The sequence below is a fragment of the Panulirus ornatus genome, chromosome 12 (genome assembly GCF_036320965.1).
Source record: "Panulirus ornatus isolate Po-2019 chromosome 12, ASM3632096v1, whole genome shotgun sequence".
NCBI classification, from domain to species: Eukaryota; Metazoa; Arthropoda; class Malacostraca; order Decapoda; family Palinuridae; genus Panulirus; species Panulirus ornatus.
In genome coordinates, this window is record NC_092235.1 from 28,704,357 (window position 1) to 28,848,535 (window position 144,179).

Here is a 144,179-nt window from a genome sequence, read left to right on the forward strand (position 1 = left end):
GTGCATTGTTATAGACCCTTGATACAGTTGTGTAGGTGGCACAGGTACTACTCTTCTAAGAATCTTGTTATCCCGGGTGGCTCACATATTTTTTCCTTTTAGTACATTTGTAGAACTTTGGTTACTTGCCTCTTTCAAAAGCTAACATATCTCTTTACATTCCACCATCCATGCTTAAGCTACAGCTTATATGTGAAATATTTGTAATTTTTATTTCTTCAGTCCATCAAAGTGTGCTTTACGTTCTGACTTCTCTTGCCAGAGAAATGCACCCTACTTTTTTGTATTCTAATGAAATTATTTTTCTAACTTTAATAATTCCTTCACTTTTGTAAATTTCCTTCTTAAAATTCTTTCACTTTTGTAAATCTCTTTGTGGTTCTGTAGTCACTACTTTATTACCTCTGCAACATAAAGGCTTAAACTTACAATTTATTGGAGCATTTTTTAATTCATCAACAGTTTATCCATTACTGGGCTGTAAGTTCTCACTACCCCATCAGTAGATGTAAAGTAAATTGGATAACAGTGTATTCTTTTCATACTGTAGCTTTAAACCTGAACCATGGTGTTAACTCACAGCTCATACAATTTGAAGACTTTGGTCACTGCTCTCTTGAGTCTAGTGAGTTTCCTCAACAATTTACCACTGTTGATATTTCCTCAACAATTTACCACTCTGTTGATATTTTGCCATTTTTGCATATGATAAAAGAATTTCTGAATCAGTTAGTGGAATATAGCTTAGGTTTTCTTTTTAAATCTGTTTTACTATTTTTTCTCTAAATTTTCCTTTTTTATTGGTAACTGTTCATTGTATAGATTTCTTTAACTCTCAGCTCTCTACCACATGTCCGCTTATCATGTACTGAGCAAGCACAGACCATAATTGTTACTTTATTTATTGTTACATCTGTCCTCTACAAAATACATCCATCCTACCCTTCCTCACTTACATAGATATTGAAAAAAAAAAAAAACCTCATTTTCATCTGTCAGAATCCCCCAACATGCAGAAACACTCCAAGAGGCATACTTCTTTTCATGTATGTATCACTAGCCTGATTTCTTAAAAAAAAATATTTGCTTTAAACACTGCCAGATTCTTTCACTTAAAGATATAAAGAAATATGTGAAAAGAATATGGGTTACTTCAGCAATTTATTGGTACAAAATGTACATGGGGAAAAGGAGAGTTAGGGAAGTGAAATAGTTTTTGTAAAATGAGAATTTGAAGTGTGTGCTCAACAGTATTGACTTTAGTAGGAATCTTAACTGACCTCCGAATGAGGTGCAATGTAACAGTGGGCAAAGGAAGTATTGTTTGTAATGGGATAAGGAAGGTCAAAAGAGAAGTCATCCTCCTCATGACATCACTTTATCATGGTAGTTTTTGGTGGTTGACATACTTCCCAAAGTGATACGTTAAATAGTTTTTATTTTATTACCTACATTCTCCCTTTATACTGGGTCAGTCCGACTTATTGAATTTCAAAGCTACATTCATACTCCCGTAAGTTTAGCTTTAAAGTTTTGGCTTTAGTCCTTTCATTGCTCTCAGTTCACTGTGTATAACTTAGAATATTGCTTGACTGTAGTCAAATCTTCCACCCTTCAACACATCCATTGAACTGCTTCATAGTCCAACACTTCCTTTCTTTAATAACATCATCTAACTTTGTCTTGCCTCCACATACAATTACATTTTCTCATTGAACTGTAGACTTCACTGCCAAAATGAATGAAAAATGCTAAAGTGGGGATGTTTAGTAGAAATATTAGTATAAATAATTGAGGGTTCTGTAAGAATTAGAAGGAAGGAGAGAGTGAGTAACCTTTGTGAGTGATATGTGGGTACTCATTTCTTTTCTAAGAGGTTGATATCATATATACTGGATCAGTTTCATTTAAGATTCTTACTTTGGGATTTGATCAGATTCTGAAGCATTAGAATCACCTGTTTAGCAAATATTCGCCAGTCAATTGGGTGTCCATGCCCTTTTCAAAGCCTTCTGTTTTAGAGATCTCAATTTTGCAAAATGAATTCTCACAAAAGGTGCAAGTATATATGCACTAGAGACACTCCATGTGAATAGGAATGGAGGTAATGATGTTAGATTGATAAATAGAATATCCTGTAAATACTGGACATACCTATAACTTTGAGGAGAGTATTGTTACTATATGCAGGTTTTGACAGATGCTGTTAATTTTTATATCATAGATACAGTGACAGTTCTTACTGGATGAGCTTAGTTTGTTGTGAGTTTCTTACTGTCATGTGTCACAGATTTATTAACAAAAGTCTGCTTAGAACATTCTTTGGCAGTTAAGAAGAAAGCATGATTTGCAATGCAGTCACAATTATTATTTCTGTCATATAAACCCAGTCACTATATGCAGTACCCCATAAGGTGGTAAAGCCAAGATAAGAGTACAGAAAAATATGGATGATTATATTGAGCTACATGCATCAGCAAGTGTAGAGGAGATACTGATGACTCTTATTGCTGAGAATGGAGGAGATACTCTGTCTTCATTTTATTAGCTGACTTCTTTTTAGAAGTATGGAGTGTCCTTAATAGTTTTATTTCTGGGTCATTCTTGCAAGTTGCTAATCATAGTAACTCTTTACTAAGTTCTCAGATATTCTCTTCATGATGTATGTAGAACTTCCCCTTTGCTTATCTTTTGCTTGTTAAATGGTATTCTTTGGAAAATATATGTGAAGGATAAACTACGTTCATTTTTTTCATATAAACTCCCAGCATTGCAGGTTAAAAGCCAGCCCAAAATTTGTGTGAGAGATTAGCTATTTTGTAGATTATTATGAGTTATGCTGTTAGATTTGTGCTTTTAGACACATACGTGGAAGTGTATGGTGATTGATTTATAAGAAAGATTCTGCAAGGAGAGTTCTGCTCTTGGTGAAAAAGAGTTCATGATAAACTGAATGTTGGAAAATTTTAGAGTTGGAGAATGATGTGTGAGAATGTATATGGTGATGTGAATGTTGGAAATGATTCAGAATGGAAGAAGATACCTAATAAATGAGAAAATATTTGATCTGATTGTGGGAAATAATCAGCAATAGGAAATTCTTTTTTGTTGATGAAAATATTTAAGGTGAATTGAAAATTTGAGAAAATTCAGTGTTGGGAAATTTACCTTTTGGTAAGATTATTCTTAGATTTAGTGTGATGGATAGTGGAATCCTGCCAATCACAATAGTTGAGAAGAATGTCACTTATAATGAACTTTCAAGGTCTAAAGCTTTGAAGGATGAGATAACTGATACCAGTGAAATGCTTCTGAATAATACTCATTTAATATACTCATGAAAGATATAGATAGATAGATAGATAGAAGTTGTTGTTCTTTTTATTGTTAGCCATCCATCTCATTCTCTTACTATTAGTATCTAAACTATTTATATTTTTATTTTATTTTTGAGTGTGATTTTCATGTATTTCATCCTTCTCTGAGTATCATTCTGGTGTATCCTTTCTATAGATAGTTTTTCTCTAATTATCATTCTAGTTGTAGGTTAGATTTATCATTATCAGCAGGGTGAAGTAAGTGCATTTATCTGCACTTCATACTAATGCAGTCATATTCATCCAGAATACATTATATGTAAAAAAAGATGATACATATAAGTAAAGATTGTTGCTCTTGCCATGTGTATTTTCAGTCTATGATTATGAAGTATGTATGGAATAAATGTCACTATGCCAAAGAGATATTTGTAGCTGCTCTGCTGTTATATCTGTCTGCTACATTTGCTTACAATTTTTTTTTCTTAATTGTAGTTCTTTCCAACCAGAAATTCAGATTTACATGGCAGTCCAGTTTTTAGTTTTTGCTCTCTTAAAAAGAAAAAAGTACACACTGTACCTGTATTGGAATCATTGTTACTTAGGATATAAGTTTTCATTTATTTAACCATGCATTTTTAAGATGTGAAAAGTGAAGACAGAAAAGTTCACCATTTTTTTATGTAGAAAAATAAAAACATAATTGTAGAGGCTTATAAATATGGTGCTGATGTCATTGTAAGATTTAAGCTTTTGTGTTGGTTACTGTATGAATGACTTTGACACTGGCTTTTACACTGTTTTTCTTAGAAATAGAAAAAATGCAGTAGGTAATACCTGGTCAAAGTAACATATAAAGTATATTTGAATGACATGTTTTGTTTAGGTTTTCCTTCTCTTTTCCTCTTATACACACACACACACACACTACTTTTTTCCTTTCTTTTAAAGTACAAAGTTTACATATTTACCACTGGAAGGGTTTTGGAGCTCTCTGTACATTTTTCATTAATTGTAATATAGCACTTGGTTTGCCACCTCAGAGTTTTTTTTTTATATAAGAATGTAGATTACTTTTAAAGATTTAAGATTGCTAAGTGCACCCTCATTTGTAAGTTGCAAAAGTCTAGAAACTTTGTTTTATCGTTTATTGTCCAGTTGCCCAGACCTGACTTCCATTCCCAAAGCATATACATTATAATAAGATAGTTGTTTGTATGCATATAAATTATATGCCAGAGAGGTTCAAAATCAGAAATATATATACTTGTACACTGTTATATAAGGTAAATGTTTTTCTGTAACTTGTTCTTTTCAAAATATAGATAGTCATTATGTCTATTTTTCTTGTATATGTTTTTTAAAAACTTCAAATGGCAGAGTTGTGAATGATTTTCATATTTCTGTACCAGGCATTGGTTGGATACTCTATGTTGGGCAGTTTTTGCAGCTGAAAAATAGCTTTATTAATACTAGAGGGATTTTCAACAGTTTTAAGTAATTTTTCACTTTGTATAAAGGTTAACTTCTTTTTACAGTAAAAATAAATTACGTCCAAGGACTTCCTCCCTATAATTATGGACTGGTTTGCAATAGGTCATGAAGAATTTGATATACTGTAGAAAATGACATCTCCCAGGCTCTTCTTTTGTTGTGTAGGATTAGTTTTTCAGAGTGACCCAGATACAGGTAGTTGAGCATGACAAACTGGGCATTCTAACCTCAATTTTCATGGCTTTGGAGCCATGACAGCATGATTTCTGATAAACAAACAATATTACTTATACCTCCTTGCGTGCATTTCATTTTATAAGTTTGATGAAAGCATGTTTCTGGTCATAAAGCAGATCAAATGTGAGAGAAACAGCCAGCATTTGTCTGGGAGACTGCAATAAAGTGTTCTTGTTGTTGTCCTCACTAGCAATTTTCTCAAGGTTTTTTATTGCCAATTAATATAGATTTATGGAAGCAGAACCAGTATTCTGAGTTTTTCCGTCCCTCATAAAATAGTGGGCTTAAATGTGAAGGGTGATGTTGAACAAGCTATGAAATTGTTACTGGGTAGTCAAGGCAACCATGTGTTCAACAGTACTCTTATGTTAAGGCCTTTGAAATGTCTGTGGCTACTTTATATCATTGATATTTTTAATAGTAAAGGAAAATGAACTTGACAAAATATTTGTGTGTATTTCTGCCTCCTTTAAGCTCTTTATATGTATATATAAAAGTATATAAACATATATTTTTTTGTCAAATGATTTTGTGCTGTACTGTAGGAAGCAGGCGAGGCATGCCAGCCAAACTAAAACTGTAGAGGCCTGTAGTTCAACTGCCTTTATGCTTTATATATTTTACCCCTTGATACTTTTAAACTTCCAGATTTGTAAGTGGTTGAATGCAGCTTTCAGTGTAGTAATTTCAACGTTAACTGGCTTTAAGCACAAGTAGGCTTTGTGAAGTTTGGCAGTGTGCCTCACAAGAATGAAGTACTTCCTACTAAAACTGGGCTATTTAATTTTGGGAAATATGTTGGTCTGACTTGTAGTCATTTCATTATAAAGTAATATATTGTGATTATTTAAATACTGATGCTGTATGTTGCTTTATTCAAATTCAAAGTTCCTCTTTCAAATAACATATATTATTGATTGGTTAATATTCTGCTCCCAACAGTTCTTCAGCTGTGTTAAATCTGTGACTGTTTTAGCAATGACTATGTACTATAGTTGATATTTGTAATAAAGATATAAAAGTATTATTCTTCACCAATAACATATCAGCAAAGATGATAGAGAAAAGTGTTAAACTCTTGGAACATTTTAGGAGCTGTTTGTGAATACTTCATGTTTTTATCAGTACATGAAAACATTCCTTTATTCTCTTACCCTAGAGCTGACTATTACTCACTGTTTAATTCAAGATGCTGAAAGTGTGGATTATTGGATGGTGATCTATGAACCTACATATTTGGTAACATTATTGTATCTGATGAAGAGAATATTTCATGCATCTTTCTCAGCAGAAGAGTAGCATATATTCGCATCTGCAGTTATGATAGAAAATAATGAGATTAGCATTAATGGGTGTAATGTTTGTATTCACAGGATGTAGAAGAAACATTATTTTATACATAATGAGGGAGATGTGCTGAGATGAAAGTTACAAAAGGTTTGCCTTTTTTCATTATTTTTTTTTTTATTGCAAGACCACTCATCATAAGAGTTTCTCTATTATTGCCTTGAATTTATCAAATAAATTTTTGGGGAGATGCCTACTATCAGTAGTAACACCATCGTTATCTCAGAGATCTGCATCAGTTATTCAGTGACTATTTAATTTGGTTATGTCAGATAGCATATCAAACGTGTTTACATTATTCCCCGATGTACTACATTTATTTTTGCTTTTATTACATATACAAACACACCTTCAAGTTGGTAAGGAGCATATAAGACCAGCTTCTGTTGTAGAAGAAAGAGATAGAACTGCTTCAGCAAGCCCAGGGCACAAGTAAGAGTTGGGTAGAGATACCCATAGTAGCCACTGAAAGTAATATTTCTTAGAAATAACATTACAGTGCAGCAGACTAAGATGTAAAAAGATCACTAGCTGGGAAGTCATCCCCTCCTGTTTTATTTTCCAAAATAAGGAACAGAACAAGGGGTCAAGCAAGTTTTTTTCCCCTAAAGCTCAGTCATCTGTTCGTGACGCTACCTTGCTCAAATGGGAAATGGCAAAAATGAATCTGGTTATGTCAGAAATAGAGCATAGATAGGTTATGGATGATAAGCTTTTGTTAAAAAATATTAGATACATGATGGTAGACAAAACAATTTTCTTTATTGCTAATAGACAAGTGGACCCTCAGTCAACAAATGGTTGACCAAACTCCATTCAAGATTCTTGATTATATTAGATTATATGTGATTCATGAGCTTGGCTGTGAGCAAGCTGAAGTGTATTTAATGACATTTTTGAAGTTTTATGTTAGTTTAAATCATTTGTGCACTGAAACTTAGTGTTTGAGCATTATTGTTAAGCCTACTCTAGACTGTTGGAGAGAAACAGTAATGGACATAGTAATGTAATGGTTAGTGCTACTAACCATAAGTCAGCAGTGTCTTGCACAGGGTTAGGCACAAATGGGTTTGAATCCTATGCACAGCTGGTTGCCCACACTCTTCCAAGATGTTCATCCTCCTACTGAGGCTGATCAGTAAATAGGTACTTGGCATAAATAGGAGTGTAATTGTATTAATGTACTATCGCTCAAAGAAGTATCTAAAAAATAATGTTCATGCCAATAACAAACATCGGAATAAGTTTTTGGGAAACGGTTGAGGACCAGGCATAAAGGAAGGTGGTAGCCTTGCGTGGTAGCCTTGCATGCCACAATGGTTGCCATGTAGTATATACATTTTCTACTGGTTGTCATTAACATCTTCCATATAAGTATAATACATGTGGTCATAGTAACTGAGAATGACAGGTAAAGGCAATCTATGTTAGACACATATAGCAAACAATATGTGCATGGTAATGCTTAAATGTTCCTTTGCATAACATCAACACGGAGTAAATGCATATGTTGACTGTATCCTTAAATAGCATTTGGTACTTGTACATTTGTTAGATATCAGGGTAGTAATATAATAATTGGTTAGGTAAAGAATGATGGCATCTCACGTGTATGACATTAATATTCAGTATAACCACATTCCGTGTCCAGAACACTGTTCAGGCATGGATGCCACCAACTCTGATGTCAGCTGTTGTTGCTCTGGGCTACAAAGGTGTTTCCATATCTATGAGGCATTTCTAATGACTGTAGCACGACTAAGATGGCAGTTGTATGGGAAGTCTTTATTCATGACAGCCCAGATATGTTTGATAGGGTTCAGGTCAGGGAATTTGGGTGGATGTGGTACACTGTAATTCCTGGGTTTTGCTCAAATCATCCCTTAACAGCCTGATAGGTGTGGATGGGGCTGTTTTCTGACTCAGGGTTGAGGATTACAGTCACAAAGGGTAACGTAATCTCCATCAACATTTCAACATATTTTTCCCCTGTGAAATGACCCAGGCCCACATCTGTGAGTTCCTCAACACCTGCTGGGTCTTTCCATTCAAACAGCCCTGCAGTTACACCTCTGCTCCTCCCAGTACCCACAACTTGATGGGCATCGGATCTAAAATCAGAAACCTTTAAAGTGGTCAGCAACAATATTCAGTCTAGGAATGAACACTGAGTAATGTATGAAATAGCAAACTGTATTATGCTTGGGTAAACTAAAACCTGGTGAGTACAGATAATTGTTGTAGAAGTATCAAATCAGTATAAAGCAGTAGAAACAAATATTGGTCTTACAGAGAGAAGTATGCCTAATCCCATTAGATTATGAGAATGCAGGAGTTAAAACTAAAACAGTTATTTGTATTATGACAGTGATGGACATTATACAGTGTTGACAGTGTAATATATTACACTATGAGGGTAGTATAGGCCTATAGTCTCTTAACAGGCACTTGTTTCATTTTTCAACATTGATGCAATTTATTTTGGTAAGGGAGAGAGAGAGAGAGAGGATCTGTTTGACAGATGCTTGGTTGTTGTCAAACATAACCTGCTGCAGTAGGGGCATCAGTAGAAAATGTTTTCTCATCATAGAAACCTCACTGCTCCCAGAATCAAGCTGGTTTGTTGACATACTCCAGTGTGTATGCCATCCTCTGCTCCATATTTGTCAGTGGGCTTTCTTTTCAATGCAGGTCTTCACCCATGCACTCCCATGCTGTGGTGTTTGTTGTGGACAGTTTGATGGCTACATTATAAATCAAGGTCATTGCAAATAGTGGAAGCTCTAGTGAATGGTCAGTCACAGATTGCAGCTGCAACAGCATGCATCAGGGATAGATAGAGGGCCTCATCAATATGAGTATACAGTATATATAACGGATAGGTATATAGTTTATATGATTTCAAAGTTCTACTTTGCTGTATTAGGGATCTGGTCTTGTTCTGGTGTTGTGCAGTGAGGGCAACCACTATGATGCTGGTTGTCCATGCTACCAGTGTCTTCATAACGACATATCTGCAATGCTACAGTATTGTAGTACATGCCAATACAGCTCACAGTTTCTGCTTGCTATAACCCTCATTTTAAAGGGCAATCATCATTCCGCGCATACTCTGTGTCACCTCCTTGTTGAATGACATGATCCTGACACAGTGGGCTCGAAATCAACTCTGAAAGAGTGTTACATACTTAGTGAACGACTGGACATCTTACCTGAAATGCCGCAAACCATTGTAATGATAAGGGTGTGTTTCTGCAGCTGAGACATAGAGGACTGTGATTGTAAAAGTTGCAACGTTCGATAAACAATCAGTGGCATTATTACAAATATGATATCATTGAAATAGCCTGTATTGTTTTATTATCCTGGGTGTCTGTTGTAGTACAAACTAGAACATTACTGCACATTGTTCAGTTACTATATAGTACATGCCAAGTGTTTGGGTTCAGTGCCAAAATGACATCTCTACCCAGTTGTTGATACTGCATTTCACATAAAGCATCTGGTATGCTGCATATGGTGATTATATTGCTTTCATACAGGTTGGACTATAATGTGATATATAGGTATATGTATGTCAACGAATATTTGTAATTAGAAACTACCATGAAAATAAGCAGTTGTGGCACCTATTCCTACTCAGGCACACCAATGCTACTGACGCAACAGTGCCCAAACAACAAGGACTGTATTGTTCATTTTGACACCCATTGGCCCCCACATTTCAGGTGCTTTTTTAAGTAATAGTACGCACAGAGATGGTGTACTGGAAAAGTATCTTTTGGCAAGGCTGTATCATTTTGAGTACAGCCTCATCAAACAACTTTCACTCCAAAGGAGTCTACATTTCCCTGCTACAGGAAGTAGCACAGTCATGGGCTGCAGAAACCTTTAGGAAGGTCCTAGGTAACACTGGGACTCTTTTATGAAAACAAGGACTATAGTAGTTCAGAATGGTTAAGAGATGGGGGCAACACAAGTGTAAAGCTCTGTCTCAGTAACACAAATAGTAATCACAAGGGTTTTTACTTTTTTTGGACAATTTGGAAGCCTCACTGCCTCTGGAAAACACTGCACTGGAGTTGCCCTCTGCCAATGGCCTGTCAAAGGTGAGGCACAAAAAGCTAAGAAGTAACACTGAAGTTTACCAATTATGCCAAGGAGTAAAATAGACAAGCGATAGAGGATGATGGCGCTGAATGTAATTGGAATGGCTGGTGAGAGTAAAAGGATGGAGCTTCTGGATAAGTTTAAAAGTTATAGTTTGGATGTGCTGTTGATTGGGGAAACTCATATCCTTGGGCAGGGTGTATGGAATGAAAATGGAAATGATGAATGCAAGTAATGGGAGGGCATGAAAGGAGCAGTATGGATGGGAATGAATGAAAATTACCAGGGAAGAGGGACAGAAGGATGTGCTGTGGAAGGGTGTTTCAGATAATGGATGGAATGGATCAAGAATAGTATGGGTGAAAGAAAAGATTGTAATGTGAGTATGCATGGATATATGTACATGTGCTTCTGAATGTAAAGACTGTATGTGTTAAGGATGAAATTAACCATTTCTGGAGAAATTTTAATGACTGTATAAACAGTTTTAAGAATGAGACAAATGTGGTTGTAATGGGTAATATTAATGCAAAAGTGTAATGTGGTGAAATTGGCAAGATAGTAAATCCAGAGTATGTGGAGTAAATGAGAATGGAAGCTATCTTGTGGATGTCTATGTTGAGAAGGCTTTATTCCTAGTAAACACCTTTTTTCACCTGAGGTATACATGGATGAGAAATGGTGGAAGAGAAGGGCAAAACGGTTTGATTGAGTATGTGGCAGAGGATGGAAGATTGAGAAAAGCCATGCTGGATGCTGGAGTTGTGAGAGGATTCTTTGAAAACTCTGACCATTTCGTGGTTCTTGTAGGGATGAGAATCAAGGAGAAGTGGAGGTATGGTGTAAGGAAGGATGGAGAGTTAAAAATGTTGGCAAGCAAGAAGGTGAATCCGAAAAATGCAGGAAGGAGGGTGACATAAAGTTTAGATGGAAGTGCAGTGAGCATAGGGATGCAGTCGTATGTGAATAAGGTGTTCAGAATGTTCAGAAAAATGTTTTTTAAGGTTGTAGAAATAGTAGTTGGATACAAGGTCTGAGATATAGGAATATGAAAAGTAATACATGGTGAATGGTAGAGATTAGAAATGCTGTGGAAGAGAGAAAAAAAGGCATATGATAGGTTGCTCAAAAGGAATGTACCTGTGGAAATTCAGCAAGGGAGGGAAGAATATGAGATGTCTAAGTAGAGTATTAAGAAGCTGACAACAAAGAAAGCAGAGTAGATGAAGGTTTTGGAAGAAAAGTGAACAAAAAGTTTGGGAAAATAAGAAATTGTATTTGAAGGAGGCGAAAAAGGTAAGAAGTGGATATCAGAGTGAAAATGTTAATGTGATAACTAAGGAAGGGGAGTTGCTGAATCAAAAGGAGAAAATGAAAGGGAGATGGAAAGATTATTTTGAAGGATGGATGAATGTGGGAGAAGGTGAGGCAGCAGTTGTTACGTGCATAGGTATGGAGAATGGAAGGAAGAGGATAGAAATGCAAGGGCCTGTAGTAAAGATGTAGGTAAAAAGGTCGATAATGATGCTGAATGTAGGAAAGGCACCAAGAGTGGATGAAATTATTGCTGAAATATTGAAGTATGGAAGAGAAAGTGTGATAGAGTGTATATATATCTGATATGTAATTAAGCATGGAAACAAGACTGCCTGAGGATTGGGGGAGAACTATTATTGTTCCTTTATTCAAAGGAAAGGGTGCTAAGGTAGTATGTAGCATTTCTAGTCATTTTTTTATTTCTTGCCATCCTATATTTCTGGATCTCTTATATCTGGTCCTTTCATATTACTGGTCCTGTTGTACTTCTGACCCTTATATATTTTTGGTTCTTTTGTACTTCTAGTTTTCTCTTATTTGTGGCCCTTTTGTATTTGTTCTTTTTTATTCCTCTAGTGTTTCTGACCCTCTCATATTTCTGGATCGCTCGTAATTCTGGTTCTCTTATGTTTCTGACCCTCTTGTATTTTTGGGTTTCCTGTAATTTTAGTCCTCTTGTATTTCTAGCTCTCATATTTCTGGTAGCTTTTTATTTGTGGCCCTATTGTCTTTCTGATCTTGTATTTCTGGCCCTCTTTCGTCTACGGTCTCCTGGTTTTTCTGCTCTTTGTATTTCTGGTCTTCTTGTATCTCTGGCCCTCTTGCATCTCTAGCCCTCTCGTATTTTGACCATCTCTTTCTAGTCTTTTTTGTATTTTTGGTTCTCTTGTATTTCTGGTCATCTTATATCTCTGGTCCTGTTGTATTTCTGATCCTCTTGCATTTCTGGCCTTTTTATATTTCCGGTTCTCCTATATCTCTGACCCTCTGGTATTTCTGGTTCTCTCGTATTTTTGGTTCTCTTGTATTTCTGGTCATCTTATATCTCTGGTCCTGTTGTATTTCTGATCCTCTTGCATTTCTTGCCTTTTATTTCCGGTTCTCCTATATCTCTGACCCTCTAGTATTTCTGGTTCTCTCGTATTTTCGGTTCTCTTGTATCTCTGGCCTTCTCGTATTTCTGGTCCTCTTGCATCTCTCGTTGTCTTGTATTTCTGGTCCTCTTGTATTTTTGGCCCTCATTATTTTGGGCCCCTCGAATTTTTGGTCCTCTTGTATCTCTGGCTTTCTTGTATTTCTGATACTCTTGTATTCTACAAATGCAGCTTATCTCCCGTCTCCCATATCTGTTCAAGTGTTTCTTTGATTCCTTGCTTTTGTACATGTTGAATTATTTTTTTCTCCGTTCGTATCTCCCATACCTTAACGTACCTGAGTGTGTCTGGAGGCTAAATCCATCTAAGATCATACATGCCCTTCTCAACCTCCAGCCATTTCACACAGTTTCATGCACAAATTTTTCCTGGACGCCGCATTCTTGAAACTTGAATCTCCATGTTTGTTGGTCCTCGTGTTGATCTGAGGTTCTTCCTTCGGTGCCAGACTCTGCAGCATCCTGCCACCCATATAGATTGGAAGTGTCTACCTCAGAGAGCCATGTAGACCTGTGCTCTGAACCTTATCCAATCCATTAGTCTAGAACTCCGTACGCCATGCACCGTATTTATACAGGTAGAAAGATGTATGAATTCATAATCCTTGCTATTTTCCGGTGACCCTTCATTTAACAGTTGTGTTACCTTCTTCCTCTAAAAGGGAAGAAGGTAACACAACTGTTAAACGAAGGGTCACCGGAAAATTGCAAGGATTATGAATACATACATCTTTCTACCTATAGAATTCTCATCTTTCTCCTCAATGGCCAGCCTTCTTTCACCTTGCTCAAATCATATAACCATTCATCCTTTAAGAGTCACGTTCAGAGACATATCTGGATCTTTGAATAATTTCTACCTATTTCTTTATTTCACCTGAGATGGACTTTAATTAGGGTTTATTTTGTCCGTGCCATGTAGGTCACTAAAAGTTCGCCTTGCACATATTGGAGGATATGTGCCGTCTTACTATTTATATCCAGCAATAGTTATGAAGGAGTAACAAATTGTCTCATCTGCTGGATTAACTGTCTTAAGTTTCTAGAGTTATGGAAACTGGTAAAATGTATTTCAATTGACATTGATGACGTGATACCATGTTGATTTTCCCGCCCGAGAGAGAGAGAGAGAGTAAGCCGGTCGGTACAGTGAGGCAGCATCTGCGTCAGCTGATCCAGAAGAATCTTGGTTAGTGGATGAATTGATGGCGACACTCGAAATATCTGTTCCATTAAACGAAAACTTGTTGAAAAATTATGGTAGTCTGCAGATATCACTAGAAAATCCGTATAATTCGCAGACTTCTAAGCGGACAAAGGGATTCCTTATGAAGCTTAACTGATAATATAAATTGAAGATTTTTGATAAATAAGGAAGAGCACATACCGAACATTCAGGTGTGATAAAGTAATATTTTTTAGGACAAAGAGTGTTGGTGGAAGAATGGTGGCGCGTTCGGGCGCAGTAGGAGGTTCCAGGACTTCGGGGTGTCAGACGGGAGCGCGCCATAACCAGGCAGAGTCACGTGGGCCGCGCAGTACCATCATCACCCGCCTTATACACGCCTCTGCCCTGGATAACACCTGAAATATGGACTCCAGGAAGATCATAGAAATACTCAGGGGCACGATAGACCCGAACTTAAGGCAACAGGCAGAGGATGAGCTGACGCAGGTGAGGCAGAAGTATGGAGGGGTACGGGTCGGCGGGTCGGGGTCTGCCTCGCTCACCCCATCACACCGTGAACACCCCCCTCCCCCACCCCGCTCCCCCACCCTCCCTTCTCACACATGGTGTGTGTGCTGGTGTTACACCCGGTCTGCTAGTGTGGCCACCCTGGTATGGCTGGAGCTCTATCGGGCTCCAGCATGTTGAGTGGTGAATAATACGTGATGGTTGTGTGGCTCCGAATCACCATCACAGCTCCTCCGTCACCACCACACATCCATCACCACCCTTCCTCCATCATCCCCTTCCTCATCCTCTTAACTTCGTTGCCCTTCAGTTGCTATTGTTGGTAATTGTCGTTGTTGGGGGAGGGTGATGGTTGGTGTTTTGGGGACGGCAGTCAGGTGTTGGAGTGGCTAGTTACTTGATGACTAGTGTCATGGTGGGCGCTCCTTGTTAGTGTTTATGTTGCTTGTTATTTTTGTGCTTGTTGCTAGTTAGTGTGGCTCTCTCGATCACTGTGGTTGTTGATTGATACTAGTTTGGTTCTGCCATATTACTGATGTTATTGAGGTGGTTGTTATTGGTGTGGTTGTTGCACATAGTGTATTTGTATGATTACACTGGTTGCTTGTAGGTATTGTTACTACTTAATAGTGTAGTGGTTACTTATTGCTACGGTTGTTGATTGTTTTAGTATGGTTGTTACTTGATATGTGTAGTTGGTACTGTGGTTGTAGATTGATATTAGTCTGGTTGTTGCTTGATAGTGGAATTGTAACTTATTACAATGGTTGTTGACTTGTTGCTTGATATTTGTTGCTTGATATTAATTGTTACATATGGTGGTTTATTATTGTTAATGTAGTTGTTACGTATTACTGTGGTTGGCAGTTGTTATTAGTGTGTTTGTTGCCAGATATTAGTGTTAATTGTTATTGGGTGATTATTGTTGTTAGTGTGGTTGTTGCTTGATATTGTAATTATTACTGTGGTTATTAGTGTAGTTGTTACTTATTACTGTGATGGTTATTAGTATGATTGTTGCTTATTTGTGGTTGCAACAGCTTGATCTTAGTGCAATTGTTTCTTGATATTGGAGTTGTTGTTTGTCACTAGTTTGTATATTGCTTGATGTTAGTGTGCCTTGAGCTAGTTATTAGTCTGGTTTTATCGTGATTAGTGTATTTTGCATATTATTAGTATTGCTTCCTGATAGTGTGATTGTTACCCAATAGTTGGAGTTGCTTGTTGTTGGTGTGTTGTTATTTATGGTGGTTTTGCTCGTTATTAGTTTCTCTACCTACCTGTTTGTGTTTACATGGGGAGTATGAAGGGTCTTCACATCCAAAATCAAATCTGGAACTAAAGTTAATGTAGTCATAACTTGTTAGCTGTGACTTCTTGTTAATGTGAGTTGGTTGTTCTTTGCTTGTTGCTGTATGGTATTCTTGTTCTCATTGTGGTTTTTGTTGTATGTGGTGGGAATTGTTGGTTATCACTGACATGGTTGCTGTTCTTAGTAATATTGTTGTTTGGGTAGAGTTCTAGAGTAGGGGCATGAGAAAAATGATGTAAAGATTTGAAAGAAACATATATTAGTGGACTTTTTCTACATAGTAGAAGAGATTAGACTGGCGAGCAAGATTTGCAACATTATTTTTATCTTAATAAATGATTTTGTCTGGAATGATATGATGTACATGGGATATGTGTAGTACAAGTTAGATACGATTCCTAGAAATCAACAAAACGTACGAACACCTCACCAAACTTTAAGATTTACCTTTTGAATATTGTTATCAAACAATATCAATAATATTTTCATCTTTTGCTGGCTTTCTTCAGTGGGAGGTTCAAAGTAAAATGCCTGCATTGTGAGAAAGTTAAAACAGTTATTGAACATACTAAGAAACCTAGTAACTGAATGCAATGATTTATCAGAATGTGGACACATGTAGTTGATATATTTTAATGATGGTAACTGGATTTCTTACACTGCAGCATTGATGTAGAAATTTTTGGTTTCTGCCTAAGGCACCTCCTCCCACACAGTGAAGTTGCCAGAAAGTGGGTAGGACTATAGATTATGAGGGAAGCTGTGGGGTAAAACCACATTATACCAAGTGTTCAGAGTGTAAGGAATCAGTTGTTACCACTTTTGCAAAGTTACTTATGGCTTCACTAAATTATATGCAAGTGTCTTTGTGGACAGCACTTGAACATTTGCAAATGACCATCCAGCAGACTGCTGGGACAAAACATCAGCTTGGTGCTTGTTCAGATTTTAGAGCTTTTTTCATTTGTTAAGGTGATTTACAAGCCAGTTGGAACTTGTATAGAAGGGAAAAAATCATATGCCTTATCAGCACAGAAATAGTAGTACCTCATTTGAATTCACTTCATTGTTACAGTGTTGAGACTTTTTTTATAAGTAATTGATGTGCGATGAGGAAGGTCAGTGTCCCATAGCTGCCATAGTTCAAAACTTGTATAACGGCAACCCTCACAAGCTGTAACCATGGTGAACTGCAATTCATGTGATCAGTCATAAACATAGCCTAACAATTATGTGATAAAGTAGTATGTTCTTCACTAACAGTTGATTCTTTTTCCTTTTTTCTCCCCAAGAAACAGATTCCAATCCTTCAATGGATTTTTATTTCTCATTAATGAAATAAGAAAATAACAAGAAATAAAGGCATTACAGTTAATTTGAAATGTATCCTGTTGTATTTAAAGAGACGTCAAGTACTATTAAAACAATTTTTTTGTATTCAAGCCCATTGTTTTCCTGTCAAAATCTAGATGCTTGGTGTCAGCCAGTGCCTATGGAAATGCATCCTCTGAAATGAGGATGAGTAAATAGACTGCATATATCCAGTAATTTACTTTACCTATTTAACCCCTTATTTACCAGTTGCAAATATCCCTCCATGATATTGTTTTAAACTTGCATCTCAATTAACTTGTCCCTCAACCCTACTGAACCTAATAACCTTGCTCTTATTCACATTTAACCTCAGTTTTCTTCTTTCACACACTTTACCAAACTGGAGAAAAACTGGAGGAAGTGAAGTGTTTTAGATGTCTGGGAGTGGACTTAGCAGCGGATGGAACCATGGAAGCGGAAGTGAGTGACAGGGTGGGGGAGGGGGCGGAGGTTCTGGGAGCATTGAAGAATGTGTGGAAGGCAAGAACGTATCCCAGAGAGCAAAGATGGGTATGTTTGAAGGAATAGTGGTTCCAACAATGTTATATGGTTGTGAGGCATGGGCCATCAATAGGGTTGTGTGAAGGAGGGTGGATGTGTTAGAAATGAGATGTTTGTGGACAATATGTGGTGTGAGGTGGTTTGATCGAGTAAGTAATGAAAGGGTAAGAGATGTGTGGTAATGAAAATAGTGTGGTTGAGAGAGCAGAAGAGGGTGTATTGAAATGGTTTGGTCACATGGAGAGAATGAGTGAGGAAAGATTAACAAAGAGGAAATATGTGTCAGAGGTGGAGGGAACAAGGAGAAGTGGGAGATCAAGTTGAAGGTGGAAGGATGGAGTAAAAAAGATTTTTGAGTGATCGGGGCCTGAACATATAAGAGGGTGAAAGGGGTGCAAGGAATAGAGTGAATTGGAACAATGTGGTATACTGGGGTCGACTTGCTGTCAATGGATTGAAGCAAGGCATGTGAAGTGTCTGGAGTAAACCATGGAAAGTTTTTTGGGGCCTGGATGTGGAAAGGGAGCTGTGGTTTCAGTGCATTACACACGACAGCTAGAGGCTGAGTGTGAACGGATGAGGCCCTTGTTGTCTTTTCCTAGTTCTACCTCGCATGCATTCGGGGGGAGGGGGTGCCATTTCATGTGTGGTGGGGTGACGGCGGGAATGGATGAAGGCAGCATGTATAAATATGTACGTGTATATACGTACATCTGTGTGTGTATACATTGAAATTTTTTTTTCTTTGTCGCTGTCTCCCGCGTTTGCGAGGTAGCGCAAGGAAACAGACAAAAGAAATGGCCCAACCCACCCCCATACACAATGTATACACACACACGTCCACACACGCAAATATACCTACACAGCTTTCCATGGTTCACCCCAGACGCTTCACATGCCCTGATTCAATCCACTGACAGCATGTCAACCCCGGTATACCACATGGATCCAATTCACTCTATTCCTTGCCCTCCTTTCACCCTCCTGCATGTTCAGGCCCCGATCACACAAAATCTTTTTCACTCCATCTTTCCACCTCCAGTTTGGTCTCCCACTTCTCCTCGTTCCCTCCACCTCCGACACATATATCCTCTTTGTCAATCTTTCCTCACTCATTCTCTCCATGTGCCCAAACCATTTCAAAACACCCTCTTCTGCTCTCTCAACCACGCTCTTTTTATTTCCACACATCTCTCTTATCCTTACGTTACTTACTCGATCAAACCACCTCACACCACACATTGTCCTCAAACATCTCATTTCCAGCACATCCATCCTCCTGCGCACAACTCTATCCATAGCCCACGCCTCGCAACCATACAACATTGTTGGAACCACTATTCCTTCAAACATACCCATTTTTGCTTTCCGAGATAATGTTCTCGACTTCCCCACATTCTTCAAGGCTCCCAGGATTTTCGCCCCCTCCCCCACCCTATGATCTACTTCCGCTTCCATGGTTCCATCCGCTGCCAGATCCACTTCCAGATATCTAAAACACTTTACTTCCTCCAGTTTTTCTCCATTCAAACTTACCTCCCAATTGACTTGACCCTCAACCTTACTGTACCTAATTACCTTGCTCTTATTCACATTTACTCTTAACTTTCTTCTTTCACACACTTTACCAAACTCAGTCACCAGCTTCTGCATTTTCTCACATGAATCAGCCACCAGCGCTGTATCATCAGCGAACAACAACTGACTCACTTCCCAAGCTCTCTCATTCCCAACAGACTTCATACTTGCCCCTCTTTCCAAAACTCTTGCATTTACCTCCCTAACAACCCCATCCATAAACAAATTAAACAACCATGGAGACATCACACACCCCTGCCGCAAACCTACATTCACTGAGAACCAATCACTTTCCTCTCTTCCTACACGTACACATGCCTTACATCCTCGATAAAAACTTTTCACTGCTTCTAACAACAAGTCTGTTGGGGATGAGAGAGCTTGGGAAGTGAGTCAGTTGTTGTTCGCTGATGATACAGCGCTGGTGGCTGATTCATGTGAGAAACTGCAGAAGCTGGTGACTGAGTTTGGAAAAGTGTGTGGAAGAAGAAAGTTAAGAGTAAATGTGAATAAGAGCAAGGTTATTAGGTACAGTAGGGTTGAGGGTCAAGTCAATTGGGAGGTGAGTTTGAATGGAGAAAAACTGGAGGAAGTGAAGTGTTTTAGATATCTGGGAGTGGATCTGGCAGCGGATGGAACCATGGAAGCGGAAGTGGATCATAGGGTGGGGGAGGGGGCGAAAATCCTGGGGGCCTTGAAGAATGTGTGGAAGTCGAGAACATTATCTCGGAAAGCAAAAATGGGTATGTTTGAAGGAATAGTGGTTCCAACAATGTTGTATGGTTGCAAGGCGTGGGCTATGGATAGAGTTGTGCGCAGGAGGATGGATGTGCTGGAAATGAGATGTTTGAGGACAATGTGTGGTGTGAGGTGGTTTGATCGAGTGAGTAACGTAAGGGTAAGAGAGATGTGTGGAAATAAAAAGAGCGTGGTTGAGAGAGCAGAAGAGGGTGTTTTGAAGTGGTTTGGGCACATGGAGAGGATGAGTGAGGAAAGATTGACCAAGAGGATATATGTGTCGGAGGTGGAGGGAACAAGGAGAAGAGGGAGACCAAATTGGAGGTGGAAAGATGGAGTGAAAAAGATTTTGTGTGATCGGGGCCTGAACATGCAGGAGGGTGAAAGGAGGGCAAGGAATATAGTGAATTGGAGCGATGTGGTATACCGGAGTTGACGTGCTGTCAGTGGATTGAAGCAGGGCATGTGAAGCGTCTGGGGTAAACCATGGAAAGCTGTGTAGGTATGTATATTTGCGTGTGTGGACGTATGTATGTACATGTGTATGGGGGGGGGTCATTTCTTTCGTCTGTTTCCTTGCGCTACCTCGCAAACGCGGGAGACAGCGACAAAGTATAATAAAGATATATATATATATATATATATATATATATATATATATATATATATATATATATATATATATATATATATGTGTGTGTGTGTGTGTGTGTGTGTATATGAGTGGATGGGCCATTTTTCATCTGTTTCCTGGCACTACCTTGCTGACGCAGAAAATAGTGATTAAGTGTGATAAATAAGTATTAGACCGTGTTCTAGGAAACTGGAATTCTGAAATCTGGGTCGCCTCCAGTCCCAAGCTTTCTGGATTCAGTGCTGGTAATTGATTATTTTTTGAGAAATGGTAGAACTGTGGAATATTAGGTAGTTTGAGTTTTGAATGTTTGAGTTGGGCAGAGGGCAAAATGTTCTGTGATATAAGTATTTTTTTTTTTTTCATATTGGGACATAGGCAACACAAGTGAGTTAATTCCTGTTCCTTGCTGTATGTCACCTATCCATCAGCTTGTAGATGTTAATTACTTCTTATTCTTTTTGTGTCAAGCTTGTCTACTGCTTCTCTTTTCAATAAGGAAGCATTTAGAACAGATGACTGGGCCTTATAGGAAAATTCATCTCTTGGCTCCTTCCTTGTTCTGATTTGAAATTGCATTGATGTAGGATTCTTGGGAAGGATTTCCAGCCACCCGACTTAATCACCTTGTGTGATTTACAGGAGATATATGGATACTATTGTTCCCTCATCCCTTTATTTGATGACATAGTTGATTTTGTCAGGTATCTGATATTGTCTTGATTTTTTTTTTTTAACAATGACAGGTTTCATCTCTGAATGGATATATGTGGATTACACATTTTCTGAATGTTGCTTTGAAGATTAGGTTCATTGGGATTTATGGCAGAACTCCAAATCGTGTTAGACCACAACACAGTTCTCCTATGACCCCTTTGAAATATTTTAGATTTTCTTTTTTTGTACTTGAGTAACTTTTATAAATTTTCGTGGTGAAGTAGGGTTGTGTATGTAGATATTTTCACATATAATATTTGATTGTGGATTAGTGGATGAATTTGAGATGTGACAAATGATGACACACAGCAGAATGCTTATGTTAGTTTTATTTACAGATGAAGAAGATCATTGGATTTACACCAGCCTTGCTGCAAGTAGTGATGATGGGAGAACTAGACATGCCTGTACGTCAAGCTGGTGTCATATATCTAAAGAATATGGTTGCACAGTACTGGAAGGATGCAGAGTATGAGAGTGGTGAACCTATACCATTCCACATACATGAACAAGACCGTGCTATGATCAGGGATGCCATTGTAGATGCAGTCGTCCATGCCCCAGACTTAGTAAGGTGAGAATGCTGCATGGTGTGATGGTGAAAACATTCCTATGCTTAGAGTGAGATGTGTCTGGATTTGAAGATGGGACATAACTTGGTGTATAAGATTGGCTTAAAGTAATGTGGTGTGATGATGAGATAGTGGATTTGATATTGAGGTGCGTTACTATAGGTAATGATGGGTATTGTTGCTTTACGTGATGGTAGGACAGTTTTATGTGGATTAGAAAGCGGTATACAATGCTGGGTGAGAATGTAGTGTATAGGTCATTGGAATCATTATTGGACATTTGTTGGACTTCTTACTCATTTTTTTTAAGACCTAAAGAGTGAGAAACAAGATCAAAGGATGTTTTGTAAGGTGTGAGGTAATTTAAGGATATTACTGGTTAAGAAAAGTAAAGGGAGAGATGTGTTTTAGCTTTTGTTGATGGATATGTAGACCAGTTATGATAATTGTGAAAAACTTCAGTTTTGAGATCTGCATCAGGATTTAAGGAGCATGATTTGTTATAAGGGAAAGGAAAGCTATAAGTCTTAAGAGTTAGGTATTAAGTGTTGTAGTAAGAAATATGCCAATTGAAGAATATGAGATAAGGGTTTAAGTGAATTAGCGATATGTGACTAAGGAAGTGAACACATATGGTTAGGTAGATGGGAACTTTTAATATATCAAGGGAAATGAAGAATGTGTGGGTAGGTGTGAGAGCAATGGAAAATGGAACAAAATTTTAAAGAATTGTGCAATGTGTGTGAAAATAGATATGATGGAATTAGAAAATTAACACCCTCCATAAAGCATCTCTAACAGTCTACCATATGCTGTCTTTAGATCCTTAAATGTCACATACAATCTCTTTTATTTCTCTTAAGTATCTCTCCCACATTCATAGCAAGCACCAGATCTCTACATCCTATTCCTCTCCTGAAACCACATTGCTCCTCCCTATTCCATTGTTCTGTGCTTACCACCACTCTCTGAATCATCACTTTCAGATATAATTTACCAGGTACATATATCGGACATATCATTCTGTAATGTGAACACTTGCTATTGTCTCCCTTGCCTTAATACATTGGCTCTGTACAGTCATTCTTCTAGTCCTCATGCACCTTAGCATGATCTATACATACATTGGGAATCCTGACTAATCAATCAACAATACAGTCAGCCCCATTGATAAGAAATGCAGCTGCAGTACCATTCATTATGACAGTAAGCAGGATTATGTTTTGAGAGAGCAAAACAGGGTGTGCTGAAATGGTTTGGAGGAGATGAGTCACGAGAAGCTATCTAAGAGGAAGTAAAAATTTAAGTCTGAACATTCAGGTGGGTGTCTGGTATGGATAGGATTGAGTGAATTGGAAAGATGTGGCATGAAGTGTTATCAGTATGCTGATCCAGGGTGTATGATGCAGTCACAGAGAACATATAAAGGTCTCAAGGGCTTGGTTGTGGAAGGGGGCTTTGATTTTTTTGATTTATATATAACATGTAGATAATGGATGATAAAAATGAGGCTGTTCATCATCTGTTCCTTGCATTGCTTTGCTAATGCAGGAAGCTGCAAACAGGCATGAAGAAAAAAGTCCCAAAGTTGTGTTACTGAACTTTTTTTGCAATTGCTTATATTATAAGCAAAACATCACTTTTAGTCAAGCTATATCATCTTTATTAGGTGGAAAGAATTTCAGTGGTTCAGAAAATTTTGCTTCAAGGGAGTCTGTTGTTTCCTACTCGTGTGGATTGCAGCCTCAGACCTAGAGGAGTCCTGGGGTTGTATTGTTACAGTATTCGCAAGTGTCAAGCACATAAAGGAATACAATTTTACTGGTATATTTTAATGTATGTAGAAATGTCAAGCTGAGATTTTCTGATAAACTATTTTTCCATAATATTGTGATAGATTTGTATCTGTGAATGTGAATTGCTTCTGTTTGATACTTTGTTTAGGGGCAGGATGAAAAAATGTAATATTTTGTGTGCAGTAAAGAATAGTTTAGAAGTCCATAAAATGATCCATTTCATCATTAATATTACAGAGTACAGCTTGCTGTGTGCACATATCATATGGTGAAGCATGACTTCCCAGGCAGATGGACAACCATTGTCGACAAGATCAGTATATATCTCCAGAACCCAGATACAGGTCTTTGGAATGGTAGTCTTCTCTGTCTCTATCAACTTGTCAAAAACTTTGAGTAAGTCATTTTTGATATTAAACTTATATTTGTGCAAATGACTGGGAGATGTTTAAAAGAAAGCAGCAGAAGATCAAGAGAAAAGTGCAAGAGTTGAAAAAGAGGGCAAATGAGAGTTGGGGTGAGAGAGTATCATTAAATTTTTGGGAGGATAAAAAGATGTTTGGGAAGGAGGTAAATAATGTGCATAAGACAAGAGAACAAATTTGAACATCAGTGAAGGGGGCTGGTGGGGTGGTAATAACAGGTAGCGATGGAGTGAGTATTTTGAAAGTTTCTTGAATGTGTTTGATGATAGAGTGGCAGATAAAGGGTGTTTTGGTCAGAGTGGTGTGCAAAGTGAGAGGGTCAGGGAGAATAGTTTGGGAAAGAGAGAAGTAGTGAAAGCTTTGCATAAGATGAAATCTGGCAAGGCAGCAGCTTCAGATGATATTGCATTGGAATTTATTTAAATATGGGGTGACTGTGTTGTTGATAGGTTGGTGAGGATATTCTCTGTATGTATGGACCATGGTGAAGTACCTGAGGGTTGACAGAATGCATGCCTCATTCCATTGTATAAAGGCAAAGGGGGTGAGTGTTCAAACTACAGAGGCATGAGTTTGTTGAGTATTTCTGGGAAATTGTATGGAAGGTTATCAATTGAGAGGGTGAGAGCATGTACAGAGCATCATATTGGGGAAGAGCCATGTGGTTTCAGAAGTGGTAGAGGATGTTTGGATAAGGTTTTTGCTTTGAAGAATGTATGTGAGAAATACTTAGAAAAACAGATGGACTTGTATGTAGCGTTTATGGATCTGGAGAAGGCATATGATAGAGTTGATAGAGATGCTTTGTGAAAGGTTTTACAAGTATATGGTGTGGGAGGTAAGCTGCTAGAAGCACTTAAAAGTTTTTACTGACAATGTAAGGCATATCTGCGAGTAAGAAGAGAGGAGAGTGATTGGTTCCCAGTGAATGTTAGTTTGTGGCAGGGGTGTGTGATGTCCCCATGGATGCTTAATTTAGTTATGGATGGGGTTAGGGTGGTGAATGCAAGAGTTTTGGAGAGAGGGGCAAGTATGCAGTCTGTTGAGGATGAGAGGGCTTGGGAAGTGGGTCATTTGTTTGCCAGTGATATGATTCTTTGGCTGATTCTTGTGAGAAACTGCAGAAGTTGGTGACTGAGTTTGGAAAAGTGTGTGAAAGGAGAAAGTTGAGAGTAGATGTGAATAAGAGCAAGGTCATTAGATTCAGTAAGGTTGAGGGACAAGTTAATTGGTATGTAAGTTTGAATGGGGAAACACTGGAGGAAGTGAAGTGTTTTAGATATCTTTGGGGTGGACTTAGCAGCGGATGGAACCATGGAAGCGGAAGTGAGTCACAGGGTAAGGGAGGGGGCAAAGGTTCTGAGAGCGATGAAGAATGTGTAGGAGGAGAGAACATTATCTCAGAGAGCAAAAATGGGTATGTTTGAAGGAATAGTGGTTCCAACAATGTTATATGATTGCAAGGCATGGGCTATAGATAGGATTGTACGGAGTAGGGTGGATGTTTGGAAATGAAATGTTTGAGGACAATATGTGGTGTGAGTTGGTTTGAGTGAGTAAGTAATGAAAGGGTAAGAGAGATGTATGTAAATGAAAAGATTGTGTTTGAGAGAGGGCCTGGATGTGGATTAGGGAGCTGTGGTTTTGTTGCATTACACATGACAGCTAGAGATGAAGTGTGAAGGAATGTGACCTTTTTTGTCTGTTTTCCTGGCGCTACCTCACTGAAGCAGTGAGTAGCAATGCTGTTTCCTGTGGAGCGGGATAGCAACGGGAATGTATGAAGGCAAGCAAGTATGAATATGTAAATGTGTATATATGTATATGTCTGTGCATGTGTACGTATATGTTGATATGTATATGGGCATTTATGTTTATATATGTGTATGTGAGTGGATGGGCCATTCTTCATCTGCATAAACAGTGATTATGTATTATGCTAAAAAAGAATGTTCTTGTCCTTGTGGATTTGGGGGAGAGAATACTACCCGCATATCTTCTGTGTTGTCGATGGCTGAGGTAACAGGAACTGGAGGCTAGAAATCCTCCCCTCCTGTATTATTACTTTACAAAAGTAGGAACAGAGGAAAGAGCTAAGTGAGAATATTTTTCTAAGGCCCAGTCATTTGGTCCTTATGCTACTGTGTTAATGTGGGCTTTAGAAATTATTTGATCTGTTTGTATTTTTGACTGAAATGCCTCCAGATGTGACAGTGCTGTAGTGTGGAAGCACAGATGCTGTGATAGAAAAATTAGTCTTAACAGCCTTGTCCTTAACCACTGTTTGGTCAAGTAGAGGTTGTCCTTAAGAGTATAGAGTTTAGTGGTCAGGTGGGGTTCCAAGACCATGCTTAAGCATGAAATATTACAATATTTAACAAAGTTGTGTATTTTAAGAAATGGAACTTTGCATGTAAGAGAAATTTTGTATCGTGATGTTACCAGTGCTGTACTTTGAATCAGTTCATTGTAGTCTTATTTTTCATTATGTTGTATTTGCAGATTTAGAATTCAGATATTAAATGAATAAATTCCAGAATTTGTTGAATATTTGGCTTTGACACTGAATTTTGATAATAGAGATATGTGAGTAAAGTTGGTTTCTTGATTTTGAGTGATCCTAATATGGAGTGAAATAAATGTGGAAAAATTTTCCATACAAACAGTGGTGTGAGGAGGATTGACTGTGTAAGTAATGATAAGGTGAGGAGAAAGGTGTGGTAATAAAAAGAGTAAGGTTGAAAGAGTCAAATAGGGTGTATTAAAATGGTTTAGAGCAGAGGTTGACAGATATGATATACATTGGTGTATCTAGGGTATGGCAGGTAGGGCAGGTGCCCTGGGTGCCACTTGAAGGGTTTGCCACTCAACAGGTTTGTTTTTTGACATTTGCAACCCGATTGACATTTTTAACAGTTTGGTTTTGTGAGATAAAAAAGAAACTCACCTCCTTTTCAACTTTAGTAATATTTTGCTACCATCAGTTGCATTCTACGTTACAATTTTGATCTAATACATCTTTAACTTTGTCTTTAAGAGTTTATATAAGTTTTAATTTGGCCTTAATCTTCAACAGTTTATAATTACACTGTATACATTTTACCTCAAAGGCCCAGTCCTCTGTTCTTAACGCTACCTCGCTAACGCGGGAAATGGCGAATAGTTTGAAAGAAAGAAAGAAAAGTATACATTTTTATATACATCCACTGTATGTACATTTTTAATCAAGCCATGGGTGCCATTTCAGTGCTTGCCATAGGTGCTATTTCTCCTAGATATGCCCCTGATGATATATGTGTCAGGTTGAGGGGACAAGGAAAAGGGAGAGACCAAATTGGTGATGGAAGGATGATATGTAAAAGATTTGGAATGCTTAGGGTCTAAACATACAGAAAGGTGAAAGTTTTTCATCGTACTGAGTAAATTTTAGTAAGGTGATATGGTATCAGTGGACTGTAGCTGTGGTTTTGGTGAATTATATATGACAGCTAGATTAGATGTGAGGGAATGAGGCCTTTTCTTCATCTGTTCCTGGCTTTGATTCAGGTAATGGCAAACAGGTGTGAAAGAAATAAAAGAAAAAGGAAGAAGATTAAGATATGCAATTATCAAAGCTTGGCAGCAAATTTTAGGGATCCTAGAATGATGACCAGGACTAGAAACTGCAATATGGAAGATAGAGTAAATAAATCTGCAAGAATCCTATAGAATATATTAAGTATAAGTTTTTCTTTCCTTGGTCATACTACCAGTGTTAGGGTTTGTGGGTGTGACATCACACATTCATTACTGCTTATCTTGGAAAGCAGAGATGGGTATATTTGAAGGAATAGTGGTTCCAACAATGTTATATGGTTGCGAGGTGTGGACTATAGATAGAGTTATGCGGAGGAGGGTGAATGTGCTGGAAATGAGATGTTTGAGGGCAATATGTGATGTGAGGTGGTTTGATCGAGTAAGTAATGAAAGGATAAGAGAGATGTGTGGTAATAAAAAGAGTGTGGTTGAGAGAGCAGAAGAGGGTGTTTTGAAATGGTTTGGTCACATGGAGAGAATGAGGAAAAATTGACCAAGATGATATATGTGTCAGAGGTGGAGGGAACGAGGAGAAGTGGGAGACCAAATTGGAGGTGGAAAGATGGAGTGAAATAGATTTTGAGTGATTGGGGCCTGAACATGCAGGAGGGTGAAAGGCATGCAAGGAATAGAGTGAATTGGAACGATGTGGCATACCAGAGTTGTTAATGGATTGAACCAGGGCATGTGAAGCGTCTTGGGTAAAACATGGAAAGTTGTGTGGGGCCTGGATGTGGAAAGGGAGCTGTGGTTTCGGTGCATTATACATGACAGCTAGAGACTGAGTGTGAATGAATGTGGCCTTTGTTGTCTTTTCCTGGCACTACCTCGCGCACATGCGGGGGGAGAGGTTTGTCATTTCATGTGTGGCAGGGTGACAACGGGAATGAATAAGGGCAGACAGTATGAATTATGTACATGGGTATATATGTATATGTCTTTGCGGAAGATGAAAGCCGGCAAGGCAGCAGGTTTGGATGGTATTGCAGTGGAATTTATTAAAAAAGGGGGTGACTGTATTATTGACTGGTTGGTAAGGTTATTTAATGTATGTATGACTCATGGTGAGGTGCCTGAGGATTGGCGGAATGCTTGCATAGTGCCATTGTACAAAGGCAAAGGGGATAAGAGTGAGTGCTCAAATTACAGAGGTATAAGTTTGTTGAGTATTAAATCTATCCCTGGGGATAGGGGAGAAAGAATACTTCCCACGTATTCCCTGCGTGTCGTAGAAGGCGACTAAAAGGGGAGGGAGCAGGTGGCTGGAAATCCTCCCCTCTCGTTTTTTTTTTTTTTTAATTTTCCAAAAGAAGGAACAGAGAAGGGGGCCAGGTGAGGATATTCCCTCTAAGGCCCAGTCCTCTGTTCTTAACGCTACCTTGCTAATGCGGGAAATGGCGAATAGTATGAAAGAAAAAAGAAAGAAGTTTGTTGAGTATTCGTGGTAAATTATATGGGAGGGTATTGATTGAGAGGGTGAAGGCATGTACAGAGCATCAGATTGGGGAAGAGCAGTGTGGTTTCAGAAGTGGTAGAGGATGTGTGGATCAGGTGTTTGCTTTGAAGAATGTATGTGAGAAATACTTAGAAAAGCAAATGGATTTATATGTAGCATTTATGGATCTGGAGAAGGCATATGATAGAGTTGATAGAGATGCTCTGTGGAAGGTATTAAGAATATATGGTGTGGGAGGCAAGTTGTTAGAAGCAGTGAAAAGTTTTTATCGAGGATGTAAGGCATGTGTACGTGTAGGAAGAGAGGAAAGTGATTGGTTCTCAGCGAATGTAGGTTTGCGGCAGGGGTGTGTGATGTCTCCATGGTTGTTTAATCTGTTTATGGATGGGGTTGTTAGGGAGGTGAATGCAAGAGTTTTGGAAAGAGGGGCAAGTATGAAGTCTGTTGGGGATGAGAGAGCTTGGGAAGTGAGTCAGTTGTTGTTCGCTGATGATACAGCGCTGGTGGCTGATTCATGTGAGAAAATGCAGAAGCTGGTGACTGAGTTTGGTAAAGTGTGTGAAAGAAGAAAGTTAAGAGTAAATGTGAATAAGAGCAAGGTAATTAGGTACAGTAGGGTTGAGGGTCAAGTCAATTGGGAGGTAAGTTTGAATGTAGAAACACTGGAGGAAGTAAAGTGTTTTAGATATCTGGGAGTGGATCTGGCAGCAGATGGAACCATGGAAGCGGAAGTGGATCATTGGGTGGGGGAGGGGGCGAAAATCCTGGGAGCCTTGAAGAATGTGTGGAAGTCGAGAACATTATCTCGGAAAGCAAAAATGGGTATGTTTGAAGTAATAGTGGTTCCAACAATGTTGTATGGTTGCGAGGCGTGGGCTATGGATAGAGTTGTGCGCAGGAGGATGGATGTGCTGGAAATGAGATGTTTGAGGACAATGTGTGGTGTGAGATGGTTTGATCGAGTAAGTAACGTAAGGATAAGAGAGATGTGTGGAAATAAAACGAGCGTGGTTGAGAGAGCAGAAGAGGGTGTTTTGAAATGGTTTGGGCACATGGAGAGAATGAGTGAGGAAAGATTGACCAAGAGGATATATATGTCGGAGATGGAGGGAACGAGGAGAAGTGGGAGACCAAATTGGAGGTGGAAAGATGGAGTGAAAAAGATTTTGTGGGATCGGGGCCTGAACATGCAGGAGGGTGAAAGGAGGGCAAGGAGTAGAGTGAATTGGATCGATGTGGTATACCGGGGTTGATGTGCTGTCAGTGGATTGAATCAGGGCATGTGAAGCATCTGGGGTAAACCATGGAAAGCTGTGTAGGTATGTATATTTGCGTGTGTGGACGTATGTATATACATGTGTATGGGGGTGGGTTGGGCCATTTCTTTCGTCTGTTTCCTTGCGCTACCTCGCAAATGCGGGAGACAGCGACAAAGCAAAAAAAAAAAAAAGAAAAAGAAATGTCTGTGTGTGTGTATACATGTATACGTTGAGATGTATAGGTGTGTATAGGTGCGTGTGTGGACATGTATGTACATACATGTGTATGTGGGTGGGTTGGACCATTCTTTCGTCTGTTTCCTTGTGCTACCTCGCTAACGCGGGAGACAGCGACAAAGCAGAATAAATATAGATAAATGTGGCAGCATTTTTTCGTGTATGTTACTTGTGTGTAATGTTTGTTTTGGCACATTTCATTATTTATGTTAGTGTGAATTGATTGATAATAAAAAATGAAAAATATATATATATAGGGGAGAAAGAATACTTCCCACGTATTCCCTTCGTGTCGTAGAAGGCGACTAAAAGGGGAGGGAGCGGGGGGGCTGGAAGTCCTCCCCTCTTGTTTTTTTTTTTTTTTTAATTTTCCAAAAAAAGGAACAGAGAAGGGGGCCAGGTGAGGATATTCCCTCAGAGGCCCAGTCCTCTGTTCTTAACGCTACCTTGCTAACGCGGGAAATGGCGAATAGTTTGAAAGAAAAAAAAGAAAAGAATTGATTTAAATGAGGATCTGTCTTACTTGAAATGAATAGAATTTTGAATTGAAAACCATAAAAACTCCATGGGAGCTTACTCTCTTGCTGCAGTAGTGCAGTGTCATACTCTCCTGTGACATCTGGAGGGTAACAGAGCTTTTAAACTCCCCTTTTTTTTAATATAGGTGAGGCTTGGATAACTTTCTTACACCATGGCATTGAAATTTGCTTGATCTTAAATGTGCCAAGTTTAAAAGATTGAGTGAGCAGAAGGTGAGACTGAAAGAAGATTGAGACATGGAATAAGGTTAGGGCTCATAGTAATATGATTCAAGTGTTGCATGTACAGTTTGATGTGTACATGTTTGTACTGTATGAAGAGGGAATTTTAATTCCTTGGGCTTCAACACTGGAACACTTTCTGTTATGCTATTTTCATATTTTATGTAGGAAGTCTGCATTTACCATGCCCTCAGTCAATTTGTTCCACACATCCATCAGTTATACAAGAAGAACACTTCTTTCTGTCTACTGTTACAAGTTTCATGCTTAATTTCATCTTATGTCCTCTGGTTCCTCTATCCCTATATCTCTCGAAGAACAGTTTAATGTCCATGTCATTAATTTGTTTTTAAAGCTGAAAGATAAGCTGGTCACCTCACTCCTCTCTCTACTGAGAGGTAAATTTCAGCCACTGGCCTTTCCTAGTGGGCCTTCTCAAGTTGCTCTTTGTGCTATGATTTATAAGTTATGGTGACCAGACTTGAGAAGTACATTCTAGAATATTTCCTTTACCTATTACTGAAAGTTTTTCATATATTTGCCTGCAGACAGTTTGTCTCTAGCTATTCATCTAATTTGGGACTGTGTTGTCAAGTTATGGAAAATGCCGACTTAGAAGTCCTTTGCACACAGAATTTTGAAGCTTACCTCCTGCTAGTTGATAATCTTACTGAGGCCTTTCATTTTGGCCCTTCCTCAATAGTATACATTTGTATTGGTTGAATTTTCTTTGTCATGTTTCAAACCAACTTTGGAGTCTGCTTGGGTACCCTGGAAAGTTGAAGCAATCCTCCTTATTTTTTACTTCCATTATGACTTTAACATCATCCACAGATATATTCAGTTAGAAGTATTATGGAATTTTTGAGAACCTTCTGGTATATTTGCTGTATGTTTTTCATAGTAGCTGGCATGGCATCAAAAAAAAACACCCTAGTCATGGGTATTGTGAATGAAAGAAAGAAATAAAGGGTATGAGAAAAGATGAAATTGATGTGATGTTTCTAGACCTTATTCTCAAAGTTGGAAAGGTTATAGCATCAAGAAAAAAAAGAAGAGAATTCTACAGCTTCACTATTGGAAGATGATATCACTGGTGTCATATAATCAGGGAAATGATGTAGACTCCCATGAAATAGTTTTTTGGGTTCCTTAAGGAATTGCAATCACAAGTGAACATGTATTATGACTTCCATAAACTGTCAATGACGGGAATATTTTTTATTTTATTTTGTTTTTGATGTGGGATAGAGGTAACAGAAAATGTGATAAATGGTTGATAATCTTTGCTTAAGTTACATAAACTAGAGCATCTCAGGAGGGAAACAGTGCTACTAGGACCATTGCCTGAGTAGCTTCCAAGAGCCTGAGACATAGTATTTGATAAGTTTTTGCTGATATTTTTTAGATATGTTAATTGTTTTTGTATGACAAGATTTTGCTTCCATAGATATAAAAAAAAGGAAGATCGAGGGCCACTACATGAGGCAATGAGAATGCTGCTACCTATGTGCTATGAGCGAATGGTACATCTCCTTCCAGACCTATCTGAGCATTCCACACTACTTCAAAAACTGATACTCAAGATTTTTTATGCTTTAACACAGGTGAGTTGCAAGGTGGTGAATTCCAATAGATATGATGGATGTATTTAATCTTATGTAGATAAGTCCTGTTGCTGTTTTTGGTTGCGATCAATATAATGTCGGAAAGCTAGGTAGTACAGAGCTTAATGCACCCAAGAAGGGCGAGGCTGGAGTGGTTAGTTTAGGCTGTGCTGTAGGTCAGAGGAGAGGGATTGTATGTAAGTTCAGGGTCAGTTGTAGTTCCAGTAGGGCTAGGACTATCTGTTGCAGTGTGTGTGGTAGTTCTTAGATGGTTGCTACATAATCTAGGGTTTGTAGAAGTGCTTCATGTAGGAGGGCTAAGTGACTTCAGTCACAGATGATCACACTTTGACAAAAAAATTTCTTCAGTTTATCTTTTACCCATTATGAAATTACAGCAGTACTTGTAAAAGTAAAAGATTATTTAAAAAAGACATAACTTACCTTTTATATAAAAGGCAGTAAAAGCAAAAAAAAAAAAAGAAAAAAAAAGACAACACATAGCATACCTTAAGTTTCAAAAGATATGTTTTTATGGCTATAGTATGATGCTGAAGCTAGCATGTTCAGCTCCCAGGAATTGGTGGAAAAATAGTAGAAGAGTGGTTTGGAGGGAGTGCATCATTCATCTCTCCCATTTTAAGATAACAGAAATTGATTAAAAGCGAATGGTATATACAAAATATGAGCAAACATGTTATTTATGTCTGTGGTTTAATGTTGAATTAGTGTATAGGTTCCCCAGTGTAGTGTTGGAGGAAGTGTTTTGTAACATGCAAATTTGCAATGTGTGTCATACAAATTTTATGCTTCCCATTACAAAGTGAGGAAATACATGGATAATGATATGCACCAAAAAGTGAGCTGACATTTAGGTCTGTGGTATATTGGTGAAGTTAATGCATAGATCCCCAATGAGAGTGATGGAGAATTGGTGGAGGGTTTGCATACACTGAAGCATCACTAAGTCACTACACATGCTGTATGTTCTGTCTGTTCTTTTTTGATACTGAAGTGATTCACGGCCATTTTTTTCATGTTTCTGCCTTATGGCTTTATGCATTTTTTGTTTTGTTCACATTGCCATAGAAGTGTTGAGTGTTTAATCATCCAAAATATTTGGTTCTAGATAACATCTGAATTTCTTGGTGGTAACTGAAATTTGCATTTGCTGTTGCAGTATCACTTACCTCTGGAGTTGCTGAGCCGTGAGCAGTTTACAGAATGGATGGAAGTTATACGTCAGGTAGCAGATCGTCCTGTGCCTGACCAGACTCTACAGGTAGATGAAGAGGAAAGACCAGATTTACCCTGGTGGAAAATTAAGAAGTGGGCACTTCACATCCTTGCCAGAATATTTGAAAGGTTAGAGTTTTATTACTCACGTGGCCAGTTATCTCGCCAAAGATGGTTGATCTTGAGAGAATCACAGTGGGAGTGAGACACTAGACAAATAATTTAGAAAGAAATATTAAGTACAGAAGCATACATTATAGTATAATTTCCACTATATAATATTCTGACTTATCAGATAAATTAGAAAGGGTAGTGAGTGATGGGATGAAGAAGTAAGATTATTAGTGAAAGAGAAGAGAGAGACATTTGGATGATTTTTGCAGGGAAATAATGCAAGTGAGTGGGAGATGTATAAAAGAAAGAGACAGGAGGTCAAAAGAAAGGTGCAAGAGGTGAAAAAGAGGGCAAATGAGAGTTGGGGAGAGAGAGTATCATTAAATTTTAGCGATGGGAATGAATAAAGGCAGACAGTGTGAATTGTGTGCATGGGTATATATGCATGTGTCTGTGTGTGTATATATATGTGTACATTGAGATGTATAGGTATGTATATTTGCGTGTGTGGACGTGTATGTATATACATGTGTATGGGGGTGGGTTGAGCCATTTCTTTCGTCTGTTTCCTTGCGCTACTCGCAAACGCGGGAGACAGCAACAGAGCAAAATAGAATAATAAATAATAAAAAAGATGTTTTGGAAGGAGGTAAATAAAGTGCGTAAGACATGGGAACTTCAGTGAAGGGGGCTAATGGGGAGGTGATAACAGGTAGTGGTGATGTGGGAAGGAGATGGAGTGAGTATTTTGAAGGTTGGATGTGTGTGATGATAGAGTGGCAGATATAGGGTGTTTTGGTTGAGGTGGTGTGCAAAGTGAGAGGGTTAGGGAAAATGATTTGGTAAACAGAGAAGAGGTAGTAAAGGCTTTGCAGAAGATGAAAGCCGGCAAGGTAGCAGGTTTGGATGGTATTGCAGTGGAATTTATTAAAAAAGGGGGTGACTGTATTGTTGACTGGTTGGTAAGGTTATTTAATGTATGTATGATTCATGTCAATTGTTGTTCGCTGATGATACAGCGCTGGTGGCTGATTCATGTGAGAAACTGCAGAAGCTGGTGACTGAGTTTGGTAAAGTGTGTGGAAGAAGAAAGTTGAGAGTAAATGTGAATAAGAGCAAGGTTATTAGGTACAGTAGGGGTGAGGGTCAAGTCAATTGGGAGGTGAGTTTGAATGGAGAAAAACTGGAGGAAGTGAAGTGTTTTAGATATCTGGGAGTGGATCTGTCAGCGGATGGAACCATGGAAGCGGAAGTGGATCATAGGGTGGGGGAGGGGGCGAAAATTTTGGGAGCCTTGAAAAATGTGTGGAAGTCGAGAACATTATCTCGGAAAGCAAAAATGGGTATGTTTGAGGGAATAGTGGTTCCAACAATGCTGTATGGTTGCGAGGCGTGGGCTATGGATAGAGATGTGCGCAGGAGGATGGATGTGCTGGAAATGAGATGTTTGAGGACAATGTGTGGTGTGAGGTGGTTTGATCGAGTAAGTAACGTAAGGGTAAGAGAGATGTGTGGAAATAAAAAGAGCGTGGTCGAGAGAGCAGAAGAGGGTGTTTTGAAATGGTTTGGGCACATGGAGAGAATGAGTGAGGAGAGATTGACCAAGAGGATATATGTGTCGGAGGTGGAGGGAACGAGGAGAAGAGGGAGACCAAATTGGAGGTGGAAAGATGGAGTGAAAAAGATTTTGTGTGATCGGGGCCTGAACATGCAGGAGGGTGAAAGGAGGGCAAGAAATAGAGTGAATTGGAGTCATGTGGTATACAGGGGTTGACGTGCTGTCAGTGGATTGAAGCAAGGCATGTGAAGCGTCTGGGGTAAACCATGGAAAGCTGTGTAGGTATGTATATTTGCGTGTCTGGACGTGTGTATGTACATGTGTATGGGGGGGGGGGGTTGGGCCATTTCTTTCGTCTGTTTCCTTGCGCTACCTCGCAAACGCGGGAGACAGCGACAAAGTATAAAAAAAAAAAAAAAAAAAAATGATTCATGGTGAGGTGCCTGAGGATTGGCGGAATGCTTGCATAGTGCCATTGTACAAAGGCAAAGGGGATAAGAGTGAGTGCTCAAATTACAGAGGTATAAGTTTGTTGAGTATTCGTGGTAAATTATATGGGAGGGTATTGATTGAGAGGGTGAAGGCATGTACAGAGCATCAGATTGGGGAAGAACAGTGTGGTTTCAGAAGTGGTAGAGGATGTATGGATCAGGTGTTTGCTTTGAAGAATGTTTGTGAGAAATACTTAGAAAAGCAAATGGATTTGTATGTAGCATTTATGGATCTGGAGAAGGCATATGATAGAGTTGATAGAGATGCTCTGTGGAAGGTATTAAGGATATATGGTGTGGGAAGCAAGTTGTTAGAAGCAGTGAAAAGTTTTTATTGAGGATGTAAGGCATGTGTACGTGTAGGAAGAGAGGAAAGTGATTGTTTCTCAGCGAATGTAGGTTTGCATCAGGGGTGTGTGATGTCTCCATGGTTGTTTAATCTGTTTATGGATGGGGTTGTTAGGGAGGTGAATGCAAGAGTTTTGGAAAGAGGGGCAAGTATGCAGTCTGTTGTGGATGAGAGAGCTTGGGAAGTGAGTCAAATGTTGTTCGCTGGTGATACAGAGCTGGTGGCTGATACATGTGAGAAACTGCAGAAGCTGGTGACTGAGTTTGGTAAAGTGTGTGAAAGAAGAAAGCTGAGAGTAAATGTGAATAAGAGCAAGGTTATTAGGTACAGTAGGGTTGAGGGTCAAGTCAATTGGGAGGTAAGTTTGAATGGAGAAAAACTGGAGGAAGTGAAGTGTTTTAGATATCTGGGAGTGGATTTGGCAGTGGATGGAACCATGGAAGCGGAAGTGAATCATAGGGTGGGGGAGGTGGCGAAAATTCTGGTAGCCTTGAGGAATGTGTGGAAGTCGAGAACATTATCTTGGAAAGCTAAAATGGGTATGTTTGAAGGAATAGTGGCTCCAACAATGTTGTATGGTTGCAAGGCGTGGGCCATGGATAGAGTTGTGCGGAGGAGGGTGGATGTGCTGGAAATGAGATGTTTGAGGACAATATGTGGTGTGAGGTGGTTTGATCGAGTAAGTAATAATAGGATAAGAAAGATGTGTGGTAATAATAAGAGTGTGGTTGAGAGAGCAGAAGAGGGTGTTTTGAAATGGTTTGGTCACATGGAGAGAGTGAGTGAGGAAAGATTGACCAAGAGGATATATGTGTCGAAGGTGGAGGGAACGATGAGAAGTGGGAGACCAAATTGGAGGTGGAAAGATGGAGTGAAAAAGATTTTGAGTGATCAGGGCCTGAACATGCAGGAGGGTGAAAGGCGTGCAAGGAATAGAGTGAGTTGGAACGATGTGGTATACCGGGGTCAACATGCTGTCAGTGGATTGAACCAGGGCATGTGAAGCGTCTTGGGTTAACCATGGAAAGTTGTGTGGGGCCTGGATGTGGAAAGGGAGCTATGGTTTCAGTGCATTATTACATGACAGCTAGAGACTGAGTGTGAACAAATGGGGTCTGCTCGCTAGAGACTGAGTGTGAACGAATGGGGCCTTTGTTGTCTTTTCCTAGCGCTACACCGCACACATGAGGGGGAGGGTGTTGTTGTTCCATGTGTGGCGGGGTGGCAATGGGAATGAATAAAGGCAGACTATGAATTATGTACATGGGTATATATGTATATGTCTGTGTTGGTATATATATGTATACATGAGATGTATAGGTATGTATATTTGCGTGTGTGGACGTGTATGTTTATACAAGTGTATGTGGGTGGGTTGGGCCATTCTTTCGTCTGTTTCCTTGTGCTACCTCGCTAACGCTGGAGACAGCGACAAAGCAAAATGATAATAATAATGATAATCAGATAAATGTATGATGTGTCATGTTTTTATGATAGAATGTATTGTGTAAAATCTTACACCTTTTTCACAGCATAAAGTGTTCTTTTTCCATCACATTGGTAACTCATTGCATTTTACCTTGATTTTTATCATATTTTTTTTCCATATCCCATGTATCATTTCCACTAAGCAGAGTTGCTCCTGGCACAGATGAAGAAAATCCACTTCCTATCCACTCTCAAGCTTTTATTTATAGTGCACAAAAACCAGAGTCTTCGTGTCCTCAACCAAGCCCTACAGTCACTTATTTGTTTTCCCAAGAGCAGTATTCTGATTTGTTGCCATCATAATCCTAGGTTCATCCCTTTGACAGTATGTTCCTCCTGTATGCCACATTGCTCCAATGCCTCCATCTGCTGAGATATCCACGTCTAGATATCTAAAACACTGGTTCTTCATTCATATTCATACTCCAACAAACCTAGAAATGATAACATTACTTAATTATTATACTCAGTCGCTGTCTCCCGCCTTAGCAAGGTAGTGCAAGGAAACAGACGAAAGAATGGCCCATCCCACCCATATACGCATACATATACATGAACACCCACACATGCACATATACATACCTATACGTTTCAACGTATACATACATATACATACAACATAAACATATATACACATGTAAATATTCATACTTGCTGCCTTCATCCATTCCCATTGCCACCCCGCCACACATGAAACAACACCCTACCCTCCCCCACGCGCATGTGAGATAGTGCTAGGAAAAGACAACAAAGGTCACATTCGTTCACACTCAGTCTTAAGCTGTCATGTACAATGCACCAAAACCACAGCTACCTTTCCACATCCAGACCCCACAAAGCTTTCGTTGGTTTACCCTAGATGCTTCACATGCCCTGGTTCAATCCATTGACAGCACGTCGACCCCAGGATACCACATTGTTCCAATTCACTCTGTTCCTTGCATGCCTTTCACCCTCCTGTATGTTCAGGTCCCAATCGCTCAAAACCTTTTTCTCTCCATCCTTACATCTCCAATTTGGTCTCCCACTTCTCCTCGTTCCCTCGACCTCTGACGCTTATATCCTCTTTGTCAATCTTTCCTCATTCATTCACCTTATGTGGCCGATGTGACCAAACCATTTCAAAACACCCTCTTCTGCTCTCTCAACCACACACTTTTTATTACCACACATCTCCTTACCCTTTCATTACTTCCTCAATCAAACCACCTCACCCGACATATTGTCCTCAAACATTTCATTTCCAACACACCCTCCCTCCTCTGCACAACCTTATCTATAGCCCATGCCTCGCAAACATATAACATTGTTGGAACCACCATTCCTTCAAACATACCCATTTTTGCTCTCTGAGATAATGTTCTCGCCTTCCACACATTCTTCAGTGCTCCCAAAATCTCCACCCCTTCCTCCACCCTGTGACTCACTTCCTCTTCCATGGTTCCATCTGCTGGAAAATCCACTCCCAGCTATCTAAAACACTTTACTTCCTCCAGTTTTTCTTCATTCAAACTTACCTCCCAGTTAACTTGTCCCTCAACCCTACCGAACGTAATAACCTTGCCCTTATTCACATTCACTCTCGGCTTTCTTCTTTCATCCACTTTACCAAACTCAGTCATCAGCTTCTGCAGCTTCTCACCCGAATCAGCCACCAGTGCTGTATCATCAGCAAACAAAACCTTACCCACTTCCCAACCCCTCTCATCCACAACAGACTGCATACATGCCCCTCTTTCCAAAACTCGTGCATTTATCTCCATAACAACCCCATCTATAAACAAATTAAACAGCCATGGAAACATCACACACCCCTGCAGCAAACCAACTTTCACTGGGAACCAACCACTTTCCTCTCTTCCTACTTATACACATACCTCACATCCTTGATAAAAACTTTTCACTGCTTCTAGCAACTTACCTCCCACACCATATACTCTTAATACCTTCCACAAAGCATCTCTATCAACTCTTATCATATGCCTTTTCGAGATCCATAAATGCTACATACAAATCCATTTGTTTTTCTAAGTATTTCTCACATACATTCTTCAAAGAAACACCTGATCCACACATCCTCTACCGCTTCTGAAACCACACTGCTCTTCCTGAATCTGATGCTCTGTACATGCCTTTGCCCTTTCAGTCAATACCCTCGCATATAATTTCCCAGGAATACTCAACAAATTTATACCTCAGTAATTATAACACTTACCTTCATCCCCCTTGCCTTTGTACAATGGCACTATGCATGCATTCCGCCACCATACATACATTGAATATCCTTACCAACCAGTTAACAACACAGTCACCCCTTTTTTCAATATATTCCACTGCAGTACCATCCAAACCCGCTGCCTTGCCGGCTTTCATCTCCCGCATTGCTTTCACTACCTCTTCTGAGTTTACCAAACCATTCTCCCTAACTCTCTCATTTTGCATACTACCTTGACCAAAACACCCTATATCTGCCACTCTGTCATCAAACACATTCAACAAACCTTCAAAATACTCACCCCATCTCCTCACTTCACCACTACTTATTATTTCATCCCCATTAGCCTCCTTCACCGATGTTTCCATATGTTCTTTTGTCTTGCGCACTTTATTTACCTCCTTCCAAAACATCTTTTTATTCTCTTAAAATTTAATGATGCTCTTTCACCCCAACTTTCATTTGCCCTCTTTTTCACCTCTTGCACCTTTCTTTGACCTCCTGCTGCTTTATTGTATACATTTCCCAGTCATTTGCACTATTTCCCTGCAAAAATCATCCAAATGCCTCTCTCTTCTCTTTCACTAACACTCTTACTTCTTCACCCCACCTCTCAATACCCTTTCTAATCTGTCCACCTCCCACCTTTCTCATGCCACAAGCATCTTTTGCGCAAGCCATCACTGCTTCCCTAAATACATCCCATTCCTCCCCCACTCCCCTTACATCCTTTGCTCTCACCTTTTTCCATTCTGCACTCAATCTCTCCTGATACTTCCTCACACAAGTCTCCTTTCCAAGCTCACTTACTCTCACCACTCTCTTCACCCTAACATTCTCTCTTCTTTTCTGAAAACCTCTACAAACCTTCACCTTCGCCTCCACAAGATAATGATCAGACTTCTCTCCAGTTGCCCCTCTCAGCTCATTAACATCGAAAAGTCTCTCTTTCATGCGCCTATCAATTAAAATGTAATCCAATAACGCAATCTGGCCATCTCTCCTACTTTCATACTTATACCTGTGTATATCTCTCTTTTTAAACCAGGTATTCCCAATCGCCCGTCCTTTTTCAGCACACAAATCTACAAGCTCTTCACCATTTCCATTTACAACACTGAACACCCCATGTACACCAATTATACCCTCACCTGCCATATTACTTACCTTTGCATTCAAATCACCCATCACTATAACCCAGTCTTGTGCATCAAAGCTGCTAAGACACTCACTCAGCTGCTCCCAAAACACTTGTCTCAGGATTTATCTTCTTGTGACCAGGTGCATAGACACCAATAATCACCCATCTCTCTCCATCCACTTTTAGTTTTACCCATATAAATCTAGAGTTTACTTTCTTACACTCTGTCACATTTCCACAACTCCTGCTTCCTTTGCTCTTACCCTCTCACCAACCCCTGACTTTACTCCCTAGACATTCCCAAGTCACTCTTCCCTTTTGCCCTTGAGCTTCGTTTCACTCAGAGCCAAAACATCCAGGTTCCTTTCCTCTAACATACTACCTATCTCTCCTTTTTTTCTCATCTTTGTTACACCCACACATGTTTAGACACCCCAATCTGAGCCTTCAAGGAGGATGAGCACTTCCTGCATGACTCCTTCTTCTGTTTCCCATTTTAGAAAGTTGAAATACTGCTCCTGTCCCCTTTAGTCACCCTCTATGACACCTGGGAAATGCGTGGGAAGTGTTCTTTTTCTCCTATCCCTTTTTACATTGATATCTGAAGCTTTTTCTCTCTCACACTGATTTATCTCAAAATCCTGCTTCTGCAGTTTCTCTCTTGAGTTTTTCAGGAGAGTAGTGTCATCAGCATACAATTTCTGACTTACTCCATGGCTCCCCACCCCCCCAGCATACTGCATACTCGTATGTTGCTCCAAGACCATTGCATTTACGTCTCTCACCCTCCCACCCTCAGCAGACTGCATACCTTTTTGTTGGTCCAAGACCCTTTCCTTTACATTATTCACCATCCCTTCCTCAGCAGACTGCAGACTTGTCTCTTTCTCCAAGAACTTGAATTTATGTTACTCACCATCCTATACATAAACATTGAAAATAGATATGGTGACATTGCACTCTCCTGCTGTTATATATCTATATCTCTGACACTATCCAGTTGGAACTTCCTCAAAGGGGTGGCCATGGTAATAAAGTCTCCATAACTAGTGAACTCCAGTGCTGCTTCTTAGCCTTTAGTGCCTCTTTCTTAACTCGCCACTGGCAGAGGACAACTCTGGTACATTTTTTTTGCTTAGGTGCCTACCTAATGTTCCCACTGACTACTATCTAATGCTCCTTCCAACTACTACTACCTGAAATTTCTACCTGATGCTCCTGCCTAAATGTTCTTACCTACTACTTCTGTCCACTGCTCCTGCCATTTTGCCAAAAGGCACGACTAGCACAGAGTGCTCACCGAATGAAAATCAAGAATTATGGATAATGAACTGTGTGAGTGAGTGTTGCCAAGTGTTACATTGGACAAGGAGAGACTGTGTGTTTGTGGACTGAATGCCAGTAGTCCTTGTGTATTTCAGGCAGAAAGAAAAGACAGCTACCTAGGTCAGAGGAATGCAGCTTCACAACCACTGAAGTGCTGGCTCACTAAGCATGTCACTTAACCCTCCCAATACCCAGATGGGTAGTACTGGTAAAATACCTCCTTGTTCATTGGATGCCTACCAACTACTACCTACTACCTACACTCCTGCTGCAGATCCACCTTTGGCTGGAACCACTCGCCCTCTTTTCTTCCCACTCGCTTATAAGCATTACTTCTTAATACTTAATGTAGCTTTCCTCCTTTACGCTCTAATCATAACACATTTTGCTAAGCATTCCTATTAGTCCTATCATATGCTTTCTTCAGATCTATGAATGCCACATACAGACCTATCCATTCTCATACCTGATCCTCATATCCTCTACCACTTCAGAAACCTTGTTGTTCCTCCCCAGTATGATGCTTTTTGCATACAACCACCCCCTCAATACCACTTTTCCATACAACTTACATATTACTGTACTTATATGAATATAAGCTGAAGAGGTTTTGCCGAAATGGTTTGGACACATGGAGAGAACGAGTTAGTCAAGGTTGATGGAGAGAATGTGTTAGAAGTGGATGGGATAAGGAGAAAAGGAGAAAATTGGTGATGGAAGGAATGGAGTGAATTGGATGTTGAACATGCAGGAGGTTAAAAGTCATGAATGGAAGTGATGTGCTGTCAGTGGACTGACCAGGGCTTATGAAGTAGCCATGGGAAACCAAGGAAAGGTCTTTGGGACCTGGCTTGGATAAAGGGCTGTAGTTTCTTTATATTACACTTGAATAGATTTGAGTGAATGAGGCCTTTTCTTTACCTTTCCGTTACACTACCTCGGTGACCTGGGAAATAGTGAATAGCATGTATAACGGAAATAGTGAATAGCATGTATAACAGATTTGCAGAAGTGGGGATGCTGCTTATGGAAGAGTACAGTGGCATTCAGTTTTTTAAAGAATGGCATCTACGACTTCCAGTCCTATTTCAACACAGTATGAATTGGGATAGGTTCTATACTCTTTTCCAGCTCATTTTTTTCATTCATTCATGCTTGCTGTTCTTGTTTTTATCAAGTTAGTGACAAGGACAGACAGAAAAGGCCTCATTTGCTCACATTCATTCTTGAGCTATCATTTGTAATGTATTGAAAAATCACTGCTTATCCACAATCAGTCCCCACATTCCCATGCATGGCTCTTCCTGGCTGCTTTTTATGCCTCAGCTCAGGCCATTAATTGCACATCACTCCTGTGTACCTTTTCTCTACTTCACCTTGTCCCACACCCTTTATGTTCAGGCCTTGAACACTCATAACCTTATTCACTCCATCCTTCCATCTCTGAAGAAGGAGATTGATGGATGGAATAAAGGAGGCTTTAGGGTTTCAGGGCCTAAACATTTAGGAAGGGGAGAGGCATGCTACTCAGTCTCATGCACATCATAAACCTTCTTGCATGGGTCATGCCCCAAGCACTGAAAACCTTTTTCAATCCATCCTTCCATCTCCAGTTCAGTCTCCTCCTTTTCCCTTTCCCCTCCACTTCTTTATCATACTCTCCTTGTCAACTTCACTCATTCTTTTTTTATGTCTAGACCATTTCAGTGCAGTCTCTTCAGCTTTCTTAACCATTATTAGAGTCAAACTGTGTGTGCTAAAATGGTTTGGACATAGAGGATGAGCAAAGGAAAATGATTAAGCACTTCAGCTTTATGTGTCAGATGTGGAGGGAGCAAGGGTAAAAGGGAAGATCTGCAAGGTGGAAGGATGGAGTGAAGGAGGCTATAGGGTATCAGGGCTTGAGCTGGAGTGATGTGGTGCTGAGGAGTGACATGGAGTCGACATTTTGAAAAAAGACATATGAAACAATTATGAAATAATCAAGGTAAACTACAAATTAGTCAGCAGGGCCTAACTGTGAAATGTAGGCTGTGGAGAGATTGTGTTTGTGGACAGAATGCAAGCAGTTCACATGTGGGTGAAGCAGAAAGAAAAGACATCTACCTGGGTCAAAGGAGTGCAACTTGACAATCACTGGCTTGCTGCACAGTACAGCATAAGGCATTCTAGCCAACAAAGCAGTACCTGTGCAGCAAGGGAAAATCTGTTTCTTGAGTTCATTCACAAGTGAACTCAATTTATGTCTGATTACATTCTCAGTTTTTTATCATTGTAAAATCTAACTTGTGTGAAATGATAAATGTGATAGAGGATGTCCTGTTATAGTAATAATAAAACATTATTTATTGCAGGTATGGATGTCCTAGTACAGTTAGTAAAGAATACAAGCAATTTGCTGAATGGTTCATCAAAACCTTTTCACAAGGTATCCTTCAGGTTCTACTCAAGATCCTTGACTTGTATCGTAACAAGATTTACATCTCACCTCGGGTGCTGCAGCAAACGTTGAACTATTTGGAGCAGGGGTAAGTCACTTAGTGTTAAGGGTGAGTTGGCTTTAATGAGTTTTGAAGTCACCTGTAAATTATGGAGATCAATTCCATAGATATCTTCAATGAATTAGTTGGATGTTAGGGATTATTCAGCAAAGTTTCAAGGATGAATCCTTAGTTTCAAAATCTTAATACAGATACCCATATATTTGTGATGAGATTTTGCTATGGAATTGGGGCTAGCATGTATTGCTCACAACATAACTTGTTTGTTGTGGTTAGTGATGTTCCCTCAATCACCCCTCATCATATATCGTGCTTGTGTTTGTGTGTGTGTGTGTATGTGTGTGTCACAGGGTAGGGGAGGGGGGCAAAGGTTTTGGGAGTGTTAAAAGAATGTGTAGAAGGTGAGAGCATTATCTGGGAAAGCAATTATGGGTATGTTTGAAGGAATAGGGGTTCCAACAATGTTATATGGTTGCGAGGCATTGGCTATAGATAGGGTTGTGCAGAGAAGGATGGATGTGTTGGAAATGAGATGTTTGAGGACAGTATGTGGTGTGAGGTGGTTTGATCGAGCAAGTAATGAAAGGGTAATAGGGAGGTGTGGTAATAAAAAGAGTGTGGTTGAGAGAGCAGAAGAGGGTGTTTTGAAATGGTTTGGTCACATGGAGAGAATGAGTGAGGAAAGATTAACAAAGAGGATATGTGTCAGAGGTGGAGGGAATGAGGTGAAGCGGGAGACCAAAATGGAGGTGGAAAGATGGAGTGAAAAAGATTATGAGTGATCGGGGCCTGAACATGCAGGAGGGTGAAAGGAGGGCAAGGAATAGAGTGAATTGGAACAATGTGGTATGCCAGGGTCGACGTGCTGTCAATGGATTGAAGCAGGGTATGTGAAGCATGTGGGGTAAATCATGGAAAGTTGTGTGGGGCCTGGATGTGGAGAGGGAGCTGTGGTTTCAGTGCATTATACATGACAGCCAGAGACTGAGTTTGAACGAATGTGGCCTTAGTTGTCTTTTCCTAGTGCTCCCTTGCGCATGTGGGGGAGGGTTGGATGCTGTTTTATATGTGGTGGGGTGGCGATGGGAATGAATAAAGGCAGCAAATATGAATTATGTACATGTGTATATATGTATATGTCTGTGTATGTATATATTTTTTTTATTATACTTTGTCGCTGTCTCCCGCGTTTGCGAGGTATATATATGTATACGTTGAAATGTATGGGTATATATATGTGCGTTTGTGGACGTATATGTATATACGTGTGTATGTAGGTGGGTTGGGATTTTCTTTCGTCTGTTTCCTTGCGCTACCTCGCTAATGCGGGAGTCAGTGACAAAGTATGATAAGAAAATATATATGTATATCCTTCCATCTTCAATTTGGTCTCCTGCTTCTCTTTGTTCCCTCCAACTCTAACACATACATCCTCTTTGTCAATCTTTCCTTACTCATTTTCTCCATGTGTCCAAACCATTTTAACACATCCTCTTCTGCTCTCTCAACCACACTTTTTATTTCCACTCATCTTTCTTACCCTTTCATTTGTTGCTCGATCAAACAACCTCACACCACATATTGTCCTTAAACTTTTCATTTCCAACACATCCTCCCTTCTCCATACAACACTTATCTATAGCTAATGCCTTGCAACCATATCACATTGTTAGAACCACTATTTCTTCAAACATACCCATTTTTGCTCTCTTAAGTTAATGTTCTTGCCCTTCACATTCTTCAATGCTTACAGAACCTTTGCCTCCTCCCCCACCCTGTGACTCACTTCTGGGGCCTGAACATATGAGATGACCTTGATTAAGGCATTCAGTTGCCCATGCTTTCTCATCTCTGAAAAAAAGTTTGAAATCATATTTCAGCCTTGGAACTTTGGTGCCAGCTATGGGACTATAATGGAATCACATAACTTGGAATATTTTCTGTACTATATCTTTTTGGGACTATAATGGAATCACATAACTTGAAATATGTTCTGTACTATATCTTTTTGGGACTATAATGGAATCACACAACTTGAAATATGCTCTGCACTATATCTTTTTAAGTGTCCAACTTGTATCATTGGAATCTTTAGCTTGCATGTAGTTCTCAACATTATATGGAATCTTTAGCTTGCATGTAGTTTTCTACTTTATATGTATAATTCTTTATCCCTGGGGATAGGGGAGAAAGAATACTTCTCACGTATTCCCTGCGTGTCGTAGAAGGCGACTAAAAGGGGAGAGAGCGGGTGGCTGGAAATCCTCCCCTCTCGTTTTTTTTTCAATTTTCCAAAAGAAGGAACAGAGAATGGGGCCAGGTGAGGATATTCCCTCAAAGGCCCAGTTCTCTGTTCTTATTGCTACCTCGCTATCGCGGGAAATGGCGAATAGTACGAAAGAAAGAAAGATGTATAATTCTTGTGTAGAAAACATATTCTCTTTATGTACATGTCTGAAATGCAATTAGAATACTGCATATTGTAGACAAGCTTTTTTATTGTTTTTCAGATTCATGATTTTGTTTAACAAGATATTGTATATTTCAGGGTTGGGCAGTCTGTTGCTTGGAAACTGCTAAAGCCTCATATGTTATCAGTAATTCAAGATGTCCTTTTCCCCCTCATGTGTTACTCTGACTCTGATCAGGAATTGTGGAACTCAGACCCTTATGAGTATGTCAGAGTCAAATTTGGTAAGACAAAGTCTTTACTTATTTGTTTTTGTTTGCATGTTTGTGGTGGGTTTGGGAGGTGAACTAGTTGCCATTTATTATGGCATTTTCCAGAGAAGTGCCCCAAAAATTGATGACAGAATTTTGGAGAGTATGTGAAAAGAGAAAGTTGAGAATGGATTTGAACAAAGGTAAGATGATGAGGTGTAGCAGGGGCATGATACTGGATGTTTTGAGTTTAAGTTTGGGTTTGGAGGAAGTGGGGTGTTTTAGGTACCTGGAAGTTGAGATTTCAAGGGATGGAAACATTGAAGCTAAAGTGAGTCTATGATTACAGAGTATAGAAGGGGAGGGATACAGGTTAGGTAGGTAGTTGTCAGAAGGTAGCCAATGACCTGGGAGGTGTATTAATAGTACCAGTTCCTGATTACTGGGATGGTTAGTGATGATTGTGTATTGAGCTAGCACTTCAGTGAGTGTCAGATTGCACACCTCTCACCCAGGTAGCTGTCTTTTCTTTCTTCCTCACCCACACGTAGACTACTGGTATTCTGTCCATAGACATAAAATCTCCATGTCATACATAGCACTACACCACTTTACTCGCACAGCTCATTCTTCTTAACTCTATATTTTTCTGCAGTAAGCACTTTGTGCTAGCCCTTCCTTCTGGCAAAATGATAGGAGCAATAGGTAGAAGTATTAGGAAAATTTTGGCAGGAGCATTAGATAGAAGTAGTTGGTTGGAACATTTGACTGAAGCATTAGGTAGAAGTAGTCTGTAGGAACATTAGGTTGGAGCCTCTAGAAACACTGCACTAGAGTTGCCCTCTGCCAGTGGCCTGTTAAGTTTGAGGCACTTAAGGCTAAGAAGTGGCACTAGAGTTCACTAGTTATGGAGACTATTGCTGTGGTCACCTCCTTGCGGGAGATCCAGTTGGGAACTGGCATCAGGGGTATAGATAGATAGATACTGAGATGTGTGGTAATAAAAAGAGTGTGGCTGAGAGAGCAGAAGAGCGTGTGCTGAAATGGTTTGGACATATGGAGAGAATGAGCGAGGAAAGGTTGACAGAAAGATGTATGTGTCAGAGATGGAGGGAACAGGGGAGAAGTGGGAGACCAAATTGGAGGTGGAAAGATGGAGTGAAAAAGATTTGAGCAATCGGGGCCTGAACATTAGTGAGGATGAAATGCGTGCATGGTATAAAGTTAATTGGAACAGTTTGGTGTACTGGGGTAGATGTGCTGTCAATGGACTGAACCAGGGCATGTGAAACATTTGGTATAAACTATGAAAAGGTCTGTGGGGGTTGGATGTGGAGAGGGAGCTGTGGTTTTGATGCATTACACAATACAGTTAAAGAATGAGTGTGAGTGAATGTGGCCTTTGTTCGTCAGTTTCCTGGCGCATCCCCACTGACGCAGGAGGTTGCGATGCTGTTTTGTGAAGGGCTTGGTTGCACTGGGAATGGTTGAAGGCATTACACGCATGCACTTGTACACATTCATGCTTGCTTTCATCCATTCCTGTTGCTACCCCATGCCCCACAGGAAAACAGCATCGCTATCCCCTGCTTCAGTGAGGTAGTGCCAGGAATACTGACAAAAAGGCCCCATTTGTTCACATTCAGTCTCTAGCTGTCATTTGTAATGCACTGAAACCACAGCTCCCTATCTACATTCAGGCCCCACAGACCTTTCCATGGTTTACCTCAGATGCTTCACATGCCCTGGTTCAATCCATTGACAACATATTCACGTATACATACATATACTTACACAAACAGATGTTTACATATATACACATGTACATATTCTTACTTGCTTGCCTTCATACATTCCTGGTGCCACCCTGCCCCATAGGAAACAGCATCGTCACCCCTGTATCAGCAAGGTAGCACCAGGCCAGATTCGTTCACACTGTCTCTAGCCCTCGTGTGTAATACACCGAAATCACAGCTCCCAATCTATTTCCAGGCCCCACAGACCTTTCCATGGTTTACCTTAGATGTTTCATATTCCCTGGTTCAGTCCATTGACAGCACATTGACCGCGATATACCACATCATTCTGATTCACTCTACTCCTTCCAAGCCTCTCACCCTCCTTGCGTGTTCAAACCCTGATTGCTCAAATTTTTTTCACTCCATCCTTCCACTTCCAGCTTGGTCGTCTGCTTCCCCTTGTTTCCTCCACCTCTAACACACACATCCTCTTTGTCAACCTCTCCTCACTCATTCTCTTCATATGTCCAAACCATTTAACACACCCTCTTCTACTCTCTCAACCACACTCTTTATTACCTCACATCTCTCTTACCCTTTCAATACTTTCTTGATAAAACCACCTGACACCACATATTGTCCTTAGGCATTTCATTCCAACCACATCAACGCTCCTCTGTACAACCCTGTCTATAGCCCATTCCTCGCAACCATAAACTATTGTTGGAAATACTATTCATTCAAACATATCCAATTTTGCTGTCCAAGATAATGTTCTCGCTTTCGGCATTCTTCATTGCTCCCAGAATCTTTACCCTCTTTCTTTCACTTTCATTTTATTTTTTTTTTTTTCAAGCATCCATCCATGCTTGGTAGATTTTTAGCTTTTGCACTATTTCTTTTAGATATATATGAAGACCTGGTTTCTCCAGTCACCGCTGCCCAAGCTCTCCTCTTGTCAACTGTACGTAAAAGAAAAGAGATGCTAGAGAAGACGATGGTGTTTCTAATGCAAGTGTTGACTGCACCAAATGTTGACCCTCGTCACAAGGATGGCGTCATGCACATGGTGTGTCATTTGTATAAGTTTTTCATTTCCTTATAGTTATCACTTAATTTGTTTGATTGTTAATAGAAATTTTTTTTAGTAATGCTTTGCTCAGTGTAAAGATTTCATCGTATGTAGTAGCTAGTAAAACGACAAAGAATACGAAGTACAAGAAGTATAGAAAGATGATTGAAATTATTGTTGCTGCATTCATATTTTTCTTGTGAAACTTTTCTTGAAAGTTGTTAATCTGAGGTTTAATGAAAAAAAATGTTGATTAACAAGTAGGTGGGTTGGTTGCCTATTAAGTTATTGAAACTAATATTGTAGTAGCTATGAATATAGTACATTTTTCAAAATACTGTGTTAGCTGGTTAATTGTTTTATTATATCAGTAACTGTTGTTTGATAGCTGTTAATTTTGTCTTTCTCCAAAGGAGGGAAATGTTATCTTTTATTCTTTATCTTCATCTTTCCAGCAATTAATGTTTCTCAGCTGAAATATAGCGAAGATGCATTTGACCTGATTTGTACAATTTGGGTCAATTGCTTTTTTATTTTGGTTAAGATTATCTTTGGCCTGACCCTTTCAGGTCAGGTCAAAGGGCGGCAGTGTTATTGGTTTAGTAAAGATGATGGTGTTTTGGAAAGGCCCTTTTCAGGCCAGTGTTGTTGAGGGTGTAGCGATAATGTCTTATAACCATACCCTTAGAGATGTAGGTAAGACTGCCATTGACATGACCCCTGAGAGTGTACAAATTTATTATCTTTGATCTAAAAACCTTATAGCCGATTTGAAGTTAGAATTAGGATGGTTTTGGTTTTCAGGCACTGTAGGTCTCCAAGATTAGCCAAGGTAAGTTACCCTAGCCTATAGGTTATTCTGCAAATACTACTACACTATTTACCAACCTTCACTCGTCTTACTTTTTCTCTATTAACTCTCATTACAGTTGTACTGTATTAGTATACCTTGTTTTACTGGAAGTTGTTAAAAGAAATGACACACTCGTTCGCTGAACATCAGGCGTTAACATGGTGGGACTGATTGGTATGCCACCAACACCAAGCAGCCAACCAGATACCAATGGGATGCGACTGTATGTTTCATTGATTGAGTAATTTAATGTTTCAGATAGATGCTTGTAATGAAAATTGTAGTTTGGAAGACAATTATAGATAAGAAACAAAGAATATATATTTCTTTTCATTTATAAAGCTGGCTAAAGGAGCTTGTTGAAAAGCGTTGATTTTCGTTAGCTAAGATGTCTGAGCTGACAGCCCTACTGATCGTCACAGGTTTTGAAAAACCTGAAATCATGATGCTTCTTGAATTTCTGCACCCATGCTGTCATGTACCCACATACTGTTTCAAAATTTAGTTCTTTGGGGTTGATCTTGGCTTGTTGCATGACCAATAGGCCAGACAAGTGAAATCTTTCTCTTCATCATTGACCGATCCACTCCCACATATCACAATAATTTTTTTTCCCTATGCAGAGTTTTTCTATTACAGTGAAATGTCTTTAGTTTGGCTTAGGACTAAGTGCTTAACAAACAAGCAATTTTTCTGAAGTATTGTTACTGAACATTACCAAGGATTCTGATGGCTTGGCAAAATGTAGTCTGAGAATTCAAGCTAATTTTATTAACAAGGTGCCTTTTTCTAATTCACAGCCCTCATATTACTAATGTACAGGACCTCCTTGTTTAAAGTATTAGATGTGTTCCTTAAAATTGTCACGAAGTGAAATCACTTTAAACAGATTTTTACCAAATATTCGATTACATTAATTGGGAATATGTTCCTAGAGGAATATTTTTGGACATAAAAAGAGTGTGGTTGAGAGAGTAGAAGAGGGTGTTTTGAAATGGTTTGGTCACATGGAGAGAATGAGTGAGGAAAGATTGACAAGGAGGATATATGTGTCAGAGGTGGAGAGAACGAGAAGTGGGAGACCAAATTGGAGGTGGAAAGATGGAGTGAAAAAGATTTTGAGTGATCAGGGCCTGAACATGCAGGAGGGTGAAAGGTGTGCAAGGAATAGAGTGAATTGGAACGATGTGGTATACCGGGGTTGACGTGCTGTCAATGGATTGGACTAGGGCATGTGAAGCGTCTGGGGTAAACCATGGAAAGTTCTGTGGGGTCTGGATATGGAAAGGGTACTGTGGTTTCAGTGCATTATACATGACAGCTAGAGACTGAGTGTGAATGAATGTGGCCTTTGTTGTCTTTTCCTAGCGCTATTGTGCACATGAGGGAGGAGGTGGTTGTCATTTCATGTGTGGCTGGGTGGCGATGGGAATGAATAAAGGCAGACAGTATGAACTATGTACATGTGTATATATGTATATGTCTGTGTATATATATATGTATACGTTGAGATGTATTGGTATGCATATTTGCGTGTGTGGACGTGTATGTATATACATGTGTATGTGGGTGGGTTGGGCCACTTTCTTCTGTTTCCTTGCGCTACCTCACTAACGCGGGAGACAGCGACAAAGCAAAATGAATAAATAAATCAACAACTACTGGACAAGATACTGGATGTTTCGTACTAATTTTCACAGGATTATAGTAAGATTATAAAGACGAAATTCTTCAGTACCTAACTCTAATGAAGTAGGTGGGAATAAGCATTGGGGAGCTGAACTGCAGTATTTATTAACATCAAATCTAGATGCATGGACAGACAAGTGCTATGTGAACACTTTTATGTCTACACTCTTTGTAGTTTAAAAAGTTCAGAATTTTTTGGATATTTACAAAAGGTAGTACTGTTTATTTATCTGTTAACTTTGACCTAGGGCAGAGTGTGATGAATTATTATATCAGACGTTGCTGGATGTCATGAAAATTGATGATTTATAACAAAATCTGTCGACATTGTTCTCAGAACAGTGTACGTATAGTGAATGAAAATAAAGTGTCTTGTTGTAATTTCAATGGGTTTTTATTGTGGGAGCAATAGTATACTTTGAATGCATTTATTCTAGAGAAATATGAGGAGGAAGAGTTTAGAAGTGTTCCAGTTGATGTTGTCTTTAAACATATGTCTAGAGGAGAATGTATGGAAGATCATCTCCTTAGGGTTTCCCTATGTAAGGAACTCCAAAGTAGCAATTAACATGACTCCAGGAGAACTAAAAAACTTACAAGGAGTGACTGCAGGAATTTGGTTAAAGACAATATTGGACATACCTCAAATTGACAGTTGATGCTAGAGGAGTAGCTGCAGGGGAAAAATAGCAGTATACGATACACAGATGATGAGTAACAGGTTGGCATTCAAGAGAAACGGAGGTGTACTACAATTTTAGTGCAGTAATTGATACACGTTAGCCCTGCCATTATGGCAAAATCTCATTGTAGATTGGTACTTCCAGCATCTTCATTAATTGGCAGATTTGGATGGTATTGCAGTAGAATTTATTAAGAAAGGGGGTGACTGTGTTGTTGATTGGTTGGTAAGGATATTCAGTGTATGTGTAGATCATGGTGAAGTGCCTGATGATTGATGGAATGTCTGCATAGTGCCATTGTAAGAAGGCAAAGGGGATAAAGATGAGTGTTCAAACTACAGAGGCATAAGTTTGTTGAGTATTCCTGGGAAATTTTATGGGAGGGTATTGATTGAGAGGGTGAAGGCATGTACAGAGCATCAGATTGGGAAAGAGCAGTGTGGTTTCAGAAGTGTTTGAGGATGTGTGGATCAGGTGTTTGCTTCGAAGAATGTGTGTGAGATTTACTTAGAAAAACATGAATTTGTTTGTAGCATTTATGGATATGGAGAAAGCATATGATAGGGTTGATAGAAATGCTTTCTGGAAGGTTTTAAGAATGTATGGTGTGGGAGGTAAGTTGCTATAAGCAGTGAAAAGTTTTTACCAGGATGTAAGGCATGTGTATGAGTAGGAAGAGAGGAAAGTGATTGGTTTTCAGTGAATGTCCGTCTGTGGCAGGGGTGTGTGACATCCCCATTGTTGTTTAATTTGTTTATGGATGTGGTGGTTAGGGAGGTAAATGCAAGAGTTATGGAGAGAGGGGTGAGTATGCAGCCTTTTGGGAATGAGAGTGCTTGAGAAGTGAGTCAGTTGTTGTTCGCTGATGATACAGCTGTAGTGGCTGATTTGAGTGTGAAATTGCAGAAGTTGGTGACTTAGTTTGGAAAAGAATGGGAAAGGAGAAAGTTGAGTGGGAATGTTGAATAAGAGCAAGGTTATTAGGGTTCAGTAGGGTTGAGGGAAAGTTAATTTGGAGGTAAGTTTGAATGGAAAAACACTGGAGGAAGTGAAGTGTTTTAGGTATCTGGGAGTGGACTTAGCAGCGAATGGTGCCATGGAAGCAGAAGTGAGTCACAAGGTGGGGGAGGGGGCGAAGGCTCTGGGAATGATGAAGAATGTGTGGAAGGAAAGAACATTTTCTCGGAGAGCAAGAATGGGTTTGTTTGAAGGAATAGTAGTTCCAACAATGTTTTATGGTTGTGAGGCATGGGCTATAGATAGGGTTGGACTTAGGATGGTGGATATTTTGGAAATGAAATGTTTGAGGACAATATGTGGTGTGAGGTGGTTTGATTGAATAAGTAATGAAAGGGTAAGAGGGAGGTGTGTAAATAAAAAGAGTGTGGTTGAGAGAGCAGGTGTGTTGAAATGGTTTGGACATATGGAGGGAATGTGTGAGAAAAGGTTGACAAAGAGGATATATGTGTGTCAGAGGTGGAGGGAACAAGAAATGAGAGACCCAATTGGAGGTGGAGGGATGGAGTGAAAAAAAAAAAAGATTTTAAGCAGTCAGGGCCTGAATATACAGGAGGGTGAGAGGTGTGCAAGGAATAGAGTGAATTGGAATGATGCAGTTTACTGGGGTCAACGTGCTTTCAATTGACTGAACCAGGGCATGTGAAACGTCTGGGGTAAACCATGGAAAGGTGTTTGGGGCCAGGATGTGGATAGTTAGCTGTGGTTTTGTTGCATTACACATGACAGCTAGATGCAGAGTGTGAATGAATGTGGGCCTTTTTTGTCTTGTTTTCCTGATACTACATGGTTGAAGCAGGGGGTAGTGATGCTGTTTCCTGTGGGACTGGGTAGTGCCAGGAATGGATTAAGGCAAGCAAGTATGAATATGTACATATGTATATATCTGTGTATTTGTATGTATATTTGCATGTATGGGCATTTATGTATATATATGTATATATGAGTGGATGGGCCATTCATTCTTCGTCTGTTTCTTGGCGCTACCTTGCTGATGCGAGAAATGGCAATCAAGTATAGTGAATATAGTAAATAACCAATAAACCACAGTTTTGGAAAGTTTTGTAATAGGTATCTAGGTGTATGTATCCCATTTGGGTTGAGAACATCATTTAGAGGTAAACAGATTTTTGCAAGGAGACACATTATTGAAGTATAGTACCTCGTGTAATGAGTTGATTGATCATGGAACAGTATCCCATTTAGAATTTTTTAGTTATATTTCTTAATCAGGTGAGGTGCCTGAGGATTGGCGGAATGCGTGCATAGTGCCATTGTACAAAGGCAAAGGGGATAAGAGTGAGTGCTCAAATTACAGAGGTATAAGTTTGTTGAGTATTCCTGGGAAATTATATGGGAGGGTATTGATTGAGAGGGTGAAGGCATGTACAGAGCATCAGATTGGGGAAGAGCAGTGTGGTTTCAGAAGTGGTAGAGGATGTGTGGATCAGGTGTTTGCTTTGAAGAATGTATGTGAGAAATACTTAGAAAAGCAAATGGATTTGTATGTAGCATTTATGGATCTGGAGAAGGCATATGATAGAGTTGATAGAGATGCTCTGTGGAAGGTATTAAGAATATATGGTGTGGGAGGAAAGTTGTTAGAAGCAGTGAAAAGTTTTTATTGAGGATGTAAGGCATGTGTACGTGTAGGAAGAGAGGAAAGTGATTGGTTCTCAGTGAATGTAGGTTTGCGGCAGGGGTGTGTGATGTCTCCATGGTTGTTTAATTTGTTTATGGATGGGGTTGTTAGGGAGGTAAATGCAAGAGTTTTGGAAAGAGGGGCAAGTATGAAGTCTGTTGGGGATGAGAGAGCTTGGGAAGTGAGTCAGTTGTTGTTCGCTGATGATACAGCGCTGGTGGCTGATTCATGTGAGAAACTGCAGAAGCTGGTGACTGAGTTTGGTAAAGTGTGTGGAAGAAGAAAGTTAAGAGTAAATGTGAATAAGAGCAAGGTTATTAGGTACAGTAGGGTTGAGGGTCAAGTCAATTGGGAGGTGAGTTTGAATGGAGAAAAACTGGAGGAAGTGAAGTGTTTTAGATATCTGGGAGTAGATCTGGCAGCGGATGGAACCATGGAAGCGGAAGTGGATCATAGGGTGGGGGAGGGGGCGAAAATTCTGGGGGCCTTGAAGAATGTGTGGAAGTCGAGAACATTATCTCGGAAAGCAAAAATGGGTATGTTTGAAGGAATAGTGGTTCCAACAATGTTGTATGGTTGCGAGGCGTGGGCTATGGATAGAGTTGTGCGCAGGAGGATGGATGTGCTGGAAATGAGATGTTTGAGGACAATGTGTGGTGTGAGGTGGTTTGATCGAGTGAGTAACGTAAGGGTAAGAGAGATGTGTGGAAATAAAAAGAGCGTGGTTGAGAGAGCAGAAGAGGGTGTTTTGAAGTGGTTTGGGCACATGGAGAGAATGAGTGAGGAAAGATTGACCAAGAGGATATATGTGTCGGAGGTGGAGGGAACGAGGAGAAGAGGGAGACCAAATTGGAGGTGGAAAGATGGAGTGAAAAAGATTTTGTGTGATCGGGGCCTGAACATGCAGGAGGGTGAAAGGAGGGCAAGGAATAGAGTGAATTGGAGCGATGTGGTATACCGGGGTTGACGTGCTGTCAGTAGATTGAATCAAGGCATGTGAAGCGTCTGGGGTAAACCATGGAAAGCTGTGTAGGTATGTATATTTGCGTGTGTGGACGTATGTATATACATGTGTATGGGGGGGGGGGTTGGGCCATTTCTTTCGTCTGTTTCCTTGCACTACCTCGCAAATGCGGGAGACAGCGACAAAGTATAATAAATAAATAAATATATAAATAATATATTCTTAATCGCAGTGTTTAGCTTTCTAATCATTCTTATGTCTTGAGATTTCATTTTTTTTCATATTTCTCTTCAGATTGGAACAATGGGTGGAGTCTTACTTAAGAAGAAGATCTACAAAGACCAGATGGAAACCATGATTGCTCAGTATGTCTTCCCTGAATTCCAGAGCCCATTTGGCTTCATGAGGGCACGGGTGAGTTGTATACAGGAATAGTGAAGAGGGTTGTAATGAAGATTGTTAATGTTAGATGTTATAGGAAAGAACCAACTGACTTTTTTTTCCATTTATTCAGTCTTGATAGTGTATTTGTTGCTAACATCCATTCCTGATAGGATCTCCCATCAAGGGGGTGACTAGAGGAAAAGGTCTTCAGTTATTCCTGCCCTTACCCGCCTCTTTCATGGATATTATTCCATGCATTCTTTCCATTTCTTTCCGCTCAGTACTCCTGTACTTTTCAGCTCTATTTCTTATGTGCCCAAACACAGTTAGTTGAGAAACCTATTTGTGATGAAAAAAAATTTAGTTTAGCTACAATTAAGGATCTCATTCAAAATGTTGAAGTAGCAGAAAAGTTTGGTACAAGTCATTTTTGAGGTAACTATCAGCAGAGCCTGTAATGCTGGTCCGCATGAAAGTAGCAAAGAAATACCAAATTTTATACTTGCAGATTTCACTGGTTTTTGCATTTTTCTTACTGGGAAACTTGGGGTGATATAGTTAATGGAAACGATATTGATATAGCATGGAAGAGATTCAGTAATACTTTCAAAGTAGCGGAGATAACATAAGTGGTAGTGTGTATAAGATGGTGGACCATTGATTTAAAGAAGTGCTTGTTGTCCAAGAAAGTAGTACATGAGAAACTCAGAGTAAGTTATGTAAATTTGTGTAGATGAACCAAGAGACTTGTATGTCAAAGCAAAAGTCAGTATGAAATGTTTATTGCTCAAAATAGCAAGGGAAACCCATAAAGAGAATTATTATGTTAGAAGTTTCCTTTATATACTTAATCGCTGTTTCCTGCATCAGAGGTAGTGCAAGAAAAATACTGAATCGCTCTGTCCTGCATCAGCGAGGTAGTACAAGAAAACAGACAAATAACAGTCCAACCACTCATATGCACATATATATACAGAAATGCCCATACATGCACATATACATATCAATGTATAATACATATACATATATACACATGTACACATTTATACTTAGCCTTAATCCATTCCCATCACCACCTTACCACACAGGAAACAGCATTCCCCCCTCCAGTGAGGTAGCACCAGGGAAAGACAAAAAGGCACATTCAATCACACTCTGTCTCTAGCTGTCATGTGTAATGCACCGAAACCACAGCTTCCTTTTCGCATTCAGGCCCCACAGACCTTTCCATGGTTTACCCCAGATGCTTCACATGCCCTGGTTCAATCCATTGACAGCACGTCCACCCTGGTGTACCACATCATTCCAATTCACTCTATTCCTTGCATGCCTTTCACCCTTATGTATGTTCAGGCCCTGATTGCTCAAAATCTTTTTCACTCCATCTTTCGACCTCCAACACATATGTCTTTCCTCACTCATTCTCTCCATATGTCCAAACCATTTCAGCACACCCTCTTCTTGCTCTCTCAACCACATTCTTTTTATTACCACACATCCCTCTTACCCTTTCATTACTTACTCAATCAAACCACCTCACACCACATATTGTCCTTAGATATTTCCTTTCCAACACATCCACCCTCCTTTGCACAATCCTATCTATAGCCCACGCCTCGCAACTATATAACATTGTTGGAACCACTATTCTTTCAAACATACCCATTTTTTGTTCTCCGAGATAACGTTCTCACCTTCCACATATTCTTCAATGCTCCCAGAACCTTCGTCCCCTCCCCCACCCTTTGACTCACTGCCGTTTCCATGGTTCCATCCACTGCTAAGTCCACTCCCAGATATCTAGAATGCTTCACTTCCTCTAGTTTTTCTCCATTCAAACTTACCTTCCAGTTAACTTGTCCCTCAACCCTACTGAACCTAATAACCTTGCTCTTATTCACATTTACTCTCAACTTTCTTCTTTCACACACTTTACCAAACTCAGTCACCAACCTATGCAGTTTCTCACCTGAGTCAGCTACCAAGGCTGTGTCATCAGCAAACAACAACTGACTCACTTCCCAAGCCCTCTCATCCACAGTAGACTGCATACTTGCCCCTCTCTCCAAGACTCTTGCTTTCACTTCCCTAATCACCCATCCAGAAACAAATTAAACAACCATGGAGACATCATGCACCTCTGCCGCAAACTGACATTACCTGGGAACCAATTACTTTCCTCTCTTCCTACTTGTGCACATGCCTTACATCCTTGATCAAAACTTTTCATTGCTTCTGGTAACTTGCCTCCCACACCATATACTCTTAAAACCTTCCATAAAGTATCTCTATCAACCCTATCATATGCCTTCTTCAGATCCATAAATGCTACATACAAATCCATTTGTTTTTGTAAGTATTTCTCACATACATTCTTCAAAGCAGATACCTGATCCACACATCCACTACCACTTCTGAAACCACACTGCTCTTTCCCAGTCTGATGCTCTGTTACCCTCTCAGTCAATAACCTCCCATATAATCAATAGCACTAGGAAAAGACAACAAAGGCCACATTTGTTCACACTCAGTCTCTAGCTGTCATGTATAGTGCACTGAAACCACAGCTCCCTTTCCACATCCAGGCCCCACAAAACTTTCCATGGTTTACCCCAGATGCTTTACATGCCCTGGTTCAATCCATTGACAGCACGTCGACCCCGGTATACCATATCGTTCCAATTCACTCTATTCTTTGCACACCTTTCACCCTCCTGCATGTTCACGCCCCAATCACTCATAATCTTTTTCACTCCATCTTTCCACCTCGAATGTGGTCTCCCACTTCTCTCGTTCCCTCCACCTCTGACACATATATCCACATTGTCAATCTTTTCTCACTCATTCTCGCCATGTGACCAAACCATTTCAATGCACCCTCTTCTGCTCTCTCAACCACACACTTTTTATTACCACACCTCTCTCTTACCCTTTCATTACTTACTCGATCAAACCACCTCACACCACATATTGTCCTCAAACATCTCATTTCCAACACATCCACCCTCCTCCACACAAACCTATTCATAATTGCTTGCCTTCATCTGTTCTTGTCGCTACCCTGCCACACAGGAAATAGCATCCCCCCTTCAGCGAGTTATACATATTGGTATAAAAACGGAAAGGCAAGCAACATAGTTAATTCTATTGAGATACAAAAAGTATAAGGAAAAGGACTTAGGTGTGATAATATCTTGTGACCTAAACCCAAATAAGTAGTACATTGAAACAACAAGAAAAGCAAACAAAATTTTTGGACTCAAGGATAGGACTTTTAGATTTGTCTCAGGAAATTATCCTCTCTCTTTGCAACTCACTGGTGTGTCCCCATGTTGAGTATTGTGTTCACTGTAGGTCACTCTGTTTAAGGAAAGACATAGAATGGAGAAAGTACATAGATGATCTCCCAAGATGATTCCTGGCTTGAGAAGCAAATGCTGAGAGCCAAGCAAACCAAATTGAATGCATTTAGTTTAAAAGAGAAATGGTTAAGAGGTGATTTAATAGTTATTCAAAATCATGAAAAGTTAGGATGATTTTGATCTAATGAGATACTTAATGATATATTTGTTTGATATCACTTGTAGTAATGGGCAAAGGTTATATGTCAAATGAATTGAAGCATTTTTTGAAAAGAATCAACATATGGAATGATTTGCTAGTTAGTAGTGGAAAGCAGTACCATATATATGTTTAAGCATAGACTTGGTAGATATTTTGCTTCAAATCCAAAAGTGACATTATTTGACCTCTTTAGCTATCTGGTAAGATTACAGATCTTACTCTTTAGAAATATAATATCTACTCTTACCACATTTTTCTCTGCATTTCTGTTCTCTTTCACTATCAGAAATATTCTTGTTAGGACCCAGTGGTCTGTTGCTATTTGAATTCACTTGTATGCACAGGACCTTAGTTTATTTTCTTACCTTACACACTTCAGCATCTATTAATACTTTTGCTGTCAAGTCAGCTCTAAGGTATCTAAAGCACTCAACTTTCTTTAGGTCTTCCCCTTTCAGACTGCCTTTCAAACCATTCTGTTTTATCTCCTATCTGCTCGTCATTACTTTTGTTAACATTCTCTCAGCTTTCTCACTTCTCATTCTCTCCCAGACTCTGTTGCCAGCTTCTTAAATTTCTCTTAATCTGCCACAAGACCTGTGCCATCTTGCAGACTTACTGGTTCACCACCTAGATTTCCCCACTCTCAGTATGCCATAGATCTGCCCTTCAGAGACCCTCGCGTTCACTGGATGTAGTATTGTTTGACCGAATGTGTAGGTATGTAGTGATGAGGGTATAGTGAAGATTGCCATTTACCTGACCCATAAGGATTTAGTGAAAAAATGGTTGCAGTGAAGGTTAGAGAGTCATGTAGATAAGGTTTTGTGGTGACTACAAAGATGGCTATTGACCTAACACATAAGAGTTCATTGATAACAAGGTATAAAGATGGAATTTGACCTGACCCATGAGGGTGTAGTGAAGATGGCTTTTGACCTGATCTGTAATGGTATATTGATGATTAGAGTGTTGTGAGTGTGGCATGTGAAGTGAGCTTAGGTTTATTGTGTGTGTGTAGCGAAGAGATTGATGTCACTCTGTTGAGGCCATGATGATGTTAGTGTGGAGAGAGAGATTGTATTTGCCTGTGAGTAGATGATATATTTCCAGTTTCTTATTCTCTTAATTAAACTTTTCCAGGCTTGTTGGATTCTACAAAATTTTGATGAGATTAAGTTTAAATCAGACCAAAACATTATGGCAGCAATGAACTGTATTCAGAATGCTTTGTTGAATGACCATGATCTACCAGTGAAGGTAGAGGCAGCCATGGCACTCTCTGCTTTCCTTGCCTCACAGAACAAGGCAGAGAAGATTGTTGAGCCTCATGTAAGTATACTTTCCCCAGGTATGGCATTGGTTTAAGGTAATATGTTGGTTTGCACTCTATATATTATATATGAATTTCTTTTTCATTGTTGTTGAATGACAGAAAATTTCAAAGAACATTTCTTTTTTTGCATTTTTCCTCATGCTGTTTTTCAGATTCAACCAATTGTCCAAGAGCTGTTGAAGGTTATAAAAGAGACTGAGAATGATGATCTTACAAATGTAATGTGCAAGATTGTTACCACATACACTGAACAGCTTACCCCAATTGCTGTAGAAATGTGTACCCAGTTGGCTGCCACTTTCCAGCAGGTGAGTTAACCTCTTTTTTATTATTATTATTATTATTGTCTATGGATGGGGTTGTTAGGTAGGTGAATGCAAGAGTTTTGGAAAGAGGGGCAAGTATGAAGTCTGTTGTGGATGAGAGAGCTTGGGAAGTGAGTCAGTTGTTGTTCGATGATGATACAGCACTGGTGGCTGATTCATGTGAGAAACTGCAGAAGCTGGTGACTGAGTTTGGTAAAGTGTGTGAAAGAAGAAAGTTGAGAGTAAATGTGAATAAGAGCAAGGTTATTAGGTACAGTAGGGTTGAGGGTCAAGTCAATTGGGAGGTAAGTTTGAATGGAGAAAAACTGGAGGAAGTGAAGTGTTTTAGGTATCTGAGAGTGGATCTGGCAGCGGATGGAACCATGGAAGCGGAAGTGAATCATAGGGTGGGGAAGGGGGCGAAAATTCTGGGAGCCTTGAAGAATGTTTGGAAGTCGAGAACATTATCTCGGAAAGCAAAAATGGGTATGTTTGAAGGAATAGTGGTTCCAACAATGTTGTATGGTTGCGAAGCATGGGCTATGGATAGAGTTGTGTGCAGGAGGGAGGATGTGCTGGAAATGAGATGTTTGAGGACAATATGTGGTGTGAGGTGGTTTGATCGAGTAAGTAATGTAAGGGTAAGAGATGTGTGGAAATAAAAAGAGTGTGGTTGAGAGAGCAGAAGAGGGTGTTTTGAAATGGTTTGGTCACATGGAGAGAATGAGTGAGGAAAGATTGACCAAGAGGATATATGTGTCAGAGGTGGAGGGAAAGAGGAGAAGTGGGAGACCAAATTGGAGGTGGAAAGATGGAGTGAAAAAGATTTTGAGTGATCGGGGCCTGAAGATGCTGGAGGGTGAAAGGCGTGCAAGGAATAGAGTGAATTGGAATGATGTGGTATACCGGGTTCAACGTGCTGTCAATGGATTGAACCAAGGCATGTGCAGCGTCTGGGGTAAACCATGGAAAGTTGTGTGGGGCCTGGATGTGGAAAGGGAGCTGTGGTTTCGGTGCATTATTACATGACAGCTAGAGACTGAGTGTGAACGAATGTGGCCTTTGTTGTCTTTTCCTAGCGCTACCTCGCACACATGAGGGGGAGGGGGTTGTTATTCCATGGGTGGCGATGGGAATAAATAAAGGCAGACAGTATGAATTATGTATATGTGTATATATGTATATGTCTGTGTGTGTATATATATGTATACATTGAGATGTATAGGTATGTATATTTGCGTGTGTGGACGTTTATGTATATACATGTGTATGTGGGTGGGTTGGGCCATTCTTTCGTCTGTTTCCTTGCGCTACCTCGCTAACATGTGAGACAGCTACAAAGCCAAATAAATGGTATTATTATTATTATTATTGTTGTTTTTATTATGTGATTACAGTGGAGATGTAGTTCCACACCACTCCTCTCTTTCTGGCTATGTGTGGCTGCTGTTTTTATGTATCCTGCCATACATCACTTTCCTAATTGTGAATTATTTGAAGATATTTCCACTTTCAAAGTGTTTAAGGGATTGCTGTAATTCTAGGTAGTGGATGCCGAGGATGGAGCTGATGAGAAAGCCATAACTGCTATGGGTTTGCTAAGTACAATTGAGACTCTGATAAACTGTATGGAAGAGAATCCCAAGATCATGGAACAGATAGAACCTATCACCCTCCAGGTTGTTGGCCTCATCCTTTCCAAAAGTGTAATGGGTAAGTTACCAAATATGTCTTCTGTTGACTGGGAATTCTTTGGAGAACATGTTCAGCAAATCATTAAAAAGATTGCTCTTGCCCCAGCATTTTCATTTCAGTGTGGTAATAAAAAGAGTGTGGTTGAGAGAGCAGAAGAGGGTGTGTTGAAATGGTTTGGTCACATGGAGAAACTGAACGAGGAAAGATTGACAAAGAGGATATATGTGTCAGAGGTAGAGGGAATGAGGAGAAGCAGGAGACCAAGTTAGAGGTGGAAGGATGGAGTGAAAAAAGATTTTGAGCAATTGGGGTCTGAACATACAGGAGTGTGAAAGGCCTGCAAGAATAGAGTGCATTGGAACGATGTGGTATACTAGAGTGGATGTTCTGTCAGTTGATTGAACCAGGGCATATGAAGCATCTGGGGTAAACCATGAAAATTTTTTTTGGGTCTGGATGTAGAAAGGGAGCTGTGGTTTTGGTGCATTACACATGACAGCTAGAGACTGAGAGTGAACAAATGTAGCCTTTATTGTCTTTTCCTAGCGCTACCTAGTGATTAAGTCTAATATGATTAGTGTTATAAAATGTGGAGGTTTGATTTTGTAGATTGGGACCATCTTAAAACAGTATGATGAAAAGAGAAGAGATAGTAAAAACCTTTTTATTACCTATATGTAATGTAAAAGAAAGAAGTGTTACATTCGTGGGGCCCCATATCACAAGCATTTTTTGTCAAAATGTTGAATTTCTATGTGCTCTCTGCATTAGCCATGTCTTCAGTCATTTTATTCCATTCATATAACACTTTTATTTATTAAAAGTACTTCCATATGTGATTGTGGCAAAACTGTAGGCATGGATAGGATTGCAGTCGAGTTTCCCAAGATTAGGGGTGACAATGTTGTTGATTAGTTTGTCAGGCTGAATGAAGAGACCTGCTCCATCATGTTATACCTGCAGTTGCACTATCACCATGAAACATTTAGTAATTTACTGTCTATGTCCATCTATCTCTGATGTCCCGTTCCCCATGGGAACTCCCTCAAGGGGGTGGCCACAGCTAAAGTCTCCATTACTGGTGAACCCCAGTCCTGCTTCCTATTCTGTAGAGCTTCACTCTTAATAGGGTGCTAGCAGAGGGCAATTCTAGCTCAGTGTTTGTACAGGCTCCTACCTAATGTTCCTACCAATTACTTGTACTTAATGTGTCTGTCTAATGTTCCAACCTACTTCTACGTATTGCTCCATACCTACTACTACTACCAAATGTTTGTATTATGTACAAGTTGAATTGAAATGGAAAAATATTTTATTATGGATATCTCTAGTTCATTTAAAGGCTTATCCTCCTTGATAAACAAATTAAGGGCAATTCTAGCTCAATGTTTTCACAGGCTCCTACCTAATGTTCGTACCAGTTACTTGTACTTAATGTGTCTGTCTAATGTTCCAACCTACTACCTCTACGTATTGCTCCATACCTACTACTACCTAATGTTTGTATTATGTACAATTTGAATTGAAATGGAAAAATATTTTATTATGGATCTCTCTAGTTCATTTAAAAGCTTATCCTCCTTGATAAACAAATTAAGAATCATGGTTGAGTAGGAAGCTTAATAGTTTATACACTCATGGTTTTTTTTACTTAATGATTCTTAACTTTTTCAGAGTTTTATGAAGAAGCTCTTGCACTTATCTACAGCCTTACCAGCACACGAATATCTCCAGACCTCTGGAAGTGTTTTGAAATGATGTACCAGGTAGGTGGTCAAGAAGATGCATATAGTGACTGTTATATACTTGGTTCTTGCATGGCTGTTTAAAGGAGTTTATGGATATTTGAGAATAATTTAGGAAATTTCATCTTTGCAAGTAACTGTATCATGAGACTAATAGTTGGTGAAACATATGTTATTGTAAAAATTTCTTAGATTTATTCTTTAATGTTTTTTATGGAAATTGAAGCTGTTGAATTGTATATGAAGAAAGATTATTTGTTTTAAGTTTTTTATGAACAGGATTCCAAAATAGATACTACATAGATGTAGTGATGGACTGAAAAAGATTTTGAGGGGCCTGAACATACAGGAGGGTGAAAGGCGTGCAAGGAATAGATTGGTCATATACTGGGGTCAACATGCTGTCAATGGATTGAACCAGGGCATGTGAAGTGTCTAGGGTAAACCATGGAAAGTTTTGTGGGGTCTGGATGTGGAAAGGGAGCTGTGGTTTTGGTGCATTACACATGATGGCTAGAGACTGAGTGTGAACGAATGTGGCCTTTGTTGTCTTTTCCTAGCTCTACCTCGCACGCATGCAGGGGGAAGGGGAGGTGCCATTTCATGTGTGGCAGGGTGGCGACGGGAATGAATGAAGGCAGCAAGTATGAATATGTTATATTTATTTATTTGTCATACTTTGTTGCTATCTCCCGTGTTAGCGAGGCAGCGCAAGGAAACAGACGAAAAAATGGCCCAACCCACCCACATACACATGTATATACATACATGTCCACACACGCACATATACATACCTGTACATCTCAACGTATATATATATTTTTTTTTTTTTTTTTTTTTTTTTTTTTTTTTTTTATACTTTGTCGCTGTCTCCCGCGTTTGCGAGGTAGCGCAAGGAAACAGACGAAAGAAATGGCCCAACCCCCCCCCCATACACATGTACATACACACGTCCACACACGCAAATATACATACCTACACAGCTTTCCATGGTTTACCCCAGACGCTTCACATGCCTTGATTCAATCCACTGACAGCACGTCAACCCCTGTATACCACATGACTCCAATTCACTCTATTCCTTGCCCTCCTTTCACCCTCCTGCATGTTCAGGCCCCGATCACACAAAATCTTTTTCACTCCATCTTTCCACCTCCAATTTGGTCTCCCTCTTCTCCTCGTTCCCTCCACCTCCGACACATATATCCTCTTGGTCAATCTCTCCTCACTCATTCTCTCCATGTGCCCAAACCACTTCAAAACACCCTCTTCTGCTCTCTCAACCACGCTCTTTTTATTTCCACACATCTCTCTTACCCTTACGTTACTTACTCGATCAAACCACCTCACACCACACATTGTCCTCAAACATCTCATTTCCAGCACATCCATCCTCCTGCGCACATCTCTATCCATAGCCCACGCCTCGCAACCATACAACATTGTTGGAACCACTATTCCCTCAAACATACCCATTTTCGCTTTCCGAGATAATGTTCTCGACTTCCACACATTTTTCAAGGCTCCCAAAATTTTCGCCCCCTCCCCCACCCTATGATCCACTTCCGCTTCCATGGTTCCATCCGCTGACAGATCCACTCCCAGATATCTAAAACACTTCACTTCCTCCAGTTTTTCTCCATTCAAACTCACCTCCCAATTGACTTGACCCTCACCCCTACTGTACCTAATAACCTTGCTCTTATTCACATTTACTCTCAACTTTCTTCTTCCACACACTTTACCAAACTCAGTCACCAGCTTCTGCAGTTTCTCACATGAATCCGCCACCAGCGCTGTATCATCAGCAAACAACAACTGACTCACTTCCCAAGCTCTCTCATCCCCAACAGACTTCATACTTGCCCCTCTTTCCAAGACTCTTGCATTTACCTCCCTAACAACCCCATCCATAAACAAATTAAACAACCATGGAGACATCACACACCCCTGCCGCAAACCTACATTCACTGAGAACCAATCACTTTCCTCTCTTCCTACACGTACACATATATATATATATATATATATATATATATATATATATATATTTTTTTTTTTTTTTTATACTTTGTCGCTGTCTCCCGCGTTTGCGAGGTAGCGCAAGGAAACAGACGAAAGAAATGGCCCAACCCCCCCCCCATACACACGTATATACATACGTCCACACACGCAAATATGCATACCTATACAGCTTTCCATGGTTTACCCCAGACGCTTCACACGCCTTGATTCAATCCACTGGCAGCACGTCAACCCCGGTATACCACATCGCTCCAATTCACTCTATTCCTTGCCCTCCTTTCACCCTCCTGCATGTTCAGGCCCCGATCACACAAAATCTTTTTCACTCCATCTTTCCACCTCCAATTTGGTCTCCCTCTTCTCCTCGTTCCCTCCACCTCCGACACATATATCCTCTTGGTCAGTCTTTCCTCACTCATTCTCTCCATGTGCCCAAACCACTTCAAAACACCCTCTTCTGCTCTCTCAACCACGCTCTTTTTATTTCCACACATCTCTCTTACCCTTACGTTACTCACTCGATCAAACCACCTCACACCACACATTGTCCTCAAACATCTCATTTCCAGCACATCCATCCTCCTGCGCACAACTCTATCCATAGCCCATGCCTCGCAACCATACAACATTGTTGGAACCCCTATTCCTTCAAACATACCCATTTTTGCTTTCCGAGATAATGTTCTCGACTTCCACACATTCTTCAAGGCCCCAGAATTTTCGCCCCCTCCCCCACCCTATGATCCACTTCCGCTTCCATGGTTCCATCCGCTGCCAGATCCACTCCCAGATATCTAAAACACTTCACTTCCTCCAGTTTTTCTCCATTCAAACTCACCTCCCAATTGACTTGACCCTCAACCCTACTGTACCTAATAACCTTGCTCTTATTCACATTTACTCTTAACTTTCTTCTTCCACACACTTTACCAAACTCAGTCACCAGCTTCTGCAGTTTCTCACATGAATCAGCCGCCAGCGCTGTAACATCAGCGAACAACAACTGACTCACTTCCCAAGCTCTCTCATCCACAACAGACTTCATACTTGCCCCTCTTTCCAAAACTCTTGCATTCACCTCCCTAACAACCCCATCCATAAACAAATTAAACACCCATGGAGACATCACACACCCCTGCCGCAAACCTACATTCACTGAGAACCAATCACTTTCCTCTCTTCCTACACGTACACATGCCTTACATCCTCGATAAAAACTTTTCACTGCTTCTAACAACTTTCCTCCCACACCATATATTCTTAATACCTTCCACAGAGCATCTCTATCAACTCTATCATATGCCTTCTCCAGATCCATAAATGCTACATACAAATCCATTTGCTTTTCTAAGTATTTCTCACATACATTCTTCAAAGCAAACACCTGATCCACACATCCTCTACCACTTCTGAAACCACACTGCTCTTCCCCAATCTGATGCTCTGTACATGCCTTCACCCTCTCAATCAATACCCTCCCATATAATTTACCAGGAATACTCAACAAACTTATACCTCTGTAATTTGAGCACTCACTCTTATCCCCTTTGCCTTTGTACAATGGCACTATGCACGCATTCCGCCAATCCTCAGGCACCTCACCATGAGTCATACATACATTAATAACCTTACCAACCAGTCAACAATACAGTCACCCCCTTTTTTAATAAATTCCACTGCAATACCATCCAAACCTGCTGCCTTGCAAAAATGGGTATGTTTGAAGGAATAGTGGTTCCAACAATGTTGTATGGTTGCGAGGCGTGGGCTATGGATAGAGTTGTGCGCAGGAGGATGGATGTGCTGGAAATGAGATGTTTGAGGACAATGTGTGGTGTGAGGTGGTTTGATCGAGTGAGTAACGTAAGGGTAAGAGAGATGTGTGGAAATAAAAAGAGCGTGGTTGAGAGAGCAGAAGAGGGTGTTTTGAAGTGGTTTGGGCACATGGAGAGGATGAGTGAGAAAAGATTGACCAAGAGGATATATGTGTCGGAGGTGGAGGGAACAAGGAGAAGAGGGAGACCAAATTGGAGGTGGAAAGATGGAGTGAAAAAGATTTTGTGTGATCGGGGCCTGAACATGCAGGAGGGTGAAAGGAGGGCAAGGAATAGAGTGAATTGGAGCGATGTGGTATACCGGGGTTGACGTGCTGTCAGTGGATTGAAGCAGGGCATGTGAAGCGTCTGGGGTAAACCATGGAAAGCTGTGTAGGTATGTATATTTGCGTGTGTGGATGTATGTATATACATGTGTATGGGGGGGGGTTGGGCCATTTCTTTCGTCTGTTTCCTTGCGCTACCTCGCAAACGCGGGAGACAGCGACAAAGTATAATAAAAAAAAAAATATATATATATATATATATATATACCCTGGGGATAGGGGAGAAAGAATACTTCCCACGTATTCCCTGCATGTCGTAGAAGGCGACTAAAAGGGAAGGGAGCGGGGGGCTGGAAATCCTCCCCTCTCGTTTTTTTTTTTTTTCCAAAAGAAGGAAGAGAGGAGAGATCCAGGTGAGGATATTCCCTCTAAGGCCCAGTCCTCTGTTCTTAACGCTACCTCGCTATCGCGGGAAATAGCGAATAGTATGAAAAAAAAAATATATATATATATATATATATATATATATATATATATATATATATATATATATATTCCCTGGGGATAGGGGAGAAAGAATACTTCCCACGTATTCCCTGCGTGTCGTAGAAGGCGACTAAAAGGGAAGGGAGCGGGGGGCTGGAAATCCTCCCCTCTCAATTTTTTTTTCTTTTTTATTTTCCAAAAGAAGGCACAAAGAAGGGGGCCTGGTGAGGATATTCCCTAAAAGGCCCAGTCCTCTGTTCTTAACGCTACCTCGCTAATGCGGGAAATGGCGAATAGTATGAAAGAAAAAAGAAAAGATATATATATATATATATATATATATATATATATATATATATATATATATATATATATATACATAGACATAAACATATGTACATATACATGTATGTATATGTAGAAATGTATAGTTATGTATATGTGTATGTGTGGGCATGTATGTATATACACGTGTATGTGGGTGGGTTAGGCCATTCATCTGTTTCCTTGTGCCACCTCGCTAACGCAGGAGACGGCAACAAAGTAAAATAGATAAGTAGAAATGAGATGTATCTTGGAATATTGACATTTTTTCTAAGTTAATGTTTAGTCGAAAATGTTTACAATCATCATCGACTTGTTTAGAGATATTTTGTAGACCAAGGCTTCTTGTGTTTGTAGCATATACATAGCACTTAATAATTTTGTGTTATTTTGACTGGAATTATTCAGGGTTTTTGCATATGTTGTTTTGGTTATAAGAAATAGCAGTTATGTCAGATGTCTTTTGTGCCTTAATCCTGTTTCGATAATCATGTATTCATATTTTTTATTATTATTATATTGCTGTTTCCTGCATCAGCAAGGTAGCACCAGGAAACAGACAAAGAATGGCCCATCCACTCATATACACAGCACCCCTCTCCTCCCACGCGTGCACAAGGTAGCACTAGGAAAAGACAACAAAGGTCACATTTGTTCACACTCAGTCTCTAGCGGTCATGTGTAATGAACCGAAAACACGGCTCCCTATCCACATTCAGACTCTGCAGACCTTTCCATGGTTTACCCCAGGTGTTTATCATCCCCTGGTTCAGTCCATTGACAGCTCATCGACCCCGGTATACCATATCGTTCCAATTCACTCTTTTCCTTGCACACCTCTCACCTTCCTGTATTTTCACATCCTGATCACTCAAAATCTTTTTCACTCCATCCTTCTACCTCCAATTTGGCCTCCCGTTTCTCCTTGTTCCCCCCACCTCTTGACATACATCATCTTTGTCAATCTTTCTTCATTCTTTATCTCCTAGTGTCCAAACCATTTCAACACTGTCTCTGCTCTCTCAACCACACTTTTTATTTCCACACATCTCTCTTACCCTTTCATTACTTACTTGAACAAACCACCTCACACCACATTTTGTCCTCAGACATTTCCAACACATCCACCCTCCTCCATACAACCCTATCTATAGCCCATGCCTTGCAGCCATATAACATTGTTGAACTACTATTCCTTCAAGCATAGCCAGTTTTGCTTTCCAAGATACTGTTGATACTGTTCTCTCTTTCCACACATTCTTCATCGCTCCTAGAACCCCCCCTCCCACACACACACACACACACACACACACACACACACACACACACACACACACACACACACACTCACCATACACACACACACCATACACACACACCATACCCACACACACACCATACCCACACACACACCATACCCACACACACACACATACACACACACACACACACACACACACACACACACACACACACACACACACACACACACCTGTGACTCACTTCCACTTTCACAGTTCCATTTGCTGGTAAGTCCACTCCCAGATGTCTAAAACACTTTGCTTCCTCCAGTTTTCTGGGAGCAATGAGGAACATGTGGAAAGAGAGAATGTTCTCTTGGAGAGCAAAAATGGGTATGCTTGAAGGATTAGTGGTTCCAACAATATTATATGGTTGTGAGGCATCGGCGATAGATAAGGTTGGGTGGAGGAGGGTGGATGTGTTGGAAATGATATGTTTGAGGACAGTACGTGGTGTAAGGCAGTTTGATCGATTAAGTAATGAAAGGGTAAGAGATATGTGTGTTTGAGAGAGCAGAAGAGGGTATGTTGAAATAGTTTGGACATACGAAGAGAATGAGTGAGGAAAGGTTGACAAAGAGGATACATGTGTCAGAGGTGGAGGGAACAAGAAGTGGGAGACCAAATTGTAGGTGGAACAATGGAATGAAAAAGATTTTGATCAGTCAGGGCCTGAACGTGCGGTAAGGTGAAATACGTGCATGGAATATAGTGAATTGTAATGATGTGGTTTACTGGGGTTGACATGCTGTCATTGGACTGAACCAGGGCATGTAAAACATCTGATGTAAGCCATAGAAAGGTCTGTGGGGCCTGGATGTGGATAAGAAGCTGTGGCTTTGGTGCATTACATATGACAGCTACAGAATGAGTGTGAGTGGACGAAGCCTTTTTTCGTCTGTATCCTGGTGCTGTCTCACTGATGCCGGTGGTGGTGATGGTGTTTCTTGTTGGGCGGGGTGGTGCCTGGAATGGATTAGGGCGAACAAGTATATGTGCATATATGTATATGTGTGATTTACTGGCATTCTATCCACAGTCATAGAATTTCTCCTTGTCACACATAACAGGACAAAACTAAACACACACCTCATTCTTCTTAACTCTAGATTTTCCTGTGGTGAGCACTATGTGCTAGCCGTGCCTTTTAGCAAAATGATAGGAGCAGTAGATAGAGGTAGTAGTTGGGAGCATTAGGTAGTGCAGTCAGCAGGAATGTTAGGTAGGACCCTCTGCAAACATTGCTCTAGACTTGCCCTCTGCCAGTGGCCTGTTATGGGTGAGGCACTAAAGGCTAAGAAGTGGCTTTGGAGTTCACTAGTTATGGAGAATTAAATGCTTTTGATCTTGTAATAAAGTGTTCTTTCAGATGTTCAAGAATGATGGCTTTGACTACTTCACGGAAATGATGCCAGCACTTCATAATTATATAACTGTTGACACAGAGGCATTTTTAAGTAATGAAGCTCGTGTTGCAGCAGTGTTTGATATGTGTAAGAGCATACTGACACAGGTATGTTTACTAAGGTTTTATTTATGTATTAGAGTATAATGTAGTCACAGCATAGTGCTGTTCTTCATGTCTCATGAAGCTGTTGGTTGTTAGTTCTAACAAAATTGGCACAACTCTGCCTTAGTGTTTGAGTGAGCATATATGATGTGAAATTACTTAAATCCTGTAATATGAAAGATTATACCCAACATACTAATTGCTTGCTGGCTAATTAGATAATTCCAGACCATAGATCAAGACAGGGCAAGTGATACAGTTCTCTCTTTGGATGGATATTGCATTCCAACAAAACCCCTTAAGTGTTTTACACTAAGCAGTTGGAAAAAATGGTGTCTTAAAATGGTCTTTATTAACATTGTTGTTCCTCCCACCTTAAAAAGTAGAAGATATAGTCATTTGTCAGTTTTGTCAACTAGTGTTGATTTTGTGTGTATAGTCATTTTTCATGTGTTTGTCAGTAAATTGTGCATGGATAATGCTGAAATTAAGAACAGATGCATGTGAAGAGATTTTCTAATTGTGCATTTCTTTCTTTGTGTTTATAGCTTTGACATGAGTTTATGATAATTTTAGTCAGGACTACTGTACCCTTTCTTCCCCTACATCTGACATGTAGGTCATTTAAATCATTCATTGTTCCTCCTCTTCATGAGTACAGCCATTTCAGCTCACCCTCATCACAAATCTCAGTCAGATAGCACTTGACACTATGTTCTTTTTACACCATCATTCCTTAGATGATCATCCACTCCCACATGACATATTGCTTTGTCATTTTTATCTAATATGCTCACCCTCTTGACCTCTAGCATTCAAGACCCAAGACTCTCATTCAGACAACACATACAGGACTACTATCCTTTCACACACACCAGTGTTTGCTCAAACAAACCCTCACTTCTCCCAACACACTTTTCAAAGCACCCCGGACATTTGCTCCCTCTCCCACTCTATAATGTTCATAATTCCACTTGGTTCCATATGCTGCCTACTGCAATTTCAGGTTCCAAAAGTACTTACTTTCTTCAGGTCCTCCCCAGTCAGATTGTACTACCCTGTTTCATCCCCCTCCTGCACCTCATTACCTTACTTATGTCCACATTTACTCTCAACTTTTTCTTTTCACACATGCTCTCTTAAACTGTCTCCACCTTCTGGAGTTTCCTTCTTGAGTCTTTCACCTGAATCATAGCATCTGTAAATAGCAAGTGATTCACCTCCCATGTAATCAAGTATTTTGAAGGCCTACCCTTTACTCTGTGACCCTTACATTCACCTCTCACAATCCCAACCATAAGTAGATTAAAGAACAAATGAGACATCATACATCTTTGATTCAGACCCATCTTCATTGATAGCCACTCACCTGCCTCTCTTCCTACTTGCACACATGCCCTTTTGTCTTATTTAAAGCTTTTTATTGCAAGCAACTTTTTGTATGCCTTATATGTTCATAAACCCCTTCACAAAGCCTCTTAGCAAATTCTGTTAAACAGATCCTTAATTGCCACAAGCACATCACTGTCTCCAAGGATTTCTCACAAAACTCCTCAGAGCTAACACCTGGCCCACACATCCTCTGCTTCTCCTCAAGCCATACTGCTTAGAAATTCTCCTGTGATCATTACACTTTACCTGGATTGGGAGAAAAATCATGCATGTAGAAGTTTCCTCAAACATTTTATTTGTTAAAGTATGATACTTTTCAAGGATTGCGCGGAGGATGACGAGTGCCATGCTGCCAAGTTATTAGAGGTGGTGGTTCTTCAGTGTCAAGGTCGCATCCACCAGTGTTTGGGGTCCATCATTCAGTTGGTAGTGGAGCGACTGCTGCGAGAAGTTAAAACCACTGAGTTGCGAACAATGTTGTTACAGGCAAGTCTTGAAAGCAATACATGTATTACTTAATTCTTTGTAATTCCAGTTTGTTAGAAAATATACTTGCCCTTTGAATATATGTTTTTGTGCATTCTCTCTCTCTCTCTCTCCTCTCCTCTCCTCTCCTCTCCTCTCCTCTCCTCTCTCTCTCTCTCTCTCTCTCTCTCTCTCTCTCTCTCTCTCTCTCTCTCTCTCTCTCTCTCTCTCTCTGCCATTTTGGCTAAATTTCAAAGTAGGTACTCTATCTCCTTCCCTCTCCCCCTCCCTCCTCTTTTCTTCTTTTTTCTCTTCATCTGTCACTTTTACTATCCTTTCCTCTCATCCCCAACAGACTGCATACTCACTCATCTCTCCAAGACTCTTCCATTTACCTCCCCCACCACCCCATCCATAAAGAATTAAATGACAAACGTGACATCACACACCCCTGCTGCAGACTGATCTTCACTTGGAAACATTTACTCTCTCTTCCTACTCATACACATGCCATACTCCCTTGATAAAAACTAATTGCTGCTTCTAGCAGCTTACTTCCCACACTGAAAGCAAAGCATCTCAATCAATCCTATCATTTGCCTTCTTCAGATCCTTTAATGCCATATACAAATCCATCTGTTTTTCCAATTAATTTGCACATACGTTCTTCAATGCAAACACCTGAGCCACACATCCTGTACCATTTCCAAAACCACATTGCTCCTCCCAAATCTGATGCTTTGTACATGCCTTTCTTTACCCTCTCAGTCAGTGTCTTCCATACAGCATACCAGGTATACTCAACAAACTTGTAACTTGTAGTTTGAATACTTGCTTTTATATAACCGCTTTACCTTTGTACAATGACACTATGTATTCATTCCACCAATCCTTAGGCACTTCTTCATGATCCATACATACACTGAATATCCTTACCAACAAATCAAGAACGCAGTCAACCCCCCCTCTTTTTCTTGATAAATTCATTTGCAGTGCCATCCAGTTCCACTGCCTTGGCACATTTCATCTTTGCAAGGTTTTCACCACTTCATCGTTCCTCACCAAACCACTCTCTATGACCTTTGAACTATGCATACCACCCTAACCAAAACACCTTACATGTGCTACTCTATCATCAAACCTCTTTAACAATCCATCAGTTCACTTCATAACTACCTTGTTATCACTTACTTTTGCTCCCTTCACTCATGTTCCTGTTTGTAATCTTGAGAACGAATGTGGCCCTTGTTCTCTTTTGCTAGTGCTACCTCGCGCACATGAGGGGGGAGGGGGTTGTTATTTCATGTGTGGCGAGGTGGCAATGGGAATTAATAAAGGCTGATGATACAACGCTGATGGATGATTCAGGTGAGAAACTGCTGAAGTTGATGACTGAGTTTGGTAAAGTGTGTGAAAGAAGAAAGCTAAGAATAAATGTGAATAAGAGCAAGGCTATTAGGTTCAGTAGGGTTGAGGGACAAGTTAAATGAACCATGGAAGCAGAAGTGAGTCACAGGGTGGGGGAGGGGGCAAAGGTTCTGGGAGCGTTGAAGAATGTGTGGAAGGCGAGAATGTTACCTCGGAGAGCAAAAATGGGTATGTTTGAAGGAATAGTGGTTCCAAAGTCATATGGTTGCGAGGCATGGGCTATAGATAAGGTTGTGTTGAGAATGAAATGCTTGAGGACAATATGTGGTGTGAGGTGATTTGATCGATTAAGTAATGGAAGGGTAAGAGAGATGTGTGGTAATAAAAAGTGTGTGGTTGAGAGAGCAGAAGAGGGTGTATTGAAATAGTTTGGTCACTTGGAGATAATGAGTGAGGAAAGATTGACAACTAGGATATATATGTCAGAGATGGAGGGAACGAGAAGTGGGAGACCAAATTGGAGGTGGAAGGATGGAGTGAAAAAGATTTTGAGCGATTGGGACCTGAACATACAGGAGGGTGAAAGGCATGAAAGAAATAGAGTGAATTGGAACGATGTGGTATAGTGGGGTGGAAATGCTGTCATTGGATTGAACCAGGGCATGTGAAGCGTCTGGGGTAAACCATGGAAAGTTCTGAGGGGGCCTGGATGTGGAAAGGAAGTTGTGGTTTTGGTGCATTAGATATGACAGCCAGAAACTGAGTGTGAATGAACGTGGCCTTTGTTGTCTTTTCCTCACGCTACTTTGCATGCGCATGGGGGGAGGGGTGTGCTGTTTCATGTGTGGCGAGGGTGGCGATGGGAATGGATGAAGGCATCAAGTATGAATATGTACTTGTGTATATATGTATATGTGTGTGTATGTATATGTATGTATACCTTGAAATGTATAGGTATGTATATGTGTGTGTGGGCATTTATGTATATGCATGTGTGTGTGGGTGGGTTGGGTCATGCTTTTTTCTGTTTCCTTGCGCTACCTTGCTAATGCGGGAGACAGCGACTAAGTATAAGAAGACAGTATGAATGATGTACATGTGTATATATGGATATGTCTGTGTGTGTATATATATGTATACATTGAGATGTTATCCCTGGGGATAGGGGAGAAATAATACTTCCCACGTATTCCCTGCGTGTCGTAGAAGGCGACTAAAAGGGGAGGGAGCGGGTGGCTGAAAATCCTCCCCTCTCTTGTTTTTTTTAATTTTCCAAAAGAAGGAACAGAGAAGGGGGTCAGGTGAGGATATTCCCTCTAAGGCCCAGTTCTCTGTTCTTAACGCTACCTCGCTAACGCGGGAAATGGCAAATAGTATGAAAAAAAACAAAAAAACGTTGAGATGTATAGGTATGTATATTTGCGTGTGTGGACGTGTATGTATATACATGTGTATGTGGGTGGGTTGGGCCATTCTTTCGTCTGTTTCCTTGCGCTACCTCGCTAACGCAGGGAGACAGCGACAAAGCAAAATGAGATGAATAAATAATTATTTATTATACATAATAGAGTTGATAGAGATGCTCTGTGGAAGGTATTAAGAATATATGGTGTGGGAGGCAAGTTGTTAGAAGCAGTGAAAAGTTTTTATCGAGGATGTAAGGCATGTGTACGTGTAGGAAGAGAGGAAAGTGATTGGTTCTCAGTGAATGTAGGTTTGCGGCAGGGGTGTGTGATGTCTCCATGGTTGTTTAATTTGTTTATGGATGGGGTTGTTAGGGAGGTGAATGCAATAGTTTTAGAAAGAGGGGCAAGTATGAAGTCTGTTGGGGATGAGAGAGCATGGGAAGTGAGTCAGTTGTTGTTCGCTGATGATACAGCGCTGGTGGCTGATTCATGTGAGAAACTGCAGAAGCTGGTGACTGAGTTTGGTAAAGTGTGTGAAAGAAGAAAGTTAAGAGTAAATGTGAATAAGAGCAAGGTTATTAGGTACAGTAGGGTTGAGGGTCAAGTCAATTGGGAGGTGAGTTTGAATGGAGAAAAACTGGAGGAAGTGAAGTGTTTTAGATATCTGGGAGTGGATCTGGCAGCGGATGGAACCATGGAAGCGGAAGTGGATTATAGGGTGGGGGAGGGGGCGAAAATTCTGGGAGCCTTGAAGAATGTGTGGAAGTCAAGAACATTATCTCGGAAAGCAAAAATGGGTATGTTTGAAGGAATAGTGGTTCCAACAATGTTGTATGGTTGCGAGGCGTGGGCTATGGATAGAGTTGTGCGCAGGAGGATGGATGTGCTGGAAATGAGATGTTTGAGGACAATATGTGGTGTGAGGTGGTTTGATCGAGTAAGTAACGTAAGGGTAAGAGAGATGTGTGGAAATAAAAAGAGCGTGGTTGAGAGAGCAGAAGAGGGTGTTTTGAAATGGTTTGGGCACATGGAGAGAATGAGTGAGGAAAGATTGACCAAGAGGATATATGTGTCGGAGGTGGATGGAACGAGGAGAAGAGGGAGACCAAATTGGAGGTGGAAAGATGGAGTGAAAAAGATTTTGTGTGATCGGGGCCTGAACATGCAGGAGGGTGAAAGGAGGGCAAGGAATAGAGTGAATTGGAGCGATGTGGTATACCGGGGTTGACGTGCTGTCAGTGGATTGAATCAGGGCATGTGAAGCGTCTGGGGTAAACCATGGAAAGCTGTGTAGGTATGTATATTTGCGTGTGTGGACGTATGTATATACATGTGTATGGGGGTGGGTTGGGCCATTTCTTTCGTCTGTTTCCTTGCGCTACCTCGCAAATGCGGGAGACAGCAAAAAAAAAAAAAAAACATAATTGCTGTTTCCCTAGTCAGTGAGGTAGTGCCAGGAAACAAAAAATGGACAATCCACTCATATATGCACATTTACCTACATATACTTATAAACATATACATACATTCACTTCTGCTTTCATGGTTCCATCCACTGCCAAATCCACTCCCAGATATCTAAAAATTTCACTTCCTCCAGTTTTTCTCCATTCAAACTTACCTCCCAGTTGACTTGTCCCTCAACCTTACTGTACCTAATAACCTTGCTCTTATTCACATTCACTCTCAGCCCTCCCCCCTCACACACTCTACCAAACCCAGTCACCAGCCTCTGCAGTCTCTCACCCAAATCAGCCACCAGCGCTGCACCATCAGCAAACAACAACTGACTCACCTCCCAAGCCATTTCATTCACAACAAACTGCATAGGGTCGGGGAGGGGGCGAAAGTTCTTGGAGTTTTGAAAAATATGTGGAATGCGAGAACATTATCTCGGAAAGCAAAAATGGGTATGTTTGAAGGAATAGTGGTTCCAACAATGTTATATGGTTGTAAGGTGTGGGCTATAAATAGAGTTTTGCGGAGGAGGGTGGATGTGATGGAAATGAGATGTTTGAGGACAATATGTGGTGTGAGGTTGTTTCATCGAGTAAGTAATAGTAGGGTAAGAGAGATGTGTGGTAATAAAAAGAGTGTGGTTGAGAGAGCAGAAGAGGGTGTTTTGAAATAGTTTGGTTACATGGAGAGAATGAGCAAGGAAAGATTGACCAAGAGGATATATGTGTCTGAGGTGGAGGGAACGAGGAGAAGTGGGAGACCAAATTGGAGGTGGAAAGAAGGAGTGAAAAAGATTTTGAGTGATCTGGGCTTGAACATACAGGAGGGTGAAAGGCGTGCAAGGAATAGAGTGAATTGGAACGATGTGGTGTACTTGGGCCGACGTGCTGTCAATGGATTGAATGAGGGCATGTGAAGCATCTGGGGTAAACTATGGAAAGTTCTGTGGGGGCTGGATGTGGAAAGGGAGCTGTGGTTTTGGTGCATTATTACATGACAGCTAAAGACTGAGTGTGATTGAAAGTGGCCTTTGTTGTCTTTTCCTAGCACTACCTCATGCACATTCGGGGGGAGGGGGCTGTTATTTCATGTGTGGTGGGGTGGCGATGGGAATGAATAAAGGCAGACAGTATGAATTATGTACATGTGTATATATATGTATATGTCTGTGTGTGTATATATATGTATGCGTTGAGATGTATAGGTATGTATATTTGCATGTGTGCACTTGTATGTATATACATGTGTATGTGGGTGGGTTGGGCCATTCTCTCATCTGTTTCCTCGTGCTACCTCGCTAATGCGGGAGACAGCGACAAAGCAAATATAAATACATACATATACATACACATATGCAGACATTACATGCACACACATGAAGTACATATTCATACTTGCTTGCCTTCATCCATTCCTGTCGCTACCCTGCTCCCAGGAAAACAGCATCACTATCCCCTGCTTCAGTGAGGTATCCCCTGAATTTTGATATTCTCTCATCCCAACTTTCATTCCCTCTTTTCAATCCCTGCTGCTTTCTCTTTTTTATCTCCCAATCATTTACACCTCTTCCCTGTAAGTACTGCCCAAATGCCTCTCCTTTCTCTTTCACTAGCAGCTTTTCTTCAACCCACCACTCACTACCCTTTCTGATCTGCCCACCTCCCACCTTTCGTATGTCACATGCACCTCGTGCACATGCCATTACTGCTTCCTTAAATACCTGCCATTCCCACCTACTCCCATCACTCCATTTGCTCTCACCTTTATCCATTTGACACCCAATATCTGACAGTATTTCTTCACACTAGTCTTCTTTTGAAGATCACCTTCTTTCACTGTTCTCTTCTCTCTGACATTGTTTCCTCTTCAATTTTTTCAAAAACCTCTGCAGATCTTTACTCTTGCCTCCACAAGATAGTGATCAGATATCCCACCAACATCCAAAAGTCTCTCTGTAACACACCAATCAATTAATATTTTATTGTACTTGATAGGTGTTTTCCGCATCAACGAGTTAGTGCCAGGAAACAGACGAAGAATGGCCCATCCACTCATATTTATTTTATTTATTACACTTTGTCGCTGTCTCCCATGTTAGCGAGATAGCGCAAGGAAACAGACGAAAGAATGGCCCAACCCACCCACATACACATGTATATACATACACATCCACATACGCACTTATACATATCTATACATCTCAACATATACACATATATACACAGACATTTTTTTTTATTATTATTATTTTGCTTTGTCGCTGTCTCCCGCGTTTGCGAGGTAGCGCAAGGAAACAGACGAAAGAAATGGCCCAACCCACCCCCATACACAATGTATGTACATACACGTCCACACACGCAAATATACATACCTATACATCTCAATGTACACATATATATATATATACACACACACAGACACATACATATATACCCATGCACACAATTCACACTGTCTGCCCTTATTCATTTCCATCGCCACCTTGCCACACATGGAATACCATCCCCTCCCCCCTCATGTGTGCGAGGTAGCACTAGGAAAAGACAACAAAGGCCCCATTCGTTCACACTCAGTCTCAAGCTGTCATGCAATAATGCCCAAAACCACAGCTCCCTTTCCACATCCAGGCCCCACAGAACTTTCCATGATTTACCCCAGACGCTTCACATGCCCTGATTCAATCCACTGACAGCACGTCAACCCCGGTATACCACATCAATCCAATTCACTCTGTTCCTTGCCCTCCTTTCACTCTCCTGCATGTTCAGGCCCCAATCACACAAAATCTTTTTCACTCCATCTTTCCACCTCCAATTTGGTCTCCCACTTCTCCTCGTTCCCTCCACCTCCGACACATATATCCTCTTGGTCAATCTTTCCTCACTCATTCTATCCATGTGCCCAAACCATTTCAAAACACCCTCTTCTGCTCTCTCAACCACTCTCTTTTTATTTCCACACATCTCTCTTACCCTTACATTACTTACTCGATCAAACCACCTCACACCACACATTGTCCTCAAACATCTCATTTCCAGCACATCCACCCTCCTGCACACAACTCTATCCATAGCCCACGCCTCGCAACCATACAACATTGTTGGAACCACTATTCCTTCAAACATACCCATTTTTACTTTCCGAGATAATGTTCTCGACTTCCACACATTCTTCAAGGCTCCCAAGATTTTCGCCCCCTCCCCCACCCTATGATTTACTTCTGCTTCCATGGTTCCATCTGCTGCCAGATCCACTCCCAGATATCTAAAACACTTTACTTCCTCCAGTTTTTCTCCATTCAAACTTACCTCCCAATTGACTTGACCCTCAACCCTACTGTACCTAATAACCTTGCTCTTATTCACATTTACTCTTAACTTTCTTCTTTCACACACTTCACCAAACTCAGTCACCAGCTTCTGCAGTTTCTCACATGAATCAGCCACCAGCGCTGTATCATCAGCGAACAACAACTGACTCACTTCCCAAGCTCCCTCATCCACAACAGACTTCATACTTGCCCCTTTCCAAAACTCTTGCATTCACCTCCCTAACAACCCCATCCATAAACAAATTAAACAACCATAGAGACATCACACACCCCTGCCGCATACCTACATTCACTGAGAACCAATCTTTTTCCTCTCTTCCTACACGTACACATGCCTTACATCCTCGATAAAAACTTTTCACTGCTTCTAACAACTTGCCACCCACACCATATATTCTTAATACCTTCCACAGAGCATCTCTATCAACTCTATCATATGCCTTCTCCAGATCCATAAATGCTACATACAAATCCATTTGCTTTTCTAAGTATTTCTCACATACATTCGTTAAATCAAACACCTGATCCACACATCCTCTACCACTTCTGAAACCACACTGCTCTTCCCCAATCTGATGCTCTGTACATGCCTTCACCCTCTCAATCAACACCCTCCCATATAATTTCCCAGGAATACTCAACAAACTTATACCTCTGTAATTTGAGCACACACTCTTATCCCCTTTGCCTTTGTACAATGGCACTATGCATGCATTCCTCCAATGCTCAGGCACCTCACCATGAGTCATACATACATTAAATAACCTTACCAACCAGTCAACAATACAGTCACCCCCTTTTTTAATAAATTCCACTGCAATACCATCCAGACCTGCTGCCTTGCTGGCTTTCATCTTCCGTAAAGCTTTTGCTACCTCTTCTCTGTTTAGCAAATCATTTTCCCCAACCCTCTCACTTTGCACACCACCTCGACCAAAACACCCTATATCTGCCACTCTATCATCAAACACATTCAACAAATCTTCAAAGTACTCACTCCATCTCCTTCTCACATCACCACTACTTGTTATCACCTCCCCATTAGCGCCCTTCACTGAAGTTCCCATTTGCTCCCTTGTCTTACGCACTTTATTTACCTCCTTCCAGAACATCTTTTTATTCTCCCTAAAATTTAAAGATACTCTCTCACCCCAACTCTCATTTGCCCTCTTTTTCACCTCTTGCACCTTTCTCTTGACCTCCTGTCTCTTTCTTTTATACATCTCCCATATACATGGGTATATATGTATGTGTCTGTGTGTGTAATATATATATGTACATTGAGATGTGTAGGCATGTATATTTGCGTGTGTGGACGTGTGTGTATATACATGTGTATGTGTATTTCCAACCCACCCCCATACACCATGTACACACACACACGTCCACACACGCAAATATTCATACCTATACATCTCAATGTACACATATATATACATACACAGACACATTCATATATACCCATGCACACAATTCACACTGTCTGCCCCCATTCACTCCCATCGCCACCTCACCACACATGGAATACCTTCCCCCTCCCCCTCATGTGTGCGAGGTAGCACTAGGAAAAGACAACAAAGGCCCCATTCGTTCACACTCAGTCTCTAGCTGCCACGTATTAATGCCTGAAACCACAGCTCCTTTTCCACATCCAGGCCCCACACAACTTTCCATGGTTTACCCCAGACGCTTCATATGCCCTGATTCAATCCACTGACAGCACATCAACCCCGGTATACCACATCGATCCAGTTCACTCTATTCCTTGCCCTCCTTTCACCCTCCTGCATGTTCAGGCCCCGATCACTCAAAATCTTTTTCACTCCATCTTTCCTCCTCCAATTTGGTCTCCCACCTCTCCTCGTTCCCTCCACCTCCGACACATATATCCTCTTGGTCAATCTTTCCTCACTCATTCTCTCCATGTGCCCAAACCATTTCAGAACACCCTCTTCTGCTCTCTCAACCACGCTCTTTTTATTTCTACACATCTCTCTTACCCTTACATTACTTACTCGATCAAACCACCTCACACCACACATTGTCCTCAAACATCTCATTTCCAGCACATCCATCCTCCTCTGCACAACTCTATCCATAGCCCACGCCTCGCAACCATACAACATTGTTGGAACCACTATTCCTTCAAACATACCCATTTTTGCTTTCCGAGATAATGTTCTCGACTTCCACACATTCTTCAAGGCTCCCAGGATTTTCGCCCCCTCCCCCACCCTATGATTCACTTCTGCTTCCATGGTTCCATCTGCTGCCAGATCCACTCCCAGATATCTAAAACACTTTACTTCCTCCAGTTTTTCTCCATTCAAACTTACCTCCCAATTGACTTGACCCTCAACCCTACTGTACCTAATAACCTTGCTCTTATTCACATTTACTCTTAACTTTCTTCTTTCACACACTTTACCAAACTCAGTCACCAGCTTCTGCAGTTTCTCACATGAATCAGCCACCAGCGCTGTATCATCAGCGAACAACAACTGACTCACTTCCCAAGCTCTCTCATCCACAACAGACTTCATACTTGCCCCTCTTTCCAAAACTCTTGCATTCACCTCCCTAACAACCCCATCCATAAACAAATTAAACAACCATGGAGACATCACACACCCCTGCCACAAACCTACATTTACTGAGAACCAATCACTTTCCTCTCTTCCTACACGTACACATGCCTTACATCCTCGATAAAAACTTTTCACTGCTTCTAACAACTTTCCTCCCACACCATATATTCTCAATACCTTCCACAGGGCATCTCTATCAACTCTATCATATGCCTTCTCCAGATCCATAAATGCTACATACAAATCCATTTGCTTTTCTAAGTATTTCTCACATGCATTCTTCAAAGCAAACACCTGATCCACACATCCTCTACCACTTCTGAAACCACACTGCTCTTCCCCAGTCTGATGCTCTGTACATGCCTTCACCCTCTCAATCAATTCCCTCCTATATAATTTGCCAGGAATACTCAACAAACTTATACCTCTGTAATTTGAGCACTCACCTTTGTTCCCTTTGCCTTTGTACAATGGCTCTGTGCAAGCATTCCGCCAATCCTCAGGCACCTCACCATGAATCATACATACATTAAATAACCTTTCCAACCAGTCAACAGTACAGTCACCCCCTTTTTTTAATAAATTCCACTGCAATACCATCCAAACCCACTGCCTTGCCGGCTTTCATCATCCGCAAAGCTTTTGCTGCAGACCTTTCCATGGTTTACTCCAGACGTTTCACATGTCCTGGTTCAGTCCATTGACAGCACGTTGGCCCTTGTATATGTAATATAATAATGCCCGTTGCCCATCTCTCCCATTTACGTAAGTATCTTTGTGTATATCTTTCTTTTTGAACCTGGTATTCCCAATCACCAATCTTTGTTTCAGAATGCAACTCTACAAGCTCTTCACCATTTCCATTCATAACACTGAATACCCCATGCAGACCATTTATGCTCTTAACTACCATGTTATTTATTTATTTATTTATTTTGCTTTGTCGCTGTCTCCCGCGTTTGCGAGGTAGCACAAGGAAACAGACGAAAGAAATGGCCCATTCCACCCCCATACACATGTATATACATACACGTCCACACACGCAAATATACATACCTATACATCTCAATGTACACATATATATACACACACAGACTCATACATATATACCCATGCACACAATTCACACTCTGCCTTTATTCATTCCCATTGCCACCTCGCCACACATGGAATATCATCCCCCTCCCCCCTCATGTGTGCGAGATATCGCTAGGAAAAAACAACAAAGGCCCCATTCGTTCACACTCAGTCTCTAGCTGTCATGCAATAATGCCCGAAACCACAGCTCCCTTTCCACATCCAGGCCCCACACAACTTTCCATGGTTTACCCCAAACGCTTCACATGCCCTGATTCAATCCACTGACAGCACGTCGACCCTGGCATACCACATCGATCCAATTCACTCTATTCCTTGCCCGCCTTTCACCCTCCTGCATGTTCTGGCCCCAATCACTCAAAATCTTGTTCACTCCATCTTTCCACCTCCAATTTGGTCTCCCACCTCTCCTCGTTCCCTCCACCTCCGACTCCATGTTACTTATTATTATTATTGTACTTAATCACTGTTTCCTACATCAGCAAGGAAGCACAAGGAAACAGACGAAGAATGGCCCAATCACTCATATAAACATATGTATGCATAAACGCCCATACATGCACATATACATACATGTACATATCAGCGTATACATACATATACATACACAGACATATTCATATATACATATGTACATCCTCTCATGAGGATGTACATGTGTATATATGGTGTTTATATGACAGCACGTCAACCCTGGTTTACCACATTGTTCCAGTTCACTCTATTCCTTCCACGCCTTTCACCATCCTTATCTTTGCATTTAAATCACCCATCATTAGTACTTGGTCTTGTGCACTGAAGCTCTTGACTCACTCGCTCATCTGCTCCCAAAACTTTTGCCTCATGATCTTTCTTCTCATAACCAAATGCATCCAGGTTCCTCTCCTCAAACATACTACATTTCTCTCCTATCTTCTCATTGTGGTTACGTCCACACACATTCAGACACCCCAGTCTGAGCCTTTGAGGAGGATGAGCACTTCCTACTTAGCTGTTTCTTCTATTTCCTTTTTTTCTTCTTTTTTAGAAATTGAAATACAAGAAGGGCAAGGTTTCCTTCCCTGTGCTTCCACCCCCTTGAGTCACCTTCTACGACGTATGAAGAATACAGAGGTGGAATTCTTCTCTACCTTAGGGATGAAGTTTTGATTGATTGGAGCCTGAACATGCAATAGGGTGACTGTTCCACCTCTCTCTTAATTCTCCAGCAATCACCTTTCTGCTGCCACAACTTTGTCATGATATTGCTGTTGTTTCTCAGTTGTACATGTATTATTTTAGCTTTTGCTTTCATGAGCTGTGTGTGTGTGTCCCAGCCACTAAGGCCTGGACATGCAGCATGTAACTGGCTTATGCTGATAGTTTTGCGTAAAGACCTGTCACACAAGGTAGATTGTCATGGTACCTCCTCTTCTGAACTGTTGAATTCTCTTCCTTCTGTGTTCTTTCCTTTCCCAGGTTTTTTCAGCCTTTTAAGTCAGTTCTACAAACACCTGAGGTGGTGAAATTGATTTTTTGATTGTTGATCTGATAATCTTCATTTATCATATCAGTCAGAATGGCTGTAATTGAGGCATGATTTTGCCCATTCTTTGTTAGCTTTACGAAATGAAAAAAAGGAAGATTAAGGCAAAGGAGTATATGGACAGAGGCATATTTTGAGTAGTGCAGTGGAGGTGCATGTAGGGGAGACTACATGGATGACCTTGCTTGACAGTGGAAAATGGCGTATTGGATGTAGATAGATGCATTATACTTCTTATTTTGATTTTTAAGTATTTTTCACATTGTGTGTGTTCTTTAATAGAAAATTGTATTTGTTGCAGGTGGTGATAGCAACGTTGTACACTGCACCAGACCCACTCCTGCAGGTGCTCGAGTCCACAACTTTACCCAACACAACCACAACTCTTACTTCATACTTTATCAAGCAGTGGATTCATGATACGGACTGTTTCCTTGGGTGAGTCCATAAGTTGAATGGCTTTGATGTGTTAATACTTACTTTAGAGTATTGGTTACTCATTCTCACAAATTGATTAATTAATGTGGAGTTAGGACATTAAGTGATGTACCTTTATAGTTTCGTACTACTACCAAATGATACTGGCATTGTTTTACATGTAGTTAGATTTTGCCAAAGTTGATGTGATAGGAGTGAAGTATCTGCACTTATTATAGCCAGAAAGGTAAACAGACGTTAAGAAAAAACTTTATTTGAATGCAGGTAGTCTTGTTGAGGCCAAGGTTTAGGTCATTGGTCCTTCAACTGGAGGATATATCCCCAAATATGGTGCAGATTTTTTTTTTTAAAGAAATGACTGATGTTTTATAAAGTATAAAGCACACACCCGCACACAGTTTACACCCTCATCACAGAGACAGAATGATTGGAGAAAGGTTGACATTGAGGATATATGTGTCAGAAGTGGAGGGAACAAGGAGAATTAGGAGACCCAATTGAATATGGAAGGGTGGAGTGAAAAAGATTTTGAGTGATCAGGTCTTTGAACATGCAGTGGGGTGAAACGTGTGCTTGGAATAGAGTGAATTGGAACAATGTGGTATACTGGCGTCAACATGCTGGTAGAGGCTAGGGAACTGTGGTTTGGGTGCATTACATTGCTCAAAATCTTTTTCACTCCTTCCTTCTACCTCCAGTTTGGTCTCCTGCTTCTTATTCCCTCCACCTTTGACACATATATGTATGTATATGTGTGTATGGGCATTTTATATATATTTATATGTATATGAGTGGATAGGCTGTTCTTCGTCTGTGTCCTGGCACTACCTTGCTGACGTGGGAAATGGCATTCAAGTATAATAAATGATTTGATATTTTATTATTTTATTATTATACGTGATCGCCATTTCCCACATCAATGAGGTAGTGCCAGAAAACAGATGAAGAATGGCCTACCCATTTATACACACATATATACATATACATACATACCCGCACATATTCATACATTTACATATCATCATGTACACATATACATACACATACACAGATATATACATATGTACCCATATACATATTCTTATTTGCTTGCATGTATTCATATACAGATGCTTCCCCACTTATGACTTATGCGATTTGTGACTGTCCATACATACAACTGGAAAAAATATTGATTAAAGAATATACATAAATCTAAATCTTACACTTGGTTTTACGTTTGCCTGAGCTGTACACTTGGTTGTAAGTTTGCCTGTGCTAACAGCTGCGTGCGTACAATACTGAATGTCAGACGATCCTGGCATTTTGTACATCACGGCATCTCTCTGTTACCATTAGTAAGCATGCATTATTCAAGTGAATCTAATGAATATTTGTGCTGGATTAAACCTTTTTTGTATAAAACCCAAAAGATGATGATGAACAAGAGGAAAAACCCATCATGTTGATAGATCTGGCAAGAACGCGAGGAAGATTGTTGATTTGGAATTGAAAATAAAGGTAGTCACCCAGTAAATAGGAGAACAGTTGATTTGATTGCCTGTGATCTACCGTTGTCCCATTCAATGGTCTCCACAATTTTAAAGGACAAAGAAAAAATACGTGAAGCAGTGAAAGGTTTGACAAGAATGAAGACTACAGTAATAACAAAGCAATGACAGAGGCCCATCCACAAAATGGAAAAGTTGTTGATGCTATGGATGGAAGGTCAAATTCTTAAACATATACCAATAAGCTAGCTTACAATTCAGGCGAAGGGTAGAAGTCTTTTTGAGACTTTGAAGGAGGGAATGGGCGAGGATTATATCGAGAACTTCACAGCAAGTCGTGGTTGGTTTCTTTATATCAAAAGAAGATATAGGAGCCTCAGCAAACACTGTGCTAGAGTTGCCCTCTGCCAGAGGCCTGTTAAGGCCAAGAAGTGGCACTGGAGGTCACTTCATGGTGACTAATGCTGTGGCCACCCCTTTGAGGGAGTTACACTTGTAACAGGCGTCAGATATAAGATACATAGAAGATTTAGCTTGCGCAATGTTCAAGTCACAGGTGAAGCAGCAAGTGCAGATGAAAGAGCTCCCGAAAAGATAATTGAAAGTTTGGATGAATCACTCCATTAACTGAAGTGTTAGATCATATGATAAAGCTGGTTAATATAAAGTGAGATAATCATGATAGAAATTGAGTAGGAAAAAAGAATGCTGTGCAGGTATACAGGAATTCTGCATGCCATGCTGATATATGTCTATTTTGAGATCCGACTGGTAGGTCAGAATGGAACTCAGACGCATTTTGGGGAGCATCTGCTTTTTGCTGATGATACCGCTCTGGTGGCTGATTCGAGGGAGAGATTGCAGGAGTTGGTAACAGAGTTTGGAAAAGTGTAGGAAAGGAGAAAGTTGAGAGTGACTGTGAATAAGAGCAAGGTTATTAGGTTCAGTAGGGTTGAGGGACAAGTAAAGTGGGATGTAAGTTTGAGTGGACAAAAATTGGAGGAAGTGAAGTGTTTGAGATATCTGGGAGTGGATTTGGCACCAAATGGAGCCATGAAAGCAGAAGTGAGCCATAGGGTGGGGGAGGGGGCGAAGGTTTTGGGAGCAGTGAAGAATGTTTGGAAGGAGAGAACATTATCTCTAAGAGCAAAAGTGGGTATGTTTGAAGGAATAGTAGTTCCAACAATATTATATGATTATGAGGCTTGGGCCATGGATGGGGTTTTATGGAGGAGGGTGGATGTGTTGGAAATAAAATGTTCGAGGACAATATGTGGTGTGAGGTTGTTTGATTGAGAGTGTGTTGAAATGGTTTGGACATATGGAGAAAATGAGTGAGGAAAGGTTGACAAAGAGGATATATGTGTCTGAGGTGGAGGGAACAAGAAGTGGGAGACCAAACTGGAAGTGGAAAGATGGAGTGAAAAAGATTTTGAGCAACTGGGACCTGAACGTACAGGAGGGCGAGAGTCATGCAAGGAATAGAGTGAAATAGAACAGTGTGGCAAACAGGGGTCAACGTGCTGTCAGTAGAATGAACCAGGGCATATGATGTCTGGGGTTAACCATGGAAAGATCTGTGGGGCCTGGATGTGGATAGGGAGCTATGGTTTTGGTGCATTACACATGACAGCTAGATACTGAGTGTGAATGAATTTGGCTTTTTTTGTCTGTTTTCTTGGCACTGCCATGCTGAAGCCGGGGGGTAGCGATGCTGTTTCCTGTGGGACATGGTGGTGACAGGAATGGATGAAGGCAAGCAAGTATGAATATTTACATTTGTATGTATGTATATGTATTTCTTTCAAACTATTCGCCATTTCCCGCGTTAGCGAGGTAGCGTTAGGAACAGAGGACTGGGCCTTTTTTGGAATATCCTCACCTGGCCCCCTTCTCTGTTCCTTCTTTTGGAAAATTAAAAAAAAAACGAGAGGGGAGGATTTCCAGCCCCCCGCTCCCTCCCCTTTTAGTCGCCTTCTACGACACGCAGGGAATACGTGGGAAGTATTCTTAATCCCCTATCCCCAGGGATATGTATATGTATATGTATATGTATGTATATTTGTATTATTTATTTATTTTGCTTTGTCACTGTCTCCTGCGTTAGCGAGGTAGCGCAAGGATACAGACGAAAGAATGGCCCAACCCACCCACATACACATGTATATACATACACGTCCACACACGCAAATATATATACCTATACATCTCAAGATACACATATATATACACACACAGACATATACATATATACACATGTACATAATTCATACTGTCTGCCTTTATTTATTCCCATCGCCACCCCGCCACGCATGTAATAACAACCCCCTCCCCCCTCGTGTGTGCGAGGTAGCGCTAGGAAAAGACAACAAAGGCCCCATTCGTTCACACTCAGTCTCTAGCTGTCATGTAATAATGCACCGAAACCACAGCTCCATTTCCACATCCAGGCCCCACACAACTTTCCATGGTTTACCCCAGACGCTTCACATGCCCTGGTTCAATCCATTGACAGCACGTCGACCCCGGTATGCCACATCATTCCAATTCACTCTATTCCTTGCACGCCTTTCACCCTCCTGCATGTTCAGGCCCCGATCACTCAAAATCTTTTTCACTTCATTTTTCCACCTCCAATTTGGTCTCCCACTTCTCCTCGTTCCCTCCACCTCCGATACATATATCCTCTTGGTCAGTCTTTCCTCACTCATTCTCTCAATGTGCCCAAACCATTTCAAAACACCCTCTTCTGCTCTCTCAACCACGCTCTTTTTATTTCCACACATCTCTCTTACCCTGACATTACTTACTCGATCAAACCACCTCACACCACACATTGTCCTCAAACATCTCATTTCCAGCACATCCACCCTCCTGCGCACAACTCTATCCATAGCCCACGCCTCGCAACCATACAACATTGTTGGAACCACTATTCCTTCAAACATACCCATTTTTGCTTTCTGATATAACGTTCTCGACTTCCACACATTCTTCAAGGCTCCCAGGATTTTCGCCCCCTCCCCCACCCTATGATTCACTTCCACTTCCATGGTTCCATCCGCTGCCAGATCCACTCCCAGATATCTAAAACACTTTACTTCCTCCAGTTTTTCTCCATTCAAACTTACCTCCCAATTGACTTGACCCTCAACCCTACTGTACCTAATAACCTTGCTCTTATTCACATTTACTCTTAACTTTCTTCTTTCACATACTTTACCAAACTCAGTCACCAGCTTCTGCAGTTTCTCACACTAATCAGCCACCAGCGCTGTATCATCAGCGAACAACAACTGACTCGCTTCCCAAGCTCTCTCATCCACAACAGACTTCATACTTGCCCCTCTTTCCAAAACTCTTGCATTCACCTCCCTAACAACCCCATCCATAAACAAATTAAACAACCACGGAGACATCACACACCCCTGCCGCAAACCTACATTCACTGAGAGCCAATCACTTTCCTCTCTTCCTACACGAACACATGCCTTACGTCCTCGATAAAAACTTTTCACTGCTTCTAACAACTTGCCTCCCACACCATATATTATTATTATTATTATTATTATTATTATTATTATTATTATTATTATTATCATTATTATTATTGTTGTTAGGGAGGTGAATGCAAGAGTTTATGAGAGAGGGGCAAGTGTGTGGATGAGAGGGCTTGGGAATTGAGTCAGTTGATGTTCGCTAATGATACAGCGCTGGTGGCTGATTTGATTGAGAAAATGCAGAAGTTGATGACTGAGTTTGGTAAAGTGTGTGAAAGAAGAAAGCTGAGAGTAAGTGTGAATAAGAGCAAGGTTATTAGGTTCAGTAGGGTTAAGGGACAAGTTAATAGGGAGGTAAGTTTAAATGGAGAAAAACTGGAGGAAGTGAAGTGTTTTAGATATCTGGGAGTGGATTTAGCAGCGGATGGAACCATGGAAATGGAAGTGAGTCACAGGGTGGGGGAGTGGGTGAAGGTTCTGGGAGTGTTAAAGTATGTGTGGAAGGTGAGAACGTTGTCTTGGAGAGCAAAAATGGGTATGATTGAAGGAATAGTGGTTCCAGCAATGTTATATGTTTGCGAGGCATGTGCTATAGATAGGGTTGTGCAGAGGCGGGTGGATATGTTGGAAATGAGATGTTTGAGGGCAGTATGTGGTGTGAGGTGGTTTGATCAATTAAGTAATGAAATTGATCGAGTAAGTAATGAAAGGGTAAGAGAGATGTGTGGTGATAAAAAGGGTGTGGTTGAGAGAGCAGAAGAGGGTGTATTGAAATGGTTTGGTCACATGGAGAGAATGAGTGAGGAAAGATTGATTGACAAAGAGGATATTTGTGTCAGAGGTGGAGGGAACGAGAAGAAGTGGGAGACCAAGTTGGAGGTGGAAGGATGGAGTGAAAAAGATTTTGAGCGATTTGGGCCTGAACATACAGGATGGTGAAATACATGCAAGGAATAGAGTGAATTGGAACAATGTGGTACACCGGGGTCGATGTGCTGTCAGTGGATTGAACTAGGGCATGTGAAGCATCTGTTGTAAACCTTGGAAAGTTTTGTAGGGCTGAATGTGGAACGGGAGCTGTGGTTTTAGTGCATTACACATGACAGGAAGAGACTGGGTGTGAACGAATGTGGCCTTTGTTGTCTTTTCCTCATGCTACCTCACTCGCACACAGGGGGATGGGGGTGCCATTTCATGTGTGGTGGGGTGGCAACGGGAATGGATGAAGGCGGCAAGTATGAATATGTGCATGTGTATATGCGTATGTCTGTGTATGTGTATATATGTATATGTTGAAATGTATAGGTATGTATGTGTGTGTGTTTGGGCGTTTATGTATATACATGTGTATGTAGGTGGATTAGGCCATTCTTTCTTCTGTTTCCTTGCGCTGTCTCACTAATGCGGGAGACAGCGACAAAGTATAATAGATTAAATGAATAGATAATAATTATTATTATGGAGTGAAAAAGATTTTGTGTGATCGGGGCCTGAACATGCAGGAGGGTGAAAGGAGGGCAAGGAATAGAGTGAATTGGAGCGATGTGGTATACCGGGGTTGACGTGCTGTCAGTGGATTGAATCAGGGCATGTGAAGCGTCTGGGGTTAACCATGGAAAGCTGTGTAGGTATGTATATTTGCGTGTGTGGATGTATGTATATACATGTGTATGGGGGTGGGTTGGGCCATTTCTTTCATCTGTTTCCTTGCGCTACCTCGCAAACGCGGGAGACAGCGACAAAGCAAAAAAAAAAAAAAAAAAAAAAAAAAAAATTATTATTATTATTCGTGCTACCTCGCAAACACGGGAGACAGCGACAAAGCAAAATAAAAAGAATAATATAATTATTATTATTATTATTATTATAATACTTGGTCGCTATTTCTCATGTCAGCAAGGTAGCGCCAAGAAATGATGAAGAATGGCCCATCCACTCATATACTCATATATGTACATAAATGCCCATACACACACATATACATACATATACATATCAACATATACATACACATACACAGATATATACTTATATACACACATGTACATATTCGTACTTGCTTGCCTTCATCCATTCCCAGTCCTACCCCGCCCCACAGGAAACAGCATCACTACCCCTTGCTTCAGCAAGGTAGTGCCAGGAAAGTGAACAATAGAGGCCACATTCGTTCACACTCAGTCTCTACTTGTCATGTGCAATGCACCAAAACCACAGATCCCTATCTTCATCCAGGCCCCACAGACCTCTCCTTGGTTTACCCCAAAGATTTCACATACCCTGGTTCAGTCCATTGACAGCACGTTGACCCTGGTATACCACATCATTCCAGTTCACTTTATTCCTTGCATGCCTCTCACCCTTCTGCATGTACAGGCCCCAATCACTCAAAATCTTATTCACTCCATCCTTTCACATCGAATTTGGTGTCCCATTTCTTGTTCCCTCTGCCTCTGACACATATTCTCTTTGTCAGCCTTTCTTCACTCATTCTCTCCATGTGTCCAGACCATTATAACACATCCTCTTCTTGCACTCTCAACCACCCTTTATTTGTTACCACACGTCTCTCCTAGTCTGTCAGCATTTTCTCTCCATGGATTTAGAGCTGTTAACTTTAAACAGTATTTCTCTTCTTTTTTCCTATTTTAACTTTAAATGCTCTTTTCTTTTTTCTTGTTTCTCTTTACCTTTTCATAGTTTTTCAGTAATTTTACTTAATTCTCACACCTTACACACTTCTTTGAGTAGTTTGTTGTAATTATTAAGGATATATTATTGACAGGATTGATATGATTTTGTGTTAAGAAATGCTAAAAAATTTGTTGAAAAAGGCTTAGCAATGGGGCTGAAGGTGTTCTTCCCCTCCAGACTCCATGACCGGAAGATCTGCGTCCTTGGGATGTGTACATTGCTCCAGCTTGGGCCAGAACGCTTAGGAGTGCTACAGGAATGCCACAAGGAGATTCTGCCAGCAATGCTCTTGCTATTCCAGGGCTTAAAAAGAGCTTACGCAGGTAAATCTGACTAAGGAATGTAGTACACGGGAGACTTTAGTAGAATGGACATATAGTTGATTATGTTGGAAAGATTTTTCTTGATTCGGTCTGCCTTGATTATAGATTTAAGTATGGAAAATATTTTTATTTCCTTAAAGAGGGGCTTTGGATACCCTCTGTAAATGAAAATGGGGAACAATTTGTTGTGTACTGAAAAAGGGTTGGTGTTTGTGAATACTTGCTTTAAGAAAACGTTCTTATATAAGTATACATGGATGAAACAGGTTGGGGGTAGTGGATGTTAATGGATTATGTGCTAATTGACATATGTGCAAAGGAGAGTTTGTTAGATACATACTTGCTGGAAGGGCAGCAGTTGGAGTATCTGATAATTTCTTGGTGAAAACAGTTGTGAAACTTTTAGTGGTTTTAGGAAAAGAGGAAATAGTAGGTGTGTGAAAGAGGTATTGAGAGTGAGCGAGCTTAGGAAAGAGAGCTCTGTTCACAGATGTCTATAGAGATTGATTGAAGAGTGACATAAGAAGTGAGTAAATGAAACAGGAATTGGGAAAGGAGGGAAAGAATTTAGGGAAGCATTTTTATGTGCAGATGAAGTGTGTCATATGGAGGATGGTAGGTGGATAGCATGTAGTATGATAGGGAAATTGAAATTGCTAGTGAAAGAGAAGAGATTAGTGTATTTTGTACATAGAAGCACCAAGGGGGACTGAGCATAGAGTGGCATAGGATGAGATTGAATGAAATATGGGAATGGTAGATGTGTGGAAGGAATTCATTGAAGCCCAATTTTGATTTGTAGGTGAAGTGTTTGGCATATGGCAGAAAAGAGAAGTATGTATGGTATCTGCAGGAAAGGAGTGTGGATGATATATATGGAAGTGCTCAGGAGAGTACAACAGGAGGTCAGGAGAAAGAAAGGTATAGGAACAGAGGACAAATTGAAAGGTGAGATGTTAGCATATCAGTGAACTTCCAACACAAAGAAAATATTTTGGAAGGAAGTAAACAGCATGAGGAAAGCAAGAGAACAAATGGAAGCAGTAATCAAAGGAGCAGATGGGAAAGTTGTAGCTGGCAAAGAAGTGAAAAAGAGATAGTGTGAGTATTTATGACTTGTATATGTTAGGTGATTCCATTAGGTAGCAGGCATGATTTGTTTGGGACAAGGTGGCTTATGGAGTGAGAGTCTTGGCAAATAGTTTAGTAAAAGAATGGAAATCGTGAAAGTGCTACATAAGATAAAGTTTGGCAGAGCAGTAGAAGTGGATGGGATTGCATTTGAATTTTTCTTGATGAGGTGACTTATGGATATTTCATGAAGCTGTTCAGTGTTTGAGTAGCATGAAGTGAGGTGCCTGTAGAATTGCGGAATGCCATTATAGGTGACCTTTCATTAAGGAAGAGGAGACGAAAATGAATGCTTGAATTTCACTGTTGAAAGTCTGTTGAGTACACTCTGTAAGGTGTGTGGGAAACATTACATGCTTATCAATTAGCATGTAATCCAATAATGCCTGCTGACCATGTGTACTACTCTTATGTGAATATTTGTGTATTCCTTCCCTTTCAAACCAAGTATTCCCAATCACCATACTTTTTTCAGCAAACAACTTTGCTAGCTGTTCACCATTTCCACTCATAATACTTAATACTCCCGTGCCCACCAATTATACCCTCAACTGTCACAATTTTCAACTTCACATTCGAATCACCCATCCATGATACCCAGCCTTTTACATCAACACTGCAAAAATGCTCAATCAGCTGCTCCAAAACACTTTCCTCTCATGGACTTTTTTTTTTTCTTATGGCCAAGTGCATAAGCTCTAATAATCATCCATCTTTTGCCATTCTTTTTAATTTTTACCTACCTCAGTGTTGAAATACTTCCTTAAATTCTTTGACACTTTCACAACTCCTGCTTTAAGTATAGTGCTACTCCTTACGCTTTAAGTATAGTGCTACTCCTTACTTAGTTCTTGTCTTCTTACCAACCTCTGACCACTCCTAAGACATTTCCAAACCCTTCATCTCCTTTACCCCTGAGCTTGTTTCACTCAGAGCCGGCACATCCAAGTTTCTTTCCTCAAACATATTGCCTGTATCTCCTCTCTTCTCATATTGGCTACATCCACTCACATTTAGACATCCCAGCCTGAGCCTTTAAGGAGGAGGAGCACTCTCTGCTTGGCTTCATCTTCTCTTCTGTCTTTTAGAAATTGAAGTACAAGGGTGTCCAGGCCCCTGGTCATGTTCCTTTAGTCGCCTTCTATGACTCGCAGGGAATGTAGAGGTAAAATGTTTTCCTTCACTACCTTATGTGTGATATCCTTAGATATTTGATTGTCTATTGTAATTGCAAGATGTTAGTTATATTGTTAATGGACCAAAGATTTTGCAAATAAACATGCATCCAGTGATCATATATGCTAAGTTTCTGATTGATCAGTAAGTTGTATTGTTAATGGATTAAAGATTTTGCAAATAAACTTGCATCCAGTGATCATATATGCTAAATTTCTGATTGATCAGTAAGTTGGTTTCCTTCTTTCCAGTTGATCTTAAATTGAAATGAATGAAGGGGTAATGCTTAACCAGTTCCATTTTTTGTTCATTATGTGAAATTTTTACTTTATTGAGATCAAAATGTTGCCTAAGATTGAACATGCCTAAGTTAATGGGAAAATTTAGATAATCAAGACTAACAAGAAAAAAATCTTTGGATGTGGAATGATTTTTAGTGACATGGTAAGATTTTATTTATTTTTTTTTTCATACATTTTTCAGCATATTTAAAAGAATATGTTATAGTGTCCCTTTGCATAATTGAATTGATTCCAATTTTAACATATCTGCAAGAATCTTACTGTTTCAGGACTTAATACCTATGTGTTGTGCAGGGAGATTTTGCTTTATTAAGTTGGGAATGATGGCATTAACTCGCCTGGTGATTGTTTGTACATTTTTCTTGTTGTTGTTGATAATATCATGTTGTATCTTCTTTCCAGCAAAAGCTAGTGAAGAGGATGATGATGATGATGATGATGACGATGATGATGATGAAGATATTGAACATGGTAAGTTAGCATATTTTGTGTTGATAATGATAGTGCATATATTTTGTGCACCCTTCTTTGCTTCTGTTGGAATTTGTATATTAACTCTACATTTCCATCGCTAAGGATTAATGAATTTTAGTTTGATATTTATGTAAGTGAAGCTAGTGCCACTAAATATTTTGAATAAGAATAAATTAAAAGAAGGAATCTGCATAATCAGGGTCACGTTAAGGGAAGATAGAAGTAAGGAATGGTGGATGTGAGGAAATAGACTCACTTAAGGTAAGGTAGAAATGAGGAAGCATGAATATGTTGAAGTAGCTTCACAATAGGAGAATTAGAAGGAAGTTTATGTAGACATTCATGTTAGGGGAAGTTAGAAATAAGTAAGCATGAACATGTTGAAGTACTTTCTCAGCAGGGGGAAATAGAAATAAGGAAGGAAGGATGGTTATCTTGAAGTAAGTTTGCTTTAGGGGATGGTAGGAGTATGGCTGCATGAATATGTAGAAGTAAGTTCTAATTAGCAAGGAAGTTTCAGAAGTGATAGAGGATGTGGGGATCAGGTGTTTGCTTAGAAGAATGTGCTTGAGAAATACTTGGAGAAATGGATGGATTTGTTTGTGGCATTTATGGGTCTGGGGAAGGCATATGATAGGGTTGATAGAGATGGTTTTTGGAAGGTCTTGAGAATGTACAGTGTGAGAGAAAAACTGCTTGAAGTAGTGAGAAGTTTTCAACAAGGCTTGTGTATGTAAGGAAAAGAGGAGAGTGAGGATTTCCAAGTGAGTGCTGGTCCCTGGCAGGGGTGTATAGTGTCACCATGGTCATTTAATTTGTTTATGATTAGGGTGGTGAGGAAGATAAATGCGAGAGTCGTGGAGAGAGGGGTGAGTATGCAGTCTGTAGGGGATGAGAGGGCCGGGGAAGTGAATCTGTTGCTGTTTGCTGATGAAACTGCACTTGTGGCAAATTTGAATGTGAAATTGCAGAAGTTGGTGACAATTTGGAAGTGTTTGAAAGGAAGAAGTTAAGAGTTAATTGTGAATTGTGGTCCCAACATTAGTATATGGATGCAAAGCATGTGTCATAGCATCAATAAGACTGTGTGGAGGAGGATGGGTGCATTGGAAATGAAATGTTTGAGGACAGAATATGGTGAGTTGGTTTGATCTTGTAAGTAATGAAAGAGTAAGAGAGTTTAGTTGAAAGAACTGAAGAGGATGTGCTGAAATGGTTTGGACATTTAGAGAGAATGAGCGAGGAAAGATTGACAAAGAGGATATATGCATCAAAAGTGGATGGAACAAAGAGAATAGGGAGACCAAATTGGAGATGCAAATATGTAGTGAAAAAGATTTTGAGTGATTGGGGCTAGAACATGCAAGAGGGTCGAAGGTGTGCACAGGATGGATTGAATTTGAATGATGTAATGTACATGGTTCGTCATGCTGTCATTGGACAGAACCAGGGCATGTGAAGACTCCATGGTAAACCATGGAAAGGTGGATTGGGAGCTGTGCTTTTAGTGCATTACACATGTCAGCTAGAGAATGAATGAAAAGCAGATTTGGCCTTTCTTCTTGTTTCCTGGTGCTACCACACCAACATGGGAAACAGCAATCAGGTATGAAAAAATCTAATTAGGGAAGGGGAGAAGTAAAGAAGCATGAATGTGTAAAGGTAACATCCTGGATGAATCAGGGAATATATAGAAAGAGAGGCCTTTGTCTGTTAGGCCAAAAGTGGGTATGTTTGATGGTATAGTAGTACCAACAGCACAGTATGGGTGCGAGGCGATCTGTCTGTCTGTCTATGATGCCTTTCCCATTGGGAACTCCCTTGAAGGGGCATCTTAGATACAAGAGTACAGAAGAGTGTGGATGTGTTTGGAATGAAAATTATTAAGTGCAATATGTGGTGTGAGGAGGGTTAATTGTGTGAGAAATTACAGGGTAAGAAGGTAAGAAGGATATAGTTTGTAGAGCTGAAGAGGGTGTGCAGAAATAGTGGATACATGGAGAGGATGAATGGTGAGAGACTAAGAGGATATACATGTCAGAAGTAGACATGAACAGTAGCTGAAGTAGATTTTGTTTTATTATTTGGTGGGACAATGATTCTGTGTAATATAGATTTTTATCCATCCACAGAAGTGCTGGAGAGTGATGAGGACGAATTAGATGATACGGGCGATGAATATTTGGTTAAACTGGAGGAGAAGGTAAACAAGGTTGCTGCTGCTGCACCATTCACTGTCAATACATACATACAGGTTTGTGTTGATGAGAGAGAGACAACTGCTGGGGATTATTCAGCTTGGCACTAGTATGCTTTCAGTGCAGTTTCTCTGTCTCTCTCTCTCTCTCTCTCTCTCTCTCTCTCTCTCTCTCTCTCTCTCTCTCTCTCTCTCTCTCTCTCTCTCTCTCTCTCTCTCTCTGTCTCTCTCTCTCTCTCTCTCTCTCTCTCTCTCTCTCTCTCTCTCTCTCTCTCTCTCTCTCTCTCTCTCTCTCTCTCTCTCTCTCTCTCTCCTCTTACAGATACCACATGCCTGGGTATTGGGAGGGCTCTTGATGGCTTTCCAGAGCCATTACTTCACTAACTGTCAAGTTTCACTCATTTTGCCCTAGTTGTTGTCTTTTCTTTGCCTCACTCACATGTGGGCTGCTGCTGGCATTCAGTCCATCAATATTCAGCCACTCCATCTCTCACATAACATTTGTTAATGTGTAACTCTTACAGTTTGCAGTTGATAGCTGTAGATTTTCTTAAAATGAGCGCCATGCAGTAGCCCTGGCTTTTGGCAAAATCTTGTCATACGTACCTTAAAGTTAGTAAGTGTTCTCTCTCTCTCAACAATGATATGGTTAGTTAACCTTAATTTTAAGTTCCTAAGTTGGATAAAAAGTGAAGCAGACCATGGATGTAAAATAAAAGCAAAACTTTGAGTAATGCATTGACACGTGAAAATGAACAGCTGAACAAACTAAATCACTTATGTGATGGATACAATATGATACAATTTATACCAAAGCAGCTACAGAAGAAAACAGTGCAGCTTGAATAAGTAGAAGGTAATTCCAAACTTTTTTTTTTTTTTGTTAAAGCAAAAAGCATGGGCATACATGAACAAAACAAAAATAGAAAACAGGTTGGACCCAGTAAAGTAGTTTTTGAATTACAGATGCTCCCTGACATATGTCCGAGTTCTGTTCCTACCAACTGGTCGGATTTCGAAATGGATGTAAGTCGGACATATGTCAGCATGGCATGTAGAATTCACATACCTGCACAGCATTCTTTTATCCTACTCAATTTCTTTCATGATCATCACTTTTTTTTTTTTATTCTGCTTTATGATCCTGTAGTTTCTTTTTACCTTTTATTTAAGATTCTTTAGCTCATGGATTGATTCATCCAAACTTTCAGTGAACTTTTCAGCAGCTCCTTTGTTAGCACTTGCTTCTTTACTTGTGACTCAAACATATGCAACCTATATCTTCTTTTCAATCTATTAAACCATGACTTGCTGTGAAGTCCTCATTGTACTCCTCTCCAGCTCGCTTTTTCAAAGCGACAAAAAGACTTCAATCCTTCATCTGAATTGATAGTAAGCTTAGTGGTACACATTTTTTAATTTGATCTTCCATCTACAGCATCAACAACTCCATTTTGTGGATAGGCCCTTGTCATTTGTTTGTTATTATCGTAGACTTCATACTTGACAAAACTTTCACTGCGTCACGTATTTTTTTCTTTGTTTTAAAAATGTGGAAATCGTTGACTGGGACTACTGTAGATCACGTGCAAACACATGAACTTTTTTCCTCCCTCATATTGGGTGACTACCTTCATTATCAGTTCCAAATCGAGAGGCTTCCTCAGCATTTTGCTAGATCAATCATGTGGTAGGTTTTTCCTCTTGCTCATCATCTTCTTTGGGGCTTAATACACAAATGGTTTAACCCAGTACATATATTCATTAGATTCTCAAGAGAATTACGCACACCTAGTGAATGGTAACTGAAAGTGAGAACTGAGAGATGCTGTGATGTACACGATGCCAGGATCGTTTGACATTCGCAATCGCACACATGCAGCTGTTAGCAGTGGTGGATGTACAACCAAATTTAATTTTTAGATGTACATATATTTTACAATTTATTTTTTTTTTTTTCTTGATTGTATGTACAGATGGTCATAAGTCCTGATGGTCGTAAGTTGGGGAGCATCTGTACTTTCCTTCTGCCAAATGCTAATGAACTAGTTCATTATTATCATTATAAAAAAGAAGGTAGACATCGATATCCTACTTGAATTATTATAATGACCAGGCTCTTACAGAGATGAATATATCAAAAAGGGACATGATTGAAGTTACTAATAGAGTTAAAGAGAATTCGGTCGTGGTGCCTGACAAAATTTTAGCTATATTTCACAAAACTGCCAATAATAAAACCTCTGATTATGCTAAGGCAGGGCTTTGACCAGTCTTGTTTAGGAGATAAACACAAAATGGTATACATAACACCAATACTTGAATGTGGTTCCAAGCTAATTCCTGAACAGTATAGACCAGTTAGTGTGACATTACATGTAATCAAAAAGCATTAGTAATAAAGGAGACCTTATTTTAGCATCTTAATATAAACAAACTAAAGAGAATGATGGGCAATATGTATTTGGATTTTTACCTGGTAAAAGTGGCGAAGAGAATGGACACAGTTTTCATGATTTTACAAAAGCATTTGACACTTGGCAAAATGACTTTTGGAGGGCTTTTAGAAAAAGTGGAAATACAAAACATCAAAGAAGACGAGGAATATGGTTTCGAGTTTTTGATCAACAGAAAGTTTTGGGTGGTAGGAAATGGAATCCTGTCAGGGAGAGTAAGAGCCATGTATGGAGTGACACCAGAAATGATGAAAAGAAGACTAAACTCATAGCTAATGTCAATTCTAGATGAAACTGGAATTATAACAATCGCTTCAGACGGAAACAGGCATATCTAGATAAACAAGCAAGACCTCCTTGATGTAATAGTTAGCTTTGCTGACCATGACATATGCATGGACTGCCTTGGGTCAAGCCTTCATGGGTTCAGATGCTAGATGTGGAATTCGGTCTACAGTCTCCCTAGTTGTTCATCCTTCCATTAAGAGAAGATGAATACTTGGCTTAGGTTATGGCACATCTCTTTTCTTATATACTTGTTCACTGCACCCCTGCATTAGCTTAGTGCCAGGAGTAGATGAAGAAAATGGAGAAAATGCAAAATTTAGTGTCTCTATTTAGGAGAGTGTGTATGAAAGGAGAAAGTTGACAGTGAATTTCAATAAGAGCAAGGGTATTAAGTATAGCCATGCAAAGATGGGTTAGTTAGGGTGAGCTTGAATGGAGAAAACTTGAGGAAGGGAAGTGTTTCAGACACCTGGGAGTGGACATGGCAATGAATGGAATCATGGAAGGTGAGGCCAGTCACAGGGTTGATAAGGAGGCAAAGGTTCTGGGAACTATAAGGAATGTGTAGAAAAAAGCGGTTGCAAATCTGGGAGGGTGAAGATAGGCATGATTGAATGTAAAGTAGTCCCCATGTATGGTAGAGGGTGAACATGTTGGAAATTAAATGTCTGAGGACAATATGAGGTATAAGGAAGGTTGATTGAGTTGGTAATGATAGGGTTAGAGAGAGAGAGGTTAATAAGAAGGGTACGGTTGAGATAGCTGAAGGTGTGTGAAATAGTCTGGACAGAGAGAGAGTGAGCAGGGAGAGGTTGACAAAGAGGATATGTGCTTCAGAAGTGGAGGAGACAAGGAGAATTGGAAAATCAAAATGGAGATGGAAGGATGGGTAAATAAGATTTTGAAACCTCAGGGCCTGAACATTCAAGAAGTTACATGCCTTATGGACCCTGAGTCCTCAAACTTAGGTATTATGTAGTTCTAGGTCTGTACAGTAGTACCCCCACCCATATGTTCAAAGCACCTTCCACAAAGCATCTATAAGAACCCCAACATACATTTTCTCCAGATCTGTAAATGCCACATGTTTGTATTAATCCATTTATGTGATCATAACCAAGGGGGTTTATGCAAAGGCTGATATGTATTGCATAGAAAGGGACACTGAGTTGGTGTGCATGCACATTAGAAAATTGAATCCAGACCTTGAACACAGTTACATCTGTCATGACTTAACAGTTGTATTGTAACAATTACAGGATGATGATGACGATGATGATGATGATGAGGGATTAGAGGAAGAGATGGATGAGACAGCACTAGAATCATTTACAACTCCATTAGACAAGGATGACTGTGAAGTAGATGAATACTGGGTCTTCAAGGAGGTTATGCAAAGTAAGTTGATATTATGTTATGTAGTATGTTATTATGAGTTTTTTTGTACCTATGTATCTTGAAGGTCAGTAAGTTATTCTTCATTTTTGCAAAAGGTTTTTTTGTGTTGTGAAGCTGCTAAACATTGTTACATATTTTGTGGAGCAAGTATGCAGTATGTTGTGGATGAGAGGGCTTGGGAAGTGAGCCAATTGTTGTTCTCTGACGATACAGTGCTGGTGGCTGATTCGGGTGAGAAACTGCAGAAGTTGGTGACTGAGTTTGGTAAAGTGTATAAAAGAAAAAAGTTCAGAGTAAATGTGAATAAGAGCAAGGTTATTAGGTTGAGTAGGGTTGAGGGACAAGTTGATTGGGAGGTAAGTTTGAATGGAGAAACAGTGGAGGAAGTGAAGTGCTTTAGATATCTGGGAGTGAACTTAGCAGCGGATGGAACCGTGGAAGCGGAAGTGAGTCACAGGGTGGGGAAGGAGGCAAAGGTTCTAGGAGTGTGGAAGAATGTGTGGAAGGTGAGGTTATCTTAGAGAGCAAAATTGGGTATGTTTGAAGGAATAGTGGTTCCAACAATGTGATATGGTTGCGAGGCATGGGCTTTGGATAGGGTTGTGCAGAGGAGGGTGGATGTGTTGGAAATGAAATGTTTGAAGACAGTATGTGGTGTGAGGTTGTTTGATAGAGTAAGTGAAGTGGATCATAGGGTGGGGGAGGGGGCGAAAATTCTGGGAGCCTTGAAGAATGTGTGGAAGTCGAGAACATTATCTCGGAAAGCAAAAATGGGTATGTTTGAAGAAATAGTGGTTCCAACAATGTTGTATGGTTGCGAGGTGTGGACTATGGATAGAGTTGTGCGCAGGAGGATGGATGTGCTGGAAATGAGATGTTTGAGGACAATGTGTGGTGTGAGGTGGTTTGATCGAGTAAGTGAAGTGGATCATAGGGTGGGGGAGGGGGCGAAAATTCTGGGAGCCTTGAAGAATGTGTGGAAGTCGAGAACATTATCTCGGAAAGCAAAAATGGGTATGTTTGAAGAAATAGTGGTTCCAACAATGTTGTATGGTTGCGAGGTGTGGACTATGGATAGAGTTGTGCGCAGGAGGATGGATGTGCTGGAAATGAGATGTTTGAGGACAATGTGTGGTGTGAGGTGGTTTGATCGAGTAAGTGAAGTGGATCATAGGGTGGGGGAGGGGGCGAAAATTCTGGGAGCCTTGAAGAATGTGTGGAAGTCGAGAACATTATCTCGGAAAGCAAAAATGGGTATGTTTGAAGAAATAGTGGTTCCAACAATGTTGTATGGTTGCGAGGTGTGGACTATGGATAGAGTTGTGCGCAGGAGGATGGATGTGCTGGAAATGAGATGTTTGAGGACAATGTGTGGTGTGAGGTGGTTTGATCGAGTAAGTGAAGTGGATCATAGGGTGGGGGAGGGGGCGAAAATTCTGGGAGCCTTGAAGAATGTGTGGAAGTCGAGAACATTATCTCGGAAAGCAAAAATGGGTATGTTTGAAGAAATAGTGGTTCCAACAATGTTGTATGGTTGCGAGGTGTGGACTATGGATAGAGTTGTGCGCAGGAGGATGGATGTGCTGGAAATGAGATGTTTGAGGACAATGTGTGGTGTGAGGTGGTTTGATCGAGTAAGTGAAGTGGATCATAGGGTGGGGGAGGGGGCGAAAATTCTGGGAGCCTTGAAGAATGTGTGGAAGTCGAGAACATTATCTCGGAAAGCAAAAATGGGTATGTTTGAAGAAATAGTGGTTCCAACAATGTTGTATGGTTGCGAGGTGTGGACTATGGATAGAGTTGTGCGCAGGAGGATGGATGTGCTGGAAATGAGATGTTTGAGGACAATGTGTGGTGTGAGGTGGTTTGATCGAGTAAGTGAAGTGGATCATAGGGTGGGGGAGGGGGCGAAAATCCTGGAAGCCTTGAAGAATGTGTGGAAGTCGAGAACATTATCTCGGAAAGCAAAAATGGGTATGTTTGAAGAAATAGTGGTTCCAACAATGTTGTATGGTTGCGAGGTGTGGACTATGGATAGAGTTGTGCGCAGGAGGATGGATGTGCTGGAAATGAGATGTTTGAGGACAATGTGTGGTGTGAGGTGGTTTGATCGAGTAAGTGAAGTGGATCATAGGGTGGGGGAGGGGGCGAAAATTCTGGGAGCCTTGAAGAATGTGTGGAAGTCGAGAACATTATCTCGGAAAGCAAAAATGGGTATGTTTGAAGAAATAGTGGTTCCAACAATGTTGTATGGTTGCGAGGTGTGGACTATGGATAGAGTTGTGCGCAGGAGGATGGATGTGCTGGAAATGAGATGTTTGAGGACAATGTGTGGTGTGAGGGGGCGAAAATTTTGGGAGCCTTGAAAAATGTGTGGAAGTCGAGAACATTATCCCGGAAAGCAAAAATGGGTATGTTTGAAGAAATAGTGGTTCCAACAATGTTGTATGGTTGCGAGGTGTGGACTATGGATAGAGTTGTGCGCAGGAGGATGGATGTGCTGGAAATGAGATGTTTGAGGACAATGTGTGGTGTGAGGTGGTTTGATCGAGTAAGTAACGTAAGGGTAAGAGAGATGTGTGGAAATAGAAAGAGCGTGGTTGAGAGAGCAGAAGAGGGTGTTTGAAATGGTTTGGTCACATGGAGAGGATGAGTGAGGAAAGATTGACCAAGAGGATATATGTGTCGGAGGTGGAGGGAACAAGGAGAAGAGGGAGACCAAATTGGAGGTGGAAAGATGGAGTGAAAAAGATTTTGTGTGATCGGGGCCTGAACATGCAGGAGGGTGAAAGGAGGGCAAGAAATAGAGTGAATTGGAGCGATGTGGTATACTGGAGTTGACGTGCTGTCAGTGGATTGAATCAAGGCATGTGTATGTGGGTGGGTTGGGCCGTTCTTTCGTCTGTTTCCTTGCGCTACCTCGCTAATGCGGGAGACCGACAAAGCAAAATAATATGATAATAATAATGTTGAAATGGATTGGTATGTATATGTGTGTGTGTGGGCGTCTATGTATATACATGTGTATGTGGGTGGGTTTAGCCGTTCTTGCTTCTGTTTCCTTGCGCTACCTCGCTAATGCGGGAGACAGCCACTAAGTATAATAAATAGAGTAAAAACATATATATTCGCATACATGTACATATGTATATATATATATATATATATATATATATATATATATATATATATATATATATATATATTCATACTTGCTCACCTTCGTCTATTCCTGATGCCATCCCACCCCACAGGAAATAGCACAAACACACGAAGGATAAGAAAAAAGAAAACCTATACATTCTCTTCTCTTCCTCCATACCTGATTGCCGCCCCATGTCAGCAGGGTTGCATCAGGGAACAGAAAAAGAAAAGCCACAGAATGGAGTGAAAAAGATTTTGAACTATCAGGGCCTGAGCATTTAGGAGGGTGAAAGGCATGTATGTAATATAGTGAATTGGAATGATGTGGTGTACTAGGGTTCATCATTGTGTCAGTGGACTGAACCAGGGCATGTGAAGCATCCAGAGGAACCCATGGAAAGGTCTGTGAGGCTTGGTTGTGGATGGGGAGCTGTGGTTTCAGTGCATTACACATGACATCTAGAAAATGGATGTGAGTGGATGTGGCTTTTCTTTGTTCTTGGTGCAACCTCACTGATGCAGAAAATTGTGATCATATATGGAAAAGTTTTCTTTATATCTTCGATGCATGTTCCCTTTGGGAACTCCTTTAAGGGGATGGCTGCTGCATAAGTCTCCATAACTGGTGAACTCCAGTGCTCCTTCTTAGCCTATGGTGCCTCACACTTAACAAGTGTCTGGCAAAGGGCAACTTTAGCCTAATGTTTTCAGAGGCTCCTTCTTATGCTTTCACTAACTACTTTCACCTAATGTTCCTGCCTATTGTCCCAACCTTCTATTTCTATATCATATTCCTACCTATTACATCTAACTAATGTTCCTTTCAGATGTTCCTACTTACTACTTTTACCTATTGCTCTTACTATTTTGTTAAAAGACAAAACAAGCACAAAGCACTGCAGGAAAATCAAGAGTTATGAAGAATGCGTTGTTTGAGTTAATTGTTTTCAATTGTTCTGTGTTACAGTTAGAAATTGTATGTCTTTGGACAGAACAGAAGGATATAGTGAAAGAGATTTTGAATGATTAGGGCATGAACATCCAGGAGGGTGAAAGATGTGCAAGAAATAGAGTGAACTGGAAGAGTGTGGTATATAAGGGACAGTGTGATGTCAGTGGACTGAACCAGGTAAGTGAAGCATCTGAGGTAAACCATGGAAATGTCTGTATGGCCTGTTTGTGGATAAGGAGCTGTGTTTTCAATGTATTACACATGAATACTAGAGAATGTATGTGGGTGGATGAGTCCTTCATCTGTTGCTGGCTCGACCTTGCTAATGTGGGAAATGGCAATCACATGTGCAAATATCTGTCTGTTTATCTATTTGTCTGCATATCAATCTCTGTCTGTCTATCTCTATCTCTGATGCCCATTTCCTTATTGAATCTCCCATCAAGGGGTGGCCATGGCAAAAGAATCTCCTTATCCCAGTCCTTTCATACCTCCCTTGCGTACAACATTCCTCACTCTCTTCCCCCATTTCTCTCCCTCCAGTACTCTTCCCTCATGTCACAAGTGGTCTTCCTTTCACACCAACCCTCATAATCTTATTAAAGTTTTGTAATGCTAATGCCATACTTTTTCCATCCAGATTTGGAGGCAAATGCTCCAGCATGGTATCGGGCACTTACAAGTAACCTGAGTTCAGACCAGATGAAGATTATGCAGGAGGTGGCCACACTGGCAGATCAGAGGCATGCTGCAGCTCAGAGCAAGAAGATTCAGCAGAGTGGAGGCAAGTCTAGTTTAGTTCTTCATGCTTAAAGTTATCAATAGTGGTTAGTATATTAGGAATATATCTTTTGAATAAAAATTGTCATAAATGATTACAAAGAGCAGTAGTACATAAATGTTAGTTGTGGAAGCTGTGAGGGCAATGGATGATACTATTTTCTCCTCACTGTCTTGTGTATATTTTTCTCCTTTCTTTTCATATTTGCTTGCCATTTCATGTGTTAGCAAGGTTTCACTAGGAATAGATGAAGAAAAGGCCTCATCCACTCACACCTATTGTCTTGCTGTTGTGTAATACATCGAAACCATGGCCCCCATCCACAACCAAGCCCCACAGACTTTTCTGTGGTTGCCCCCAGCTGCTTCATATGCCCTAGTTCACTCCACTGACAGCTTGTCACCTCGTGTATCACATCGCTCCATCGTACTGTATCTCGAGGACGCCATTCACCCCTTCCATGTTCAGGCCACAAGCTCTCAAAATCTTAATCACTTGTCCTCCAGTACAATCTCCTCGCCCTCCACACATTCTTCAATGCTCCCAGAACCTTTGCCCCTTCCCCCACCCTGTGACTCACATCCGCTTCCATGGTTCCATCCACTGCTAAATCCACTCCCAGATATGTAAAACACTTCTTCCTCCAGTTTTCTCCAATCAAACTTACCTCCCAATTAAGTTTTCCCTCAACCTGACTGTACCTAATAACCTTGCTCGTATTCACATTTACTCTTAGCTTTCTTCTTTCACACACTTTACCAAACTCAATCACCAGCTTCTGCAGTTTCTCACCTGAATCAGCCACCAGCGCTGTATCATCAGCGAACAACAACTGACTCACCTCCCAAGCCCTTTCATCCACAACAGAATGCATACTTGCCCCTCTCTCCAAAACTTGCTTTTATCTCCCTAAAAACCCCATTCATGTACAAATTAAACAACCATAACGCACCCCTGCTGCAAACCGACATTCACTGGGAGCCAATTACTTTCCTCTCTTCCTACTTGTACACATGCCTTACATCCTTGATAAAATCTTTTCACTGCTTCTAGCAACTTACCTCCCACACCATATACTCTTAATACCTTCCTCAGAGCATCTCTGTCAACTCTTACCATATGCCTTCTCCAGATCCATAAATGCTGCATACAATTCCATCTGTTTTTCTAAGTATTTCTCATACATTCTTCAAAGCAAACGCCTGATCCACACATTCTCTACCACTTCTGAAACCACACTGATCTTCCCCAATCTGATGCTCTGTACATGCCTTTATCCTCTCAATCAGTATCCTCCCATATAATTTCCCAGGAATACTCAACAAACTTATACCTCTGTAATTTGAACGCTCACCTTTATTCCCTTTGCCTTTGAACAGTGGGACTATGCATACATTCCACCAATCCTCAGGCACTTCACCATGAACCATACATACATTGAATATCCTTACCAACCAGCCAACAACACTGGAATACCAGCCAAACCCGCCGCCTTGCCGGCTTTCATCTTCCTCAAAGCTTTCACTACCTCTTCTCTGTTTACCATACCATTCTCCCTGACCCCTCACACTTTGCACATAACCTCGACCAAAACACCCTATATCTGCCACTCTATCATCAAACATATTCAACAAACCTTCAAAATACTCACTCCATCTCCTCACTTCACCACTGCTTGTTATTACCTGCCCATTAGCCCCCTTCACTGATGGTCCCATTTCTTCTCTTGTCATACGCACTTTATTTACCTCCTTCCAAATCATCTTTTTATTCCCCCTAAAAGTTAATGATACTCTCTCACCCCAACTCTCATTTGCCCTCTTTTTCACCTCTTGCACCTTTCTCTTGACCTCCTCTCTCTTTCTTTTATACATATCCCAGTCATTCACAATAGTTCCCTGCAAAAATTGTCCAAATGCCTCTCTCTTCTCTTTCACTAAAAATCTATCTTCTTCATCCCACCATCACTACCCTACCTAATCTGCCCGCCTCCCAATTTTCTCGCACCACAGGCATCTTTTGCACTAGCCATCACTGCTTCCCTAAATACATCCCATTCCTCCTCCACTCCCCTTATGTCATTTGTTCTCACCTTTTCCCATTCTGCACTCAATCTCTCCTGATACTTCTTCATACAAGTTTCCTTTCCAAGCTCACTTACTCTCACCACTCTCATCGACCCAACATTCTCTCTTCTTTTCTGAAAACCTCTACAAATCTTCACCTTTACCTCCACAAGATAATGATCAGACATCCCTCTAGTTTTCCCCCCTCAGCACATTAACATCTAAAAGTCTCTCACGCACCTATCAATTAACACGTAATCCAATAACACGCTCTGGCCATCTTTGCTACTTACATATGTATTGTGTGAGGAAGTACCAGGAGAGACTGAGTACAGAATGGAAAAAGGTGAGAACAATGGAAGTAAGGGGAGTGGGGGAGGAATGGGATGTATTTAGGGAATCAGTGATGGATTGCGCAAAAGATGCTTGTGGCATGAGAAGAGTGGGAGGTGGGTTGATTAGAAAGGGTAGTGAGTGGTGGGATGAAGAAGTAAGAGTATTAGTGAAAGAGAAGAGAGAGGCATTTGGACGATTTTTGCAGGGAAAAAATGAAATTGAGTGGGAGACGTATAAAAGAAAGAGACAGGAGGTCAAGAGAAAGGTGCAAGAGGTGAAAAAAAGGGCAAATGAGAGTTGGGGTGAGAGAGTATCATTAAATTTTAGGGAGAATAAAAAGATGTTCTGGAAGGAGGTAAATAAAGTGCGTAAGACAAGGGAGCAAATGGGGAGGTGATAACAAGTAGTGGTGATGTGAGAAGGAGATGGAGTGAGTATTTTGAAGGTTTGTTGAATGTGTTTGATGATAGAGTGGCAGATATAGGGTGTTTTGGTCGAGGTGGTGTGCAAAGTGCGAGGGTTAGGGAAAATGAGTTGGTAAACGGAGAAGAGGTAGAAAAAGCTTTGCGGAAGATGAAAGCCGGCAAGGCAGCAGGTTTGGATGGTATTGCAGTGGAATTTATTTAAAAAAGGGGGTGACTGTATTGTTGACTGGTTGGTAAGGTTATTTAATGTATGTATGACTCATGGTGAGGTGCCTGAGGATTGGCGGAATGCGTGCATAGTGCCATTGTACAAAGGCAAAGGGGATAAGAGTGAGTGCTCAAATTACAGAGGTATAAGTTTGTTGAGTATTCCTGGCAAATTATATGGGAGGGTATTGATTGAGAGGGTGAAGGCATGTACAGAGCTTCAGATTGGGGAAGAGCAGTGTGGTTTCAGAAGTGGTAGAGGATGTGTGGATCAGGTGTTTGCTTTGAAGAATGTATGTGAGAAATACTTAGAAAAGCAAATGGATTTGTATGTAGCATTTATGGATCTGGAGAAGGCATATGATAGAGTTGATAGAGATGCTCTGTGGAAGGTATTAAGAATATATGGTGTGGGAGGCAAGTTGTTAGAAGCAGTGAAAAGTTTTTATCGAGGATGTAAGGCATGTGTACGTGTAGGAAGAGAGGAAAGTGATTGGTTCTCAGTGAATGTAGGTTTGCGGCAGGGGTGTGTGATGTCTCCATGGTTGTTTAATTTATTTATGGATGGGGTTGTTAGGGAGGTGAATGCAAGAGTTTTGGAAAGAGGGGCAAGTATGAAGTCTGTTGTGGATGAGAGAGCTTGGGAAGTGAGTCAGTTGTTGTTCGCTGATGATACAGCGCTGGTGGCTGATTCATGTGAGAAACTGCAGAAGCTGGTGACAGAGTTTGGTAAAGTGTGTGAAAGAAGAAAGTTAAGAGTAAATGTGAATAAGAGCAAGGTTATTAGGTACAGTAGGGTTGAGGGTCAGTTCAATTGGGAGGTGAGTTTGAATGGAGAAAAACTGGAGGAAGTGAAGTGTTTTAGATATCTGGGAGTGGATCTGGCAGCGGATGGAACCATGGAAGTGGAAGTGGATCATAGGGTGGGGGAGGGGGCGAAAATTCTGGGAGCCTTGAAGAATGTGTGGAAGTCGAGAACATTATCTCGGAAAGCAAAAATGGGTATGTTTGAAGAAATAGTGGTTCCAACAATGTTGTATGGTTGCGAGGTGTGGACTATGGATAGAGTTGTGCGCAGGAGGATGGATGTGCTGGAAATGAGATGTTTGAGGACAATGTGTGGTGTGAGGTGGTTTGATCGAGTAAGTGGAAGTGGATCATAGGGTGGGGGAGGGGGCGAAAATTCTGGGAGCCTTGAAGAATGTGTGGAAGTCGAGAACATTATCTCGGAAAGCAAAAATGGGTATGTTTGAAGAAATAGTGGTTCCAACAATGTTGTATGGTTGCGAGGTGTGGACTATGGATAGAGTTGTGCGCAGGAGGATGGATGTGCTGGAAATGAGATGTTTGAGGACAATGTGTGGTGTGAGGTGGTTTGATCGAGTAAGTAACGTAAGGGTAAGAGAGATGTGTGGAAATAGAAAGAGCGTGGTTGAGAGAGCAGAAGAGGGTGTTTTGAAATGGTTTGGTCACATGGAGAGAATGAGTGAGGAAAGATTGACCAAGAGGATATATGTGTCGGAGGTGGAGGGAACGAGGAGAAGAGGGAGACCAAATTGGAGGTGGAAAGATGGAGTGAAAAAGATTTTGTGTGATCGGGGCCTGAACATGCAGGAGGGTGAAAGGAGGGCAAAGGATAGAGTGAATTGGAGCGATGTGGTATACTGGAGTTGACGTGCTGTCAGTGGATTGAATCAAGGCATGTGTATGGGGGTGGGTTGGGCCATTTCTTTCGTCTGTTTCCTTGCGCTACCTCGCAAACGCGGGAGACAGCGGCAAAAAAAAAAAAATATTATTTTGCTTTGTCGCTGTCTCCTGCATTTGCGAGGTAGTGCAAGGAAGCAGACGAAAGAAATGGCCCAACCCACCCCCATACACATGTATATACATACACGTCCACACACGCAAATATACATACCTATACATCTCAATGTACACATATATATATACACACAAACATTTACATATATACATATGTACATAATTCTTACTGTCTGCCTTTATTTATTCCCATCGCCACCTCGCCACACATGTATTTATATGTATTTATTTTGCTTTGCTTTGTAGCTGTCTCCCGTGTTTGTGAGGTAGCGCAAGGAAACAGATGAAAGAAATGGCCCAACCCACCCCCATACACATGTATATACATACACGTCCACACACGCAAATATACATACCTATACATCTCAATGTACACATATATATACACACACAGACATATACATATATACACATGTACATAATTCATACTGTCTGCCTTTATTTATTTCCATCGCCACCTCGCCACACATGGAATAACATCCCCCTCCCCCCTCATTTGTGCGAGGTAGCACTAGGAAAAGACAACAAAGGCCCCATTCGTTCACACTTAGTCTCTAGCTGTCATGTAATAATGCCCGAAACCACAGCTCCCTTTCCACATCCAGGCCCCACACAACTTTCCATGGTTTACCCCAGACGCTTCACATGCCCTGATTCAATCCATTGACAGCACGTCGACCCCGGTATACCACATCAATCCAATTCACTCTATTCCTTGCCCTCCTTTCACCCTCCTGCATGTTCAGGCCCCGATCACTCAAAATCTTTTTCACTCCATCTTTCCACCTCCAGTTTGGTCTCCCACTTCTCCTCGTTCCCTCCACCTCCGACACATATATCCTCTTGGTCAATCTTTCCTCACTCATTCTCTCCATGTGCCCAAACCATTTCAAAACACCCTCTTCTGCTCTCTCAACCACGCTCTTTTTATTTCCACACATCTCTCTTACCCTTACATTACTTACTCGATCAAACCACCTCACACCACATATTGTCCTCAAACATCTCATTTCCAGCACATCCACCCTCCTCTGCACAACTCTATCTATAGCCCATGCTTTGCAGCCATACAACATTGTTGGAACCACTATTCCTTCAAACATAGCCATTTTTGCTTTCCGAGATAATGTTCTCGACTTCCACACATTCTTCAAGGCTCCCAGGATTTTCGCCCCCTCCCCCACCCTATGATTCACTTCCGCTTCCATGGTTCCATCCGCTGCCAGATCCACTCCCAGATATTTAAAACACTACTTCCTCCAGTTTTTCTCCATTCAAACTTACCTCCCAATTGACTTGACCCTCAACCCTATTGTACCTAATAACCTTGCTCTTATTCACATTTACTCTTAACTTTCTTCTTTCACACACTTTACCAAACTCAGTCACCAACTTCTGCAGTTTCTCACATGAATCAGCCACCAGCGCTATATCATCAGCGAACAACAACTGACTCACTTCCCAAGCTCTCTCATCCCCAACAGACTGCATACTTGCCCCTCTTTCCAAAACTCTTGCATTCACCTCCCTAACAACCCCATCCATAAACAAATTAAACAACCATGGAGACATCACACACCCCTGCCACAAACCTACATTCACTGAGAACCAATCACTTTTCTCTCTTCCTACACGAACACATGCCTTACATCCTCGATAAAAACTTTTCACTGCTTCTAACAACATGCCTCTCACACCATATATTCTAAGTACTTTCCACAGAGCATCTCTATCAACTCTATCATATGCCCTCTCCAGATCCATAAATGCTACATACAAATCCATTTGCTTTTCTAAGTATTTCACATACATTCTTCGAAGCAAACACCTGATCCACACATCCTCTACCACTTCTGAAACCACACTGCTCTTCCCCAATCTGATGCTCTGTACATGCCTTCACCCTCTCAATCAATACCCTCCCATATAATTTCCCAGGAATACTCAACAAACTTATACCTCTGTAATTTGAGCGCTCACTCTTATCCCTTTTGCCTTTGTACAATGGCACTATGCAAGCATTCCGCCAATCCTCAGGCACCTCACCATGAGTCATACATACATTAAATAACCTTACCAACCAGTCAACAATACAGTCACCCCCTTTTTTAATAAATTCCACTGCAATACCATCCAACCCCGCTGCCTTGCCGGCTTTCATCTTCCGCAAAGCTTTTACTACCTCTTCTCTGTTTACCAAATCATTTTCCCTAACCCTCTCACTTTGCACACCACCTCGACCAAAACACCCTATATCTGCCACTCTATCATCAAACACATTCAACAAACCTTCAAAATACTCACTCCATCTCCTTCTCACATCACCACTACTTGTTATCACCTCCCCATTAGCCCCCTTCACTGAAGTTCCCATTTGCTCCCTTGTCTTACACACTTTATTTACCTCCTTCCAGTACATCTTTTTATGTATTTATTTATTTATTTATTTATTTATTTTTTTTTTTTTTAAACTATTCGCCATTTCCCGTGTTAGCGAGGTAGCGTTAAGAACAGAGGAATGGGCCTTTGATGGAATATCCTTACCTGGCCCCCTTCTCTGTTCCTTTTGGAAAATTAAAAAAAAATAATGAGAAGGGAGGATTTCCAGCCCCCCGCTCCCTCCCCTTTTAGTCGCCTTCTACGACACGCAGGGAATACGTGGGAAGTATTCTTTCTCCCCTATCCCCAGGGATATTATCAGTATTATCAGTATTTTCTTTTTACCAACATAACAAATTGATTTGGTTTCATGTGGTATATGTATTAACAATACCTTCTTTTTATTTATAAAAAACTTAATAAGTAGAATCATTACTGTTACTCAAGGATGCCATTCTTTAGCTCATAGTAGTGTAAGAATTGACAGTCTTAGAAATGCATACCCGTAGGTGCCATGTTATAACAACCCCTTTTTATGATTTTTTTTCAATTAACAGACATTCCTCAATAATTCATTTTACCCCATATGAAAGGTCTCTCTGTATATTGTCAAAATCCGAACTGCCTTCAACTATGGTGGCTCTCAGCCCCTTAACACATTTGTCCAGGCTTATGTCTTGAGATGACTTTTGGTCGATACATTAGGTTATGTATACGCCGCTACCTCCAGGTAAAAGTTGAGAGTGACATCTCTAAACACCAAACCCAAATTTATACTTAACACATTTCAGTGAATAGATATATAGGTCAGGATCACTAATACACATGAAACAATCAACAAAACAACATATTACAAATAATAAGATACAAGCTATGATCTGAACACAAAATGGACGCAATGATGAACGAGCCACCGAAACAATTATTCTAATTGAATATGAAATTTACATCTATTCATAAATACTGCACTCTTTCCTTCTATAAAAATGCTTATACCCTTATCCTTTATTATAACATTTAATCAAGGACAGATGTCATTGATACATACAAATACAACATGATTATATAGAGAAACCAGTGTGCACATCTAGTCACCTAGCAAGCAACAAGGAGAGAGAGCAAATCTGCATTTCGGCAATTTAGCTCCAGCTCCCAAAATTATTCTATTAACATAACAAGCACTTCTTTATACAGAAAAGTAATAACTAATTTTTATAGTACTTTAGTAATGATTTATGTAACAAAAAGAATATCCAGGTTTTAGTCTGATATAGTGCAGGATTTTAGTGTATATAACATCATCTCTCTTTTTATTGATTTAATATCAGTCAGGATTGTTACCTAAATTACTAAAGCAAAATTGTTTTTCAGGTTACAACTTCCAGCAGACAGCAGTTCCTACCAGTTTCAACTTCGGTGGATCTTTTGGTTCTTAATCCCAGTGTAGGGCACAGCTAGATATCCCCCCTCCTCCCCTTAGAATATTTGTTGTAGGCATGATTGAATGACCTAATATTTGGGCAGTACTTCATGGTTTATCTTTTAATTAATGCAAAATCTCACCTCACTACCTGGAGGCTTCTAAGCAAGTGTGGGTGTCAAGAGAGTATGATACATTTTTTTGTTACTTTTGTATAAAGCTCTTCTAGATGTGCACGATACATAATGTCCTTCTTTAGACATCAACTCGTCATTAACCCTGTCTGTTTTTTGTTAAGCACCTCTCGTCAAGATTACCAACCATAAACCACATAAATATATGCCCCTTCCTTTTCGTGGTGTGTGAGTGTGTTTATGATGTGGTGTGTATGTGTTTGTGTGTGTGTGTGTGTATATATATATATATATATATATATATATATATATATATATATATATATATATATATATATATATATATATATATATAGTAATAATTTATTATTACCCCAGCCTAAGGCTGCACTAATCCAATAGTAGGGAAATCTAGACTCCTTTGAATTGATAAATCCTTTGACAAGACTGTAGTCTCAGTCACACAGTATCACCAAAGGTGACTTTTAACTTGCTTTGTAATCCCGCGCATGTGGAGCCTGAGAACTCCAATATATTGGTTTACAAGGAGGATGTATATGTCAGTCATGGAGGGAACATGGAGACCAAATTGGAGATGGAAGGATGGGGTGAAAAAGACTTGGATCAATTAGGGCTTGAACATGCAGGAGGGTGAAAGGTGTGTGAGGACTAGAGTGAATGGGAATGATGTTTTATTCAGGAGACGATGTGCTGTCAGTGGAGCGAACCATTCAGGGAAAGGTCTGTGGGGCCTGGTTGTGGATATGAAGCTGTGTTTTCAGAACATTACACATAACAGCTAGAGACTGGATATGAGGGGATGCGGGTTCTATTTGTCTTTTCTTTGCACTACCTCACTAATGTGGGATATGGCAATCAAATATGAGAATATATATGTTTATGGATCTGGAGAAGGCATATGATAGAGTTGATAGAGATGCTCTGTGGAAGGTATTAAGAATATATGGTGTGGGAGGAAAGTTGTTAGAAGCAGTGAAAAGTTTTTATCGAGGATGTAAGGCATATGTATGTGTAGGAAGAGAGGAAAGTGATTGGTTCTCAGTGAATGTAGGTTTGCGGCAGGGGTGTGTGATGTCTCCATGGTTGTTTAATTTGTTTATGGATGGGGTTGTTAGGGAGGTAAATGCAAGAGTTTTGGAAAGAGGGGCAAGTATGAAGTCTGTTGGGGATGAGAGAGCTTGGGAAGTGAGTCAGTTGTTGTTCGCTGATGATACAGCGCTGGTGGCTGATTCATGTGAGAAACTGCAGAAGCTGGTGACTGAGTTTGGAAAAGTGTGTGGAAGAAGAAAGTTAAGAGTAAATGTGAATAAGAGCAAGGTTATTAGGTACAGTAGGGTTGAGGGGCAAGTCAATTGGGAGGTGAGTTTGAATGGAGAAAAACTGGAGGAAGTGAAGTGTTTTAGATATCTGGGAGTGGATCTGGCAGCGGATGGAACCATGGAAGCGGAAGTGGATCATAGGGTGGGGGAGGGGGCGAAAATCCTGGAAGCCTTGAAGAATGTGTGGAAGTCGAGAACATTATCTCGGAAAGCAAAAATGGGTATGTTTGAAGGAATAGTGGTTCCAACAATGTTGTATGGTTGCGAGGCGTGGGCTATGGATAGAGTTGTGCGCAGGAGGATGGATGTGCTGGAAATGAGATGTTTGAGGACAATGTGTGGTGTGAGGTGGTTTGATCGAGTGAGTAACGTAAGGGTAAGAGAGATGTGTGGAAATAAAAAGAGCGTGGTTGAGAGAGCAGAAGAGGGTGTTTTGAAGTGGTTTGGGCACATGGAGAGGATGAGTGAGGAAAGATTGACCAAGAGGATATATGTGTCGGAGGTGGAGGGAACAAGGAGAAGAGGGAGACCAAATTGGAGGTGGAAAGATGGAGTGAAAAAGATTTTGTGTGATCGGGGCCTGAACATGCAGGAGGGTGAAAGGAGGGCAAGGAATAGAGTGCATTGGAGCGATGTGGTATACCGGGGTTGACGTGCTGTCAGTGGATTGAAGCAGGGCATGTGAAGCGTCTGGGGTAAACCATGGAAAGCTGTGTAGGTATGTATATTTGCGTGTGTGGACGTATGTATATACATGTGTATGGGGGGGGGGTTGGGCCATTTCTTTCGTCTGTTTCCTTGCGCTACCTCGCAAACGCGGGAGACAGCGACAAAGTATAATAAAAGAAATAATAATATGTTTATATATCTTGGAGAGCAAAAAATGGGTATGTTTGAAGGAATAGCAGTTCCAACAATATTATATGTTGCTAGGCATGGGCTGTAGGGTTGTACGGAAGAGGGTGGATGTGTTGGAAATGAAATGGTTGAGAACAATACATGGTGTGAGGTGGTTTGTTTGATTAAGTAATGTAAGGGCAAGAGAGATGTGTGGAAATAGAAAGAGTACAGTTGAGAGAGCAGAAGAGGGTGTGTTGAAATGGTTTGGATTCATGGAGAAAATGAGGAGGAAAGATCGACAAAGAGGATATATGTCTCAAGTGGAGGGAACAAGAAGTGGGAGACCAAATTAGAGGCAGAAGGATGGAGTGAAAAAGATTTTGAGCGATTAGGGGCCTGAACATACAGGAGGATGAGACGCGTGCAAGGAATTAAGTTAATTTGAACAAGTTGATATATACTGCAGTTGATGTGCTGTCTGTGGACTGAACCAGGGCATGTGAAGCATCTGGGGTAAACCATGGAAAGGTCTGTGGGGCGTGGATGTGGATAGGGAGCTGTGGTTTCAATGCATTACTCATGACAGCTAGAGACTGAATGTGAACGAATGGGGCCTTTTTGTCTATTCCTGGCGCAACCTCACTGAAGCAGGGGATAACGATGCTGTTTTCCTGTGCGGCGGAGTAGCGACAGGAATGGATGAAGGCAATCAAGTATGAATATGTACATGTGTATGTATATAATGTCTGTGTATGTATATGTATACATATGTTGATGTGTATATGGGCATTTATGTACATATATGTGTATATGAGTGGATGGGCCATTCTTTTGTCTTTTTCTTGGTTTTACCTTGCTGACATTAGCGAGATAGCGTTAAGAACAGAGGCTTGAGCCTTTGAGGGAATATCCTCACTTGGCCCCCTTCTCTGTTCCTTCTTTTGGAAAATTAAAAGCGAGAGGGGAGGATTTCCAGCCTCCCGCTCCCTCCCGTTTTAGTCACCTTCTATGACATGCAGGGAATATATTAAAAGTATTCTTTCTCCCCTATCCCACCCACATACACACACATATATATATATTCTTTCTTTCTTTTCATACTATTCACCATATCCCGTGATAGCGAGGTAGCGTTAAGAACAGAGGATTGGGCCTTTGAGGGAATATCCTCACTTGGCCCCCTTCTCTGTTCCTTCTTTTGGAAAATTAAAAGCGAGAGGGGAGGATTTCCAGCCTTCTGCTCCCTCCCGTTTTAGTCACCTTCTATGACACGCAGGAATATATTAAAAGTGTTCTTTCTCCCCTATCCCACACACATATATATATATTCTTTCTTTCTTTTCATACTATTCGCCATTTCCCGTGATAGCGAGGTAGTGTTAAGAACAGAGGATTGGGCCTTTGAGGGAATATCCTCACCTGGCCCCCTTCTCTGTTTCTTTTGGAAAATTAAAAAAAGATGAGGGGGGAGGATTTCCAGCCCCCCACTCCCTTCCCTTTTAGTCGCCTTCTACAACACGCACGGAATATGTGGGAAGTATTCTTTCTCCCCTATCCCTAGGGATAATATATAATTGCAGGGAAAAAATGCAATTGAGTGGGAGATGTATAAAAGAAAGAGACAGGAGGTCAAGAGAAAGGTGCAAGAGGTGAAAAAGAGGGCAAATGAGAGTTGGGGTGAGAGAGTATCATTGAATTTTAGGGAGAATAAAAAGATTTTTTTTTTTTTTTTTTTTTTCTCCCCAAAAGAAGGAACAGAGAAGAGGGCCAGGTAAGGATATTCCCTTAAAGACCCAGTCCTCTGTTCTTAACGCTACCTCGCTATCGCGGGAAATGGCGAATAGTATGGAAAAAAAAAAGATGTTCTGGAAGGAGGTAAATAAAGTGCGTAAGACAAGGGAGCAAATGGGAACTTCAGTGAAGGCCGCAAATGGGGAGGTGATAACAAGTAGTGGTGATGTGAGAAGGAGATGGAGTGAGTATTTTGAAGGTTTGTTGAATGTGTTTGATGATAATGTGGCAGATATAGGATGTTTTGGTCGAGGTGGTGTGCAAAGTGAGAGGGTTAGGGAAAATGATTTGGTAAATAGAGAAGAGGTAGTAAAAGCTTTGCGGAAGATGAAAGCCGGCAAGGCAGCAGGTTTGGATGGTATTGCAGTGGAATTTATTAAAAAAGGGGGTGACTTTATTATTGACTGGTTGGTAAGGTTATTTAATGTGAGGTGCCTGAGGATTGGCAGAATGCGTGCATAGTGCCATTGTACAAAGGCAAAGGGGATAAGTGAGTGCTCAAATTACAGAGGTATAAGTTTGTTGAGTATTCCTGGTAAATTATATGGGAGGGTATTGATTGAGAGGGTGAAGGCATGTACAGAGCATCAGATTTGGGAAGAACAGTGTGGTTTCAGAAGTGGTAGAGGATGTGTGGATCAGGTGTTTGCTTTGAAGAATGTATGTGAGAAATACTTAGAAAAGCAAACGGATTTGTATGTAGCATTTATGGATCTGGAGAAGGCATATGATAGAGTTGATAGAGATGCTTTGTGGAAGGTATTAAGAATATATGGTGTGGGAGGCAAGTTGTTAGAAGCAGTGAAAAGTTTTTATCGAGGATGTAAGGCATGTGTACTTGTAGAAGGAGAGGAAAGTGATTGGTTCTCAGTGAATGTAGGTTTGCGGCAGGGGTGTGTGATGTCTCCATGGTTGTTTAATTTGTTTATGGATGGGGTTGTTAGGGAGGTGAATGCAAGAGTTTTGGAAAGAGGGGCAAGTATGAAGTCTGTTGTGGATGAGAGAGCTTGGGAAGTGAGTCAGTTGTTGTTCGCTGATGATACAGCGCTGGCGGCTGATTCATGTGAGAAACTGCAGAAGCTGGTGACTGAGTTTGGTAAAGTGTGTGAAAGAAGAAAGTTACGAGTAAATGTGAATAAGAGCAAGGTAATTAGGTACAGTAGGGTTGAGGGTCAAGTCAATTGGGAGGTAAGTTTGAATGGAGAAAAACTGGAGGAAGTAAAGTGTTTTAGATATCTGGGAGTGGATCTGGCAGCGGATGGAACCATGGAAGCGGAAGTGGATCATAGGGTGGGGGAGGGGGCGAAAATCCTGGGAGCCTTGAAGAATGTGTGAAAGTCGAGAACATTATCTCAGAAAGCAAAAATGGGTATGTTTGAAGGAATAGTGGTTCCAACAATGTTGTGTGGTTGCGAGGCGTGGGCTATGGATAGAGTTGTGCGCAGGAGGATGGATGTGCTGGAAATGAGATGTTTGAGGACAATGTGTGGTGTGAGGTGGTTTGATCGAGTAAGTAATGTAAGGGTAAGAGAGATGTGTGGAAATAAAAAGAGTGTGGTTGAGAGAGCAGAAGAGGGTGTTTTGAAATGGTTTGGGCACATGGAGAGAATGAGTGAGGAAAGATTGACTAAGAGGATATATGTGTCGGAGGTGGAGGGAACGAGGAGAAGTGGGAGACCAAATTGGAGGTGGAAAGATGGAGTGGAAAAGATTTTGAGTGATTGGGGCCTGAACATGCAGGAGGGTGAAAGGCGGGCAAGGAATAGAGTGAATTGGAGCGATGTGGTATACCGGGTTGACGTGCTGTCAGTGGATTGAAGCAGGGCATGTGAAGCGTCTGGGGTAAACCATGGAAAGCTGTGTAGGTATGTATATTTGCGTGTGTGGATGTATGTATATACATGTGTATGGGGGTGGGTTGGGCCATTTCTTTTGTCTGTTTCCTTGCGCTACCTCGCAAACGCGGGAGACAGCGACAAAGTATAATAAAAGAAATAATAATATGTTTATATATCTTGGAGAGCAAAAAATGGGTATGTTTTGAAGGAATAGCAGTTCCAACAATATTATATGTTGCTAGGCATGGGCTGTAGGGTTGTACGGAAGAGGGTGGATGTGTTGGAAATGAAATGGTTGAGAACAATACCAAGGTGTGAGGTGGTTTGTTTGATTAATTATGTAAGGGCAAGAGAGATGTGTGGAAATAAAAAGAGTGTGGTTGAGAGAGCAGAAGAGGGTGTGTTGAAATGGTTTGGATTCATGGAGAAAATGAGTGAGGAAAGATCGACAAAGAGGATATATGTCCTCAAGTGGAGGGAACAAGAAGTGGGAGACCAAATTAGAGGCAGAAGGATGGAGTGAAAAAGATTTGAGCAGAATTAAAGGGGGCCTGAACATACAGGAGGATGAGACGCGTGCAAGGAATTAAGTTAATTTGAACAAGTGATATATACTGCAGTTGATGTGCTGTCTGTGGACTGAACCAGGGCATGTGAAGCATCTGGGGTAAACCATGGAAAGTCTGTGGGGCGTGGATGTGGATAGGGACTGTGTTATTCAATGCATTACTCATGACAGCTAGAGACTGAATGTGAACGAATGGGGCCTTTTTGTCTATTCCTGGCGCAACCTCACTGAAGCAGGGATAACGATGCTGTTTTCCTGTCGGCGGAGTAGCGACAGGAATGGATGAAGGCAATCAAGTATGAATATGTACATGTGTATGTATATAATGTCTGTGTATGTATATGTATACATATGTTGATGTGTATATGCATTTATGTACATATATGTGTATATGAGTGGATGGGCCATTCTTTTGTCTTTTTCTTGGTTTTACCTTGCTGACATTAGCGAGATAGCGTTAAGAACAGAGGCTTGAGCCTTTGAGGGAATATCCTCACTTGGCCCCCTTCTCTGTTCCTTCTTTTGGAAAATTAAAAGCGAGAGGGGAGGATTTCCAGCCTTCTGCTCCCTCCCGTTTTAGTCACCTTCTATGACATGCAGGAATATATTAAAAGTGTTCTTTCTCCCCTATCCCACCCACATACACATATATATATATATTCTTTCTTTCTTTTTCATACTATTCACCATAACCCGTGATAGCGAGTAGCGTTAAGAACAGAGGATTGGGCCTTTGAGGGAATATCCTCACTTGGCCCCCTTCTCTGTTCCTTCTTTTGGAAAATTAAAAGCAGAGGGGGGGATTTCCAGCCTTCTGCTCCCCCCCGTTTTGTCACCTTCTATGACAGCAGGAATATATTAAAAGGTTCTTTCTCCCCTTTCCCACACACATTATATATTTTTTCTTTCTTTTTTTTCATACTATTCGCCATTTCCCGTGATGCGAGGTAGGTTAAGAACAGAGGATTGGGCCTTTGGGGAATTCCTCACCGGGCCCCCCTTCTCTGTTTTTTTTTGGAAAAAATTAAAAAAAGATGAGGGGGGAGGATTTCCAGCCCCCCACCCCCTTCCCTTTTAGTCGCCTTCTAAAACGCGGGAATAGGGGAAAAAGTTTTTTTTTCCCCCCCATCCCTAGGATAATATATAATTGGGGGGAAAAAATGCTTTGATGGGAGATTTTAAAAAAGAAAGGACAGGAGGAAGAGAATAGGTGCAAGAGGTGAAAAAAAGAGGGAAATGAGATTGGGGGGGAAAAGAGTTCATTGAATTTTTTAGGGAGAATAAAAAGATTTTTTTTTTTTTTTTTTTTTTTTTCTCCCCAAAAGAAGGAACAAGAAGAGGGCCAGGAAAAGGATATTCCCTTTTAAAGACCCAGCCCTCTGTTTTAACGCTACCTCGCTATCGGGGAAATGGCAAATTAGTATGGGAAAAAAAAAAGATGTTCTGGAAGGAGGTAAATAAAGTGCGTAAGACAAGGGAGCAAATGGGAACTTCAGTAAAGGGCCCGAAAAAATGGGGAGGTGATAACAAGTATGGGTGATGTTTGAAAAGGAAAATGTTGGGGGTGAGTTTTTAAGGTTTGTTGAATGTTTTTTATGATAAGTGGCCAAAATAAGGTGTTTGGTCGGGGGGTGGTGTGCAAGGGGGGGAGGGTTGGGGAAAATGTTTTGGAAAATTTAGGGGAAGGAGGTAAGTAAAAGGGCTTTGGGGGAAAAGGGGGAAAGCCGGCAAGGCAGCGGGGTTTGGATTGTATTGCAGGGAATTTTTAAAAAAAGGGGGGTGACTTTTTTAGATTGGTTGGGAAAGGGTTTTTTTAATGTGGGGTGCCTGAGGTTTGGCAGAATCGTGCATGTGCCATTGTAAAAAGGCAAAGGGGATAAGTGAGTGCTCAAATTACAGAGGTATAAGTTTGTTGAGTATTCCTGGTAAATTATATGGGAGGGTATTGATTGAGAGGGTGAAGGCATGTACAGAGCATCAGATTTGGGAAGAACAGTGTGGTTTCAGAAGTGGTAGAGGATGTGTGGATCAGGTGTTTGCTTTGAAGAATGTATGTGAGAAATACTTAGAAAAGCAAACGGATTTGTATGTAGCATTTATGGATCTGGAGAAGGCATATGATAGAGTTGATAGAGATGCTTTGTGGAAGGTATTAAGAATATATGGTGTGGGAGGCAAGTTGTTAGAAGCAGTGAAAAGTTTTTATCGAGGATGTAAGGCATGTGTACTTGTAGAAGGAGAGGAAAGTGATTGGTTCTCAGTGAATGTAGGTTTGCGGCAGGGGTGTGTGATGTCTCCATGGTTGTTTAATTTGTTTATGGATGGGGTTGTTAGGGAGGTGAATGCAAGAGTTTTGGAAAGAGGGGCAAGTATGAAGTCTGTTGTGGATGAGAGAGCTTGGGAAGTGAGTCAGTTGTTGTTCGCTGATGATACAGCGCTGGCGGCTGATTCATGTGAGAAACTGCAGAAGCTGGTGACTGAGTTTGGTAAAGTGTGTGAAAGAAGAAAGTTACGAGTAAATGTGAATAAGAGCAAGGTAATTAGGTACAGTAGGGTTAAGGGTCAAGTCAATTGGGAGGTAAGTTTGAATGGAGAAAAACTGGAGGAAGTAAAGTGTTTTAGATATCTGGGAGTGGATCTGGCAGCGGATGGAACCATGGAAGCGGAAGTGGATCATAGGGTGGGGGAGGGGGCGAAAATCCTGGGAGCCTTGAAGAATGTGTGAAAGTCGAGAACATTATCTCAGAAAGCAAAAATGGGTATGTTTGAAGGAATAGTGGTTCCAACAATGTTGTGTGGTTGCAAGGCGTGGGCTATGGATAGAGTTGTGCGCAGGAGGATGGATGTGCTGGAAATGAGATGTTTGAGGACAATGTGTGGTGTGAGGTGGTTTGATCGAGTAAGTAATGTAAGGGTAAGAGAGATGTGTGGAAATAAAAAGAGGGTGGTTGAGAGAGCAGAAGAGGGTGTTTTGAAATGGTTTGGGCACATGGAGAGAATGAGTGAGGAAAGATTGACTAAGAGGATATATGTGTCGTAGGTGGAGGGAACGAGGAGAAGTGGGAGACCAAATTGGAGGTGGAAAGATGGAGTGGAAAAGATTTTGAGTGATTGGGGCCTGAACATGCAGGAGGGTGAAAGGCGGGCAAGGAATAGAGTGAATTGGATCGATGTGGTATACCGGGGTTGACGTGCTGTCAGTGGATTGAATCAGGGCATGTGAAGCATCTGGGGTAAACCATGGAAAGTTGTTTGGGGCCTTGATGTGGAAAGGGAGCTGTGGTTTTGGGCATTATTGCATGACAGCTTGAGACTGAGTGTGAATGAATGGGGCCTTTGCTGTCTTTTCCTTGCGCTACCTCGCACACGTTAGGGGGGGAGGGGGATGGTATTCCATGTGGCGAGGTGGCGATGGGAATGAATAAAGGCAGACAGTGTGAATTGTGTGCATGGGTATATATGTATGTGTCTGTGTGTGTATGTATATGTGTACATTGAGATGTATAGGTATGTATATATGCGTGTGTGGACGTGGATGTATATACATGTGTATGGGGGTGGGTTGGGCCATTTCTTTTGTCTGTTTCCTTGCGCTACCTCGCAAACGCGGGAGACAGTGACAAAGCAAAATAAATAAATGAATAATGAATATATATATATATATATATATATATAATAATTGTGTATGTGTCTTGTTTGTTTTTTAAAGTTTTTAGACTCACTTGCAGGGATGTTTTTTAGGTCATACCCACAGTTTAAGGTAAATTAACTTATCTTTTTCAATATTTAGAAGAGATATTCCGAAAAGGGTCATTAATTTTTTTCCGGATTTATTTCCAAAATTGTCATGTATGTGCCGGCATGTATATTTGTGTGTATGTGTGTTGTTATTTTTTAAATGATCCCAGAACCTTTCACAATAGGGGTTCATGCAGCTTCAGGGCAGTGCTGTTTCTTGTAGCAGAGAAATGATGGACTCCTTTGGAATGATAAGTGTCTTGATGAGGCTGTACTCCTTATCATCTACAGATGCTGATGCAGCCTTGTCAAAAGTGGCTTTTCTGCTTGTGGCTTAATCACAAGCAGTTAGAGTGTAGTAATACTTGTGTAATTGTCTATTTATTTGTTGTTGATAAAAAAATTGCCCTGTGATCCTTTCTTAAAAACGAGTCCAGGTGTTACTCAGGACCTTTTAACTGAAGCTTCTGCAGCTCAGATGCTGCACTATTTCCAGTTACAGGAAAATTTTTGTAATGATATACAGATTGTAAGGGGTGTAAGTGGGAGAGGGAGACTTGTGTGTGTGTATACACATGACAGTTAGAGACTGGGTGTGAACAAATGTGGCCTTTTTGTCTTTTCCTGGTGGTACCTTACTATGAGCGTTGAAGATGGTGTGGAAGGTGAGAACATGATCTTGGAGAGCAAAAATGGGTATGTTTGAAGGAATAGTGGTTTCAACAATGTTATATGGTTGTGAGGCATGAGTTATAGATAGGGTTGTGCAGAGGAGGGTGGATGTGTTGGAAATGAAATGTTTGAGGACAAGATGTGATGTGAGGTGGTTTGATTGAGTAAGTAATGAAAGGGTAAGAGAGATATGTGGAAATAAAAAGAGTGTGGTTGAGAGAAAAGAAGAGGGTGTGTTGAAATGGTTTGGATACATGGAGAGAATGAGTGAGGAAAGATTGACAAAGAGGATATGTTTGTCAGAGGTAGAGGGAATGAGGAGAAGCGGGCGACCAAAGTGGTGGTGCAAGGATGGATTGAAAAAGATATAGAGCGATTGTGGCCTGAACATACAGGAGGGTGAAAGGTGGGCGAGGAATAGAGTGAATTGAAATGATGTGGTATACTGGGGTCGATGTGCTGTCAGTGGATTGAACCAGGGCGCACATCTGGAGTAAACCATGGAAGGATCTGTGGAGCCTGGATGTGGAAAGGGAGCTGTGGTTTCGTTGCATTACATATGGCAGCTAGAGACTGAGTGTGAATGAATGCAGCCTTTTTGTCTTTTCCTTGCACTGCCTTACTGTGGGGGAGGTGCTGTTTATGTGTGGTGGGTTGGCGACTGGAACGGATAAAGGCAGCAAGTATGTATATGTACATGTGTATATATGTCTGTGTATGTGTACATTGAAATGTATGTGTATGTTTATGTGCGTGTATGGTGGGTTGGCAACACGAATGGATGGAGGCAGCAAGTATGAATATGTACATGTGTATATATGTATATGTCTATGTATGTATATGTATGTGTACATTGAAGTGTATATGTATGTATATGTGCGTGTATGGGCATTTATGTATATGTATGAGTGGTTGGGTCATTCTTGCACTACCTCACTGACATGGGAAACAGCGATTAAGTAGGATGAATAAATGAATATATATATATATATGTCCTTCCAGGGGAAGGAGTGGAGGAGGGTTGGGTGAGTTAGCGCGAGGTAGCACTAGAAAAAGACAACAAAGGCCACATTCGTTCACACTCAGTCTCTAGCTGTCATGTATATATTTGTTACACTTAATCGCCGTCTCCCGTGTTGGTGGGGTAGCACAAGAAAACGGACAAAAGAATGGCCCAACCCACCCACATACACATATATATATATATGTATATATTTTTTATTTATATTTTGCTTTGTCGCTGTCTCCCGCGTTTGCGAGGTAGCGCAAGGAAACAGACGAAAGAAATGGCCCAACCCACCCCCATACACATGTATATACATACACGTCCACACACGCAAATATACATACCTATACATCTCAATGTACACATATATATACACACAGACACACCATCGCCACCTCGCCACACATGAAATAACATCCCCCTCCCCCCTCATGTGTGCGAGGTAGCGCTAGGAAAAGACAGCAAAGGCCCCATTCGTTCACACTCAGTCTCTAGCTGTCCTGCAATAATGCCCGAAACCACAGCTCCCTTTCCACATCCAGGCCCCATACAACTTTCCATGTTTTACCCCAGACGCTTCACATGCCCTGATTCAATCCATTGACAGCACGTCGACCCTGGTATACCACATCGATCCAATTCACTCTATTCCTTGCCCGCCTTTCACCCTCCTGCATGTTCAGGCCCCAATCACTCAAAATCTTTTTCACTCCATCTTTCCACCTCCAATTTGGTCTCCCACTTCTCCTCGTTCCCTCCACCTCCGACACATATATCCTCTTAGTCAATCTTTCCTCACTCATTCTCTCCATGTGCCCAAACCATTTCAAAACACCCTCTTCTGCTCTCTCAACCACGCTCTTTTTACTTCCACACATCTCTCTTACCCTTACATTACTTATTCGATCAAACCACCTCACACCACATATTGTCCTCAAACATCTCATTTTCAGCACATCCACCCTCCTGTGCACAACTCTATCCATAGCCCACGCCTCACAACCATACAACATTGTTGGAACCACTATTCCTTCAAATGTAGCCATATATATGTATATATGTATATATATGTATATACATGTGTATGTGGTTGGGTTGGGCCATTCTTTCGTCTGTTTCCTTGTGCTACCTCGCTAATGCGGGAGACAGCGACAAAGCAAAAAAATGTATATCTGTATTGTATTATTTTTTTTTCTATACTTTGTTGCTGTCTCCTGCGTTAGGGAGGTAGTGCAAGGAAACAGACAGAAGAATGGCCCAATCCACCCACATACACTTAAATATTCATAAATGTCCACACACACACACACATATACATACCTATACATTCCAACGTATACATACATGTACATACACAGACATATACGTAAATACAGATGCACATATTCATACATGCTGCCTTCATCTATTCCCACTGCCACCTTGCCACACGTGAAATGACACACCCCCTTCCCCCTGCACGCGCATGAGGTAGCGCTAGGAAAGGACAACAAAGGCCACATTCGTTCACAGTCAGTCTCTACCTGTCATGTGTAATATATATATATTATACATGATCATTGTTTCCCACTTCAGCAATGTTGCACCAGGAAGTAGACAAAGGTGGTCCATCCACTCATATACACATAAATGTATGTATATATATTGAGTAAATGCTCGCCATTTTTCACATGAATGAGGTAGTATCAAGAACAGATCACTGAGCCTTAGAGGGGAAAATCCTCACTTGGCTTCTCACTCAGTTCCTTCTTGTGGAAAGTGAAACGAGATCTACCATCCCATTTTGTCACCCTCTATGACATGCAAGAAATACCTTTTGCATGGTAAGAGATGGGTGATTATTAATGCTTATGCACCTGGCCCTGAAAAAAAGATCATGAGAGGCAAGTGTTTAGGAGCAGCTGAGTGAGGATCAACAGTTTTGATGCAAGGGACCAGGTATCAGTGATGGGTGATTTGAATGTGAAAATGAGTGATGTGGCATTTGAGAATATAATTAAGAGAGTTAGAGTGCATGGGAACGATGTGGTATACCGGGGTAGATGTGCTTTAGATGGACTGAAGCAGGGCTTATGAAATGTCTGGGATAAACCATGGAAAGGTGTGTGAGGCCTGGATGTAGATGTGGATAAGGAGCTGTTGTTTTTGTGCATTACACATGACAGTTAGAGACTGTGTGAACAAATGGGGCCTTTTTTTCTCTCTCTTTATCTCACACTTCCTCACTGAAGCAGGGGGTAGCAATGCTGTTTCCTGTAGGGCAGGTTAATGCCGGGAATGGATGAAGGCTAGCAAGTATGAATATGTACCTGTGTATATATGTATATGTATGTATATGTGTTTATGTTGATATGTATATGTATGTATATGGGCATTTATGTATAATTACATATGAATGGATGGGCCATTCCTCGTCTGTTTCCTGGCACTACCCCAGTGACGCGGGAAATGACAGTTGAAGTATAATTAATAGATATATATGTCCCTGGGGATAGGGGAGAAAGAATACTTCCCAGGTATTCCCTCCAAGTCATAGAAGGCAACTGGGGGGGATATCCCCTCCAAATCCTCCCCTCCAGTTTTGACTTTTTCAAAAGAAGGAACAGAGAAAGGGTCCAAGTGAGGATATTCCCTCTATGGCTCAGTCCTCTGTTCTTAATGCTTATCAAAACCACAGCTCCCTATCCACATCCAGGCCCCATAGACCTTTCTATGGTTTACCCCAAATGTTTCACATGCCTTGATTCAATCTATTGACAGCACATCAACCCCGATATACCACATCATTCCAATTCCCTCAATTCCTTGTGCGCCTCTCACCCTCCTGCATGTTCAGACCCTGATTGCTCCAAATCCTCCCCTCCAGTTTTGACTTTTTCAAAAGAAGGAACAGAGAAAGGGGCCAAGTGAGGATATTCCCTCTATGGCTCAGTCCTCTGTTCTTAATGCTTATCAAAACCACAGCTCCCTATCCACATCCAGGCCCCATAGACCTTTCTATGGTTTACCCCAAATGTTTCACATGCCTTGATTCAGTCTATTGACAGCACATCGACCCCGATATACCACATTGTTCCAATTCACTCAATTCCTTGCGCGCCTCTCACCCTCCTGTATGTTCAGACCCTGACTGCTCAAAAATAAATTTTCATTCCATCCTTCCATCTCCAGTTTGGTCTGCTTCTTGTTCCCTCCACCTCAGACACATATGTCCTCTTTGTCAATCTTTCGGCACTCATCCTCTCCGTATGTCCACACCATTTCAACACACCCTCTTCTCTCATAACCACACTCTTTTTATTTCCACATATATCTATAACCCTTTCATTACTTACTCATTCAAACCCTCACACCTGATGTTGTCCTCAAACATTTCATTTCCAACACATCCCCCCTTCCATTGTATAACCCTATCTATAGCCCATGCCTCGCAACCGTATAACATTGTTGGAACTACTATTCCTTCAGACATAGACATTTTTGCTCCCCAAGATAAAGTTTTCCACTTCCACACGTTCTTCATGAGTATATATCGTTGTGTGTGTGTGTGAAGGTGTCACTATATTCTACTTACATGTGTTTACACCATGATTGCAGTCATCTTTGATGAGGATGTTATATTGTCAGTGGAGTGGACCAGAAGAGTACAGCCTCATCAAAAACTTCTCTCGAAAGGAGTCCTTCATTTCCCTGCTACTGATTGTAGCACAGCCTCTGAGCCCCATAAAAAGGTTCATGGGTTTGTTTCATATATATATATATATATGTATTGGAAAGGATCACAGTTTTGCACGTGATCAAGATATTCCTATGAGACCATGGGGAAAATGAAACATGATAAGTTCCCAAGTGCACTTTCGTGAAATAATCACATCATCAGGGGAGACACGAGAGAAATATAAGTCAGTTGATATACATCAAAGAGACAAAGCTAGGACGCCATTTGGTAAACATGTGATTGTCCAAAACATACAATGAGCGTTGTATGTTGTATGTATTGGACAATCACATGTTTACCAGTGGCGTCCTAGCTTCGTCTCTTCGATGTATATCAACTGACTTATATTTCTCTCTTGTGTCCCCCCTGATGATGTGATTATTACACGAAAGTGCACTTGGGAACTTATCATGTTTCATTTTCCCCGTGGACTCTTAGGAATATCTTGATCACGGGCAAAATTGTGATCCTTTCCAATATATATATATATATATATATATATATATATATATATATATATATATATATATATATATATACATATATATACATATACACATATATACATATATACATATACATATATATATAAAAGATTAATTTATTTATGCAACAACCTGGAGCATCCTCTGTAAGGTGTTTTTGGTCCCTTTGGCTTTGTTGTCCATATCTGCTGTCCCCTAACTGGAGCACAGGAATGATCTATGTACAAAAGAGCAGCCCCACCTCTGGAGCTGACCACCATCTTATGTTGGTGTTTGGTCAGTTGATTTAAACCATCCAACACAGCCACTGGCTGTTATTGTAGGGTTGGTATTGTTCAGCCAAGAAGATGAGAGACCTTTGAAAAATACAGTTAACTCTGTAGGTCGGTGTGTGAGAAGGTGGTCCAGGCTGCTCTCACAATAATCCCCAAAGTGGATTTAGATGATCCCCTCCAATTATTGAGTTCTCTTCATAAATCATCCAGCATATATATATATATTTTTTCTTTGTCTCCCCCCCCCCCCCCCAGCAATTATTATAATACTGTTAATTATTACTGTGATTTTTTGTGGTGTATATGAGCCATTTAACATTTATCACCAAGTTATTTATTACACCAAGAAAAAAGAATGTTGAGCAGATCATTGTAGAAAGCTCAAGGGTTAATAAAACTGCTGCACCAGGTCTGTAAGTTATTATGGTTGTTCATATGAATTGGTGACTGGTTTACTTTGTGTGTTGAAGTGAAAGGATATGTTTTCCTGGTGTGGAAATATACTGCAGTGCACTTCATGGTAGCATTTTGCTTGATAGTACTCTTGCCTGTTTACCTCCATCTGCTGTTTATCCCAATGAAATTGTGGCCTCTAAAGATGTTATATTTGGTTTGTTTGACTATAGTTATTTTTTATCTTTCTCTGATGTTTGCACTAGTACTTTTAGGTTTTTAGAGTGCTCATGGGAAATGAAGAATGGAAGCATTGATTGATAAGTATGAGAGTTAGTAGCAAGATTGCCTAAAGCATCATGAAAGACCCCTTTTAAACATTGCATGTATGATAACGGAAAGAGTGCCAATAAAGGTGGTAGTTATTGTCATTGGTACAAGCAGTGAATGGCATTACAATCGTCTTCCCATGTCACTTAAACCACAAAGTTTGCCGGCTGTAATTGGAATTTATTTTATGCAAATGCTCAAGTGTAGTATGTGATTTCTGGTGCATATGTTTTTGCCTTTTTAATTTTTTTTTTCTTTTTCTTTTTATTTTTTCTTTTTTTTCTTTTTTTTTGTGTGTGGGGAAGTTGGATATGGATTGGTTTAATATTAGTCAAAGGAGAAAGCCCTGTTTGTATTTTTTTTTTCCCCACAGCAGATTTTCTCATGGTGATGAAGTGGCTCAGGAAGTTTGTGTATCATAGCTACATGGTCTTGTTTTGTTGTAAGAATCATCCCAGTTTCACGAAATGGAGGTTTATACAGTGTATTTTCCCTCCACACTATCTAGTCCACTCACTTTGAAAACATATATGTTGAGCTTCTTGGTCTTATATATATATATATATATATATATATATATATATATATATATATATATATATAGATATAGATATATATAATTTGATATGATACCAAGGGTATTTTATATTCTTGATTTATATTGAAAGGGTTGAAGATGTGATGATAAATCTATTCATAAAGTGTCCACTACAGTAGAAAATTTTAGAGAAAATCTCCCTTTCAAGTTTTTGCACGGGTGTTTTGCGGGAATCTTGGCACAGAGTATGTGTCATGTACAGTAACTTAATAGCTCATAAATTGTACAGTCAGGCCTTGTGCAGACTGTGCCAACTATGATATTTTTTGAAGGCCATCTGTGATAATCTTTCTTGGATTGTATTCACCTAGTTAATGAATTTATATTTTGATCAATTTCAAGACAATGATGTATAGCATGTTTGAACATAGGTGAAGTGTATTTTTCATTACACATGAGTTTATTTCTTGTTTATCTAGTATTGCCTTGCTGCCAAGTTTTTTGTAATGAAATTCTTACACTGCATTCTATGTTTCACTCAATAGATTCAAATGAACACTTCTTAAAGATCCACGGACATAATGTTCCATAATTTTGCTCATTATATATCCACGCTGTGCAGTGTGCTTTGTTGTTATAGTGTTGACATACTGTCCAGTTTATGTTGCTCATTAGGTTCTGTCATACTGTCCAGTGTGTTGGCGCTGTAGCTTTGTCATACTGTCCAGTGCACATTCCCATTCTGGAAGTGTCACAGTGGCCTTGGTCCGCAGTAGCTTGTGCTATGGGCCTTGTAAATACAATGGTTATTGTAAGTAGAAAGAGAGATTATATTTTTATACAGCAAGACGCCACCCCTGCGGAGACAACTAGCGATGCTAGTCACCGCATTGACCTCCATTAGCTGTTGCTATGGGTCAGTGATGTCCCTGCCTCGTTTGGTTGGTCTCTGACGCTCAGTACCTTCAGCACACTAGGTTTACTTGGAGATTGTTAATGTATATCATGTATATATTTATCATAATCGCTATGGTTAATTCTCTGATAAGCTATATTTTATGGATTGTGTAAATTCAGTTTTGTTGACTCAAAAGAAGTTTTAAGATGACATATTTCATAATATATATTTGAAATGTGACATCAGTTACTGACAATTAACCTACTTTATCAAGTACAAGGGCAAGCAAATATTGTGAATGGAAGTAAATTTGAATGACTTTTTCAATGTGAAAATTTTGGATCTAGTTACAAATGTTGCTATTTGCAAATTTTTTTTGTGATTAAAAGGAAATTGCCCTGGATGTACTTTAAAATCTGAGTTGCAATTTGGCAGGTCATTATCTGAAATATGTAAGGCCACAGCAATAAGAAGTGCACCAGTGATGTCTTGTGTATAATATAGGGAGAGGGTGTGTGTACTGATTGCCGAGAGACAAATAGCCATCATGGCGGGGCGTGGCAGCCCTCATGGACACGCGACTCAATTAGCGCTGCTACAGGTCGCACTATTTATTTTGCTATTCTCCACTCATAGGATATTGACCATTCATCATTGTCGCTTGCCTACTTTCTCATATCTACCAGAATGTGTTGACCTTTAATAATTCTAGTGTTTTATTTGTGTCACCACATTCTTAACCTCTTATATCTCATCCTGTACCAGTCATCATCATTGGCATCTCCACCATCTCATTGTACTGATTTTTTTTATGGTCTTGTTGCATTGTAAGAATCAGTCATGTTGCTTTAATAAAATTAAATGAACATAATATTGTTTTCATACCTATGAGTGCAAAAAATCAGTATGTAGCAAAGGAATTTTTTCTTTTTTTTATGATATCTGAGATAGCAAAAGCAGCTGAGCCCCTTATCAACACTATATATTTATTTATTATACTTAATTGCCGTCTCCCGCATTAGCAAGGTAGTGCAAGAAAACAGACGAGGAATGGCCCAACCCACCCACATGTATATACTTAAACGCCCACACACCCACATATACATACATATACATTTCAGTGTATTCATACATAGACATGTACACATGTACATATTCATACTTGCTGCCTTCATCCATTCCCGTCACCAACCCTCCACATATGAAATAGCATACACACACACACACACACACACACCTCCAGCGATGTAGTGCCAGAAAAAGACAAAAAGGCCACATTTATTCACACTCAATCTGTCTGTAGCTGTCATGTGTAATGCACCAAAACCACAGCTCCTTTTTCACATCCAGGCCCTACATACCTTTCCATGTTTACCCCAGACTCTTCACATGCCCTGGTTCAATCCATTGACAACACGTGGACCCCAGTATACCACATCATTCCAATTCACTCTGTTCCTGGCACGCCTTTCACCCTCCTGTATGTTCAGGCCTCAATCACTCAAAAAATCTTTTTCACTCCATCCTTCCACCACCAATTTGGTCTCCCGCTTCTTGTTCCCTCTACCTCTGACACACATATCCTCTTTGTCAGTCTTTCCTCACTTAATCTCTCCATGTGACCAAACCATTTCAACACACCCTCTTTTGCTCTCTCAACCACACACTTTTTATTACCACACATCTCTCTTACCCTTTCATTACTTACTCTATCAAACCACCTCATACCACATTGTCCTCAAACATCTCATTTCCAACACATCCACCTTCCTCCGCACAACCCTGTCCGTAGCCCATGCCTAGCAACCGTATAACATTGTTGGAACCACTATTCCTTCAAACATACCCATTTTTGCTCCGAGATAACTTTCTCGCCTTCCACACATTCTTCATCACTCCAAGAACCTTCACCCTTTCGCCCACCCTGTGGCTCACTTCAGGTTCCATGGTTCCATTCGCTGCTAAGTCCACTCCCAGATATCTAAAACACTTCACTTCCAATTTTTCCACATCCCAATTATGTATGAATGTATATATGTGTGTGCTGTCTGGATTGAACCAGGGCAAATGAAGCATCTGTGGTATACCATGGAAAGTTTTGTGGGGCCTGGATGTGGAAAGGGAGCTGTGGTTTCGGTGCATTATACATGACAGCTAGAGACTGAGTCTAAACGTTTGTGGCATTCGTTATCTTTCCCTAGCGCTACCTCGTGCGGGATGAGGGGGTTGTCATTTCATGTGTGGTGGGGTGGCAACGGGAATGAATAAAGGCAGCAAGTATGAATTATGTACATGTGTATATTTGTATGTCTGTATATATATATATATATATATATATATATATCGAGGTAGCGTTAAGAACAGAGGACTGGGCCTTTGAGGGAATATCCTCATATGGCCCCCTTCTCTGTTCCTTCTTTTGGAAAATTTAAAAAAAAATGAGAGGGGAGGATTTCCAGCCCCCCGCTCCCAAATATATATATATATATATATATATATACACACATATATATATATATATATATATATATATATATACACACAATTTCCCACATTTGTGGGGTGGCATCCTTACAGCAAGAAGGATATTTTCCAGGACCATACAGACCAGCTCTATGCACACCCAAGTGAACTATAAATCTGCCTGAATGCTGAACTCGATCCATGTCTCACGTGTAGCACAAGTGCAGAGCATTTCTTCTGTATCACAGTACCTGTTATTGTGTTATTGGTAGCCTCACCATCATCCTATTTCTTTCCAATAACATTTCTTTTTTAGTATATTTACATGGATATCAAAATCTCAAGACTGGTACATGGTACAAAGATCTATTTTGTACTATATCCCTGGGGATAGGGGATTAAGAATACTTCCCACGTATTCCCTGCGTGTCGTAGAAGGCGACTAAAAGGGGAGGGAGCGGGGGGCTGGAAATCCTCCCCTCTCGTTTTTTTTTAATTTTCCAAAAGAAGGAACAGAGGGGGCCAGGTGAGGATATTCCAAAAAAGGCCCAGTCCTCTGTTCTTAACGCTACCTCGCTAACGCAGGAAATGGCTAATAGTTTAAAAGAAAGATATATATATATATGTTGAAATATATATATGGTAAATTATATGGGAGGGTATTGATTGAGAGGGTGAAGGCATGTACAGAGCATCAGATTGGGGAAGAGCAGTGTGGTTTCAGAAGTGGTAGAGGATGCGTGGATCAGGTGTTTGCTCTGAAGAATGTATGTGAGAAATACTTAGAAAAGCAAATGGATTTGTATGTAGCATTTATGGATCTGGAGAAGGCATATGATAGAGTTGATAGAGATGCTCTGTGGAAGGTATTAAGAATATATGGTGTGGGAGGAAAGTTGTTAGAAGCATTGAAAAGTTTTTATCGAGGATGTAAGGCATGTGTACGTGTAGGAAGAGAGGAAAGTGATTGGTTCTCAGTGAATGTAGGTTTGCGGCAGGGGTGTGTGATGTCTCCATGGTTGTTTAATTTGTTTATGGATGGGGTTGTTAGGGAGGTAAATGCAAGAGTTTTGGAAAGAGGGGCAAGTATGAAGTCTGTTGGGGATGAGAGAGCTTGGGAAGTGAGTCAGTTGTTGTTCGCTGATGATACAGCGCTGGTGGCTGATTCATGTGAGAAACTGCAGAAGCTGGTGACTGAGTTTGGTAAAGTGTGTGGAAGAAGAAAGTTAAGAGTAAATTTGAATAAGAGCAAGGTTATTAGGTACAGTAGGGTTGAGGGTCAAGTCAATTGGGAGGTGAGTTTGAATGGAGAAAAACTGGAGGAAGTGAAGTGTTTTAGATATCTGGGAGTGGATCTGGCAGCGGATGGAACCATGGAAGCGGAAGTGGATCATTGGGTGGGGGAGGGGGTGAAAATTCTGGGGGCCTTGAAGAATGTGTGGAAGTCGAGAACATTATCTCGGAAAGCAAAAGTGGGTATGTTTGAAGGAATAGTGGTTCCAACAATGTTGTATGGTTGCGAGGCGTGGGCTATGGATAGAGTTGTGCGCAGGAGGATGGATGTGCTGGAAATGAGATGTTTGAGGACAATGTGTGGTGTGAGGTGGTTTGATCGAGTAAGTAACGTAAGGGTAAGAGAGATGTGTGGAAATAAAAAGAGCGTGGTTAAGAGAGCAGAAGAGGGTGTTTTGAAATGGTTTGGGCACATGGAGAGAATTGAGTGAGGAAAGATGCTAACCCCTACACCACGGGAGTCCATTAATAAGCAATGCCCTATTAACTGTTCCATGGTCTCCACTGTCCATTTCTTTTGCTGTGGCTAAGCCTGAGTACATGTTGCTTCTGTGCATCACATTTCATTTAACAATAGTGAGAATTTATAGCCGATAATTTTTCCTCCCTCCTAACGTAAAATCTAATATGATTACATGACATCTAACTTGGCGCTAAAGGAAATTAATTCGTTACTAATACGTTGAACCTAACCTATGGTCTCTCTCTCTCTCTCTCTCTGACCATCATAACTGTAATTATTTACTATATATAACTTTACAGTGTAGACTAAGTAGTGACAGGTGATTACATGGATGTTTGAAGAGTTTGTGGACAACGTAGAAAACCTAAAAGTTTTCCAGATTATTATCAAGAGTTAGTAGTCAGTTAAGGAGCAGTTAATCGATCTAAGGGAATCAGATCAGTTATAGAAGATATCATCATAAAAGTGAGGAACTGAAGTTCAAAAGTGTTTCGACGGTGTGACACTGCCGGCCCCAACACCAGGCAGATGGAATGGGCAGGAAGTTGTATAACTCGCTGAGATGAATAGAAAAATATCAACAATACTGAAAATGAGTCGTACAAGGCTCACGGTCCTAATGAAATTTCACATGTGACAAA

The 144,179-nt window shown here is 40.6% G+C and overlaps 1 protein-coding gene across 2 annotated transcripts; it reads left to right on the forward strand.

The window, feature by feature from the left end:
• The first annotated feature begins 14,459 nt into the window (after window positions 1–14,459).
• msk (importin-7 msk) lies at window positions 14,460–121,226 on the forward strand. 2 transcript variants are annotated; one of them, XM_071667732.1, is made up of 22 exons: window positions 14,460–14,650; window positions 21,864–22,099; window positions 24,131–24,289; window positions 33,058–33,214; window positions 34,395–34,579; window positions 45,487–45,660; window positions 48,182–48,327; window positions 50,939–51,102; window positions 58,248–58,367; window positions 63,045–63,233; window positions 63,390–63,545; window positions 65,087–65,255; window positions 66,912–67,003; window positions 74,589–74,732; window positions 76,443–76,607; window positions 89,662–89,798; window positions 97,657–97,802; window positions 100,814–100,882; window positions 103,018–103,139; window positions 107,086–107,224; window positions 111,961–112,104; window positions 120,707–121,226. In XM_071667732.1, exons 1-22 carry the CDS (start codon window positions 14,567–14,569, stop codon window positions 120,769–120,771), a joined length of 3,162 nt encoding a protein of 1,053 aa, XP_071523833.1. In that variant the 5' UTR covers window positions 14,460–14,566; the 3' UTR covers window positions 120,772–121,226. The 2 variants fall into 2 exon arrangements, with proteins under 2 accessions (XP_071523833.1, XP_071523834.1); XM_071667733.1 differs by having other exon boundaries at window positions 103,018–103,088; window positions 120,707–120,988.
• The last annotated feature ends 22,953 nt before the right edge of the window (window positions 121,227–144,179 follow it).

Coding starts and splice junctions, on each gene's coding strand:
- msk (XM_071667732.1), top strand. CDS start 14,567: ATGGACTCCAGGAAGATCATAGAAATACTCAGGGGCACGATAGACCCG. Junction 58,368..63,044: donor TTGGCTTCATGAGGGCACGG/GTGAGTTGTATA, acceptor AAACTTTTCCAG/GCTTGTTGGATTCTACAAAA. Junction 65,256..66,911: donor CCTTTCCAAAAGTGTAATGG/GTAAGTTACCAA, acceptor TAACTTTTTCAG/AGTTTTATGAAGAAGCTCTT.